The sequence below is a fragment of the Marmota flaviventris genome, chromosome 3 (assembly GCF_047511675.1).
Source record: "Marmota flaviventris isolate mMarFla1 chromosome 3, mMarFla1.hap1, whole genome shotgun sequence".
Lineage (NCBI taxonomy): Eukaryota > Metazoa > Chordata > Mammalia > Rodentia > Sciuridae > Marmota > Marmota flaviventris.
Window position 1 is genome coordinate 5,052,307 of NC_092500.1, and position 121,896 is coordinate 5,174,202.

Genomic DNA, 121,896 nt, shown 5'->3' on the forward strand with positions numbered 1-121,896 from the left:
GGCTTGGCAGGTCTGAAAGCCAGACACAGGCTCAGGACCCCCTCAGCGACTGCCCCCCCAGGGCCAGCCAATCAACCTGAAAACTCAGCCTCTACCAGAGCCTGCGCGCCAGCCCTCACCGCCAGCCCTCACCGCGTCCTGACCCGCAGCTGTCCGTCGCAGCAGGCAGCAGGTGACCCTCCAAACTGCAGCACACCCTCACCAGGAAGCTGTGGTGTCACGAAAAGGCACACTGCCGGGCACAAGAGCCACTGGAAAGGCCCCCACTCCATGGCGCGAGTCGCGGCATCCCGGGAAGGGCAAACCTGCAGACACTCAGGGATTGCGGTTCACAGGGGCTGGGGCTGGGGCTGGGGGTGGAGAGGGAAGCGCAGAGCTCTGGGGGCGTGGCACCCACAGGCTCTCCTTGCCGTGCCCCCCAGGACCCGCTGCAGGGCTCAGTGCTCTGAGCGCCTGAGTCTGAGTTTCTAACACAAGTCTCGGGGCTCCTTGGAGAGACCTGATCCCAGGATGAGGCAGGAAATGCACAGATCAGCCCAGTATCTCCCAGTGCAGGGAGGTAAGAGAGGGTTCAGGGGACACTGAAGCCAGCTGCCAGGGCTGGCCCAGGTGAACTACAAAATAAAGTGCATTGAGATTTGATCATCACCCAAGAATAAATACCCACGAGTCCCTACTGGAACCAAAAACTGATTGGGTAACAAAGACATGGACAGAAAACCCCGAATTCAAGATTTCTTGTTTGTATCTTGCAACGTGGAGAGCACCGACAAGACCACCGTGGTCACACTGTCAAGGCCAATGTCCACCGGGATGAGTCACGTTGACAGCACGTGCCCTGGGCGGGTGGGATGAGGAGCTTCTCCTCTGCACCCTCCTCCTCCGGCCCAGCCCAGTCCAGCCTAACCGTGGAACACCCTGTAAACAATCCCGAGTAAGAGCATCGGCAAAGCAGGGGGCAGCGATCCCTAAAACTCTCCAGGCCCCAAAGTCAGGGACGTCTAGAAACATTCACAGCCGGGAGGACCTAAGAGAGCAGGAGAACTACGAGGACGAGGGATCCGGGAGGGGCCTGGGACGGAAAGGGACCCAGGGAACCTGCATGAAGCCAGGTCTGGCTCACACGTAGCAGTGCTGTTAATGTGCCCGTGTCCCACATGAAGGGGGATGGCGGGGCAGGGACAGCGGGTGTCAGGTGATGGAACACGACACTGCCTGAGGGGTGATTCTGTGAGCCTCAGACTATCAAAAATGTCAGAACACTATTTTTAACAACTAGCAGAACCCTGCAGGACGATGCCCCAGATTATGGTGAGTCCTTAACCAGAGTCGTGCCGACCCAGCCTGGGGAAGAAGCGCCTTTGAAGAAGCAAGGGCTGGCATTGATGTGGTGGAAACTCGCGGAGCGCTAAGGCAGAGCTGGGGGACACAGAGGCACGCGCCTCAAACACGGAGCCCAGGCAACTGGACAGAAATTCAGAACCCCAAAAGAAAGAAATTGGTCACCTGGAACTCTATGGCCAGGGAGAGCAGTCTTCAAAATCAAGAGCCAAAGAAAGAGCTGAGTGAGCGGAAGGCAGACTTGATCCCCGGATCCACATTTTAAAAAGTGCTACGGGATGTCCTCCCAGGCTGACCAGCTAGAGGAATGGGACCCTGCGTTCTGAGGGGACCACGGCTTGAACAGAGAGCCACATCCTCTTCACTGTGGCCAAGACTGGGAATACCCCTGGTGTCCGCTGGCGGATGAGTGGGTGAGGAACGTGGGATGCCCGTGAGTTCACACCACATCTGACAGCTGTTCCCACTGCGGGGGAACGAGGCCGTCCGCCGTCCCAACACTGGCTCACCCTGAGGACACGCTAGGTGGAGTCGGCCAGCAAGACCTACCTCGGAGTGGCACTCAGGTGTGGGACGAGAGGGGACAACCTACAGCAGAGCAGAGGGCTTGGGAGGCAGGGGTGGGGGGTGGGAACCCCCAGGAGAGCTTGGGTCAAAGGATACGGAGTTTCAGTCACAAGATGACCGTCCTGGAGGCCCCTGCCCAGGCTGCAGTTAGCGTTGTATTTCCCCTTGGCATCGAGGACAGTAGGTCTGAATGTCCCCTCCTCAAAGAACAACCCAGGTGTTGGGAGTCTCCCTGAGAACTCTCCAGGCCTTTCAGACATGGCGGCGGGCAAATTGCCAGCGGGCGGCTAGAACTCCCCGGGCCTTTAAGATAAGGAGCCCCTAATGCAACATCGTGGCGGGCAAGTTGCCAGTGGGCGGATAACAAGTTGTTTTGAAAACCTTCTAATTGGCCCTCCCGTCTTCCGAACCCGTGGACAGTTCGTGCCCCCCATGAATCTTATGCAGGGTGGACGTGTGTGCACCGTAGGTGACGACCTGACCTTTACTGTGATTGGCCCCGGGAGCTTCCTGGTTGAAGGTAACTGACTCTCACTTTCTATATAAACTAGCACCAGCTGGCAGTGAAGTGCTTCGTCTTTGTCACTGCTCTCTGTGTGTGTGCATTTTAATCTCCCACGTCGACGAGCCTTGGCCTTTCACCAGGAAGCTCCGTAAGGCTTGGGTCCACCAAGGTAGCTGCTGACCACTCACGGGCCTTGGAGCAGCAGTGTCCACCTTAGGTAGATACTGAGAACAGCAATCACGGACAGGGAGAGCAGGAGGCCTGCAGGAAGTAGGTGGTCAGCAAGGTCAAGGTTCCGGGCCAGCTCCACGCAACCTGTTTTAGGAGGGCTGGGAGGTGTCCAGTGGAGAGGAGGGTGGGGATGGACCAGGGAGAAGGCTGCAGTGTGCAGGACACGGCCAGGGAGCAGGGAAAGGTCACGGGAGCCCTAGGTTGGCCCCGGGCTCACTGGGCAGGGCCCCGTGGGAGGGCAGCGTGGGCAGGAGCATCAGGGGTACAGCACTGAACCTGGAAGAAGGGGCCTTGAGCCCACCCAGGAAGAGCCACGGCTCACCACGCTCCACCCACTAGGTGCCCGGGATGTCCCAAGGCACCGGGGTCGTGTGTTCTCCTGGCCCAGGGCCCTGGGGTCAGTGTGGAGCCAACGGGCGGCTGACCTCCTGAGGAGGGGCTTGGCAGGGGGCCTGGCAGCTCCAGAGGGAGGTGGAGAGGGACAGGGCCCCCCACCAGGCACTTCTGCAGGACTGGCCGAACGGGCCGCCAGCTGGCCTGCGGGGGGCCGCCCTGCGGAGGAGTAAGGGCTGGTGGGCTCCCCTGCTTCCAGGCAGCACCCAGAGGCCAGAGGAGACCCAGTGGAGGGGAGGAGCTGAGCCCACATCCCACCACAAGATCCAGGCAGCTGCCTGCTCCTGAGGAGGGAGAAGGGCGAGTCCCCGAGCCCAGCCCCCTGGGCCAGCCTGTGCCCCTGCCGTGCAGAGGAGGGCGTTGGCCTGGGAGGTTCCCCAGTGTCTTGCCAGACAGGAGGGTGGCCTCCCAGGCTCTGGGGCGAGCATCTGTCCAGAGGGGCAGTGGGCGGGGGACAGTCCACCCCAGGCTCGGGTTCAGTTTCCGGCAGGGGCAGCCTGGCCCACAGCTTCCACACTGAGACAGCCTGCGGCCCGGCCACCCTGCTCCCAGGCTCGGTCAGCGCCTTCCCTAAGGCTGGGTCAAAGCGACCACGAGGCCTGGCGCGCACCGGGCCTCCTCTGGTCATTCAGCAGGCCCTCGGCTGGCAGTGGGAGGGGGGTCGCTACTGGGTGTCCCGCGGGGTCAGCAAGATGCAGAGGCTTGAGAGAAATGCAGGCCCCCAGGCAGGGTGGCCTGAGCCAGGGTGGAGCCCCTGGTGCACCAGAGAACACCCTGGGGGGCAGAGGGGTGTGCAGAGGGCCTGGCCCAGGGAGGGCAGCCCATGGGGACCGGCGGGGATGAGTGGGGCCGGCGCAGCTGCGTGTCAGGGGTCTGTGAGCAATGCCAGGGGCGGAGGAGAGGACCCGTCTGCCCAGGCAGGGCGTGGGGGTGAGAGGAGCACCGGGGGTGGGTGTCCCCTGGGAGCCCTGCACTGTCCTGCAGTCCCCTCACCCTTCCAAACCTCAGACTCCCCGCCCGTCAATGGTGGGTTCCCCTGGCCTCGCGGGTTATTAGGAGACTAAAGCTAGTGTATCTGAGGGGACAGACTTGTCCCCTGAGTAGCTGAGCATTTGTCAAGAGCCTTCTATGGGTGACCATGGAGCGAGGACCATGCTCCGGGCTGCGGGGAACACAGAGTGGACAGCGGCCCCTCCTCCTCCAGCTCAGCCTCGGGTCCCAGCCCTGCTCTGGCCCTTCTGTCCTTCTGTCCTTCCGGATGAGGAAGCCGTGCAAGCCAAGGAGGGGCTCACCGTGCCCAGGCCCGTCTGGGGTCTGGCTGCTGCAGGAGGGTGGGGTCTTGGAGACCCCGCCAGGCCCCACACTTCCCGGGTAGCTCCGAGGACCACGTCCTTGCAGGGCCTCGCTCTCCCTCTCCCAGAGCGTTCCCAGTGCGGGACGACTCAGCCCGGGAATGGGCTAGTTTGAGCCGCTGGAAATCTCAGCTGGGATCCTGGCGTCTGGGGAAGGGCCGGGCTCTAAAAATAAACCGCTCGCCTCAGCCTGAGAGCCTCCGGCAGGAGCCTGAGAGCCCGGGCTGCCGCGGCGACACTCCCGCAGATGCCTGCAGCCCCGGCCCGGCCACCGCGCCCCCCTCCCAGGCAGCTGGCCCCTGGGATGGGCTGGTGGCAGGTGGCAGCCAGGAATATTTGACCCCGGCTCTTGGAGGCCCCCATCCCCACAGGCTCCCGCACATAGAGCTCCAACCTGGGACGAGCGGCGCGGAGTGGAGTGTGGCCGGGGGCTGCTCCCGAGCACAGGCCCCAGGACTCCCAGAGCAGCTCCCCCAGGCCAGCCTTCCCCGGCTGCTGGACAGTGACCAGCCTCCCCACAGGTAAGGGACAGCTCCCTTGGGGAAGAGGGCGGCTGTGGCCTGGGGGTGGGGAAGGGGCTCCCGGGAGGCAGGAGCCACTTTCTGTGGTGGCCTGCATCCTCTCTGGGCCCTGGGGGTCCCGGTTCAGGCATCCAGCCGCTCTGGAAGGGGGTCCCGGCGCCACTTACTGCCTCTCTCCGTGCCCCAGTCGGTGGGGACAGCTTGCCCTTCTGTCTCTCCACAATCTCAGCTACCACCCAGACGTCAGCGTCCTGCCGCCTCCCTGTTTGCTGCCCCCGTTAGCGGGTCTGAGGAGCCAGGTGGGAAAGTTTCAGAGGAGGCGTCGGGTGTGAGAGGAGCCTGGGGCCTTCGGCACGAGAAGGGGTCCCCTCCCTGCTCTGGGGACGCGGTGGGGGCAGGAGAGACACCCAGAGCAGTCCTGCCTGCCGGCGGTGGGCAGGGGCCATCCCAGGGACAGGCTTAGGTGGGTGGACTCGGCCTCCCCGTGGGTCTCCAGGTCCCGAATTCCGTATCAGACGCCGAGGTGTATAAAGGGGCTGGTTTCTACTGGGGTGGCTTCGGGCCCGCGGAGCCGGGCTGGCGTGAGGGAGCTTGGAGCTGGGCCCACCTGACCCCTCAGGCCCACGGGGGCCAGCAAGTGTGGCTTTCTGCCTCGGGGCTTTCTGTGCCGGGTGCCGGGGTCACCCTCACCTGAGGGTCAGAGAGCTGGCGGACTAAGGAGTGTCCCCTCATCAGAGGGTCAGGTGCTGTGGGCGGAGGGGTTTGAACAGCCTTGCCCGGCTCCTGGGAGAGGAGTCACGAGGGGCGTGGGACGAGGTGGGACGTTTGTCTCCGCCTGAGGCTGAGCTGGCACGTGGCTCCGCCAGCTCCTGCAGTGGGGCTGGCCAGGTCAGAGCCAGGTCAGAGCAGTAGGTGAGAAGGGCTACTGGGGACGTTTGGTCCAGAGGTGTGGCTCCAACGGGGAGCCCAGACCCAGGAGGAAAGCGCTCACAGTGGCCAGTGGAAGAACCCTGGGCAGCCACATGGGGCCTGGGACTGCGCACGTGGTACTTGCAAAGAGTAGCCAAGGCCCCTGAGCAGGGGCCACACCTGACCCCTGCTGTCCACTCCAAGTCACATCCCACCCCAGGGCTGGTTCCCTCTCCCTGCTCCCTCCCCCATGTGTCCTTAGAACCCCACCCCCCAAGTGTCCTAAGCAACACCCAGTACTTCTACCACCTTTGCATGTGACCTGAGGTTGGCATGGAATTCCAGCTGGGCACGCTCCCGAGGCCAGCACCCCAGACCTGAGCACAGCTCTCAGGCCTCTGGACTTCGGTCTTCTTGTCTATAAAATGGGGTGAGGCTCTCTCCCTTGCCACTGGCTGCTGGAGGGGTAACAGCGCCACTCAGTACAGGGTGGCGTCTGGGGCAGGGGACACTGTTCATCAAGGTCTGGTCTTCTCCTGATCACACTGGGAGCCTCCAGGTCCATTACATCCCAGCCTGGAGCCTGGTGCCTGGTAGGCCCACAGCAATGCTGCTGGACACACACGCGGGGTCACACCACCTGTGGCGATCCTTACGTGGGCACCACGAGCCCATCCGCGTCGGATGGTGGGAACAATGTCCATGGAAGCAGCCTCTGCTCCCGGCTGAAGCCAAGGCAGACAGATTTGGGTCCACAGCCCTGGGGTCACCTCTCACAATGGGGACAGCCTGCTGAGGGCAGAGCCAGGTGGCCATAGCCATCGGTCATTGGGTGCTGGCTTCACCTGGGGACACCAGCTCGGCTCTGGCTGGTTTGGTTCCCACTCAATGTGGACGTGTGGACACCGCCTCATCCCTGGGTGCCTTGGACGTCTGCTCCCGAGAGGCCCCCCAGACCCACAGAGCCCCCAGCCCGGCACAGCCGCTGCAGCCACCAGGAAAGCGGAGGGAGTGGGAGGTGGTGGCTGCTTCCCCACCCCGTGGAGAGGCCACGGGATGCAGAGGCCTGGAAACCGAGGCGTGTGCCTGAAATAGCAGTAGATTTATCAAGCGCTGCTCAGAGCCGGGCTCGGTGCTCGAGTCCAACCAGTCTGCAAACACTCGACCTTGAGCAAAAGCACAAATACCCTAGTGCCAACGAGTGGCCACCATGGAGTCCCCGGCCTGTCCCCAAATCCCTGCTGTGTGTGCAGCCCCTGCAGAGGCGGCCGGATACCCCTGGCCGCGGAGGCCCCTCTGGTGGGTGCTGGGTCCCGCCAGCTCGCTGGCCCAGCTGTGGGGCTGAGGGTGAGTCTGTCCCAGGGAAGCCCTGACGGGGGTCACCGTTCAGCCAGGTCACCAGGTCCACTGCCCACTGAGGAGAAGGGGGCCTCCTCCGTGTCCCTACGTGGCCCTGCCCTGGCCAGCTCCTACTCTAAGTGCCGCGTGATGCGCGTGTCCTGAGCTCCGCGGCTCACAGCAGCCGACATGCGTGTTTCCTGCTCCTTCTTGGGTTTGGCTGGGGTTTCGCTGAGCTCAGCTGCTGCGACCGCCCTGGGCTCCAGGCTGTGGACAGGTGTGGGGCCTGCCCTCTGCAGATAGCAGCAGGAAAGAAAAGGCCATGTCCTGTGAGCTGGGGGTCTGTCTGCTCACGTCCCTTGGCTATTGTCACCTGTCCCCACAGCCTGCAGGGCGCAGTCCCAGGCCCACAGGTGGAGCCGACTCCAGGGGGTGCTGCAGTCCCAGGGTGGAGGGAGGGCGGAGGAGGGGCACCCTGTCTCCCCTTTATGCCCACTGCCTCCCTCTGATTTTAGTCACCTGCCTGTCCCCCTGCAGGCCAGGTGAGGACAGCCCTGGGCCAGCTTCCCCTGGGGGGTGGGGGACGGGAGTAGAGGTTTCTTCAGCAATGAGCAGCCACACCTGGGGTCACAGATGGGTGTCAGGGAAACAGTCAAGTGGAGTCCAGAGGGGACGTCAGCACCTGAGTCACTGCCGGCCTCGCAGCGTAGAGGCCCAAGAAGAGGAACGGAGAGGGGGAGCCCAGCCAGGGGGCAGCAGTGTCTTCTCCAGGGGGCAGCTGCTGAGCATGGAGCAGAGGAGAGGGCAGGGGGCACGGAAGGGCACTGCCCAGGCTCAGGCCAGAGGCAGAAGGTCTGTGCCCCAGGTAGCTGGCTGCCCTGCCCTGCCCCTGCTGTCCCTCTCTGGGCCTGGACAAGACGGTGGGTGGCTTGGGACCCTGTCGGGCGGTTCCCTCGGGCCCCAACACACTTGCCCGGCACTAGCTCCAAATGAAGTGGTAACAGGAGCCTCTGATCTCATTAGTGAGTCACAGTGTCCTGCTCTTCAATAATTCATAGCTGGAGCCTCTGGCCACAGCAGCTCTGGAGAATTACCCAGCCGGCAGCCGGCAGAGAGGCCGCCACTCGAAAGGTCACTCACAAATACTCCCCTTCTTGTCAATTCGCAAAATGAGGAATCTGCGGCCCCAGCGCCCTGGGCTAGGAAGTGTTTAAATACCAGCTGTCGCAAACCCTGCAGGGGACAGGTTGGCGTTTCCTGGTTAAATGTTCCTGTCTCCAGAGAACTGGAGACCAGGCAGAGCGCACACCACAGGGAAGGGATCCACGTGCAGAATGGCTCCTGCGTCCTGGAGCTGGGCCCCGGGTGCCCCCTTCAGCCTCAGCCTACGCACCTGTGAAGCAGGTCGATGAGGCCCGCCTGGGCCAGGCGGAGGGAGGGACGGGACGGCCAGTGTAAGGGTAGGCACTGGGGTCCCGAGCCAGGGGGAGACAGCAAGGGAGGGTCCCGGGCCCAGAGAGGGGAGGGAGCCAGGAGAGGGAGGGTGGCCCCCACAGGCCACACTCACATGGTCTAGAGAGACCCGGTGACCTCAGGGGTCCCCCTGCAGGCTGTGCGCACAGAAGGCCCAGCACACTTGGCCAGGAGGGCCCCGGGGACACGTGGGAGCTGCTGTGGTGGCCGCCCAGGGTGCCAGGCCCCAGCTGCCCCCGCTGCAGGCACTCAGAGGTCCAGGCCCCCCAACATCCTCTCTAGCTCAGAAAGGAAGCCGGCTGGGGAGGAGCCGTCTTAGCGATTGTCCTGCGGACCCCGGGATGAGGGGCCTGGCCTCTTCCTGCCGCTGTCCCTGCCACTGCAGAGGGGCCACACTAAGCTCCACTCTGCCCACAAGGAGCCGGGCCTGGAACCAGGTGGCCTGCAAGTAGACGCCTGCCCTGCCGCCCTCAGTCAGAGGTCCCTGGCGGTCACTCGCCTCTGTGTGCCTCAGTTCCCCAGTCCTTACTTGGGGTGACGGCAGCACCTGTCCCTGGGTCACTGCAAAGACAGCAGGTTCTCGGAGCAGTGCTGGGCGGGGCTCGGGAGCCTCCGCTGAGCCCCAGCCCTGGGCACTGGCGCCCCACTTCACGGCAGCCCAGGGGAGGCCTGACCGGGGCCTGTGCTCAGAACGACTCAGACAAAGCCCTTGACCTTGGGCCTCGAGGAGTGGACTCCGGGCCTCGTGGGCTTCGAGATTCCTTTCTGCAGTTTGAAGTGACCCCTCTCCTGTGGGCTCTTCTGGGGGGAGGGGGAGGACCTCTGGAACTCCTCCTGGGGAGTTGGGCAGACCCTGGCCGAGCCCGTCTCTTCTAGGAGAACCACCTGACCCAAGGGGCCATCAGACCTCCCACCAAACCCCGGCCCCCAGCTGGAGAAGAGCAGCTGGCCAGGGCTGCCTTCCCAACCCCCGTTCCCTGAGCTCGGCCCTGGCCCGGCCACACCAGGGACATGGGACAGATGACAGGTGCCACCAGCCGGTGGGGTTGGACGGGTCTCTTGGGGAACTCCCTGGGGTCTTCCAGGTCCTCCCTGGGCCTCTGAGCCCCCCAGGGGCTGTCCTGGCCGTCTCCCTCGAGCGTCCCCAGCACCCCCCCCCCAGCCTGTCCTCCCTCCTCACCTTCTTCCCCCGCAGCCTGGTGGCCGGGACGGAAGCTCGCGTCTCCTCACAGTTCAGAAGTGTTGGATGTTTTCTGTCTTAGTGGGTGGAGTGTCTCCTCTTCCTCTCTCCACAATGTACACGAGAGCCCTTCCCCGCTGCCCGGCTGCAGAGGCCCGCTCCCGCCGTCGCCTCCTCTAATCCCCTCCACTTGGTGGCAGGAAGGACCTCTTGACCTCACACGCCTGGTGTCCCCGAGGCTCGGGGCTCGGCCGCTGCCCTCCCCGTGTTGCCTCCAGAGGCCTCGTGGCTCAGGGCCTGTGGGGCCCAGCAGCAGGACCTGGCCCTCATTCTCTAGAGGACACTGAGGCTCAGGGAGCCAGGGCCACGCACCAAGCCACCTGTGATGGTGGCAATGCTGGGCCTGGACGGGCCCGCCCCCCACTGGCCCTCAGGTCCTTGAGGAGTGGGACTCCGGGCCTTGTGGCCTTCCCTCCCTAGCAGCGCCAGCTGTCCCTTCTCCCCACAGACCAGCAGGGGCTCTAGTTGACCAGGCCGAGTCCAGGCCTGTGGTGAGCAGATGACCAGTGGGGCCCTGGACACAGGGGTCCCTTCTCCAGCTGTGGCAGCCCTGGCAGGCCACTTCCTCCTGGGCTGCTGCATGTGGCCATCCCCTCTCTGCATGAGGCCCTGAGGGAGGAAGGGCCTTGCTGGCCACTCGGCTGGTGGCTGAGGACCCCCCACATGGGCTCTGCCGCAAGTGCCCGAGGAGCAGCCTCTCGTGGACACTGGGCCCCTGTGTGACCCTGGGTGAGCCTGTGTGGTGGCCTGGAGGGGTGGACAGACCCTCGGAGTCCAGGACTCTCCGGGGATAGGTATCAGAGGCTGCCCGAGGCATTAGACCTTCAGGCCTCGGGCCCAGGCAGGCCCAGGCGTGGACAGTGCTGGCCAAGTCACTTGATCCTCAGACCAGGTCTGTCCCACTCTGAGGTCTTCACATTTGCTGTTCCCTGTGCCGGAGACCCTTCCCTCCTGCCCCCAAGTGTCCCTTCAGCATCTCTGTCCCTCCCTCTCCCTTTCCCACCAGCCTCGTCCTGTGCCTTGGAGAAGAGGAGTTTGGGCTCCTTCCCGTCCTCTGGTAAAGTCAGGGGGAGGACATGACCACAGTGGCCCCACTTGTCACCGGCCTGGCCTCGTGGACCGAGCCTCTTGTGAGAGGAGACGGGGCCACCAGTGAGAGGCTGTGGACCTTCTGGTTCCGTGACGTCGTGTTTATGCACCCGACTTCAGGGCCACTGCTGGACTAGCAACCGCACCCTCAGGGCCCAGCTCCCGTCCCCTCCCGGGAGGAGCACAGGCGTCAGGGACTCCTTCCTGCCTCCCCGGCCTGCGGTGGGCTCGCAGAACTCGTCCAGAGCTCCGAGCTCGGCTCCAGCCTCTGATCTCTCCAAGATCAGTCACCGCAGGCCGCGGGCTCCTCGCCAGCTCCACGCCGCCCGCCAATTAGCTTCCCCCCGCGTGCGGAGGCGGCTTCGCCAGCCAGGAGGACTGGAGGACAATTAGGGTCCTCGGTGCCTCCCGCTGCCTCCCGCCACCGCTGCTCCTGGGAGGGGAGCACGGAGCATGGAGCCACCTCAGTGGGGTCCCTCTGCACCTTCCGGACTCTCCATGTTGCGAGGTCACCACCCAGAAGCAAGGATCCCAGGGCCATGGCAGCCCTGTGGGTGGGCAGGGCTGAGGCCAGCGGAGCTGAGGCACCAAGGAGAGGCCGTCCAGCGGGCTGCAGAGGGCAGGGGGCTGCAGAGTGGGACTCGTCTTCAGGACAGCGCTGGGCAGCCATGGGGCCCGGGGAAGGACCAGGCTCCAGGGCCTCAAGGGCCCTTCTGTAAGCAGCTCCAGGACGCCCATGCCAAGGAGTTGATGGGGTGGGCAGCAGGCGAGAGGGAGAGGGCCCGGGAACAGGCTCAGGGGACAGCTGCCAAACTGGGCAGGTGGGGCAGCCGACCGGCCAGCTGTCCCGGAGGCTGGTGGCCCCTGCTCACTGTATGAGCTGGGCAGGTCCCTGGGCCTCCCCTGGAAGACAGGCCTAGTAATTCTCTCTGATGAGAATCTACAGGTCGTAGGGTTCAGCAAGGTGCTTTGCAAACTGAGAAATTCTGTGCTGTGTCATAGGCAGTTGCTAGAAGCCATATAATAGTGAAGAGGTGCGGCCCCGCCTGGCGGGGGGGGGGGGGGGCAGATGAGCTGTGTTGGTCCCGGTGGCCCCCAGGCTGTCCCAGAAGATGCAGCCCAGGGGCTGCGAGGGTGCTGTGGATGTGCACGGCCTGGCTGTGTGACTTGTGAGGGCTGCTTCACCTCTCTGTGCCCCAGAACTGGCACATCCGTCACACCATGGGTTGATCGCCCTGGAGCACAGCTGTGCAGAGCGTCACCTCACCGTCCACGGGGGCCAGTAAATGTGCCGAGTGGCCCTGACCGGGCGGCTGCACCTATGCGCCTCCCCTTTGCTGCCTGTGTCTCTATTGTGAGGTTGAAGACTCCAGTGCCGCGCCCACGTGGTGGCACCCGCAGTCCCTCCCCAGCTGCTCAGTCTCCCATGCCCCGCCCCATGCAGCCCTAACCCAATTCTGGCCTTTTCCTGTCCCCGGAGCCCACCTCGGCCCTCCCAGGGCCCCCACCCGGGGCTCAGTCACACTCACCACCTCCTCGGGCAGCCCCAGTTGGGGGTGTCATGAGACCCACCCTTCTGTACCCGGAAACCGGAGCTGCGTGGGGAGGTGGCTTCCCAAGACCTACAGCCCATGGGTGCAGGGGTGGGGTGCCGGGGTGGGGTGCCGGGATCCAAGCCAACCTGGACCCCTGCCAGCATCACAAGCCTGGGGCGGGCCAGTCCCAGGCTGGCCATCGCTGGGTGAGCTGACCACCTGCCATCTGGGAGCTGGGGTCCTGGGGCAGGCCACCTGGCTGCTCTCCACCTGTCCCTGCCCGTCACCCCCTAAGTGACCAGGACCCGTCACGCAGCTTCCCTCCTGGGCACTTTAGAAGCTGGCCCGCTGCCCCGCCCCCGTGGTCAGGTCTAGCCGCCTTTTCCCGGCGTTCACAGCGCCGAGCGCTGCCCACAGGACACTTCCTCCCTGGCTTCCCTGGGTGGTGTGCGCCCCTCGGCTGGGCCTGGGGCTCTGTCTCCTGTGCCTTCCTGCTGACCTCTGACTCCCCTCCAGGCACGGGACAGGAGGGGTGGGCCTCGAGACCCTGCACCTGGCTGGACTCCTAGGTCAAGGCCTCTGCCCTCTGTCCTCAGTCTGCTGGCTCCTCTGGGGCAGGGCCTGGGTCTCATTCCCCTCTGGTTCCTACGGCCAGCACAGGGCCTGGCCAGAGGAGCTGGACGTCCCAGGAGTAGAGGACACTGCCAGAAAGAACAATCTCATAACGAAGGCTGGGGAGCGAGGAAGGGCCTAGCTCTGGGGGTGACGTCCAGGCCGAGACCTTGTGACACTGGCCAGGGGCGTTGGGGGACCAGCGTTCCAGGGAGAGGGGACAGCAGGAGCCAAGGCCTGGGCTCGGGAGCCAGATGGGTGGGAGGACCCGAGACTGAAGTGAGACCCTGAGGCAGGGTGTGGCCCAGGGTGAGGTGTCAGAGCGCCCCCAGGGCCCCCAACGAGCTGGGTTTCCTGGCGTCTCTGTGAAGCACCCCCCTTTCAGGGGGGGCGGGGGGAGTGTGGAGCATCCGGAACCCAACTGGGTCTCGGGTGGAGGAGCCGCTTAGGAGGCCATAGGCCAGGGCCTGTCCCCCGGGCGCCAGGTGGTACCTAAAGAGACTGTTTCAGTTCTTCTTGCCGCAAGTGGTGGCAGGGCCGGGGGATGGGCAGCAGCCCCTGCAGACTGACCAGTGCACGCTCCGCTGTGGGCAGTCCCCAATGAGGTTTTAACATATTAATCATCGAACTGAACTTGGGGGTCCCTGGACACAGCTGGTGCTGGACCGGAGCTCTGGCTGGAGCTGGGCTTGCACCCCCCCTTTACTGGTGCCACCTGCAGGGTGGGGATGCCCGGTCCCCCTAGAGGGGCAGCAGAGGGTGCTGAGGGACGGCGGCAAACGGCTTCCAACCCCAGCTCCGCCCTGGGTGCCCACCAACCCCAGGTGAGCCCGAGCCTCGCCCTGCCACCTGCACAGTTGGGCAGGCTGGTTGGCAGGAGCAATGACCGTCCCTGTGGACACCCAGTGTGGGGCGTGGCGTGGAGCAGACCTTGCGGCCCTCTCTCGCCCCACCTCCTGGCCCTCTCGCCTCCGCTCTGGACTTCATGTGGCCCTGGTCCCCCACCCACCCCTGGACGATCCTCCTGTTCCTTCCCAGTTCTGTCAACTGACACCTGAGTTTTCCCGGGCTCCACCTCCCGCCGCCCTGCTTCTGCCCACCTCCAGGTCGCCGCCCTGAGCCCTGGCACTGCCAGCCAGCCGCTGACTCCACCCCCTGCAGGTTGGCGGCTCCTTCTGGAGGGGTGACGCCCAGCGGGGGCCTCAGCTCCTCCCTGCCCCCCCCAGGAAGCCCCATTTGCACTGGAGTTTAACACGTGTGCAAATCTGTGAGCAGGGGACACCAGGCGCCCTGGCTCTCCCACCAATGGCTGCGCTCCCCTTGCCCTTGATCTTGTCGCTCTCTTTGTAACTCCAGATACTACACGGGCACCTCTGTCCTGCGCCTCTGCGCCATCTGGGGCTCGGCTCTGAGATTCCAGGCTGGGCTCCCCCCACTCCCCCTACTCCCCCCACCCCCTTAATGGCCCTAACTGACTCCATGATTTCTAACAGGCCACGGCCACTCTCCTGGCCCAGCCGTCCGGCCTCTGCCCCTCTGCTGTGTCTCCCCCAGGCCAACAGCCCCCCTGGACACCTCTGAACAGGTCTGCCTGGCCCCCAGAGCACCGGCGGCCTGGGCCTGGGTGTCCACCCGGCACCACCTCCCTCCCCAAGCCCCACCTGGCCCCTGTGTCCTGAGTGGCCTCCCGGCCCCTCTCAATCCCTCAGGCCAGCTGCTGCCCCACCCCCACCAGGTGCAGGCCATTCCCTGGTCAGGAGGGTCGGCTCCTTCACCTTGAGCTTCGAAGTCACCGTCCGCAGGCCGGGCCCGCCCTGTGGTTCTGACCCCCCCCCCCAGATGCAGTCCTGCTTTTTCTCCCCATTCCTGCCCGCAGCTGTGACCACAGTGCCCGGGCAGGGCCTGGCCCTCAGTGGGTGGGCTGCAGCCCTGCACGGCCTCCCAGCCCTGTCCATCCACCTCTGCTTCTGGCCCCTGACTACAGGAGCGCTGTGCGCGTGCAGCCTGGGCTCAGGTGTGCGTGCAGCCTGGGCTCAGGTGTGCGTGCAGCCTGGGCTCAGGTGTGCGTGCAGCCTGGGCTCAGGTGTGTGTGTAGCCTGGGCTCAGGTGTGCACACAGCTAGGCTCAGGTGGTCAGGTAGCCTGGGCTCAGGTGTGCACATAGCTGGGCCCAGATGTGCACATAGCTGGGCCCAGATGTGCATGTAACCTGGGCTCAGGTGTGCGTTCACCTGGACCGAGGTGCACACGTAGCCTGGGCTCAGGTGGGCACTCAGCTGGGCTGGGTTGGGCATGCACCTGGGCCCAGTGTTTGGCTGGGGCAGGGCACACCCACGGCTCCCCTTGTCTGGAGCAGCCCTGTTTGGCCCTCATGCTGTGGACCGTCCACTGGTGCAGAACCTCCTCCTCTGAGCTTGGCTGCCCCAGGCCTTGGGAGCGTGGACTCTCCTGAGTCTCGTCCTTTGTCCCCGCTGGCCTTGCCCCTCCGAGAGCTCTCAGGGTCTCCTCCCGCTGTGCTTGTCCTGGATGTCACCAGGCATGGGGGCCTCCCTCACCCGCCTGCTCCCCGTGCCCTGACCTGGGCCTGTGCCTCTTGTCAGCTCGGGTTCCTGGGGTCATTATTTCCTATCCACTGCTGCCCTTCCCCATGGCCTCTGCGCTCTCCAGCCGGCCACTCCCCGATGGCGGCATCTGTCCTGGCTCTCCGTCCCTGGGCCCACCTCTGACTGTAGGGCGTTCTGCTCTGTGCCCCAGGGTCCCTCGTCTCCACAGTATCCCTCCATCTTGCAGGTGCCTCACTGTCCCTCCACCCTCGTCGTTAACCCCGCATCTTCCACATCCTACTGTCCACTGCTCGCTCCGCTTCCTGGGCTCTCGCCCGTCGCCGGCCCCTGGAGGACCCACCAGAGTCCAGAGAGGAAGCCAGCGACATGGTGCATGGAGAGGGCAGGGCCAGCACCTGAGACTCCTGCACGGCCAGACCTGGGGCTGGATGTCCCCTACTGGGGCAGAGGTGTCCGAGGGAGATGCCTGCCACTTCCTCCTGCCCCCTTTTCTGGCCTTTCCTTCCTTCCAGCACCCACTCTCACCTACCCTGCTCCCCTGAGAACAAGCAGCGCACAGAGGAAGGAGAAGTTTGGCCAAAGGTCACCAAAACTCAGCCTTACAGCTGACTCCCAATGTGCTGTGTGACCTTCAGGAAGCCACATAACCTCTCTGAGCCATAGCTCCTACTCACCTAAAAATGTAAATAATCTTCCTGCCACCAGGAGCTGTGGTGTGGGCCCCGAGGTGACCTGTGACTGGGAGACAGCTGCAGGGAGGGCTGAGCACGGCTGCGCTGGAATTCCTGCATCCTGCATCCATGTGGATGTCCGTCCCCAGAGAGAGGGCGCCTGGCCATCCCCTCTGGCCTCTCCCATTGGCTGCGGCTCCGAGGTCAGGCCCTCAGCACTCAGATGTGGTGGGTTGATTTGATTAAGCTCCTTGCCACCCGCCTCTGCCGCGAGGGAGGGCGCTGGAGGGAGGCGCAGGCCTGAGGGAGGCCGGCATTAATGGAGATCATTATGCTCCCGGCGGCTAATCCGCCGAGGGAGGGATTGGCTGCTTAATTCCACCTTAATGCTCTGCTTCAACCCAGAGCCTTTCCCATGACGTGGGCAGAGCAGCCGGGCATGGCCATGTCCGCATGGCGGCCTGGCCCTGGGGCTGCAGGCAGCAGAGGGAGGGGCGCAGCTGGACTCCCTGCCCTCTGGCCTCCCCCGCCTCCCCTCTCCCTTCCCCTGGGCTGGGCAGGCTCCTCAGGCAAACACCCCGGGGTGCGGGGAACTTCCCCAGGTACCGGCTGCCCGTCCCCCTCGCTGCCCCCTCCTCGGCTCACCGTCCAGGACTAAGACCCCAACGCCCTGGGTCCTGTCTGGGCTGCTCCTGCCCAGCCTCCCGCTCTCCCCCGGCGGGATCCAGCCCTGGCTGGCCCTTGCCACCTGCGCCCGAGCACCAGTGGCACCTCACTGTCAAGGCCTCCGTGGCTGGGGCGCCACCCACCCCGCAGGCTGCTCCTATGGAGGAAGCCCTGTCCGCTGGAAGTTCCGGGCTCAGGGCAGCCAAGGCCCACGCGGTCACCCCACCCCGTCCTCCCGCACAGCTGGGCTCCAACTCCAGGGACGTCCAGGGCCAGCGCTGCGGGCACCAGGACAGCCCGATCCCTGCAGCAGGCCCCTGGGGGTGCCTGAGAGGAGGACTGAGGCTGTGGCGGGGGGCAGAGGCGAGGTCCTGGGCTCCTCCTGACGCGTCCCGCCTCCCACTTCTTCCTGACACGAGGTGGCCCAGCCCAGACCCACGCCAGCCGCTGGACTGCAGGGGAGTGGGCTCAGCACGGTGCCCCCAGGCCTCTTGGTTCCACACTGTCCCCTGGGAGGCTCATCCTGTGGACCGTGGAGGCAGCAGGCAGAGCCTCCCTCTTCAGCCTCCTCACTTGGCCAGAGGCTTAGCTGGGACGGATGGCCCCGTGGCACACACAGAGGCCCAGGCCCCCAATCCCACCACACCTGATCCCCAAGGCCAAGGGCAGGAGGGCCCTGGCAGAGGCCAGGTCAGAGCCACAGGTACAGGAGATCCTTGGGGACCCACGGGCTGACCAGCCACCTCGGAGTGGAGGCTCTGTGCCCTCTGGGGCTCTGCACCGTGGCAGGGGACTTCCCCTCCTCAGCACCAGGGTCCCCCACCGTCCACGGGGCAGGAAGCTGAGCCCCTCCCGGGGACTCTGCCCAGGCCTCTCCTCCAGGCCAGGGCCCCCCCAGTGGAGGACGACCCCACGAGCCCTCGCTACAGTCATCACTGCCCTGCCCACAGCGGCAGCTCGCAGGGCTCCGCATGCCACACGCGTGCACACGTGCAAACCCAACGCCGGAACTACCTGGCCCAACCCCGCCCAGGTGGCTTGGGCCTCTGATCCCAGGAGAGTCCGAGCCATTAGAAATCCCAAGTATGTCACAGGCCACCTCGGGATGTTTGGGCAGCCTCCATCCACTGGGGACAGTCCCATCATGCACCAGGCCTATCAGGCCCAAGCACTCCCCTTGGGCCCCTCCCTCATCTCATGGCTCTCCCTCCACCCCTGCCTCATCCCTGCCTCCAACCAGGATCCAGCCACTAGGACCTCCTGGCTCTTCCTCAGACCCGGGTCCTGGCCCTCCCCGGGCTCCAGCAGGGTCCTCTCAGCTTTGTGCATGGCTCTTCCCCCTCCCTGCTTCACACCTGACCCCTCAGAGAGGCCACCACCAACAGGATCAGAGCAGAAGCCAGGGGCTTCCCACTCTGCCCACAGGCCAGCCTGAGGCCCGGGAACCGGCCACGGTCAACACTGGAAACCGGGGCCTCGGGGCGCCTCTCCCTCCATGCCCTGCACACCAGCTGGAGGGGCTGCGGGGGATCAGGGCCGGGAAGGGCCTGGGCAGGGAGCCTTCGGGGCTGGACTGAGACAGCTCCCAATCCTGCTCCCCAGCTCGGGGCGACCCCGGGAACCTCCAGCGGCCCCCGGTGACCTAGGGAGAGCCCAGTGTGGCTCTCACCTGCTCCTGCCCCCAGGACTGTGTGGCCGCTGGCCACTCCCAGAGCCGGGTGCTCAAGTTGGCGGCTGAAGCCGTCAGAGGCCAGGGTTGGAGGTGACTGGGGAGGGGGCTCCTGGAGGAGGAGGAATTGGAAAGACTCTTTAAGCCCAGGAGGGATGTGGACGGGCAAGAGGGCAGGCCGGGCGGAGGGGCGGGCGCAGGGGCGGGCGAGGCCCAAGGGAGCCGAGGCCGGACAGAGATGCCCAGCCGGGCCCTGGCCGGGGGCCAGCAAGGGCTCAAGGACATGCCCACGGCTGGGTTGCAGCGTGTGGACGCCACCCCTCAGCAGCCCGCCCTCAGGACAGCCCTCCGTGCTGGGCGCCAGACACGGTTCCGCCCTGGCCAGCGCCTGCTGCTGAGGCAGGGAGTCAGTGTCGCGGGCAGCCCCGCGGGCCCAAGCCACCATGGAGAAGTTCCGGGGAGCTGGGGGCTCCCCAAAAGGCGCCCTGGTCAGGCCTGTTGCTCAGCCAGACGGGGACGGGGAAGCCCCCTGCAAGGGCCCCAGGCGTGACCAGGACGGGCCAGGGAGGGCCGGGGGAAGCCAGGGGAGGCCCAGGAGTGGCCTCAGTGGTGGCACTTCTGCCACCACCCTTCCATCTTCACAGCCCTTTCGTGTCAGCCTGCAGACGAGGACACTAGGCTCAGGGGGCCAGGGACCTGCTGGGCGGGGCAGAGCTGGCTTCCGGCCCCAGGTTCCCCCAGGTTCCCCCACCAGGGCTGGGGTCGGGGCCCAGAGCCCTCGGGGAGCGGGCAGAAGACTAACATGTCGGGCTGGACTTTGAAAGTCACTGGCCCCAGGGGAGGGGGGTATGGATGAGCCAGGAGAGGCCAGGTCAATGTGCAGCGGAAAGTTCCAGAAGGGGCTTCCGGGAAGGCACGTGAGCTGCTAGGATGGCCATGGCCCTGGGGCTGGCAGGGCCCGGCTGGCCTCGCTGCAGAGGCCGCCCCACTGGAGCCGCCGTGGAAGCCCTGACAAGGAGCTGATTGTGTCCTGAGCTTTGATTCAAACCCTTAATGGATTTTTCCCACTCCATCAAGAGGCCCCGGGGTCCAGGACGATAATGCAGATCCGACCTGATGCGGCTGCGCCAGCTCCGCTCCACCCCTCCCAGCCGAGCCGGGCGACACAGGGGAGCTCGGGAGCTGAGGCCTGTCCATCCCGGGCCCCCCAGCGGGTGACAGTCATCCTGGCCGCCGTCCCACATGCCCCACTGCCACGCCCTGCAGATGTGAGCACTGTCCACTGTGGTCCCGGGCGGGGAGAAACCCAGGCTCCAGGGCCCGGTTCCCACACCAGCCCGAGGCCTGTGCCCTTGCCAGGGCGTGCCCCGTCCTCCAGGGCCCTGTGGTCAGCCGCTCTGCACAGCCTCCCTGTGGGTGGAGGACGCCTCACCCCCGGGCCTCTCCCAGCCCTGGCCCTTCCACACCAGTCCCCAGCCCCCAAGGAGGGCCGGGGGTGACATGCTGAGGCCCTGTCTCATCCTGGTCCTCGTCCCTGTTCCTCGGCTGCTCCACCCTGATGGTAACACGCAGTGACAACAGCAGCTGACACATTTGTAGTCTCTGCAGGTGCCCGGCGCAGCATCCAGCGGCTCCCACACGTGAGCCCCCGGAGTCCTCTCAGCCCTTCTGCACGGAACACACACCATATGCTGCCGTTTTCCTGCTGAGGTCACTGAGGCCCAGAGAGGCTGAGGCTTTGCCCAGGGCTGCACAGCTCCCAGTGGGAGCACCAGGGGGAAGCCTTAGGCCCTTCTGCCCCTGAGAGGGGACTTCTGATGGAGGAGAGCAGCGGCTCCTGCTGCCAGCGTCTGGGGACAGGAGCTCCAGATGTGCGGCCCCTCTGCAGAGCCAGGCCCCCCTCCCCTTTCCCTGCTGTGGCCACTTCTCCGCAGCCCTCGGCCCCGACACCCCCTGCATCCTGTGGGCCCTCGGTTCCCCAAGGATTTCCAGTGTCCACAGGGTCCTTGCCCTGCTCCCTGGGGTCCACAGCCAACGGGGCTGGGAGGTGGGTGGCTTCAGGGCCCCACCCTGGTGGTGCACGCTCTGGGTCCACACACAGTGCCCGCAGCACGGCTTCGGGGGCTCAGGGCTGGCACCCCCTGTGGGGTTCGCTGGCCAGCGCTTCAGAGAGCTGCGCCTTCTCTGCCTCCCACAGCTGGCCCCCGCCCTTCCCTCCCAGACCACCTCAGAAACCGTGAGCCGCGGAGCCCGAGTCACCTGGGCTGTGTGCGGCGCAGTGTGGGACGCCGGGAGGGCCCCAGCTGGGCTGCAGAGGCCCGCGCACAGCCGGGCGCGTCCTGCTTTGGGAGGGTGCAGACCTGGTGCCTGGCCTGTCCCCCGTGCACTCCTGGGTCTCTTCTCCGGCCCGGGATGGTCTGCCGTTGGGCGCGCAGGTCACGGGGTTGGCTCTTTGGGTGAGTGGCTTGCCTCTGAGCTTCAGTTGACCTACATGTAAAATAGGGGGGTAACGCACCCCCTCAGGGCTGCCAAGGACTCGGCACTTACACAGTGTTTGGTTGGTGCCTGCAAAGAGCAGGTGCCTTACCACCTGCTCTGCACCTAGCCACACCTGCTGCTCTCTGAGCCCCCTGTCCTCAGGTGGCCACAAGCCCCTCCTCCACGAGGCTGCTGCGTCTCCCGCCCTTACACCCACCTGCCTCCCACTCCAGGAGTGTTGTGCCTGACCAGGTAGAAAGTCTTTCCAACTTGCAGTACTGGGGATGGAAACCTGGGCCTCCTGTGTGCTGGGCAAGTGCTTTACCACTACGCCACAAAGGTCCCTGCCCCTTTTAAAATTCTATTTTGAGGCAAGAACTCACTAAGTTGCACAGACCGGCTTCTTTCTTGCCCCCCTCTCGGGCCTCCTCATTTTCCTGCTTCTGCTCTTGGCTGAGACCTTCCGTGAACAGGTGCCGTGGTGTGGGTGCCCTTGGCTGGCTCCTGAGCTGGGGGAGCGACTCCAGTCTTTTGTTGGTTATTATATTTGCTGGAGGCGTCATAAGTATCTTTTATCATGTTACGAAATCTCCTCTATTCCTAGTCTGCTAAGCGTCTTTAAAATCCTGCCTGGGTTGAATATCATTAAATGCTATTATTAAATCGACTGAGATCTGCATATGATCAGTTATTATAGACTAATGGGGTGAATTACATTAATTGTCAAGGCCTCATCGATCCTGCCTTCCGAGAGCAAATCCAGCTTAATGAAGACGAATTGTTCTTTGCATACATAGCTCCGTTGTGTTTGCTAGTATTTTATTTAGGATTTCCGTATTTCAGTTTTGGTCTCTAATTGGTCTTAAATCTCCCTTTTATATTTACTGCTACATTGAAAATCGCTCTGAAACCTGCTGGCTTAAGGCTCGCTGATCTCATCTCGCGTGGCTCTGGGTCAGGGATCCAGGCTGGGCAGGGTGGGCCAGCCCTGAGCTCTCGGCGGCCTCGGCTGGGAGACCTCGAGTCTGCGAATGGAGTCACATGAGGCCATTGGTTTATGGGCCTGGTGGTCGGTGCTGACAGTGGACTAGGGCCCTGGAGGGGCTCTCAGGTGACACCCACAGGGAGCCCCCCGTGAGCTTGGGCTTCTGCACCCAGGGGGAAGGAGAGTAGGAGAGAGGAGGAGGGCCAGGGGCACTCCCTGCACCCTTTAACCCTTCTTAGGTCTAGCCCACAGCTCACACGCCATCTCGTGCAAGCTCTATGCTGGTTCTGGAGGTCATTGGACTCCTCCAGCCTGCAGCCAGGGAGAAGAGTGTCAGTCCTCCCTGAGAAGAGCATGTGGACGGGGCAGCTGTGTCTGGGAACCCACCTGGAAATGCCGTCTGTCCTCTTCTTTTGCAGGTCCTCACCAGCTCTATGTATGAGGCTGCGTCCTGCCTCTAAAACAAATAGGAAAGTACTCCCACTGACCGACTCTGTGCATAAACCGTCTGCACCGCTCTCATTTCTTCCCTAAGTGTTTGGCAGAGTCCATCACCGAGGCCACCAGGACCCTGAGAGCTTGTGGAAGGTTCTGAATTATACATCAAGTGCTTTAATAGATACAGGACTAGTCTAGCTTGTCATCTTCTAGGTCAGTTTTCCTCGGCTGCACCCTGACCACCTGTCCTCTGCTCATTCAACTAAATTTAATTTTGTGGACATGAGAATGCCCCACTCTCCTCCCCCAACACGGTGAGGTCTGCAGACAACGTCTCTTTTTCATTCTTTCTATTGCTTCCTATTTTCTCAACCAATCACACGAGATAGTTATCAATTCTTTTGCATTTGAAAAAAAAACAAAATCATATATACTTTTCTGATTTTTTTACTATTCTATATTTCTTTTCCAATTTTATTCTTTTTAGATCTTTCTACTTTAGGGGGTTCACTCTGTTGTTTTGGGGATATAGGGGGTTGGTCTCTTGAGATAGATGCTGAGGTAACTTCTTTTCCCACCTAAAACACAGGTTTTTAGGCTAGTTTTTAAAGAGCTGTCTTTGCTGCTTCCTGCATATTTTGATGATTTATTTTTATTATTGCTCAGTCCAAAATATTTTCTGATTTCCAATGTGACATCTGGTCCAGCTCATAAATTTAGAAACAGTGAGAATGTTCTGATCGCCTTGTAGTTACTGGTTTCTAGTTTAATTCCACTGAGGTCAAAGAAGATATGATTTTCATTACTTAAAATTTGTCAAGATTTGCTTTATGGTCTACATATAATCTATGATGGCGTTCTGTTTCCTATGTGCTTGGTAAGAATACAGATTCACTTGTTATTTTATAACGTTCTGTATACACCTGCTAGGTTAGGGGGTTTTGGTTTGTTTGTTTTGTACCAGGGATTGAACCCAGGGACACTTAACCACGGAGCCACATCCCAGCCCTTTTAATATTTTATTTAGAGACAGGGTCTCACTGAGTTGCTTAGGGCCTCACTAAGTTGCTGAGGCTGGTCTCAAATTTGCAATCCTCCTGCCTCAGCCTCCCGAGCCTCCTGGATCAGGGGCGTGCGCCACACTGGGGTTAGGTTTCTTAGTCATGTCTGTTCTCCCCTGACCACCTTTCCTCTGCTCATTCTATGGTCGCTAAGTCAGAGACGCATTTATCTCCCTGTCTCTTCATCCTTGAGTTCTGTTTTTTGCTTTATTTGAGATGTTGCTGTTGGTTCCCTCTGAATTTAGAGTGGGTTTGCCTTCTTGCTAATGGAAAATTGATCATGACAGAGAGTCCCTCTATAACTCTCTTTACGATTCTGCCTTCAAGTCCACTTGGCCTGGGGGGATGCAGCAAAGCCTCCTCTCTCTTGGCGGAGTTTGTGATTTTTATCTCTGAAGTGGGTTCGGGTCAGATGTCTCCCTAAGCCCCGTGCAGCTGGGGTTTAAAAGCCAATTAAGCTTGAGCAAGGTGCTTTCTGGCTTCCAATACGAGTGCCGCTTTTCTGTTTGCCCCTCCTGGTCTGTGACTATTTTTAGAACGTTAGACATTTCTTACTTTACCGTTTCGGCGTCTGCCGGCTCTTTGGCTCCACAACCTTTATTTCCTGTTAGTGGTTGCCCTGGAGATTACAGCCTGCGTTTCCCACTGAAGTCCAGTTTGAACGGACACTTTCAGCACTTTATAGAAAATGCAGACATCAGTCGAGCACCAGTCTCTATGCCCTGGAGCGTCCTTTGTCCCGGGGGCTGCTCCGGCCTGCCCCTCCTCTGGCTCTACATCCCCCACACTGACAAGTCTTGGAAGTCCCTTCCACCTGCGCCATTTCTTCTACAGCAGGATCTTTCTAGAAGTTCCACGAGCAGTAAATTACCCGGGCCTTTTTTTTTTGGTCTGAAAATATTTGTGTTTCCTTTTATTTTGGAAGGATTTTTTCATAAGGTACATGATTCTAGGTTGGAAATTATTTTACTTTCTGGTTTTATTTTCAAAGTTTTTAATTGACAAATCCTTGTGCGTACTGGGGGGTCGGCTGGGACGCGTTGCTATGCGTGGTCAGAGGGGAATGGTCAAGTGGGCCAGCGGCCACCCTGAAGCTGCCGCTCGGCAGGTGTCTGGCTCCTGCCCCGGGTCGGGGTCCTGGGGCAGTCCTTCTCTGGGTCGGGGTCCTGGGGCAGTCCTTCTCTGGCTGTGTGAGCCTCTCTCTCTCTTTGGTTTGGGGCAGTTTCCAGGACGCACCTGTGTGCGGTCGGAGCTCCTCATGTTCTTGGATCTTGACCTGATGCCTTCATCAAATCTGAAAAATTCTTGGAGAGTCTTTTCAGACGTTGCTTCTGCCTGATTCCATGCTCTTCCCCGTTCGGGGCTGTTTGGGGCCATCTCTTCTGGAACATTCCTTTTCTCCTCCCTGCTGCTCTGACCCTCTGCTCCCTGGCTGACAGTCCGCTGACCCTCCACCTGCTGGGGTCACTTCCTTTGTGTTTCAGATCCCATTTCCCGCCTGCCCCTGTGTCTGCGCAGTCCAGCGTCCTCTGTTCTGCAGAGTAGCCGCGGCCTCCAGGGGGGACCTTGAGCTTGGCCTCCCCCCATCCGGCTCCTGCTCTCTATGCCCGATGATTCGTAAACGGAGGTGCACGTGGAATCCAAGCTCACAGAGCCTCTTCAGGGCACCACCGTCCTCCTGAGGACTCTAACCCAGGGGGCGTTCACTTAGGCGGGACAGCGCAGCCGGCCCAGGCCTGGACGGGGTCTCAGCTCCAAGGGAGGGGCCCAGCTCGGAGACATCCAGGTCATCGGGGGATCTGAGGAGTTCCGGGCTGTCCTGGGCCATCTCTTGGCCCCAGAGGCACCTGGGATCCACCTGGCTGCACCCCGCCTGGCTGACTGCAGTGGTGAGGCTGGGTGTCCCCAGGCCCCAGCCCATCTGTCCCTGGGCAGCTGGCATGCCCAGACCCAGCTTTAACTGGCCACTGACGGAGCCCCAGGCCCTCCTGGCAAGGCCCCCGACTCTGCCTGAGCCGCTTGCCCACCGGCCAGCACGTCCTCACAGCCCCACCCCCTGGCTCAGGGGGACGGTGGGTGCAGAGGGGGACACTGGCAGCGGCCTGGAGAATGTGGACCCTGCTTCGTCCTGTTACAGGGGGAGGCAGCACAGAGGCCCCTTCACGCCCCAGTCCCTGAGGTCAAGGGAGGAGGGTGTCAGTCACGCTCAGAGCCAGAGGCAGGAGCTGACGAGGGGCAGGGAAAGGGACAGAGGGGTCCTCTCAGAGAGGGGAGGGACAAGTGCCTCTCCTGCACCCCAGTTTATTGGGGATCCCAGAGAAGGTTCCAGAGAGTCCCACCCAGGCCACCTCTTGGCTTCTGACTGACAGCAGGGTGACGTCCGACCCTGAGGTCCCCACTGCCATGACCACTCTAGATCCCCTGGCCCCTGCCCACTGGTGCCAACTGGATTCTGGGGCGTGTTGCAGGTTTGTGGTCGGGAGGGACCATCCCTACCCGCCGGAGCCTGGTCCCAGAAGTCTCCCCCTCGGTGTCACTCGGGTTCCTCGTCCCAGGGCTCCTGCTGCCCACGTTTCCTTGTGGATAACAAGTAGTTTGCCGAGGACTGTGACGTCCCCTGTCCACTTAGGCCAGCAGGGCCGCAGTGAATTGCTCTTGGGGGTCAGCACAGTGGCCCGTTTGACTGAATCATTCCCTGGACCTTGGTCCCCATCTTCGCCTGTCTGTCCCCAAGACTCCTAAAGCTCCAGAGGATTCTCCCCACGTCGCGCCCCTAACGGCTCCCCACCACCCTGGCCCTGCTCCTGTCCACCCCTCAAAACCCCGTCACCCGCTGTGGCCCTGGGTCTCCCTTCCGGCCAGGCTGAGCATCTTGGGACAGCCTGACCTACCTGTCCCCAGGCCCCCAGACCCTAACCCTGGTCGTGGGGCCAGCTCAGAGCTGCCATCCCCCCAGAGGGGACGGAGGAGGGGCAGAGGTGGGAGGCCACAAGGAGAAGGGGAGGCTGCCCTCGGGGACGACTGGTCCCAGCCAGCAGCTCCTCCCCACTACCCTTCCCTTCCCGCTGGGACGCTGTCGGGTCCCCTGACTTCTCTGAGGTCCGCCCCTCCCCCTAAGGTGGGTAATGACCTGCCCCCTGAGGGCTGCTGTGGGACCCCAGTAGGTCACATCAGGTGACCCTGTGGCCCTGAAGCAGCAAACCCCATGTCTAGGCTCCTGTCACGGGAGTTCGAGTCCTTTCTAGGGTTGCTGTGACGATGGCCACCGGCCACCTCTCCCCGGTGCTGGAGGACAGAGTCCAGGCGAGGGCTGGGCTGGCCCTCCAGGGCTCCGGGCAGCGTCCTTCCCGCCTGCAGCCCCTGTTGGGTCGGCAGCTGTGTCACCCGGTCCCCCCACCCCCCCTTCCTGCATGCGCCTCTGTGCCTCCCGTGGCCTCGAATCAGGACCCCCCCCCCCCCGTCACTGGATTCAAGGCCGATCCTGATCCTCATCTTAAGGAATCACATCTGCCAAGACTGCATGTCAAAATAAGGCCACATTGGGTTTTCAGGGTGGACATGGACTTGGGGGAGGACATCAACGCCCTTCGGGAGCTCAGGCGGTGTCTGCGGTGAGGAGGTGCCACGCGTCAGAATCTCTGGGGGAGGCTGTGCCCTCCTCGCGGGGTCCCCTGGACATCTGGTGAGCCCTGGCGAGGGGTCCCTGGTGGCGGAGGCTTGATCTGTGACATCAGACAAATGACATTTTTTGAGCCTCATTTTCTCCTATTGGCAAAATGGGGTGATGGACGCTGGCCTGTCCGCCCCAGCTGACCAGATGGTGCTGCGGCTCAAGATCATCTTATGGGGGCTCACCTAGGCGCTCCTCTAGAGAGTGGACACAGGGGCAGCATCCCTGTCCTCCTGGAGGCCCCATCTGTGGGCAATAGAGAGCCGACAGCAGGGACGGCGGGTGCTGGGAGAGTGGGCGGCCCCGGGCTGCTGCCGTGGGGGGGGGCGGGGGCTGCCCAGAAAGACCCAGAAACACGTGGCGCAGCTGCAGCCCCATCTCCAGGTCCCTCCAAGGCGCAGGGGACTTAATCAGGCGGGAAGCTGTTGCCAGCTGTGTCCACGGGCTGGAGAGACCGACTGCAGCACCACACCAGTCCCCTGCCCGCGCAGATGAGCCTGGAAGACAGGGACGCGCCCCTCCCAGGAGGGCACCCGTCCAGCGGCTGATTATCTCTCTGCACTCAGCCAGGGGCCTATCGAGGTCAGGCGCTGGGCGGCCCTCTGCAGCGGGCTCTGCGGAGCAGACTCCGGCCCCTCTCCCGCTGCTGACTGGGGTCCTGGGCACCAGCTGCCCGGGAGAAGTGGACAGAAGAGCAGGTAGGGCCAGTGGCACCCCATGTGGTGTGTGGCACTGGGAAGGCGCTGGGTGGGAGTCACAGGCACTGGCCTGGCGGGAGTCCCGACCCTGCCACACACCAGCCGCCCATCTCGTCCCCCCCAGCCTGGCCGGGTTGCCTGGGAGTCAAATGAGGCTGAGCCTCTACCTTTCGCGTGGACGCCCACCCTCCCCACCCCTCGGAAACCTGGCTTCGGGGGGCGGGTGGGCTCCGTGCTGAGCGGTCTGGCCCGGGTATGGGCCTCCTCAGGACTTCCAGAAAAACACAAAAAGTGGGTTGCTGAGTCTGCTGTAGCGTCAGACTCACGTGCGTGGTTTATCTGAGGTTAACTGAAATGTCCGTGTCAACCTGTCACTGCGCCGCCTGCATGCCGCAGCAGGGAAACCAAACTGGGGCCGCGAGACCTGATCTGGGTCAAATCGGGGGCCGGACTGGTCCCTGCTGGACCCCCGATTCCTGTCAGGACTGGCTTATTCCTCTGGAGCAGGTCTGGGCTCTCCGTCGGGTTTGGCTGTGGCAGCCCTCACCAAACACATTTACCGGAGACGCCACGTCCCTGATGGTCCTCATGTTCAATGCTGGGCTGTAACAGTTAGCTTGTGCTATGTAACAAAGAAGCCCAAATCTTGGGGGCGTCGAGTCACGATGGTGTATTTAGCTCACGATTCTGGGGCTGCCTGGGACGTCCAGGGTCTGGCTGGGCGTGGCCCCTCTGTGCAGGGCTTTCTCATGCCCCGTGGCTAGCTGGCAGGTTGGCTGGTGGTGGCATGACCTAGGATGGCCTTGCTCGTGTGTCTGCTGAGAGGAACACTTGGTGTCCCTCTCCAAGTGGCTGGCTGGGGCTCATTTACTTGGTGGCCTCCGTGTCCCACATGCAGTCTGAGTGAGAACCCAGGTACATAGGGCTTTCTAAGCCCCTGCTTGGCTCACACTGAGCAGGTCACAAGGCTGAGCTCCGTCAGCGTGGGAGGGAAAGGTCCAGACCAGGGAAAGAGGAAGGGGAAGACGATGGGGCCATTTTTAGGCTGTGATTATCTTAGTCTGTTTTCTGTTGCTATAGTAGAATCCCCGAGCGGGGTAATTCGTGCAGGAAAAAGGTTTACTTGGACGCATGGCTCTGGAGGCTGGAGGCCCGTCCAAGACAGGGCGGCTGTGTCTGCTGAGCGCCTTGTGCTGCTTCCACTCACGGCAGAAAGCGGAGCCAGAGCCCGAGGGAGAGAAGCTCAGCATGGGGGCGGCCCCGCCAGAGCCACCCGATCCCACGGGAACTCATCCAGTCTGCGGGAGGGAAGCCTCACTCACCAAGGAGGGACTGCCCTCCACCAGGGCGCAACCCACGGCCCAAACACCCACACCAGACCCGGCCCCAGCGAGACTCGGCCGCACGGGGACAGGCCTCAGCTCTGGGGCTGCCTGGGTCAGGCGGGGCGAGGTGGAGACATGTGCACAGAGAGGCCTGAGGACACGGTGGCAGGAGAGGTGCCGTCAGGGACAGCGTGGGCAGGTTTGCTGCCTGGTGACACGGGGACACGTGCTAGCACCAGCTAAGGTGCCATTAAGAGCCAGTTCCACTGGGTATGGGTGCCCCTTGCTGGGTGACAGGTGGCCTTCACAGCAGAGCCTCCCGGAGCAGCAGGAGCCTCTGAAGCACAGAGTGGCCCCGGCTGAGCCCCGGGAGGGTGCTGGCCCCGCGCCTCTCCCTGGGCCAGTTTCTCCGCTGAGCGGCAGGGTGGGTCGGCGCTGCCTTCTGCCCGCTGCTCAGCGCCTGGCACAGGACACTCAGGGACAGGAATGAGACACGACCCTGCCCACCGGCGCACAGTCCCCAGGGCCCATGGGTGATGGGACCCTCAGCAGGGGCTCTGGAGGCCAGAGCCAGGGCTGGGGGGGGCGGTGCCCAGGTTCCCTTCCTGCAGAGCTGCGACCCTCAGGCCCACGCGCACAGGGGACTGTGGGGACGCTGGCCCCGTGCCTGCAGGGGAGGCTGCTGCCGCTGGCTGCCAGCCCGAAGGCTCCAGGCGGCTGCTCCAACGTCCAGCTGAGACCGGCCCCAGGCCGCCCGGCTGCAGGCGGAGTTTGGGGTGCCCCAGGGCAGCCCCTCCAGCACAGAGGACGAGCGAGGGTCTGGGACCTGTGAGTGAGTGGGTGTGAGCGGGTGGGCGTGGCTGTGCTTGCACATGGGAGTGCCCGCGTGCGAGTGTGCATGGGTGCGTGTGCACTGGGCACGACCTGCACTAGGGAGCCACGGCCGGCTTCCCTGTGAGTCTTCGGTGTCCTCGTCCCAGGAGCAGCTTCTGAGGACAAAGGAGCCCTTTCCCGGCTTGGGCTGCCCCGGCTGGAGGGGGCAAGGCCTGGCAGGGGGGCTGCAGCCTGGGTGGCCCCGGCCTGGCCTCTGCTGGGAGGCCTGCCGGAAGCCCATCTGCTCTGCGTCCGCTGGAGGAGGGTCCGGCTCTTCCCTCCCATCTTTCCCTGTCTGTCCCAAGGCCACCGCCTCGCCCTGGGGACAGCCCCACACCTTCCTGAGGGGTGGATGGGCGCTTCCTGCTCCCACACCCAGAGTCCTGTGGCTTTGGTCTGCTCAGGGTGCTGTCGGAAAACGCCAGGGGCCACCGCGGGCAGGGGCCAGGGGTCACCAGAGGTAGGGGCCACAGGAGGCAGGAGCCAGGGGCCACCGCGGGCAGGGGCCAGGGGCCACCGGAGGCAGGGGCCAGGGGTCACCAGAGGTAGGGGCCACAGGGGGCAGGGGCCAGGGGCCACCGCAGGCAGGGGCCAGGGGTCACCGCAGGCAGGGGCCAGGGCTTACGCAGCAGACATGTGTTTGCAGCCTGGGACTGAGGTCTGCCCTGAGGTGCGGCTGCTCACACCTGGCTCACACTCCTGCCTTGTCCTCACAGGGGGTGACAGACCTGTCTCTTCTTCCAGGACACTAGTCCCATAAGGAGGGACCGGCCCCTTGAGCTCACCACCTCTCAAAGCCCCACCTCCTGATGCCAGCCCACCGTGGTCAGGAAGCCCTCAGGTGAACCTGGGGGACCGACGTCCAGACCCTACGCTGGCCAGTGCCGTTCACCCCTCGGTGAACACCTCCTAGGGCGGCACCATGCCCGCCGCCCCCAACCTCCCTGGCACCCCCTCCCCCGTCCCCCCACCAACCCCCTCCCGCCCTGGTGTGTGCCCCCAGGCTTCCTCCAGGCACCACTGGACAACTCAGAGTCCAGGCGAGTCTCACCTTAACCTTCAGACGCTCTGAACCCAGAGCCTCGTCTCCCCGAGTCCAGCGAGGCGTGGCCCAGGGCCAGGGACTGGTCAGTTCCCCTGGCCTCCCTCCCCCTCCCCAGTGTGGGTGTGGTCCTGACCCCCGGGGCCTGGCTGGGGCCCGATGCGGCTGTGAGCTGGGGTCTGCTTCCTGAGCATCTCTGGAGACCCCCTCTGTGGGTCCCTGGTGGGCAGTGCCTCCCTCTGCCTTAGTTTCTGGGTCTAACTGGACTGCAAGAATGAGACCCTTACCCCTTGTCCCAGCCCAGACCTCGGGTGGGAGCCCAGGAGGTCCCCGGGACGGTGTCGAGGTCGGGGTTCGCTGCCCCAATGGAGGCCCCAGCACAGAGCCGTGGCTCTGACGGGCAGCATCCAGGAAGGCCCAGGCGGGGCCCTGCACCTCTGGCCTGGCTGGAGGGACGCCAAGGCCAACCATCACAGCGGCCAGGCCTCCGCTGACCACCAAGGTGGCCTCCACCTGCTCGTGTCTGCCTGGACCCCAGAGGAGGAGGCATGTGAGAGCCAGTCTCCCTGGCCAGCGCTGGCCTCTCAGGCTGGCTTTGCTGCCCAACTCAGCCCAGGCTTGCTCAGCCTACCACGCTGTCCCCAGCCCCACGTCCAGCCTGCTGCCTGGAGACCTCCCCTCCACCAAGGCCTGGAGGGAGAAGCTGTCCCAGACAGGGACGTCCATAACCCAGCCCAGGCAGCAGGGGCCAGCCAGAGCCCCGGGAAGCCCCCAGGACAGGGACCTTCGGGGACCAGTGCTTCCCCAGGGATGGCTCCTGTGACAGGTCCCCCACACCTGTCTCCCTCCCTGTGCTGACTAGGAGGGGGTCAGTCGGTGGCCCGTTCCTCCTCCAGGGCTGGGGTCCCTCCGCAGGAGGTGGGCACCCTGATCCTCATGAGGCTGTGGCCCAGGCGCAGGCTGTGGTGATTGACAGGCAGCATCAGGAAGGCCCAGGCTGGTCCCCCGGCCTCCGTGTCCTCAGCCGGGGCTCCAGGCTCCTCCCACGCTGCGCCCCTCTGGTGACCAGGACCGCTTGCCTCTCGGCCAGCCCAGAGCAGACAGCTGGCTCCAGCCCTGGCTCAAGCAGCACCTGACGGACGGGATTCCCGGGAGGCCCTGGAGGTGCTGGGTGCCGTCCAGCGGCCGTGGCCAGCGGGAGGGAAGGCTCCCGTCCCACAGGGAACCCTCTCGCCCTCCGGCCAGCGTCCCATGTCCAGCTGGGCCCAGCCCTTCTGGGAGGCTGGGACTGTCCCAGCAGAGAGACACTGAGTGGTCAGCACGACCTCACGTCCTGGACGGGAGCCTGGACGCTGCTCCGAGCACTTTCCCGCGAATTGCAGCCTGCTCAGCGGGAGCTGCTGGCCAGCTGCTGGGGACAGGGACGGGGACGGGGACGGGGAAGGAGGGAGACGAGACCTCCCATCTGACCTGGCGCTGGGCCAGGCCCCGGTGCAGACGGCCCCCTGTGTCCCCTCCCCACAGCCAGGTCACCTCGGTTACCCCTCAGCAGCTCTCCAACCACAGGGCCCAGGGCCTGGTGGGAGGGGAGCCCGTTCACAGTGAGGAGCTGGGCTGGGGACAGTGGCCTGCTGGATCCCGGGTGGACAGCCACAGAGCCGCCTGTCCATTCAGTCACTCAGCACTCGACAGCCAGGTGCCGGGAGGCGGGTGGCTCGGGGTGGCCCACTCGGTCAGGGCGCTTGCCCCGGGTACTTACCTTCCTCGGGCTCTGAGCCCTCTGGCCCTTGGTCTCTGGATCTGTAAAATGGCCCTGAGCAGTGTCTGCCGTGAGTGGCAGGCGAGTGGCCTGAGATAGGACGCGTCCAGGGCTGGGGAGGGGCTGGCACAGGTGCCACGCGGAGCCTGGGGCAGGGCGCTGGGGCGGGAACGTGGGGACACAGTCCCTGCCTCCAAGGCGCACAGGACCTGGAGAAGCTGGCCCGGGGACCTGACCCGTGGTCGTCCTTCAGCGCAGGACAAGGGACGTCGTACTGGGAGCCACTGGGGTCGGGAAACAAGAGGTTTCGTCCCCTCTGTGTGCCGAGGGTGGGGGACATGGCGCAGGGCTTGAGGGACCCCTCTGGACCCCTGCTGGGTCCCCGCGGGGCTCACTCCACTTGCCCTGCACCTTGACCGCGTCTGCCCTCCCCTCCCACAGTGACCCCAGCTCCCGGCTCAGTGGCCGCAGGACCCGGCCGTCCTTCAGCCTGTGTGTGAAGCAGGGATAACAAGGCCCACCGTTCCCAGGACGATAAGAGAAACGAGTGAGTTAATGGCTCCAAGTCACCTGCGACAGCCACCCCACGTCACCAGGTGACGGCAGGAAGTGGTTACCTCTGAGAAAAATGTGTGGGCACCTCTGGGTGGAGGCCGGATTTTACAAATGTCCAGCGCGATGTTTGTCCTTAATGCTCACCCCTGAGCCTGCCACCCACCTCACATTTCCTTGTGTCCCAGAAATCTTAGTCCTGACTAGGTTTAGAGAAAGCTATACGTGACCGCGTCGCCTCCTGGCTCCCTGTATCAGTCTGTTTTCTGCTACTATAATGAAATACCTGAGGCAGGCTAACCTTGTAAAGACAGGAGATTTATTTAGCTCAGAATTGTGGAGATTGAAAGTCCAGAGAAGATCGTGTGGCTCAGGAAGGAACCCATGGCAAAGACAGAGTGGGGGGTCCCCCGCAAAATCCAGGAAGCCCGAGAGGCGGGCACCAGCCTCATTCTTATAACAAGTCACAAGAACTCAGGGGTCCCAAAGCCCCCTGACCCCTTCAAGGTCTTGCCCCCATGACCTGAGGACCTCCCACTGGGCCCCACCTCTCAGAGACCCCAGTGCCCCCAAATTGCCACACTGGGGACCAAGCTCCCTGCTGGTGGCCCTTTGGGGACACACTCAAGCCACAGCAGTCCTCTCCATAAGGTCAGCAGAGGGTGGGGACAGTGTCCGCCCTGAGCTGGCCCCGAGCTGCCGGCCAGGCCTGTGCCCCATCTCCTTCCTTGGTGCCTGTTCACAGGAGGCTCTGCCCTGCCGGCCAGGGAGGCCCGCGGTGGCCAGAGCGGCCACCTCCCCAGGGAAGACCACGTCCTGGGGGCGAGCGGCGGCTCTCAGCGCCTGAGACACGTCCCCATTTGTCCCCGCTCAGTGCTCAAAGGACAGGCAGGCGGCTGAGTGGCCGAGCAGGGCGGCCAGGAATGGTGGACGCGGAGGCTCTGGACGGTCCCTGCACGGCAGGGCTTCCTCCCGCTGGACGGCGGGGGGAGGGGCCCAGGTGTCCCTCTGGCCCCTTTTCCTAGCTCTGGGAGCTGCCTCGAAGGTGGCACAGCCCGGTCCTGCCCAGCCCCTCCCAGGTGTCCTCACCTTGGCTGGCTTGGAGAGCGGGGCCAGGGTCACTGAAGGCCAGTCAGCGTGACGACGGTGAGCCTCTCCTCGAGGATGGGCCTCTGCAGCCTGGGAACTCCTGTTCCTTGTTTTTTGTGTGAGGAAGCTCAGAGAAGGCAAGGGGCACCCCCAGGGTCACACAGCAGGAGGGTGCAGGAGCTGACGTGAGAATCCCCTGCTGCACCGGGAAGCCTCTGGCCCTGCTGTGTCGCCTTAGGCTAGACCCCGTGTCCTCCTGGCCCCTGAAGCCCTCGGGGTCGGATCAGCAGGGCCCTAATGTGCTGCATGTGACGGGTTTCCACAAGCTTTGTCGGGGACAGGCGGCTCTGAGGGGACACGGAGGTGGCATCGTCAAGACACAAATGATGAACTTGCAGAGGCTGAAGGTCACCCTGATGGCAAGTGGCTGGGCCAGGGTCACCCTCCCCATCCTCCAGGGACCTCGGGGGCAGCAGAGCTCTGGGCTGGCGCTCTCCGGCTCCGGCTCCCTCCCGCCAGCCGCGGGCACAGGGCAGCGGTACTTACAGGGCGCAGGGCGGCAGGAAGCTCAGCTTCTCAGGCTGTGCTTAGGTCCTCAGGGGCCAGGCCTGGAGGAGCAAGGTCACCTGCTTGTCCCAGAGAGGGAAGTAAGGGCTTCAGCCGTGCCCACAGGACCTGGCTGCAGGGGACGGGGTGAGAGGACGGCGCTGTCCCCGAGGCCCTGTGGCCTGTCCTGTTGGCTGTCATTTAGACAGACATGCGACGTTTGGTCACTGTCCTCTGGTAGGTGCCAAGGTCCTGGGGCAGGCCCTGGTGGAGCCCTGTCCCCGGTGCGCCCTGGCTCCTGGCCGCTGCCTGGCGCAGGGTAGGACCCACATAAACCTGTGGAATAAACGGTTCATCCATGAAGAGCTCCTTCTGTACCTGGGGGTCACACTGCCCGGCGGGAAGGGTGGGCACAGCCGGACACACACAAACACCCCGCAGGCCTCCGTGAGCCTGCGGGGTGGCCCCGGGTGAGGACCCGTCCCCTCTGAGCCTCCGTTACAGGAGTGAGGCTGGCCGGGTGGGGGAGGGGCGGCACTGACATGACCTCGGGGGCTTTGGTGGCAGCTCTGGGAAGGCCTCAGGGTGGCGGGTGCTGGGCAGGGTGGTGGGCGGGCTCTCTGGGATCTGGAGAGGAGCTGCCAGGAGGGACCCCGAGGACTCGGCCTGACGTGGTGCCGGATGTGTGACATCGATAGAGCAGGGTTGGTGTCCCTGGGCTGTGCAGCCAGAGAAGGGCTCAGGCTGGGAGGGGACAGGTGAGGACTGTGGGCACCAGGTGGTGGCCATGTGAGGGGTCAGGGGAGTGAAGGGGGGTTGGGGGCGAAACCCAGCAAGAGGTGGTGGAGACTCGGGGGCCGAGGCCACCAGGGGCCAGCCCTGCTTCCTGAGGGGGTGTCTGATGGGTAGGGAGGCCCTTCCCGCGGGGGACAGAGAAGCAGGTACCAGGCCCCTCCCGCCCTCCGTGCCCAGCGCCTGCCCCTTCCTCTCCCCTCCCGGCTGCCTGCCCCCTGCCCAGACCCAGGCCCCACCACTCAGCCCAGTTCCCGCACAAAACGGGCTGGTCAAGGTGTAAGACGCCGGAACAGCGTCCAGCAGCTTGGTGGGCGCCGCCTCTCCGTGTCCCTGCCGTGTCCAGGCCCGTGGGCTCCACACCTGGGGACCCAACCACGCGCAGCTGGTGACATTCGGATGAGAAGCTGGAGTCTGCAGGACACAGGGCGTGTTTGGTCACCATCCCTTAAACGACACGAGGGCTGCCCTCGCAGAGCCGAGGCGGGCACTTCAGGAGGCCCAGAGGCGGAGGCTGAGGGCTCCACAGAGGCTGCGCCCCTCTCGCCGGGGCCTGAGCGCCGTGGCTCCGTGGCGGACTCTCCTGGCCACAGGCCGTGGCAGGACCTGGCGCCTCCAGGCACAGCAGCCACAGCGACCGTCGTGCTCCCTGACCCCTGCACTGACCACTCACCCGTACCCCGTCCAGCCCCAGCCACAGCCGCTCCAGTGCCTACCGCCCCCTCCTCAGCCCTCACCCACGGCTCCTCGCGGCTGTCCCTGCCGCCCGCCCGCCCACAGCACCCCCCGGCGCCCGGCCTCCGTCATCTCCACACGTGCGCAGGGTGTGGCTGCGAGGCCCCAACGACGGGAGCCACGGCCTGTCAACAGGGGCCTCTGCCCCAACAGCCAGAGGGGAGGGGAGGGACAGGCCATCTGAGGGGGCGGCTTTCTCCCCACCGCAGTTCTCCACCTGCGGGAGCCACGCTGCGGGGCTGTCCCCAGCACCTCCGCTCTGCCAGACGCTCTGCTCCTCTGCAAAGCCACCTGGCCATCGTCCCCAGGGACAGGGCTGTGAGGCTGGGGCAGTGAGCTGTGTCTGCTTCTGGGACGTGATGCACAGTGCTCAGGCTGAAGCCTCGGGCCCACCTGTGGGCGCAGGGGAGGCCGGCAGAGGGGAGGCCGGCAGAGGGGAGGCCGGCAGGCGACGGCCCTCGTCACGGCTGCAGTGACCCTCCCGGCTGGACCAGGCGACTTCACACATCATTATCTGCCGTGGGAAGAGCAGCCGCACTTGGGGTGTGGGGAGAATTAATTAAAGCTGGGGACGCTCTCTCAGGCAAGGCAAGTGACAAATGTGCTTGTTAATAATGCATCGGTGCCAGCTGCTGACGTGGCCAGGCTGCACCAGGCCTGGAGAGCCTGCAGGGGCGCCCAGTGGTCCCTGACCCCAAGGTGGCCGGCCCAGGACCACCCGGGCAGCTCCACACACGGTGCAGGTCCGGGCTGGGCCCCGTGGGGGGAAACTGGGGTGACCCAGCCAAGCTGGGAACAGCCTGGTCCCCCGGCCGTGACGGCCAGGGCTGAGTGGGCAGTATCCCAGAGGGGCAGAGACTGGTGGGAGCTCAGGCTGCTCCCAGAAGAGGACAGGACGGAGCTGGGTGGCCAAGGACAGCAGGCCAGAGCCGTAGAGCCGTCCAGGCCTTGGACACATGGCGCTGGGCGCGGGCCTGCGAGCAGCCTCTTCAGAGCAGCCGGGAGGGTGAGCTGCCCCAGGGCAGGAGGTGGACCAGGCGCCCTGAAGGCAGAGGGAGCCCAGCAGGGCCTTGGGCAGGAGGGTGACACGGTCAGATGGGGGTTCACTCAGCCCTGGGTCCCACTGAGGATGGCCCAGAGGGCCAGAGGGGGCAGTCCAGGCGGGAGACGGCCAGGTGTGGGGCAAGGGGCACCCGTGGGGGAGGTCCTGGCACGCAGCAGCCCCGGTGAGGGGTTCGAGCCCACCCAGGCAGGGGTGGGGGCCCGTCCGACCCCCCTGCTCCCTCTTCTGGCCCCAGAGCCCAGGGAGGCCCCAGTGGCCACCAGTGAGTGTCCCCACCCCTCTGCCTGCCCTTCCCAGGTGCTGCCCCAGGTCCCCACACTGGTTGGGGTCCCCACTTTACTGACGCAGGAGGCAACGCGGGCCCCACGAGCTGCTCCCAGCAGCGTTTTCTGACAGTGGGTGTGCTGGGGACAGAGGTCCCATCACAGTCAAGGTGTGTCCAGCGCCCGGGACAGCAGCTGCAATCAGACTTGGGCTCCACAGGGACACTGCGCCACCCACGAGGCCAGTCCAGGGCACTGTGAGGGAGTGGGGACCCCAACCTTCAAACGTCAAGGCCAGTGCACCCCAGGGGCCTGGCAAGCCACAGTGCTGCCCGTGCAGGGCAGGGCTCACGCTGGACAGCGACAGCAGGCCACATCGGTGCTCAGCCACGGGAGCTGCCCGGGGAGCAGCCCCGTGACGGGCGCAGTCTCACCCAGCCTGAGTCCCGCTGACACCATCTCCTGTGCCTGACCGAGGGTCTCAAGGTCTTCCTGGGTGTGGCCCTTGGAGCCACGGGCTGCAGCGCGAGCCCCCCTGGCCTGGGCGTGACGAGAGGGCCTGGAGCCCTGCGGGTCCGTTGTGATGTCTGCCTGCAACGTGGCTGCCCAGCACAGCCCTCTCAGCACCTCTCCACGCAGGCCCTGTCCCTAAGCAGCAGCTGGAGCCTCAGTGCTCGCCGCCAAGCGCCACACTGGGGCCCAGGCTCCTAGCTGGCAGGGTGGGGACAGGGCACAGACTCCCTGCTCTGCGTGGGCTTTGATCCAAGGCATGGGTGACATGGCCTTGGGTGATCAGTCATCCCAGGGCCCTGAAAGGAGGGACCCCGGCCTCTTTCTGACATGAGGGATCGAGGCTCGGGTGGGAGGCAGAGCCAGGAGTCTGGCGGCTGTACCTGTCACTCTAAGGGGGACAGGAAGTTGGCAAGGTGGCCTTGCCGTGCTGGGGACGCTGGGCGAGTCCTGCCCTTCCTGACCCTGTCTCCTGGCCTGCAGCAGGGGCCACGTGGGTCTTGGAAAGTCACCGCCGGGTCCAGGTTCTGGGCCGCAACTCAGCAGGGGGTGCCCAGGCCACCCCAGGTGCTCTGGGGCAGGTGGCTGCCTCCTCTCTGGGGCCGGGCAGGGGTCTAGAGAGACGGGGGCACACGGTGACTCTGCCCAGGCCCACTCGCACCCAGGGAGGAAGGCTAAGGCGTGCAATCTCCAGCTGCCCGCTGTGTGGCCTTGGCAAGCTGCTTAACCACTCTGATCCTCCCTGCCCTTAGCTGAAATGGTACAAAAATAACGCCTTGCTCATGGCAGGCTGTGGGCAGGTCCCTGAGCCTGGAAAGCAGACTCCTCTCCTCTCCCCTCTGCCAAGGGAAGCGGGCGTGGCTGGCCCTGGTCATCCAGGAGAGCCCAGATGGGGTGTGCTGGTGTCCTAGGCCACAGGCACGCTCTGCCTCAGCCCTCTGACCCTGGCCACGCCCGTCGGGCCCTGGGGCAGCTGCCAGAGGGTCTCACTCACCACAGAGGTGCCCAGTGGCCTGGCGGCAGCTGGCACACAGCCACACAGGCCAGGGGCCACGGGCCAGGGCTGCGGCTCCGCCCTGCTGCCCAGCCTGGCAGCCCTCCCCACTGGGAGCCTCCCCAGGATGGAATTCCAAAGGCTGAGCCTCCGCCAGAGGGTCTCCTTTCCCTGGGCTTCGTGGAACACAGGGTTTTGCAATAGCAGAGGCCGCTCCGCGAGGCCAAGCCCATCAGTCCACACCAACAGGAAAGGACGCCCAGCAAGACCCAAGAGGCCGGGTTCCGCCTGGGCCTCAGGGACCAGAGCTGCTGACCCCTGGACAACCCGCTGCAGCCAACCAGCTGGAGCGCGGGGCCGAGCCCCAGATCACGCAGCGGCCCGCCGAGGGGCCGAGCAAGAGCGGGCACAGAGGGGGAAACTGAGGCCCGGGGGCAGAGCCAGCTGGCCTTGCTCCAGGCTGAAGTCGGGCCAGGTGGGGGGGACAGACCCAGGTCAATCCCAGCTCGACCTCTGACCCTGGGCAAGTCACGTGAGAATGCGTAGCAGTGACTTCTGGGGTGACTGAGGACTCCGGAGGCCGTCTGGGTGGCACCACAGGGCACAAGGCACCCCCTGAGCAGAAGCCCTAACAGGCGTTTATTGAGCCAATACTCTGTGCCCGGCCGGGAGAGAAGAGAAAAGGCACATTTGTGCCCCAGACCAACCTAAGGAGAAAGGGCGGAGCGCACCCTTGGGGCAGTTAGTGACCTGCCTAGGCGCTGTGGTGGCCATGGGAGAAGCCCGGGCAGAGATGCCCCAGTCCAGCCTCTCAGGAGCTGTGCGGCCTTTGGCCCATGACACAACCTCTCTGGGCCCCCTTGCTGCAGCTCGGAGAGGAAGGCGTGGCCTCTGTGAGGCGTCATGGTCGTGGGGGCACTTGGTAAACGAGAGGCTCCTGCAGGAGCTGGTGACCACAATCGCTGTTGTCATGGCTGCTCCCCAAGGCCTGTCCAGGAAGAGCCGGGCTCTGTGGGGAGGGCCTGATGCCCGCACTGGGCTCAAGCATCAATGTGCATCAACTAATTCTCGTCTCTGCTCGGCCGCCAGCCCGGGAAGACGGCTTAGACACGAGGGCGGGCGGGGTTGACAGGATCCTGCCGTCCACCCTCAAGCTGGGGGCTCCCGAGGTGCGGGTGGACACTCACGTCCAGCAGGACGGGTGCTCCCTGCCCACTGCGCTTGACAGATGAGGTGGCAAGGCTGTGGGAAGTCACCAGGGGACACAGCCCACGTCACCAGCTGCTCCGCGGCTGGGGCAGCCTGGAAGCCAGGCTGCCACCTCAGGTGTCACCTCTCTCCACAGTTCCTTGTGGTGACATAAGGACAGGATGTGACACCCTTGGGCTCTCTGTGACTTAGCTCAGGTCACCAGGAGCAGAGCCTGGTGTCACCGTGTGCATGTGAGGAAACGGAGTCTGGGGAGGCCAAGCCAGGGTCCAGTCCTGGGGTCTCCCGGTGGCTGTCCCCTGCAGCCCCCGCACCCTGCAGTGCTGGTGGCAGACGTGCTCCCCCTGTGAGCCTGGTGGGGGCACCTGAGGGCTCGGGGCCAGCAGGCCAGCGGGCAGCCTGGGGTCGGGCTCGTCTCCGGGGCTCTGCTGCCCACGCAGGTGGCAGGGCCCTGCTGCCCGCTCCTCCTGGCTGCTGGGTGCTGTGCCCCTTCTTCCCTGCAGTGGTGGCCTGGCAGGACCCCAGGCTCCATCCTGTGGGCGTCGGTGAGCAGAGGGTGGCCAGGTCAGCGCTGTGCTGGCCGGAATGTTGTCCCTGCTGCAGCCAGAAGGCCAGGGGACGCAGCAGCCCCGCCACTTGGGTCTCCCCGGCTGGCGGCAGGGTGCTGTCAGGTGGGCCCCTTCCTGGGGGCTGGGGAAGAAACTGTCCCCCAGGTCACTGTGGTGTGGACGGAATCCAGGTCTGATGGGGACCGTGTCAGACGGCAGCCCCCTCTTGTCCTGCCCCAGACACCTGGAGTCCGGCCCCTCTCACCTGGGGTCTCTTGGGTGCTGCTACCCACCCCCCGACACACACTCTGCTTTTAAAGAGCTCTTGTGAGGTGGCCGGTGCGCCCAGTCACCTCCTTGTCCCAAGGTCAGCTGCTCAGTGCCCTTGACTAACCCACAGGCTCCCTTTCTCCCTGCAGCAGCGTCTCGAGGTAGCAGTGGGCAAGGCTGGTGGGGTTCGAGGCGGTCCTGCCTGGGCATCTGCCAGGGCCAGAGGAGGGAACTTGGGCGACACACGTGGCCAGGAGGGAGGCCGGCTCTGGAGCAGGGAGGAGGGGCCTGAGGCTGAGTGGCAGACTGTGCAGAGAGCTGGTCTCTGGTTCCGACTCTGTGTGCATCTGGCCCGGGAGGCCCCTGGACCCATGCCCAGCTCCCTGCACCTGCATGCCCAGGTCTCCGGGACAGTTGGCATCTGCACAGGGAGCCCGCTCTGCACCTTAGGACCACCCACATCCTGCAGATGAGCTCGGAGGGCAGGGACGGGGCTGAGGCTCAGCATCTGTCACTACAGCGGTCCTGACCCTGGCTGCCCGGCCTCCAGACACGGGGGCGGGGGGTGGGGGGGCGCAGTTCCTCCATCATTTGGGAGAAGGGCAGCTGGTCCCCCCTACAGACAAAGGCACAAGAATGGAGGGGTCAAGCAGGCCCTGCCTGGGCTTCCATCTCCTCCGGGGCCTCCTTCCTCGGCCTTGGGTCAGTAAGGAACCGGCTGCACCCCTCCCCCACTCCGTCCAAGGTCCAGGGCCAGCCGGCAGCGGCCCCTGACCCTGAGCAGGGGGCAGGCCTCACTCCACTCCAGCAGAGCCCTGGGGTCCCTGCCTTAGGTCTTGAATTAGGGCCAGGGGCCTGGAGGTGACATCCCAAGACCATGAACAGGAGGGACGGCCTGGAGGCCTGGGAGGTGGGTGACCGCTGCTCCAGAGGGAGCGCAGGTGGGGAGGCGCGTCCCCTGCCCCCCAAACCCTGTCACAGCCCCCAAGCCCCGCCCCCGGAGGCGGGGCTTGGCGACCGAGGTGGAACGCCTGGGGCCCAACTTGTAATTAAATGGCAGCGATTTTGACGTGGCAGGTGATCTTCTCGGGAAGCCTGGCTTTAAATTTAGCTTCCTCCCCAGCCAGCCCTTTGAAAAGGCTGCGCTCCTGGGAGACGGCATGAGTCATCGGCCGCCCGCCGCCCGGTGAGCAGCGGCGTCTGCGGGGGAGCGGGCCTCCGAAGGCAGGGGAATAGTAAATAAGGCCGGGGCGGCCGGCGGGGCGCACCGCGCAGGGCGCGTCGCTGGCGGCAGGTGCTCAGAAGTGGGGCAGGGGACAGGGTGCGGGGGAAGCCAGCCGGGTGGCTGTGCCACTCCCTCGGGCCTCCAGGCCCAGCCCCCTGGACCCAGCACCGCCCTGCTGTAGGGTGTGTGCGCGCCGCGCGCCCCACTCCTGCAGGTGCAGGGGGAGCTGGGAAGTGCTCCCCCAGCCCACAAAGAGAGCCTGGAGCCCCTGGGTGCCGTCTTATATGGCAAGAAGGGAAAATGCCCTTTGTCATAGGAACTGGGTTGAGGACGCAGAGATGGGAGCTCAGCTGGGGTCCCTGGGTGGCCCAGGTGGTCACTTGGACCCTCCTGAGGGAGGCAGAGGACTGGGACCCCAGGAAGCCCACAAAGAGGAGCAGAGGGCGTGTGGAGACGCAGGCCTGGAAGACTACAGTGATGCAGCCACCAGCCAAGGACACTGCGGCCACCACCAGGAGCTGGAGGGCCAGGGAGGGCCTCCCTAGATTCCCCGAGGAGCTCGGCCCTGCAGAGAAACTGGGCCCAGGAACTGGCCATGGCCTCCTGCCTCCAGAACCGTGAGCGGTGAACTCCCGTCTGTTTAGGCTCCAAGGTCACCTGGTCACCTGGTCAAGATCGCCCAGCCCTGGGGCACCAGTGTACAGAGGCTGGGAAAAGGGAACCCAGTCCATGGTCACCTGCCCACAGTCACCTGGTGAGTGGCCAGGGGGAGATTCACACCCACACCCATCAGTTCCAAAGTCCCTGGCCTCCAGGAAGAGCAGGAGCCCCTTGGGGGACCTGGGACCTAGAGAGCTGCAGCGGCTCCCCCCCCCCCGCTTAGGGCCAATCACAAATCTGCGGCCTGATGTGGTGACACCCTGCTGGGGAGAAGCAAGGTAGGGCCTAGGGGGCACCGTGGAAGGAGGGGCATGGGGTGTGAGGAGGCCACAGGGCCACCTCTGGATGATGTGCAGGAGGCCACCCACAGGTAGGGAGGGATGTGCATGTCCCCTGTAGAAGGGGCAGGCAGAGGCTGCGCTTCCTGCTGTCACCAGCGGCCTTGGCACCTCCCCTCTGTGGCACAGGGCCCTGCTCAGGCCATGGGGGCCCACTGGGTGACACAGCTTTAGGGGTCCCCTGAACGCACCGCACGCCCAGCTCTCTCACAGAGAGACACACGACCACTACATGCGTGGAGAACACACACACACACGCGCGCGCGCCTGGGCCCACTCGGGAGGTGCGGCCCCCCCACCCCGCATGCCAGCGCCTCCATCACACCCCCACAGCTCACCCTTGCGAGGCTCACCACACACACTCCATACACACAATCGTGCACACACAACCACGCACACCGTCCACAGCCCACTGCCTCCGGCCCCTCCCCTCCCTTTCTCTGTCCCCTGGGGCCCTGACTGCCAACATCCCAGGCTCTGCCTGCAGGGAGGGAGGGGACTGGCCCTCTTAGCACAGCCTGAGAATTGAGTTCCCCAGATCTGGCTGCACCTCCCAGCCCCAATCCTGCTCCCCTGGGTCCCCCACCTGCTTCTTCACCTCTCTGGTCCTTGTCCTAGGCAGATGGTCACGTCCCCTCTGGGGATGGCCTGCCAGGGGCTGGGTGAAGTCTTCTTCGCCTGTCCTGTCCTGTCTCAATCCTTGGACTTGGAGGGTGGAGCTCTGCTCTGTGCTGTGCCAGAGGCCGTGAGAGACCCTGCTCCAACCCTGTGCCCTGGCTGCCGCCTCCCCCGCCCTCCCGGTGGCCCTGACCTCACTAGCTGAGGTGTCTCTGGTGCCCTCTAGCCATTGGTCAGGACCCTCGCCTGGTCCTTGAGGTAAGTTCAGCAGCTCAGACCATGTCCCCTGAAGGGGGGGAGGGCACAGATGCCTGTGTGACAGATGGGGAGACCAAGGCACCCCACTGCTGCAGGCTTGGAGGATGTGCCCTGGCACCACTCTGCCCGCCAGCTGGGTACCCTGGCACACAGCCAAGCCTCCCTGAGCCCTGTTGTCCCTGAAAGGAGCACTGAATGCAGCACGAGAAGTGCCATACGGACCCCCAGCTGCTCCTGATCAGCACTGGGGTCTCCGGCAAGTTGCCTGCACTTGCTGAAACTGGTTCACACAAAACTAGGGGCAGCCCTCCCAGGCCCGCCCTTCCCCAGTGCTGCTGAGGGCACCTGGGAGCCAGGGAAAGTGAAGGGCCGGAGCTCAGAGGTCAGGCATATCCAGGTGGGAGTCCAATTCTGCCCCTGCCAGCTGTGTGGCTCAGAGAAGGAGCCTAACCTCTCTGAGCTCAGGTTGCCTTGTCTAAGAAGGGGGAAGGACACCACCCAGTGCTGTAGTTAGGAATAAATACAATATCCTGTATGAAGGGATGAGCTTTGACCCCTGTCCATGAAAACAGAATCAGACCCAGCTATGCGGGCAACTCGGGCGGTCAACACTAGGTAGGACGCTCTCCAAGGCCTGCCATCCAGATGCTTAAACTTATTCTCTTTCCAAAAATGGTTAGGGACGAACCACATTCCTGGCCATTCCCCCCGCAGGAGGATGGGGCAGCTAGGTCCTCCCCACAAGTCCTTTGTGACCAGAGGCCACAGGGCAGAGACCGAGGGAGGTGGGGAGGTCGAGGGGCACTGGCTTGAGGCCAGACAGTGAAGCACTGCCTCTTCCTGCTGGTGACAGATGAAACGGGGGTCAGACAAGAAGTGGGGGGATGCTGGGGTGGAGACAGGACAGGACCCCAGTGTGGCCCAGGAGGGTCAGGACAGCCTGGACGGAGGGTGTTGTTTGATGTGGAGAGTTCTTTGCCTGTGGCCAGCTGACCCTGGCATTGACCGTCTGGCTCAGGGTCTGGCTGGTGGGAAACACCAGCAGGGACGTGACGGGGGGGGGCCTCCTGGAGCAGAGGGCAAGAGGGGCAGCGCGCAGGGGTCTGTCCACCTGGCAAAGGGGCAGAGGCGGAGGGTCCGGCAGAGGTGGAGGGGGGAGCAGCTGGGAAGGAAGCAGGTGAGTGTGTGGGGACGGGAGGGCCGGAGTCCGAGGCGGCTGGGAGAAGAAAGGAAAGACAGGAGGAAGAAGGGAGGAAGGGGAAGGCGGAAAAGAGGGAGGAGGAACAAAGGAGCGAGGAAGGAGCCAAGGAAGGACGGGGAGGAACAAAGACGGAGTAAGAGGGAGGGAGGGAGGGAGGGAAAGTGAGAGGACGAGCCGCGGAAGGAAGGAAGGGGACAGTCGCAAAAGAAACATTCGGAGAAAAACAAGGGTGGAGAGGGGAAGAGCGGGGGGCGCCGCGAAGGGAAGGGAGGACGGCGAGGAGCGCGAGGGCGACGGCCGGCGGCGGCGAGGGCGCGGCGGCGCGAGGGCAGCCGGCAGCGCTCGGCGAGGGGGCAGCAGAGGGCGCGGAGCGCGCGGCGCGGCGGGAGCGCAGCGGGCAGCGGCGGCGGCGGCGGCGGGCGCGGGCCGGCGGCATGAGCGCGGCGGCGGCGGCGGCGGGCGCAGCGCGGGGCTCGGGGCTGCCGGGCGGCGGGGCGGCGCGGGCCGCGGAGTAGGCGCGCGGGGCGGGCGCGCGGGGATGCGGGGGTCGGCGGGACCCCCAGCCCGAGCCCCGGCTCCGGCCCGAGCCTCGGAGCCGCGCCGCGCCGGGCGCGCCTAGAAGCGGGCGCCGTGCATCCAGCGACCCGGAGCCGCGGAGCCCGGAGTCCCCGCGGCCCCCGGAGCCGGGACAACTGTTGCGGCGGCGGCAGCGGCGGCGGCGGCGGGGGCGGGGGCACGGCCGGGCGTGGGCAGCCCCCGCGCCCCAGCCGGCGGCTCCCGCGGGCGCCGGCTCCGGCTGCGGAGCGAGGAGCGAGCCGGCGACGAGCACGAGGTGAGCGGGGGCGGCGCGGGGGAGGGGGCGCCGGGCGGGGGTCGCGACGGGGGGCGGGGCGGCGGGGGCGGGTCCGCGCGGGGGGCGGGGTCTGCGGCCCGGGGCGGGGAGCCGGGTGCGCGAGCCGCGCGGGCCAGGGCGGGCGCTCCGGGCGAGGCGCGTCAGGTGCACTGGGTCCAGGGCTCTGGAGAGGGGCCGGGGACGACCAGCCGGAGTGTAGAGCTGGAGCCTGCGGGGCAGCCGGTGCCCAGGCGTTGGGGTCCGCTCCGGGGCTCGCCAAGGTGGGGATCGTTGAACCCGCGCGAGAGAGGAAGGGGCCTAGGTTGGAGGAACAGTCCGGGACGCACCGTGCAGGGACGCGGCAGCCGGGACCGGAATCCGCGTCCGAGGTGGGGACCAGCGTCCAAGGACCGAGTCCGGGAGCGCAGCAAGCCGGAGCCCGGTGCGCGCCGCGCGGGCAGGGACCAGGCAGGTTCACGCTGCGGACCTGGCAGGTTCCAGGAGTCCCGGCTGGGCGGCGTGAGGGACGGGAAAAGCCCCCCAAGTGCGTGCCCCTCAGTCCCACTCCGCCGCGTGGTCCCTGCGGAGCCACCGCCGCTTCCTGGTGCCGAATCAATATTGATCCCGCGCTCGGGGCTGGGTGGCCCGGCAGCCGCCTCGGAAGCTCATTAGCTCCAGCGGTTGCTATAGAAACGAGACCCCAAGCGTCTTCAGGTTATATTTATTCTAATTATTATTATCATTATTAGTATTAGTATTTGTTACTCAGCCGGAGAAAAAAGAAGGGAGGAGAAAAACCCAGGGCACCCAGCTGCCTCCAACTGTTTGCCTTGGGAGAGAGGGAAGCCGCTGGTGGGCCAGGCCACTCCCTTCCTGGTGGCCTCAGGCGTGCAGGCTGCCCCCCAACCAGGGGTCAGTGGGTGGGAAGGGGTTATGTAACCCGTGGGGAGAGCTGTGTGTGCCTGTGTGTCTCCCCTACCTCTCTGGGCCTTGTGGTCCATGGGCTGAGTGACAGCTCCTGTCCAGACGAGGTTGGGGAGAGCAAAAAGTGATGGCAAGGATTGCAGGAGTGCCCCTGCCCTGGCCCTGGCAGTCCTGGCTTTGTGACCTTGAGCAAGGCTCTCGACTCCTTGAGCCTCGGTTTCCTCATCTGAAAGAGAGCTTGATCCAGGGCCATGCCCACGGCCAAAGGTTGCTATGAGGTCACAGCAGAACTTGGAAGTTCCCAGGCAGCCATCATGGCTGTGTGACCCCGGACAGCCCCTGCCTCCTCTGGACCTTGGTTTCTGAGTATGTAAACTGCGGGCCTGGCCCCAGGCATGGGCTCAGAGGCCTTCAGTCCCCGAGGGCTTGTGACTTGCTGGCTGTGGTGGCTGAACTCCTCAGCCGTTCAGACCCAGACTGATGGCCAGTTCCTCCTCCCGTCACCTGGTTCCGATGGCCTCAAGCGCCCAGGAATGGGAAGGTCCAGGGGCCTTTGGGAAGGGCAGTCTCTGGGTAGGTCACGGGGGTTAGTTGGAAATGTCATTCAGAACCTGGATCTGAACAACTCGGTCCTTGGTGTCAACCCAGGACCATCCCATGCCTGTCGGACTTGCCCAGAATGGGGACCTGTCCCTGTCCCTGTGTCTGTGAAGGCCCCATGCAGGACCCCTCCTCCCAGCATCGTGCCTCCCCAGAGAGGCTCCTCTCCTGGCTGGAGGGGGTGTCGAGCAAGAGGTGACCAGAAAGTCCTGCTGCCCGGCCGCTCTGGCCCCGTGGGGCTCAAGCTGAGAGCATCGGGCAGGGGCTTTGGCCATTGTCTTTGATGTCACTGTCTCCCTGGTTCGGGCTCTGTGCAGGCATGTGAGAGGCCCTGCACTGACAGGGCAGGTGAGGGAGGTGACTGGGGGGCGTGAGTGTGTATGAGTGTCCCTCTCCTGGGCCACCCAGCCTGGAGCTCACTGGGGCAGCTGGACTGGGCAGGAGGTGGAGGTGGAGGGGCTGGGGCTGCTCCAACCTTTGTGGGTGGCCCTGCGGAGGGAGAGCCGCCTGGAGGCCCGTCCGTCGCTGCCCATGCAGGAGGGGTGCGGCCTAGAGTTCCGTGCACAGTGATACGCAGAGGCCGTGCCCTCCTGGCCCTGCAGGCCCGAGAGCCAGGGGAGGGCGCGCAGCTGGGGCAGCCTGGAGCAGGGACCCCCAGGCTGGGCGAGGGGGTGGCTGGAGAGCAGGTGGGCGGGGAGGGGCCAGGTGCTGGCAGTGGCAGAGGGCATCTGGTGCCCGCTCTCTAGGAGAGTCCCTAACCCTCAGCCACCCCCCGCCCCTCGGAGCACTTCATCCGGAGGGGAGAGGGCTGCCCAGGCTTGGGCTTCCAGGGGTGGGCCGGGGACCCCAGGTCTGGCTGCTCAGCCGTCCTGTTGCCACAGAGGACTTTGTTTATACGGCCACAGCTGCGCCCCGCTGCAGTGGGAGTGCCCTGGGCAGGGAAGCCCAAAGGCCACCCAGCCAAGGGCTGTGGGGAGTAGAGGCAGAGCCCCCGCGCCTCACCTGACCCCCGCGCCACCCTGCGCCCAGCCGGCAGTCACTGATTGTGTTGCACAGAGAAGCCGAAGCTGGGAAGCCGGCTCAGGAGGTGGGAGTGAGCACCAGGCAGGATCTCACCACCCCACCGCCACCGTATTGCTGGGAGCCAGGGCCGGCACCCGTGGTGAGGTGGAGGTTCTGCCGACACTCACCGCTAGTCATCGTCCTGTTTGTCTTCCTCTGAACTGACCCAGAGTGTGGCTCAGTCTTACCCTTAGAGGAAAGATTTCACCTCCTTGCTTAGGGAGGCGCTGTCTCTGCTAATTCAGCCTCTGTGGCTTTCACTTCTGTCCAGTTGATTGACACAACAGATTTACACTGGTCTTAGGATGGACGCTGTGGCTCTCCCCGCTGTTCTCTGTGGCAGTAACTGAAACCATCTATCATCAACTCCTAACACAGTGGGGCTCCTTTCCTCACCATCCTCTGTAGGGCACGGTCCTGGACACCTGCGGCCAGAGGGTGAGGAGAGGCGCGCTCCTGGGGAGAGGCCTGTGGTGCCCCAGCTCTGTAGGTGCTGCTGACGCTGCCTGGGGCCTGGCAGGAGGGCCCACTCTTCCTGCCTCCCTCCCCCGCCCTCCTTCCTGCAGCAGGGCTCTCCTTGGCCTGCTGCCTGTGGGACCCCTGGGAGGCCGAGGGGACCCCATAACTGCCTGTGGGCCCCCGGGCAGCTTCCTACCTACACGCAGCCAGAGCGGGGCACCCGCTGGAGGACGTGTGAAGGACCCTGCTCCGCTGGAGCCCTGGAGGTCCCTCCCAGCCCTGCGCCACCCCCACCTGCTGTGACGAGCCCCTCCCTCCTCTGCTCTGGGTCCTGGCCTGGTTGGGAGTGTGCGGGGACCTTCCTGGGTCCCTCACTGGAAGCCCTTCACTGGGATGGGTCAGAGCCCATCTGCCAGTAACTTGAGGACATGGGGCCCCTGAAAGTACCAGGAGGGCACTGCAGTGTCCGGGGTCCTCAGCCTGGGAGCCCTGCCCCCCTGGCCAGTCTGGGGGCAGGACAGAGGGAGCAGAACACAGCCTCCCGGGCCTTCTGCGGCCTCTGGGAAGCGGCCTGCAGGTCCTGCTCATCTCCACGTGCAGATGGGGACAGCGAGGCCCAGAGCAGGCTGGGGATGCGTCAAGGTCACACAGCAAACTGGACGTCCTTGAGGGCGAGGATGCCCCACCAGACACGGTGGGCACTGTCCAGAGGCCTCAGGCCTGGGGTTGGAGGGGGCAGACGCTCACCCCAGAGTCCCCAGGGCTCCCTCCCTGAAGTCCTGCACGTGCCACCCGGTTCTGGGGCTGGTGAATGGAGCACCTATCGGGGCGGGGCGCCCATCTGTCGCCGGTGCTCCCTCAGCCGATGCACGCACGCGCCCCGGTGAAATTAAGAAATAATGCATGAGTTTCCCAAATTACACCGTTTAACACTGAATTAAGCTCTGCACGCTCTTAACAGAGCCCTGGGAGGGAAAAAAAATTTTTTTTTTTTCTGTTCACACTTCCCTGGAAAATGAGAGAAACCCTGGTCTTCCAAACCCAGCTCCATAATCGGATTATCCCTCCCCGGGCGCCGCGCCCCGGCCACGCCTGGGGACGGCTGCGGAGTCCGTCTCCTGCGCCAGGTTCCGAGGCTGCTCGCGCCCGACGGGCTCAAACTAAAGTGGCGTTTTCTCAGACACTGGCACAGGTTGGAAATCAGGGCGTCCCCGCCGCACCCCAGCGGGGACCTCCGCGGCTGCCTGGCCGCGCGGCGGGCGCCCGGGTTTTGCTTTCCCTCTGGGCTCCTTCCCCGCGGAGGACCTGGTTTATAGAGCAGCGGGAAACGTGGGCAGCTTCTCTTCCTTGCCTGCTCCCCGGCACCTGTCGCGTGGGGTCGGGGCCAGGCCCAGGGACAGGAGGGACCATTTGGATGGAACCGTCTGGCAGTGGAGAGGGGCAGGGGGACCCAGGAGAGGGGCGGGAGGGCTTCCTGGAGGAGGCGGCTCCAGCTGGGGTCTCGGGGTGGGTAGGGCGCGGTCTCCCAGGAGCAGCGGCAGGAAGGCTGGACGTGCGCCTAGCAGGGGCGTGGCCTCCGGGGCTCTTCAGATTTCAGCTGGTGGCTCCGGGTGGCTTCTCAGGCTCTCCTTAGTTGGCCACCTAGGACAGGCTGCCCGATTCCCTGAGGAGAGCCCAGCGGACGGCAGGGAGGGGCCGAGTCGGCTGGGGCGGGGGCGGGGGCCTCTGGCCCAGAATCCCCCTCCCGGGCTCCGTGTTGGCAGGAGAACAAGGGCAGGGCCTTCCGTGGAAGTGAAACCACAGCCCTGGACTCCGACCCCAGCGTCCAGGGAGCCCCTTCCGCCCCCCAGCCTCACTCCTCAGCTGCCATAGGCCTGGGCTTTGGGACGTGGGTCCTGCTGATGCCCAGCCCGGGCTGGGCTCCGAGCCTGCCCCTGCAGCCACAGAGGGCGTGCCGGAGGCTCTCTGCACCTGCAGGGGCTGCGTCCTCAGGAGCCCCCAGGCCTGGCCTGCCAGCCCTCGGCCCCACCCGAGACCAGGGCCTCCGAGGGCCACGTCTGTGCGGTTGATGGTTCGGGCTTCTGGAAGCGTTGGGGACGGTGGGGACGTGGCATCCCTGTGTAGCTGCCGGTGTCTGCCCCCAGGAGGAGAGGCCTTCGGGGAATGAGCCGAGCCACTGAGCTGGGCCCATCACCAGGGCCACGGCCGAGGGAGGCCGGGGCTGATCTCCCGCGGGGTGCGGGGCTCCACCTGCACAAGTCTCCCCTCCGCCTGCCCCTTACTCTGGGACTTGGGCAAACTGTGTGACCCCTGGAGCCTCAGTGTTCTCAGCCGGGAAATGGGTGAACCAGGTGGCTCCCCCAAAGCCTCAGTGAGCTCAGCACCTGCCTGCCCGCCCAGGGTCACTGCAGGCGTCACCGTCGATATCGCTGCGTCGGTGACCTTCCTCTGGGGCAGCTGGGCAGGAGCCAAGCGACCCTGGGCCCCTGGGATAGGGACCTCCGCGGCAGGGACAGGATGGAGCCGGCAGTGAGGTCGCCCGCCCAGCGCCATGGCAACTGCGGGGCGGGAGGGGAGGCCAGCCCGGGCCTGGGCACCAGTCCAGCTCCTCTGCTGATGAGCAGCCTCGGGCTTCAGTGCTGCCCTTTTCAAAACCCTGTGGATAAGAGCGTCACAATAATTTGCACAGGTGGTCGTGGGGATTGGAGGTGGGAACTGAGAGGTTTCAGGTACCCAGATCAGTGACAGTGGGAACCCTCCCAATTACCCCCTGGCTCTGGAGGGAGAGAGCTTGAATCCTGTTCTGTGCTCCAACTAGCTGTGTGACTTTGGGCTGGTTACATGCCCTCTCTGAGCCTCGGTTTCCTGGTCTACAGATGGGCACAGTCTCCACCTCTCAGGGTTCTTACAAGAATTAGGTGAATCAATCCAAGGAGCCTGCTTGGTGCGAGTCTTGGATGTAGCAAGGGATAGTAAATCTTCCTGTCCTTGTTGTTATCAAGCCTCTGTGATACGTAATGGAAACAGGAGGAGGCTGTAGCCGCAGGGCAGGTCAGAGCTCCTCCGCTGAAGGGTGGAGGCTGGTGTTGCTGAGGGCTCTGCGGCCAGCGCCCAGCCCCGGTCAGCTGTGCACGGGGGAGGGAGGGAGGGAGGGCCGGCAGGAGCCAGGGAGCCTCAGCTCGGGCGAAGCCTGAGGACTGGGCAGAAGCTTCCCCGTGGGGCGGGGCTGCAGGGCCACCCTGTGCTGTGCACAGTGACCTCGTCCCTAGCAGTTCAGTTCTGGGCAGAGCCGGGTCTAGCCCAGGGCTTCCTGTCCTTCCGCTCAGAGATCCCTGTGCTGAAGGAAACCCGTCGTCATGTCCCCCACCCCAGGAGGACACTGCCTCCCCTGGGAGCCGTCAAGCCTTGGAATGTCACTTGGGATGTGTGAAGGAGAACTGGGACTCGGAGGAAGGGCCCGGCCCATCCCTCCGTCCCTCCTGGGCAGTAGGGAGCACGGGCAGCTCCAGAGCAGGGGAGTTGGGTGGCGGGGCCGAGTGGGTGGCAGGCCTCCTGAGGGGTCCCGGCCACAGGGCCAGGGCAGGGTGTGGAGGTCCCTCCAACCTGCGGGCAGAACCAGGCCACTGCAGCCACAGAACAGCCCCAGGGACCGGGCTGCTCCAGAAGTGGCCCCGCAGGTCTCCCAGACAGTGTCCAGGCCAGGCTGGCCCGGGGCATGCAGAGTGCCCCAGGGAGGACTCTGCCACTCCTTCCTCTGGTCCCCTGGGGGAGATCAGGGAGACCAGCCCCGAGAAGGGCTGGCCTGGCCCCGCCTGGGGAGCTGTAGTCAGAGCTGCTGGCCTCCATGGGGCCTCCTCGGGCCTCCTCGGGGCCTCCTCGGGCCTCCACGGGGCCTCCTCGGACCTCCACGGGGCCTCCACGGGGCCTCCACGGGGCCTCCTCGGGCCTCCTCGGGCCTCTTCGGGCCTCCTCTGGCCCAGAGTTCCCGGGAGGTGGATTCTGAAGACTGAACTTTGTTTCCCGCCCCCTGTGGCTTCCTGCGGGGGGGGGGGGGGGGGGGGCAGGTGTCAGGCGGGAGTGGGAGCCATCTATCTGCCCAGCACATGTGGAGAGTTTGTTCCCTCCCAAGATCACACTGGGCTTGCCTGGTGGGCTGCTGTCTCTGGGGACACGTGGACAGTCACCTGTCCTGTCCTGAGGCCTGATTCCTGCTAAGAGGAGCCAGGTGTGGGGTATGATGCAGGAGGAAAGGGAAGGGGTGTTCACAGAGAGGCGTGGTGGCCATGAGGACGGGTGGAGGGACACCAGCGGAGCCTCGGGGGATGATTCTGGAAACTTCCAGCGCCTCAGCATGGCCGTCCTGGCCTCTGTGGGAAGCTGAGCAGGAACCCAGGCTGCGGAGGGCCCACCCCTGAGCGCTCAGGACAGTTACCCCAGCCACCAGGTGCCACTTATGTGGCTGGAATGCCACGCCCCACGCTGTGCCCAGGCAGACATTGCCATTCACCCACCTGGCAGGACCCAGGTGCCACCCACCCACACCAGAGGTGACAGCTGACTGCCCTCCTTGCTTCTGTGTGACTCAGTGCCCTCCTGGTGGGGGACAGGGAGAAGGCAGGCCAGCCCAGGCCCCGGTGTGGCCCTGCTCCCCACGGTGCCCAGCTGGTTCTGTCCTTCCCTTCCAGGGACACCACGGTCCCAGTGGGTCCCTGGGCAGGAGCATCACCCTCCCACCGAGGGCACCCTGGACCTCCAGCTGGACCCTGGCACCAGGAGGCCAGCGGGCGAGGGCCTGGCAGAGTCCGCTCCGGCTGGCGAGAGATCAGGAGACTTCGCTCCCGAGATTCAAACAACTGGACAATCTGTTCCGGATCGATTTAGCAGCACAAGAGTGAAAAGAATCAGAAAATACAGTGTGAAAGCTGTTTTCTCCCGGCTCAGTGGGGAGGAGGCGGAGCCGGCCTTGATTTGCAGAAGTCCACGGCTGACCCAGGTCTGTCACCTCCTCCTGCCCCTCCTCCCCTCTGGCCCGCCCCTGCCCGCGGCCGCCTCCCCCGCAGCCTGGTTGGCAGCCAGGGGGTCTCAGAGGGGCACTGCCCAGGTGCCAGCCTCGGGGAGCCCACGTGGACCTTGGGCGGATCACAGTCATGACAGGGCCTCTGTGTGGCCACGGACGCTGGGCAGAGAACCACCTTCCTGCCCCCTGTCAGTGAGGCCCCCGCTGCTCCCAGGGCCCAGAACCAGGCTGGCACCGTGGATTCCCTGAGAGTTTCCCGTCTGGGGCTGGAGGGGAGGAGGACGGGGAGGGAGGACGCAGGACAGGACACCGAGGCCTAACTGGGGTGACCTGTTGGTGGGGAGGTGGGGTCAGAGCCCATCTGCCATCTGCGTCCAAGCCTGGTCTCTGGTCCCCCTCTGGCCAAGTGCTGATTGTGATGTCCAGCAACAGGCATAGTGGAGTTGCCCCCGGAGGGACAGGCCCCCGGGCTGCAGGGAGCAGGGGTTCGTCCCTGGGGGGCAGGAGCAGTGGAGCCCCCAGATGGCCTGTTCCCGTCCCTGGGAGGGAGAGGAAGTCCAGCAGCCAGGAAGGGCTTGGTTCCACAATGGCCTCCTCCCCCGCCCCCCCACCTCGGCCCCACAACACCTGAGGCCAGGAATCTGAGCCTGAAAGAACCTTGACTTTGAAGTCAGACCAGCTTAGACCCAAATCCCAGTAGCTCAGCTGCTGTGTGACCATGAGCAGGCGACCGAGCCTCTCTGAGGCCTAGTTTTCTCGTCTGCAAACCGAGGGCAGGAGCCCCTCGACTTTTGAAAACTACAGGAGACGGGGCTGCAGAACCTCCCAGCCCGGGGCTGGACGGAGCAGGTACTCAGGAGTCTTCCTCCCGGCCCACCTTGGGGGGGCAGCTGCCTACATATCTTGTCTGGGTGCTGCCTCCAGAGGCGGCAGACCCCACAGGTCCCCACAGCTGACAGTGGAGGTCGAAGCCACAGCACCAGGGCCTTTGCAGCCAGGGTATCTGAGCACCTGTCCTGAGGCACCCTGAGATGCGTGGATGGCCGGGTGGCCGCCTGGTGTCCTGGGGGGAGCCAGAGCCTGGTTGTCCTCCCAGATCCGCCACGGGCGAGCTGTGGGACCCCCGTGCTCGATCCTCCTGCCACCCATGTGTGGCCAGATGGCACCCCACTACGGGAGTGGAGGTCACAGAGCCCCATCACCTGGCCAGGGCCAGGTGCTCCCCGCCGCCAGGCGAGCCCACCTGTCCTTCCTGGCCACTTGCTGCCCGCCCAGGCCTGCTGCCGCCTCCCCCCGGAGGCCCGCCCCCGCCGCCCCAGTTCTCACTGGGATTTCTGCCGACAAAGCTCTTTCAAGAGCCATGTTTGATGTTACCTCTCAGTTCCCGGAAAATTCTGAGCCACTGTCCCCCAGAGCGGCGAGCTAATTAGACCTCCGAGTGCGTCTGCCCAGATGTCAACGCGGACTACAGAACTCAGCAACTTTTCTCCCATTTCTAAGCAACATTTGTTGTTTCTGCCAAGCAGGAAGCCCCCTGGTGTGGGCAGGCCGAGCCCCTGGAGCCCCGGGTGCTGCCCCGTGCTCCGGGCAGGCCTTGGGCTGTGCTCCCTGGAGCCTGGCTGGGGAGCACCGCTGAGGCTGAGCCTGGGGAGCACGACACAGGGCCCCAGGCTTGTCCGGCTGCAGAGGAGGGTCACCCCCACGGGCAGCCGGGCTGGAGAGGAGCCCCAGCCCCAGGAAGACAGAGGAACACCCCAGGGCTCCGGCCTTGGCCTGCGTATGGCTGCACCAGTTAGGCCTGACGGCAGGCCAGCCCCCGCCTGCCCCCCACGGCCTGGTGACCCTCCCTCCAGGCACACGAAGAGGGCACTAAGGGCCATCTCCACAGACCCCAACAGGGACCCCTGTGCACCTGCAGGGGTGCGTGGGCCTAAGCTGGTGTCTGGTTTGGGGCATGGATGAGAAGGGCTCGCCCTCTCCCGTGACGTCCCCGTGCCCCGCACCCCACACTCATCTTCCAGGGTGACCCGCGGGGGAGGGGCCAGCCGACCACAATGGCCAGGGGGCTGGTGTCATGGCTGAGGAGCTCAAGTTGGGGCCTGTCGGGCCTGGGGGCCACGGGCTGCAGGAGAGTTGTCCAGGAGGAGGCCGTCCTTCACATCTGCGCTCAGTGAGCAGCTGTGGGCAGCGAGGGCTCTGGGGTGCTCGGAGGGGGGACGGGAGCCTCTTCCTGCCACCTCTGGAGGTGCCCGTCTACCTCCCTGTCCAGCCAGGGCCTGAATGTGACCCACAAGGGTGAGCGCAGCTGACCAGCCCCCCGTCATCAGTGGGCAGCGACCCTTTTGAGAGGAGCGTCTGGTCCCCGCCTGCCTTGTGGTGGCCTCAGCAGCTTTGGTGCCAGTTCCGCAGAGAGTGGGCGGGAGCTCGTCAACACCAGAAGTGGCCCTGGGCACGGGCTGCCACAGACCCGCGGAGGGGTGGCCGGCCCCCAGGCCCGGGAGGGGCTCAGAGCACCCCTGGGGGCGTGGGGCTGTGCACCACCCCTGTGGTCTCCCTGGGCAGCCCCATTTGCATGATTTTGGAGTTGATTGGCCTGAAGGCAACTCCCCTTAATCACAGCTGACAAGTCTCTGGTTGGAGCAGCAGCTGCTGCCAATTAGCCGGTTGGTGACTTGGTTTGTTATAACCGCTCCGCAGCGTCCCCTCCCCCCTCCCACTCCCACTGCTCCCTTCACTCCCCGCCACCCAAGAACCTGCTGCGTGGTGCCCGGCAGGTGCTGCGGGCCACTTCTCCAACCTGCAGGCCAGCGCCCTGGACCCCCGGGCAGGGCAGGACGAGCAGCGGCTCCCAGGGCCAGGTCTGTGGGCCGTCCTGGGAGGCGGGGCCTGGCCTAGGGTTTCTCAAACCAGGGCTGCCCATTTGTGTTCATGAGGCTTTATTAGATCACGGCACCGCGGGAAGGTTGTCTGTGGCCACTTCTTATCTACAATGGCAGGGTGACAGAGGCCTGGTGGCCCGGGACAGGGACTTCTACTGTCTGGCCATGTGTGGCAAGTGCCCTCCTCTGACCTAGCCAGTGGCTCTTGATGAAGGCCCCCAGCCCCCGACACTCTGAGCCAGCAGAGGTGGCTGGGGTCCTGCCCTGGTCAGCTGCTCCTGAGCAGGGCCCAGGACGGTGCTCCAGGCGCCCCAGCCAGCCCTCCGAGGAGCTCTCTGTCCACTGGGGCTCTGCTGGTGTGTCCGCCAGTGTCCGTCACTGCCGCGAAACATCGGAGCTAACTGACCCAAGAAGCGGGAGGGTCGCTGTGCTCACTTTGGGGGTCTCGGTCACTTGTCCCTGTTGATCAGGCCTGGCGAGGTGACACATGGTGGCGGGGTGTGTGGTGGAGGGAGCCCCTCCCTCAGGCTGGGGACACCGAGGAGGGGGAAGAGAAGGGCTAGGTCCCAGTGGACCCCATGATGGGAAGACTTCCGCTTAGTTCCACCTCTTAGTGTTTCTACAACGTCCCAGCAGCGCCCAGCGGGCCTCCGTCCTCCAACACGTGGGCCTTTGGGGACATTCCTGATCTCATTCTAGCGTCTGGTCACCACCCCCGAGACAGATGGGGAACCTGAGGCTCCGTCTGGTCCAAGGCCGTGCTGGTGAGCTCCGGCCCTGGCTGGTGCCCATCCTGAGCTCACCCAGGAGCGCAGCTGCCCAGCCGGTACCCGCTGGGGTCTCTTCCGAGTCTGGATTCCACGCGGGGCCTGCTGTCGCGTCCTGGGGTGCAGCAGTGTGACAAATGGGAGGCGGGGCCTTTCTCTTGCCTGGTCTCTGTAGGCAGGTCCGTGATCTACATGTGTCTAGAGGTCACCCACTGTCACCTCTTTGAGCACTGGATAGAGCCCATCCCCCAGGTCTCTGAGTCACCTGAGGCCAGGTGGCAACGCAGGGTTTAGTGCAGGCAGCAACTCGGCATCTGCAGGGCCTCCCCAGCCTCTTCCCCAAGACCTGGGAGGTGTAGGCACGTGGGGGTGGGGCCAGGTGAGAGGCGACCTGGGGATTCTGCGGTTACCTGAGTCCTCCAGGTCAGATCCCCCTGAATTACCAGGACATTTTATCACCTGGTGGCCCTCGCTTAGAAATGAGGGCCAGAGAGAGTTTATGACCAGGAAGCCCCCCAGGGCAGTGTCCCCGGGACTTAGCAGGAGGCTGGGAATCCAGCAGGGTCCAGTCCTTCCTGGGATCGGAAAACCCCGGTCCTGGGCGCAGGGAACGCAGCCTTCTGGAGAATGTGGGACCCCCTGCCCCCCGTGGGCCCGGCTGGCTGTGGTGGGCCCTCTGCCCTCTTGCAGACTTTGGATTATGTGCAAACTTTGTTTGGGACTGAGATGGAACCCGGGGGCACTTAGCCGCTGAGCCACCCCCAGCCCTTCTTTGTTTTGTTTAGAGACGGGGCCTCCCGGAGTTGCCTAGGGCCTTGGTAAGTTGCTGAGGCTGGCTGTGAACTTGAGATCCTCCTGCCTCAGCCTCCCGAGCGGCTGGATGTTGGTCGCTGCCCGCCCCGGCCTGTACACACTCTTTCAGCCTTGGTGCCAGGTTCACCTGCTGCCCTCCAAGCCCGGGATGGGGTCCGTCCCTCTTCCTGGGCCTTGGTACCCTCCACCATTCCAGGCAATGCCCTCTTTGTTTGCTTGTTGTCAATGACAGGTGTCAGGATGGGACACCCTCGACACCCCCTTAGCCTGCTCCTGGGTGCCCCAGGCCCTTGCTTCTGTGCCCTGTCACAGCTGTGCCCCCCCCCGCCCCCCGCCAGCACTGAATCTGGAGGCCTGGGTTCCGGTGGTGCTGCCCCTGATTGGGTGCGGGCGCCCTCCAGGTCCTCCCCTAGAAACAGGGCTGCTGTGGGTGTCCTAGTGAGGTGCCGGGGCCCAGGCCTTTGCCCAGGAGAAAGGGGGTGCTGGTGATGGCCCCAAAGCCAGGGGCTGGGATAAGAAGCCACCGTGTGCAGGGGGACATAAAACCCTATCCTTGTGGCCTGCTCACAGCTGGCCTTCCTGGGGCCCCACCCTGGGACCCAGGGAAGGGGGACTCCTGCGCGCAGGACAGCTGTGAAGAGCAAACCGAGCCTTGCGCCCTGTCCATCCTTTCATGCCTCACCAGGCTCAGAGAGGCCAAGGGACTTGCCCAGGGTCTCACAGCTGGGAAGAGGCAGAGCGGGAACTTGAGCAGGATGTTTGGACCCGAGCAGAGAGCTGCCATGTCCCACCTTGCTGGGCAGCTGCGACCCCACCTGGCTCTTGGTCCTCTGCAGGGACACCCTGCCTACTCTCATCCTTCAGGGCTCTGCTGCCAGGCGCCTGCCATAAACTCTGCACTCCTGTGTCCACCTCCAGATCATGAGAGCCAAGCCCCCTCCCCACCCGGGCTGCGCGAGGCTCCTCGGGTCTCACGATGGCCGCCCGCCCCAGGCTAGGGACCAGGGCTAGATGCGGGCCTCCTGGCTGCTGTGCTCTGTCCACCAAAAGGGATGAAAAAGGAGTTTATCTCCGGCCTGGCTCAGGGGAGGCCGAGCTCCAGGACCGGGGAGGGAGAGGGCAGCTGGCTTCTGTGTGGCCCAGCTTTAAATGCCACCCAGAGCTGGGCGCTGGACGCAGTGGAAATGCCAGCTTAGGTTGAGAGGGACGCGGTACGTGGGGGCCTGGGCCTGGGGGGCAGGGGCCGTGCGGCTGCACAGCCAAGGCCCTGGGGCCACTCTGCACAGGGGCAGGAGGGGCAATCCTCCCTGGGGAGAGGACTGGGGGATGGGCCAGGGGGACAGGAAGAGGGTCAGCCAGGAGGTCGGCCCAGCTGCTGACGACGCTCTGGGCAGATCCGTCTGGGCTCTGGGCTCCTTCCTCAAGAGGCTGACTGTCCCCTGCAGATGTCACCAGTGCCTGGTATAGAGGGGCTCCTGCAAGGACCCGCCGAGCCCCACCTGACCACAGGGACTGAGGCCCGAGAGGGGGTTCACAGGCTGAGTATGAGCGGGTGGGGCCTGGGATGGCCCTGTCCAGCCAGAGGCCTCTGTTCACCCTAGCCCTGGACTGTAGCCGGGGTGCAGAAGGCAGTGAGCCCGGAGACGGCTGCGTAAGGACCAGAGGACGGTCACTCCAGGGTGCGGCAGCCCTGACCCCAGACTGCAGCTGGGCCCACCTGCCCACCCGGGCTCCACCTGGAAGGGCTGGGCTCCCCCAGACGCACAGCGGCCTGGGCCTGGCGCCCCGCTGACTACACAAGGCCCGGCACCCTGCTGTCCTTTTGTTGGGGCTTAGGATTGATTGATGGCGACCAAGAGCCAGGAGAGGGGCCAGGGCCCCAGAAGGGGAGTGGCCCAGGTCTGTCTGGGGTCTGGCACCTGAGTCAGAAGCCTGGCAGATAAGGACCCTGGACGTTTCCAGGTCTCTCTGGTGCTGGGCACAGGAGCGAGGCCGGGGTCCCTGCCCTGGACAAGTGCCCAGGCCGAGGGCAGCCAGAAGGCTGCAAAGCCCCCGCAGACATGCACCTTGTGATGGTGTCTGTCACCAGGGAGGTGGCCTGGGTGGCGAGGAGCCCTGTGTGGTGCCCACGCTGGCATGTGACCGCCCGGTCATGACTGTCTCCTCCACTGGCCTCTGTGTGGCCTTGACAAAGTGCCCATGAGCTCCTCTGCCTGGCACCCTGTGTCCAGGTCCTCGTGTGGGGTTGGGGACGGGGCTCAGAGCAGAGCTTCGGCTGAGGGGCGAGCTGGACGCAGTGGCCAGCAGTGGGGGCTGGGGAGCCTCTGGCGCTCCCTCTGGCTCTCCCCTGCTGGCTCCCCGCGGGCCTGGCCTTCTGACCCTCGGTTTGGACACATGCACTTCCTCAGCTCCCTTCCCACCCCGGGCGGGAGCGGCTTCCTGTTCTCGGCAGGCCAGCCCAGAGCGGCCAGGCAGAGGCCAGGGGACAGACCCCTGGCCCACTCAGGCCCCTGCCTGTGTGGGGGCCACACTCCTCCTGAGTCTCCTTCCCGCACACAGTAGGTGCTCATATGGTGCACCTTCTCCACTTGCCCTTCCATGTCCTTTTGTCTGGGTTCCCCACCCCTTCCTCACCGGCCCTCTTTATGGATGGTTCCTGTGGGTTGTGAGGTAACCACCAGCACCCACTGTGCCCGGAGCACCCAAGCCCTGCCCACCTATGGCACCATCCCTGGTTCCCTTCCTCGACCCCGCATCCAGCTCAGCCCACCTCTGGGCCTTTGCACGTGCCAGGCAGTGGTGCGAGCCACTGCAGGCCCAGCCTCCTTGGTCTGCTGCAGGCCAGCCCACCTGTCCCACCTCGGCTCCCAGCACTGTGCCGACCCAGACCTCCCTACGCCCTCAGGATGCCCCAGGTTGTGGCACAAGGACGTTTGGTTGCTGTGCAACGTAGGAGGGATGGCGAGAGGGAGGATTCCTGAATGGAGAGATGATGCCGCCTCCGTCTCCTCCTGGGCCCTGCCAGCCCCGTCAAAGTGGGGTGCTTCCCGGGCCTGATGGGGGCTGAGACTCAGGGCTTTGGCTCCTCTTCTCCCGGGTGCCTGGGTCCCTGGCACCCAGGAGGCCCCAAGAGAGCCGCAGGGCCACCCACCGAGGCATCGCTGCCCCTCCCCCGCCTGGCACTTGGAGTGAGTCACTCTCATGTGATGTTTGTGCTCTCCACCGGGAAGTGCCGCGGGACTCCAGGCTGCCTTATCTCCTCCCTGCAGCCCAACAATCCGCGGACACAGGGTCGAGTTGCCAAGGGCCACGGCTGTCCCTGCCCACCCCCTGCGTAACCAGGGGGGAGGCCCAGGGAGGAGGCCGAGGGAGGAGGCCGAGGGGGGCCGGGAGGCCCCAGGAGAACCCAGCAGCCGGGAGCTGCCGCATGAGCCCCTCCCTCCCGGGCTCCGGTGTCCACACCTGCAGGGCAGGGTGACAGCCAGGCCAACACCCTAGAGCCACAGAGCTCTAATGGGGACACAGCTGGCTCAGGGTGAGGGTGGGAAACGGGGGGCGGTAGGGACAGGGTTTAGAACTTGGACCCAGGGCTCAGAAGGCAGGGGCCAGGGAGGGGGCCTTCTGTGGGCATCAGCTGGCCGGTCCTCCTGAGCGAGGGGCCGGGGGGGACGGGAGCGGTCTCCAAGCTGCCGCCCTGCTCACCCGCCCACAGCCCCCTGCAGTCTGCGGGGCTCCCCCCACCCCCACCTGGCCGCCGCAGTTCCCGTCCAGGTGTCCGCTCTTGGAGGTGAAGTGAGTGTGTATCCAGCACCTCCTGTGCGCAAGGCATGGTGGGGGGTGTGGAGGCACGGAAGTCCCCACCTCTGGGAGCTTGTCCCAGCAGGGAAGGAAACCGTGCCGCCCGAGGCCTAGCTAACGTGGGAGGGGACTGGAGAACCAGGGCGTGGGGGCCAGCTCTGTCCTCTAGACGCTGGCCTTGGGAGGAGCTGAGTGGGCAACACCAGATACCCGCCGTCCGCGGTGCCCCGCGGCCTCTGCTCCGTTCCGTCCACCTTCTGTCCCCACCAGGGTGGCCATGGTTGCCTGAGCCGGTGAGGAGGCCGAGGCCAGCGCACTCACTCACCGGGTCACCCAGCGGGCAAGTGCTACCACTCCACAGAGTTTGGGGACTGAGGGCGCTGTCACGCAGAGCCACCGCAGCAGACCTGCTTCAAAGTACACCCGCCGCCCTGCAGCTCTGGGCCCATCCCTGCGCCTCTCTGAGGTCACTCCAACGGCTCAGCACGTTCACCAAGTGCCCACCTGTGCCCCGCCCCCGCTGCTCAGGCAACGGGCAAAAGCAGAGTGGGCTTGGCAGGGCTGGCTCCGTGGGCACGCTAGTGACCCCGGGCTGGGGGCCAGCAGGGCTCGGCTCACGGTGCTGCGCTAGGCCCGGGGCCCCATCCGGTCCCTCACACTGTGGTCCTGCAGCCCAGCGCCCCGACAGCAGGTGGCCAGGTGGCTCTGACCAGTGTCTGTTTCTCAGACGTTGGCCCCAGCCAGCGCTGTGAGAGGACGTGTCCCAGTTCCTCCTGCGGCTGCCTCCTGCGAGCACAGGAGGGTCACAGGGACAAGCTTTGATCTCGCTTCAGGCAGCATGGAGTCTGAGCAGTGTTTATTCCTGGTCTTCGCATTCCAGGGATGTTTCATAACCTCCTCGCACGTGTTGTCCTGAAAACAGACGCGTCACCAGGGGCGCGGGGAGAGGGCGGCCTGGGGGCCGGGGCCTGCTGGCGCTGGCCAGGGCAGTCCACGGTGTGCGAGGCCCAGGGGCCAATGGGGGAGAGCAGCCGGGTCCCAGTCCCTGCCCGTGTGAGGCTCCTACACACCCATGGGCACCTGCCACCCGCAGGGCTGCCTGTCCCCTGTCCTTGCTGAATGCTCGTCCACGTTAACGCCAACATGACTGCCACTGACAATCCTGCAGGTCTGGCCACTGAGCATCATGTGGCTGGCATGATGACTGACCCCACCCTGCCCGGGCCGCAGGTCCCAAGGCGGGGCCTTTCCTGTCCTGTTTGACGTGCCGTGCTCGGCCCACAGTGGCAGAGCGGCAGGGCTGTGGGATGGCGTCGGCAGGGGCACCAGGCCAGCTAGGGAAGGCACCTGGGAGAGGGCCACTCCCCGCCAAGGCCCAGGCTCTGGAGGGCGCCACCAGCTGCTGAGAGCCCGGGTGCCCGGGCCGGGCCTTCGCCTCCCCTGGCCTCCCACCCTGCCCTGGGGAGGGGGGCGAGATGGCTTGGGGCTTCCACAGTGACCAGCCTGGGTCCTTCTCTGTCCCCGGGGCTAGAAAATTCAGGGCCAGGGCCAGTGTGGCTCATGTCTGAAGAGGACCATGCCCCTGGGGCAGTGTCCTGTCCCTGACCCCTGCTCCCATGTGCCCTTCTCAGAGTCGCTCAGATCGAGTAGGCCGCACAGCCCTGGGGTGGGGAGGGCCAGCGTTTGGGGAGCCCCCTGCAGGAGCCACGGGGTGCAGAGGAGAGGCCTGGGGTGGGCTCCTCGGTGGAGACTCAGGCACCGAGCACAGCTGGGAACAGAACGTGCAAAGGCTCAGAGGAGCCATGGGCCTTGGAGGCTGAAGCTGGAGGAGCAGAGAGGGTGAGGCTGTGCTCGGAGGCCTTGGGGTGGGCGAGGCCAGACCTCCTAAGCAGGGTGAGCAGGCAGGCACTTGGGAAGCCGGCCTGGGACCGCGGAGGTAGAGGCCAGCTGGGAGGACACGTGGGCTCCATGGGGGCGAGGCTCCGGCACCCCGTCTCAGCTGTCACACCTGCGCCTGTGGATCACGTACCCCATAAGCCCCTTCCGGCACAGAGGACTCTGGGACTCGATGGCTCACCCAGGTCACATGAGTTTGGCCTCAGGCAGAGCAGCCCAAGCCCCAGGCCTGGCCGCCCTGGGTGGTCCCCGCAAGAGGAGATGCACTCGGCCAGGTGCCGAGGAGGCAGGGTGGGCTGAGGAGGGGCAGCGGGAGACCCCAAGGCTGCCAGAGCTTCAGGCCAATGGTGTCCCGTCACCCCCCACCAGGCCGTGGGGCCCTGCCCCAGGGTTCCTCCCCGCCGCCCTGGTGGCCTGGCTCATGTGCAAGGGACCTCCCGTCCCCGAGGGTCTAATTCATCTCCCAGCTCTGCTGCTGTCCACACGCCCTCCCCCGGCTCCCCAGCCTTGCCAAATTTGGTGTTTAAAAATAACCCTCCAACCTCAGAACAGCAGTCCCCGGCTGACCCTGGCGGCAGACCACAGAGATGTGGGCCGGACTCGTGATTCCAGGTCAAGAGCGCCCAGGGGGCCCCCCGAGGCAGAATGTCCTCCAGCTCTCCAAGGGTCCGCTCGGAGCTGCCATCTCAGGTGGCTTAAACTTTTTCAAGAAGCGAGCCCGGGAAGACAGACCTCACTGCGCTCGCTGGGGGCCTGGGGGCCTGGGACGCCTTTTGGGCGCTGGGAGGTTGAGTGGGTTTTGGAGCCTGCTTGGCCTCCTGCCTGCAGCCAAGTGCTGTGTGAGCTCCAGCACGTCACTTTGCATCTCTGAGCCTCAGTCTCTTCCTTTCTGAGATGATCCGCCTCCTGGGGCTGCGTGGGGTTTGCGGAGATAACAGTGAGGTCCTGGACAGTGTCCAGCTCACCCACAAAACAGCCAGGGGATGGCAGCCCCCAGGTGCAACCCCCAGAAACAGGGCCCAGCAGGCTGGGCAGCAAGTGGATGTGAGGGTCCCGCTAGAGCAGACGTCACCTATGGCAGGTCCTGGGCCGGGGTGCCTGACTGTGTGACATGTCCTATTCCCAGTGTTCATGGTCCCCAAACCCAGGTCCTCTCTGTGGCCCTGCAGAGGGCCCAGGCCATTGCTTTGGTCTTGTGACTGGGCAGGGAATGTGTGGCCCGAGGCAGTGACCGTCTAGGACCAGGCTGGCCCTGGGGCCCTCGGGGTGTCTGCAGCCACCTTCTGGCCCAGAGGGAACGGACATGACTGGCCTCCCCAGGACTTTGCCTGCAGTCCTGGTACTCCAGCCCCTCGGGAGCCTGGGCAGTGAGGTCCCACCCTGGACCACTGTCCAGCAAGTGGGTGGTGGCTTTGACTGCTGCTCACTCAGGCCGGCCATGAGGTGGACAGGGGCCTGTCGGCCTGCAGATGAGTTAGATGTGGGGAGCCCCCGCTGGGGCAGGACCTGCCCAGCCTGGACGCAGGTGACCCTCGCATCAGGCTCTGAGATGGCTGTGATTTCAGCGCCACAGAAAGAGGCCTGAGAGCTGGCTGGGTTCCCTCCAGGCCTGACTACTGGGCCGTGCCCTCCGCTCTGGCCAGGGCCTGTGGCGGTCATGGGGTGGAGCTGGTGAGCTCCCTCCACAGCCCAGCCAGGGGACAAGGACTCTCCTCTGTCATGTCCCTAGAACCCAGATGGGAGCCTGGCTGAGTTGGAGGTGGCAGGTGGCTGCTGAGAGGAGGAAGGGGCACCAGTTTGTGAAACTGGAAGCCAACAGACAGGCCTGGGGGGAGGGGCGGGCTTCTAGGCAGCAGAGTCAAGGGGGGCTTCCTGGAGGAGGTGGCATCTGAGCAGCTTCTGACTGAGCTGCTGCAGGACGGGACTCACAGCAAGGAGGGCCAGGCGCCCCAGGGTGAGTGACCCCCCAAAAAACAGGCAGTGGACTTTGTAGGGAGTGGCGTGGCGGGAAGGAGCCCTGCCCTGGTGCAGGTGGACCTGTGTCACTCACCCAGCTGGCCCAGTAGCTCCTGGACTTGACCCCTGATCAGAATGAGGGCAGCCCCACCCTATAGGTCCTGGAGCCTGGGGACTTGACTCTGCCCCCCAGCCTCAGCTTCTCCCAGTCCGCGGGTCGGGCCCAGGCGGGTGGTCGTCTTGGGCCCAGGGCTCCGTGGGCTCAGCGTATTTCCAGGGTGGATCCTGAGGTTTCCCTGAAAGGAGATCTCTCCTAAGCACTCAGATGCTTTAATCTCCGTTCACCCTCCCAGGAGGCCGAGGGAGGCAGGGGGGGCCAGGCTCAGAGCAATTAAGCAGCTCTCAGCCTGGGGAGCTGCAGGGCAGGTGGGAGCAGGAGGCCCCCTCTGTGCTGAGACCTGAGGGGCCCTCCCCCCGCCGGGCGAGCCCCACGTCACCACCAGGGGTCTCGATGCGAAGGCTGCCAGCCAGGGGTGTTCTGCAGGCAAGCCACCCCGTCCTGGCACACCAGACCTCCTGGGGTGGGCACCCCGTTGCTCAGGCCCCCCCCCCCCCCCCCCCGTGCCGCTCTGTGGCGGGGGCGAGGTCAAGGCTGCGAGCCTGGGTTTCAACCTGTCACCCCGCGCTGGTTTCCAACCTCTGGGTGTCAGAGTGGCTCTGCCGGTCTGCAGGCCTGCCGGTCCTGCAGGCCTGACTGCCCACAGGATGCAGAGCTGCCTCCGGCCCCCCTGGTGGCCCCTCTGCCCTCCCTGACCAGGCTCCAGGAGCCGAGGGCGGGGTTCTGGGGCAGTCTGAGCTGGGCATCGGCTGCCCTTCCCCCGCTCCTCTTCCAGAGCCGGTTGTCAGCTAAGTCTCTGCAACTGTTCATCTCAGACTGTCTTTGGGGACACTCAGTGAGGGCCTCCCGAGTGGACCCAGGACTGACCAGCGGGAGTCTTCTCTGTGAGCACAGGGAGGGGCTGTGGAGTCCTGCACGGAGGCCAGGACCTCCACCTGGCAGGGGCAGCCCTGGGGGCCCCACTCTCCCGGGGACGCCAGGCCAGTGGGGCCCCCCAGTGCGTGCCCTTTTGTGACCGGCTTGCTTCCCTGAGCACAAGGTCCCCAGGTCCATCTGCCCTGTGACAGGGTCAGAATCCCCTGCTTTCTTAAGGCTGAGCAGTACTCTGTGTGTGTCCCTGCTGAGTTCCATTGTCCCGCCCTCCCGTGAGTCCCGGGAACCTTGGCCGCTTCCAGCGCAGGGCGAGCTCCGAGCCTCGTGGCATTTTAAATATTCATTTGTTTGTGTGGCTCGTCGCTGTCCTCGGGGAAGGCACACCGCTCTGCCTAGTCCTGTTTCGCTTCTCTTTAGTCCCCGCCGTGTCCCCAGGGCCTGGGGAGCCCCTGCCCGGTGCTCGCCCTCGGGCCAGGGGTTAATGGAAGTCCCCGTTAGGGACGCGCGGCCCCGCGGGTTATTTCCACCACCTGAGCCGTCGTCCTCCTCTGATTCAGTCTCATTTTGCGGTGAAAAGAAAAGGAGGTGGCAGGTGACGGTGGGGAAGGCCGTTCATTCCGGAGAGGAAATTGGATGGCTGGTTTCCACCCTCGCCGCCCTGCGCCGCCCGCCCACACCCAGCCTCCCCCGGGTCTCATTAAACAGGCGGCGCTGCACGGATCGATGCCAGCCAAACGATGACCAGTTGTGGCCCGCAGTCCCGGAACCGGCTCGCCCTGCTCCTGTCCCTGCTGTTCTCCGCAGGTAAACCCTGGAGGCGGGCGGGAGGGGCGTGGTCAGCGCGGCCCAGCCGGGCGCTGCCCTGGTGCCCCCCGACCAGCTCCCGCCCATGGCGGGCCGTGAGGACCTACTGTGCACAGCACCCTGCTCCCTCGCCCGCCTGCTCGAGGGAGAGCCCGAGGGCCCTTTGCGCACGGCCCTGCGCAAGGACACTGAGGCCCAGGGCTCACTTGCCTGAGCCAATACAGCAGGCTGGGGGCTGGGAACCTGGCCCAGGCAGAGCCCCGGTACTGGGGCCACCCCACGGGTTCCACACCAGCTCCCCACCATGTCCCCTATCAGACTCCCAAGTACAAAGATGGGAGCCGGGGCTGACCAGAGAGGCCTCCCTTGCCCTCAGCAGAGGGGCGGCCCAGCACACCAGCCAGCGCCTGCTCTGAGCGGGGCCAGTGCCCTCTCTGCCGGAGGCTTCCTGTCTTTCCTGCTCCCCCTCTGTCCACTGTCTCTGTCTCCGACTGTGTTTCCTCTCTGAGCCACTGATGTCCCATGGTGGTTTCCAGCCCCCACCGCGCTGCTGGGCACAGCTTAGAGGGAGGCCACGAGGGGCTGGGAGTGGGGTTCTCCAGGCAGGGGCTTCCCATGCATGGGCTCCTCTGGTCCTCAAGGTCCCCTGGGGCAGAAGAACCTCTGGCCTCCTCCTACAGATGAGGAAAGGACTCTGAGCAGGAAGCAGCTGCCCCATCAGCTCTTGCTGTGTGAGGAGGGGAGCTGGGCACTGCCCTGAGCCAGCACAGCCTGCTGCTGGCCCCACAGGGGGAGGCCAATGGACTGGGACCGAGGCGGGATTGATGGCCGCGGCCACCCTCAGCTCTGGCCCTGGCATGTGGCTCTGCCAGGTTGGGGTCCCACCTAGCCCATGAGCATCCCTGGTGGGCTTCCTGGACAGACTGAGGGCCGTGCCCCAGAGCTGATCTGGAAGGACTACGAGGGGCCTGGGAATCTGCTTTGGGACGAGTCCCCAGGGGTGCAATAGGCCAGGCCAGGGACCATGCCTTGAGGACCATTGCCCTGAGCCTCACTTTGCCCTCACTACAGTGGAATCCATGATCTCTGTCGGCAGATGCTCCATCTGGGCATGTGCAGTCACCTCTGCGTCCTGGGAGAGCTGTTTCCCAAGGTCAAGGGGATCAAGGGAGCCTAGAGGCTCCTGTGCCCCACCCCGCAGAAGAGGGTGCTGTCCTTTGGGGAAGGGGCACAGAATTTGAGTCGGGGCACCCCAGCCAACCTCTGCACCGGGAGCCTGAGGGGCACCGCCCACCTGCCAGCCCAGCCCCTCCTGGCCTCCCCGGAGGCACAGCCTGGGGGTGAGTGTGGGTGCAGCCTAGTAACCTCGGCAGACAGCTCCCAGCTCGCTGGTGGAGGCTTTGCAGAGCCAGTGCCTGGTGGTTGGAGAGGCGCATTCAGCCAGCGAAGCCCCTTTTCATCGATACAAATTAGATACAGGATCCCTTTTATGAAGATACTAATTAAGCCTGAGGCAGCGGCTCCAGGGTTTCCATTGTTCAGCCTGCACTCCTGTGTGTCACCCCGGCTGGCTGCTCATAAATACCATCCTGGGCCCCAGGCCGGCAGCCCAGGGCCTCCCTCCGGAGCTGGGGGAGGGAGAGCAGAGAGCTGGCTCCCTGCAGTGGGGAGGGAGCCTGGGAGGCCTTGGGGCAGGGCAGGGCAGCAGGTGGGCAGGACCACTGGCTGGAGGGGCTGCTGCTAGAACCCAGTCTCCTCCATGCCTCTCACCCCAGGGGCCAGCCTGTCTGTCAGTGGCCCCACCCAGGAACAAGTGGAATCCAAGCAGGCCTGGGTTCGATTCCTGCTCCCCCTGCTTCCCAGCGCAGCTGCGTCACTGCAGGCCTCTAAGCCTCAGTTTCCCCGTCTGTAAAGTGGGATTCCCAAGCCACCTGCTAGGGTGGCCACTGGACTAGACGGGATGGGCCTGGGAGGCGCAGAGTGGCCGCTCAGTCACTGTGAGTGCCTCCTAGCTGCTGGAGGGGTCCCTCCCCGCGAGGGGGGCCGTGGCTCTTCCTGGAGGAGCCCCGAGTCCCTGGCCTCAGAGTACACAACCAGGGCTTCTGGGGGAAAGGAGCCAGGAGGCTTCCCGGGGAGGGAGGGCCAGCAGGACTGGACCGCTGCCCATCCTGCCCCTGGGCACAGTGGTCGGGGTCCCACGGAATCTGGTGACCTGTTTTTCAGTCTCCTCCGCGCATTTCCGGGTCTGCGAGCCGTACACGGACCACAAGGGCCGCTACCACTTTGGCTTCCACTGCCCCCGGCTCTCGGACAACAAAACCTTCATCCTCTGCTGTCACCATAACAACACGGTCTTCAAATACTGCTGCAACGAGTCTGAGTTCCAGGCGGTGATGCAGGCGAACCTCACGGCCAGCTCCGAGGGCTACATGCACAAGTGAGTTCCAGCCAGCCCCAGGGCCGGTGCCACAGTGACCCCTGGGGAGCGTGACCCCTGGGGAGGGGCCCAGGCAGCCCAACAAAGCCTCCAGGGTCTGCCCTCTGAGAAACCCGAGTGCCACGCCCGCCTCTCAGGCCTGCTAGAGGCTCCCTGGGGTCGTGTGCATAGATGGTTTCAGGTAGAGAAGGTGCCGGCGCCTGGGGTGCCCTGGGCCCAAGTTCCCACGTTCATTCAGCCTTGTTCAATAATATGGATCGACACCATCGACTCAGAGGTTAACCCTGCAGTCCTTTCCCTAAAGTGACGAAAACACATTGAGATCAGGCTCCTGAAGGAGGGGACCGAGGTATGGGAGCAGAGATTGCAGGTGGGAAGCAGGGGATGGGCTAAGTCAAGGCCTGGAAGATCAAAACCGCCTGTCTCTCTTACTGTGGACCACACTGAGCATCTTCACATGCTGAGGGCCGTTTGTGCTTGAACTGTGAGCTACCTGTTTGTGTCCCTTTGCATTTTGGTCTTTTTATTTATTTATAGGAATTCTTTATATAAGAAGAAAAATTTTCGTATTTTGCCTTTGATTTGGTGATTTTTTTTCTCATACTTAATTGTTACGCAATCACATTATTTCCAATGTTTTTCTTTTAGGACTTCTGGGTTTTATATCATACTGAGCAAGGATTTTCCTAATGGGGTTATTAAAAATCCCCCCATGTCATCTCTACTTCTTTTATGTTTTACTTTCTTTTTTAAAAATCTATCATTTATATCAAAAGACTTATATTGATGTAAGTTTTGAGACAGGAATTCAATTTTATTATTACTGTTTTTTTCCCCCCCAAAATGGGGAGGCCACTTTTTCCAACACCATTCACTGAATTGTCCATCTCCTCTCTGCTGGTGTAAAATGCAAATATCGTGTACCATAATGTGCTAAACTGGAGTGTCAGGCAGATGGTGAGACTCTCCGTGATCCATTGGCTGGTGTCTCAGTGTCTCACTCTGCTAACGACGGTGATCTTTAGTATGTTTTCACATCTCGGCTTATTCCCCGGGCTCTTGGTTATATGAACGTTTGAATTAGCTTGTGTAGTTCTGCAAAGAAACAGAAACAAACAAACAAACAAAAAACCCACTAATCTAATCATGATTTTGAACTGAGATCATTTTGAATTCATAGGTGAAGCCAAGAAATGACTTTTCATATGTGGAGTATTTATCTCCAAGGATACAGTATATTTTTATTGGTTCAAATTTTCCCTCATAGCACTTCACAGTTTTCTTCGTAGAGATGTTGTACAATAAGTTTTGCATTTGTTCCTACTTATTTCTTTTCATGTTGCTATTATAAATAAGGTGTTTCCTTCCACCCTGTCTTCTGACTGCTCAGATGATAAAGGTGATAAAAGCTAATCATTTCTATTTATGAATTTCGTACTCAGCCAACTTACTAAAATGTCTTATCTTTGTAACACTTTTCCAGTTGATTCTCCTGGGTTTCCAGTTAGGATGATTTTGTCTCCTACTTTCTCATGAGTATGCCTCCCTTCTTTTTTCTTGTCCAAGTGTGTTGGCGAGTACTTCTAAAACAACAGTGTTGGCTCCTGTTTATTGGTCAGGCATTCCTAACTTTCACGAGATGCTTCAAATATTTTCCCAGAAAGCATGAGGCTGGCTCTTAGAGTCGATGCATTTTTTTCCTAGTCAGGAGACATGGGCTTGAAAGGGGTTGTTGTGGAGTGCCTGTGGAGGAATTAGCAGGACCGCTGGGGGCAGTGGGCTCGGAGCTGAGCCTCCATCTCTCCATCTGTCGAGGGGACTCCCAGGGCTTTGCATCATGCTGTGCTCACTCAGGGGGAAGCTGCGTCCTCCCTTTGGTTGGGCAGGAGATGCAAACTCCCCTCCTCCCCCCAGGCCAGCTCCCCAGCTTGCCTTCCTCAAATGCACGGCTTCCCCTGAATATCTTGCCATCTGCTCAGGCCTTAGAATAATTCTGTGTGTGAAGTCGCTCAGCAAGCCCCGTCCGTCACAGCGGGACTGGAATCAGGCCTGCAGTTTGACCCGAGCCTTTTCTAAGAACAAGGGCCAATTCGTGAGGGAGCAGAGCGTCACCAGGACGGGGGTTAGGACCCGAGGGGCTGCGGGGGCCGTGGAAGCCTCTCGGAGGCTTGGCAGCAACCCGACTGCAGGGGCTGGCGCCTGGCGCCTGGGATCCTTGTTCCGGAGCCCACAGGTTTCTATAATCTGCACACTTCCCGGGATTGCACGTGGAATACGCCACGGCTGCTCGCGAGCAGCTGGACCACAGAGGAAGGCCCTCGCTGGAGAGGACGGGACGCGGGAACCAGAACTTGAACTTGCGCTTTTACTCCTCGACCTTAAGAAGCACCCAGGGAGCGCCTCGGGCAGGCTCTGCGCCCACTCTCCCGCCTGCCTCAGCGGCCGCCCATCCTTAGCCATGTCACACTGGGGAAGATGGGCACCCAGCAGGGGAGCCACCTGCCTGGGGAAGGCGCATGGCGGAGCCCGGGAGGCCCGGAGTTGCCTGGAGTTCCTGGATCTTCGCGGATGGAGGCAGATCCGAGGGGGGAGAGGCCCAGACAGGGCTGTGCCGGCCCCTCTGACCTTGGGCAGGTCATTCTTTGTTGCCCTGCATGTCCTGGGCTGTGGGGCAGGCCGGCCTCTCCCACCAGATGCCAGCAGCGCTCCCCCCACCGTCCTGGCCTCGGCCCACGGTGCGGGTGGCCCGCCCACCCCTGCTCCTGTGTTCTCCAGCGTCTTCCTGCCCCCTTCCTCCCTGGGGGGTGGGAGGCCTGGTGTGATGAGCCCCCACAGACCTGGACTTTGCCCACCCGCACTCTGCGTCCTGGAGGGAGGCCGGGGCGTCCAGTGTGCTGAGAGGCAGGCGGGAGCCCACGGCCCAGGGGCCTCCGCCCGAGATCCCTGCAGGAAGTTCAAGGGTGACTGGGGACCAGGGGGCGGCAGGGCCTCCTGGGGTGCAGAGGTGCTGGGATCCTCTCCTGAGGGAACCTGGGGCCAGGAGGGCTCTGAGCTGTCCTTGTGCCTCCACGGGACAAGGGGGCCCTTGAGCACCTGGGGTGACCAGAGGCCCAAGGACAGCTTGGGGCTGTGGCTCCACGAGGGACGACCTGGGGACGGATCAGGGCCTCAGGAGCCCTTGTCCAGCTGCCTGGGCTCCAGGACTGTGGGCCAAGCCCAGGTGGGCTGGTGGCAGAGGGGCAGCTGGGGAGTCTCGGGTGGGAGCCAGCATCAGATTGTCACCAGGTGGTGGGGACGGGGCAGGAACAGCTCGTAGGAGGTGGCTCAGGGAGTCTCCGAAGGCCTGGGCGCTGCTGCTGTGGCGCGGGCACAGGGCTCTCCCCACCTCCCACGAGACCCGCCCTGACGGCCTCCTTCCCCGTGTCAGGGGCACCCCGATGTCTGGGTCCCAGCCTCCCTCACGTGACCTCGCGTCCCTTGTAACAGGCCTCAAGCCCAGGGTCCAGCCCCAGGGTGGGGTCAGAAGTCACCAAATTGTCTTGTCCCCCACTCACCCCTGCCAAGCCCCGCTGGGTGTCGAACTTCCGCTCAGCACACGCAGGAAGACTGGAGAGCTTCTAGAACCATCTTCCTGACCCGAGTGCCCTCCGCCTCCAGGGAAGGGAAGGAGCATCCTGAGGACCTGCCCCGGTTTGGGGCCTGACTCGCTGCCACCACTGCAGAGAGCTGTCCACGGGAAGGAGGCCCCGCTCGCCCCGCTCTCTGGGGCTGAGGCTCAGAGACAGTGAGAAGAGGCCTGGAGCCACACAGCACTAAAGGACACGCAGGGCCGGTCCTCTGTCCCAGGATCCCCGCTCAGCGAAGGGTGATGAGCCCCCGGGTCCCGGGGCCTGGGGACAAAGGCTGTTTCTGGCTCCTGCTGTGTCCCTGGCCGAGGAAGTGGCCTCCCGGGGACATCCCAGGTGGAGATGCCAGGCGCTGGCTCAGGGCTGCTGCTGAGCCGCGGCACCTGCCCTGCTGCGTGGACCACCGTGATCCCCGCCACCCCACCGGCCCGCCCAGCCCTAGTGGTGGCACTGGGTGGGCCTGAGTCCTGGACAGGAAGCTGTGAAATCACCTCCCTGGCACCGAGGACCGTGCCCGGCCCAGCTTGTCACATGACCAAGCCTGTTTTCAGAGGGGCATGGGTGTCCCTCTGAGATGCCCCCCAGGGAGTGGCGGGGACACTGTGACAGGAACAGTCTGCCTCCCTGGGCTTCCTGGGCCCGAAGCCAGGCCCTGCCACGGACTGCTGTGTGGCTTTGAGCAAAGCCCTGTGCCTCTCTGGGCCTAGGCCTCTCCAGCCTCCCTCTGGGCCTTCGTTGAAGGAGCCAGCGCTTAGTGGGTCCGTTCTCTTTCCAGGCCCTTCCTTGAGGCCCCACAGCTTCACCACGGAGCAGGCAGCGGAGTGACCCCTTCACAGACGAGGGAGCGGCTGCTCAGCTCCCCGAGGTCCACAGGGAGAATTTGCAGAACCAGGATTTGAACCCGGGTGCCCTGACCTCCGCGTCCCCCAGCCAGGCCCAGCAGGACTCTCCTGTGCCCAGCACTCCCAGCTGCCGCTGTCCCTGGTTCTGCGGGCCTCGAGTCTGCCCCGAGCGCAGCCCCTGCTCTTGGCCCTGGGCCGTTCCTCCGGGTGGAGTTAGCCTGCAGCTCACGTATTTTTAATTGAAGTTTTAAAATCCTACCAGGCCTGACTCCTCCCAGCCGGCCACCCAGGCAGGACAGGGGCAGGAGCTGCCCAGGGACGGGTCTGTGGCCTGGTGGCCCAGCCTGCCACCCCCAGGCAGCGGAGGGGACCCGGTGCTGGCAGCACCAGCAGGGAGGGGCGGGTGGGCAGCGGGTGGACGCCAACACCAGCCACTGGCCACGGAGCGCAATGACGGTGACCCTCGGCCAGGAGCTCTCGGAGGAGGGAGAAGCGGAACAAGCCCTCGGATTCTGGCAGAGGCTGGGCCAGGGCCAGTGGACACCGTGGGCAGAGGCAGGAGAGCCCCTCGGTGACACTCGACTCCAGCCCTCGGAGCCCCAGGGCCCAAGCCCGGGGACGAGCAGCTCCCGCCCCTGCGCCACCTCCCGCAGACGACTCTGTCTCTTCGGTCAGCGGGTCGTCCCTCTCGGCACATGGGCACACGGCGCCGTCTAAGGACTCAGAAGCGCAAGGCCTGGGCCCTTCACACGGCTAAGGTGGCTGCTCGGGGTCAGCGAGCGCCAGGAGGACGTCGGCGTGGAGGCCACTTGGCCATGAGCTGTGCTCACAGCTGGGCTCAGAGACCCGCGGGCCCCAGCGCTGCCCTCAGGGCCTCCCCGTGTCCAAGGGCGGCCAGTTCTGCAGGACAGCGAAGCCCGCAGCACTCTGGGAGCGTCACGGCAGGCTGCCTGGAGGGGGCGGCGGCAGAGCAGGGCGCTCGGGAGGTGGGCACAGTGCGGACAGGCGGGCAGCGAGGCCCAGCCTGGGCAGGAGTCCACGCTCCTGCTGCCCTTTGCTCCCGGGAACCGGGTGCTGCGCTCCGGGCTGGGTGTTCCGGGCTCAGGCGATGCTCTGTGTGGGGACTTCCTTCTGCTGGACACGACCGACCGCAGACAGCTGCCCCCTCCCCGCCCCTCCCCCTCGGCCCCGCGGCTGCCGTGGGAACCCTGAGAAGCCACTCTGGGGCTGCCGGAGAGAGGACAGCCAGGCCCGCCTCCCTGTCTGCGTGGCCACCTGTCTGCCCCACATTCCTGCCCCGATGCCGAGTCAGGCTGCTGCTCCTTCCCGGCAGGAATTCTGTCTAGAGGCCTCCGGAAAAATCCAGTGTCCCCTCTGTGGTGGCCGTGGTGGGGGGACCTGGCCACAGCGACCTGCTGCTTCCCCCGCCCCCCGGCAGGCGCCAAGCCTGGAGCGTCGGCCCTGGGGGTCCACACACCTGTCGGGACACAGCCGCCTCCCTGTCACCCCGGCACCCAGCGAGTCCTTGGTCCAGGAACTGAGTGGCCAAGTGAGGGGAGCACTGCTGGCCGGGGCAGAGGGCGCCTGGCCCTGGCCCTGGCTCAGCCCTGGGAGGCCCAGAGTCCAGAGGAGCAGCCCTGCTTCCTGCAGAGACGCTGAAGCCAGGGCTGCTCCAGGTCTGGAGAGATCCAGCTCCTGAAAGCTGACACTGGAGTCTCTGGCCTCTCCTCCAGCCCAGAGACGGGCGGCGGTTCTCTCAGGAAACACAGCAAAGCCGGGCAGGGGAGGAGTGAGAACCAGGTCCCTGGCTACAGCACCATGGGCCCCGCTCAGGTGGGGTCTTGGGGGTCCCAGTGCCCTAGGGGCCTCGTTTGGGGGTTGGGGAGCAACAGCTGGGCCTGACTCTGCTCGTGGGTGCGCGTTAGCCCTCCTCCTTGGCGCTGCTGGCACAGCCACCGAGCAGATGCCACAGCAGGGAGCAGCTGTGGGTGGCGTTTGAGGGACTAATGATCCGGTTCCTCCAGCAGCTGCAGGCCCTGCGAGCACTGCTCATGGCTCCGTGGCACCAGGGCTCAGAACCCGGCCGACCCTTGGGGACCAGCCCCCAGCCTCGGGGAGGGGTGGGGGAATGGCGCGGTGACCAGAGGAGGGGCGGGCACCTGGAGACTTCCTGGGGCTAGCGGCCTCCCACAGGGGCTGACGGGAGGAAGGAGAAGGCGGGTGGAGAGCTGAGCAGCAGAAAGGCAGCCTGTGCAAAGGCCCTGCGTGGGCGACAGGCAGACCGCGCTCCTCAGGGACCAGCGCTGGCCACAAGGAGGCTGGGCTGCACCTGGGTCACAAGGCCCTCAAGAGTCCCGTCACCTCTGCCAGAGGAGGGTGCAGGCCTGGGTGCTCAGTGGGGGCGGGGGATGTTGGTGGATGAATAAGGAACAGTGGGGGGGGACCCCCACCACACAGCCAGAGTGAAAGGCCCCCAGGAAGGGACAGAAAGGCAGGGGACGGGTGGGACGGGGGCCACCGTGACTTCAGGCCATCGTGGAGATCCCCGAGCCGAGGCCCTGAATGACACGTGGGGGGTGAGGTGTCCCCCGGTGTCCCCAGGCTCCACAGCTGCCCAGGGGTGAGACAGGAGGTGTGTGCAGGGTGAGGCCAGGGAGACGGGCAATGGCCGCCCAGCCACAGGGAGGCCCGAGGGAGGCGGCAGGGTGGGCGGAGCCTGCGTGAGGACCTGGGGTCCTCCAGGGCAGGCCCAGGACCCGGGAGAAGGCAGCGGGGCGGGGGGGCGGGGCCGAGCCTGGTGCCCGCTGGGAGCTCCCGCGCAGCCCTGGCCCGTGCCCCCGGTGCCAGCCGCCTGGGCAGGGCCGTCCGCCTCATGTCCGTCCGTCCGTCTCTCCCCAGCAACTACACGGCCCTGCTGGGGGTGTGGATCTACGGCTTCCTCGTGCTCCTGCTGCTGCTGCTGGACCTGCTCTACTACTCGGCCATGAACTACGACGTCTGCAAGGTCTACCTGGCGCGCTGGGGCCTGCAGGGCCGCTGGATGAAACAGGACCCCCAGCGCTGGGGGGACCCTGCCCGCGCCCCCCGGCCAGGGCCGCCGGCCCCGCAGCCCCAGCCTCCCCCGGGCTCCCAGCCGCCGGCCCCCCAGGCTGTGCACACGCTGCGGGAAGATGCCCACAGCCCACCGCTGATGTCCTTCCAGAGCTCGTCTGCCTGGTGAGTGACCGCGGCCAGTGCCGGCCGACTGAGCACCTTCTCTGGACCCTGCGCTTGGCTCCCTGGTCGTAGTCCCTGCAGCTCGGGAGGCTGAGGCAGGAGGACCGCGAGCTCCAGGCCAGCCTCAGCAATCTAGTGAGGCCCTGGGCAGCTGAGGGAGACCCTGTCTCTACATAAAACGCACAACAGGGCTGGGTGGCTCCGCGGTCGAGCGCCCGTGGGTCCGATCCTGGTACCACAGGTAAGAGAGGTGGCAGCGCAGCTTGGGAACAAAGCCCAGAAGCCGACGCGCTGGGCGCTGGTGTGGGAGCCGCTGCCGCTGCGCGTCACCTGAGGTTCCTGGCTGCAGAGGCAAAGCAGGAGAGGTGCTGGGTGTCCCACTGTCACTGACCGGTCGGTGGGGACAGAGGGGCTTCAGGGCGGGGGAGACTTTCAGCCTGAGGTCAGGAAACAGGGAATCGCTTTGTTCCTGTCCGTGCCTTGAGTCACACACGGCGTGGGGTGACTTGGCAGGTGTCCCGCGGTGCCCTCGAGGAAGAGAGGAAGATGGGGTGGGCAGGGCCTTGGAGGGTCAGCCCTTCGGGACAGCTGCCCCAGCAGAGCCCTGCCCACAGGCCGTCCACATTAGGCCAGCTCCCGTTCCTGCCTGGTTCCGTGCCGTGGGGCCGGCAGACCTAGGCCTGGCCCTGGGCAGGCGCAGGTTGTCCCAGGCCCTGGGATCAGGAGCCCACTGCGAGGCTGGCAGTGCCCAGTCGGGTGCCTGGGTGTGGGGCCCAAGCCAGGGCGGCCGAGCTCAGCCTGGGCACCGGAGCTGGGGCACAGCATCCCCTCCCCCCACGGCGCCCAGAGCCTCCCGCTGCCCCCCACCCCCACCCCGGCAGCAGCTCCCTCCGGGTGAAGGCCTTGCAGGTAGCCCAGGGCCCAGCGCCACTCCCAGCCCCGTGACCGGGTGGACGCCTGGCCCTTCTTGACCTCCCAATTCTGGGGAAGGGGTCAAGGGGAGAGCCCCAGCCCTCCCCAGGGTCGTCCTGAGGGTTGAGTTAAACACCAGCACATAGTAGGTGTGCGGCTCACCTCTGGGGTGCCTCCCGGGAGGTGCAGCCGAGCTGGTCCATGATCACTGGTCACTCCAGGTAGCCACCGTCCCTAATGAATGACGCAAATAATTAACACGAGGCGCCAAGCGGCGGTGCTCGGGGACAGGAGGAGCGCCTCCGTCCGTCCTGGAGGAGGCAGGCGGGGCCTGCTCCTCTCAGTGGACAGCTGACCCTGTGGGTCCTCTGGGCAGGTCTCCTGTGGCGCCAGGTGACGGAGGACAGAGGGCAGGTCCCCACCCCAGGGGAGCAGGGACACAACGGCAGAGCAGGAGGGTGAGCGTCTGCTGGCGACGGGGGCGTCCTGACCGGGGTCTGTGGCCACAGAACCAGGGGGCACCTGGCGCCTCCAGGCCCGCAGAGCAGGGCGGTCTGGGGTGAAGCCGCGTCTCCTGCAGCTGGGGCTGGACGTTGGCCAGTGGCCCTCCCCAGCCCCTGGGCACATGTGCGTCAGGACGGCTCCTGCCTCTGGGGCGTGCCAGGGCCAGGTGTGACCGTCGTAGGTGGCATCTAGCGTCCGAGCCGGGCTGCCCGCCCGAGAGGCCTGCAGTGCCCAAGGGAGCACGTCCAGTCTCACCCGAGGAGGACACCGCCCTGTGGACCCTCAGCAGCACCGGCTGCAGGCCCCGCTGCGTGGCGCTGACTGGGCCCTGGCCCCCAGGCAGGACCACCAGCTGCGGCCACAGGGTGGGCACTCGCAGCATCCAGGCCCCAACGCTGGTCCCCACCCACTTCCAGCCTCCACGTCCCCCCAGAGGGCCTCAGCTCCTAGACTGGCCGCACGGCCCCTGCCCACCTGCCCTGGCCCTCCCCTTCATTCCCCTCTCAATGCCTGCTCAGCGCCTGGCTTCGAGGCACCCATCAGGTTTCCCTGGTAACTCGCCCAGGGAAGGAGCTCTCGGGGGCTTCCACAGATGAGCGAACACGGGCTGCAGGCCCAGAGAGGGTGAGTGGCTTGCCCAGGGACACACAGTAAATCATGGGCTTGAGCCCAGGTCTCCCAGGCCACGCCTGGCCTGAGCCCTGTGCCCCAGCCCCTGCCCACTCCCCCAGAGCCTCCTCCCACCTCACCCAGCCGGAAACACCCCCCACTCCAGCCCCACGTCCCTCCTCTCCATCAGTGCTGGGCCCGTCATGCCTTCCCCATCACCCCGGGGGGCTCCTCCTCACCCTAAACCTCCCCGGGCACCCGTCACCCAGGAGCCCAGGGGGGAGGCGCAGGACGGCTGTGGCTGGAGGAGTGGAGGCTGCCAGCCCCCAGGCCCTGGGGTCGCTCGGAGCCCGGGGAAAAGGCCCGATGTGGCCGGGAAGGGGGTGGCCTGGGCATCTCAAGTCCAGGGGGTGCTCAGGTCCCCGGGTCCTGTTGGGTTGGCAGTCTCCTGTGCACTGGGTCTGGGCCAGCTCCCCGCGTCCAGAACAGGCTCCTGGACAGGCCAGTGCTGCCCATCGTGGGGACAGCAAGGGCGAAACAGAGGGGCCCCGGGAGCCGGGTCCTCTGCAGAGTGGGCTCATGGTCCTGGTCCTGCAGGACTTGGGGGCCTGGTGCCACCTCTGTCCCCTGGCTTCCCCCAGGACCCTCCACCTCCTGCAGACCCACCAGCCTCCCCTGAGCAGTGGGGCCCCCCCGGACGCTCTCTCCCCAGCTCTGCAGCCAGAGGCCCTGTTGTGTGGTTTCTGCTCTGCCCCAGGACCTTTGCACCTGTCCCCGCCCCTCCCTGAACAGCTCCCCTCCCAGATACCTGTAGGACTCACTGCCTCCTTCCCACCTGGTGCCTGCTCGGAGTCACCTGCCAGAGGCGTCCCGTCCTGGGTCTGCAGAGCCGCAGCCCCCGCCCCATCTCGCCATCCCTTACCCTCCCCTGATCCTTGGTTGGCTTTGCCGCAGCCTGACGCCGCCTTCCTGTTGGCCTTGGTCTGTGGGGATCCGTGTGTCCCATGGTCAGCGGAGCCCCCCACACCAGGGCAGCACCTGGCACACGGTGGGCACCCAGGAACCAGATGCCGAGTGGACGAGTGCCTTGTGCCCGGGCCTGGCGCGCAGGACAGTGAAGAGTAGCCCGGGCAGCTCTGCGGCTGGACACCCTGAGCTCCGTTTTATGGAGGGGAAACTGAGGCCAAGCGATTGGCTTAGTCACCTGCGGGTCAGCTGCAGGGGGACTGGATTCCAGCCAAGTGTCCCCGGGGGACAGGAAGTCTGGTTCCCAGGCGCTGGCATGTCAAGCCCTCTCTGCTCAGGTCCACTGCCCACTGAAGCAGTGTGGCGCCCCCTGGCCCGGCCATTTGAGGGCCGCCAGCCACCAGGCGGGGGAGGAGGTGCCGGGCCGGCTGCAGGGTGGGTTCTGCTCCTTTGGGGTCTCTCCCTTCCCTGGCCCCACGGGGAAGGTCCTTCCTGGCCCTCAGAGCCTTGGCCGAGGCACCAGCCGATGCCCATCTGGTCACCTACTTCCTTCCTGGGCAAGGCACCCACCCAAGACCCCCGGACACGCAGTTAGCAGTGCCACCCCCGGGCTCATTTCACACCAATTTTGCTCCTAGCCACCCTCGAACAGAGCGGCCAGCTCCTGCCCCAGGTCCTGGTACACGGGGAGCCCGGGCACCTGTTGGACGTCCCCGAGCCTCAGTGTTCCTGTCTGTAAAACAGGCACCGACAGGTTCACCTGCAGGAGGATCCTGAGCTCAGAGTAGGCTCCAGTGTGCGGCCAGTCTGCAGAGGACCCGGACCATCCTCGACACGGGGGTTGACACTCTTTAGAGTCAGAATGACGAGGAGAAGCCCAGCCCCCCCGAGTCCACACGTGGCCACAGCCACGGCCACCGTGGGTGCTCTGCCCTCCCCGGTCGCTGACCACCGTGCGCCTGCGATTCTGCGTCTCGGTTCTCTCTGCGAGCGTCTGTCCCACCGGCCATTGTCCTGTGGACTCACTTAATCTCTCTAAATATCGCTTCAGCAGCGACGAGGCCGTGAGCAGCATTAATTGAGCCATTTCCCTGCCGCAGAGCAGGGCTGAGAGGCTCTGTGGAGGGTTTGTTTGACTTTTGTTTTGCGATGACAAGTACCGGTGGCGGGGCTCGGGGACAGCAGCCTGGGGGGCGGGAGCCAGCGAGGACGGCTTCGCCTGGTGTGTGCCTCTTGAATCGTTCCCTGCCATCAAGTTCCAGCGAGGATGTGGGGGGAGGGTGGCCCTTTAATGGCCCTGCCCACCAGTGCCCGCCATGTGGAGGTGGCGTGGTGGCAGCTGGTCCCTGCGCCCTCTGGGCCCACTCCCTGGGACGCTGGTGGGTGAGCACCTTCCCTTCCGTGGTTAATTAATTCCGCTCCCTCTCCTGGAGCGTCCCATTTATTTTACGGCGCCCCCAGGACAGTCGCTAATCGCAGTCATTTCCATAAAGCAGCGTTTATTTCCCAAATCCTCGTCCTGGCGCCTGGAGACGCGCCTCCCCGGAACTGTTTACTTAATCCATTTTTAATTGACTCTAAATCAAGTCGCCTGTTTAGGAAAGGCAGACCTGCCCTAGCCGTGTCCCCAGGGCTCGCGGTCCTTCCTACGTACCCGACCGCTCGCCGTCCCTTGCAAGAGCTGACCCTCAGATTGTGGGGGTTTGGGGAGCCGTCGTCAAACGTGGCCGCGATTAAAAGTGAAATTATATAAGCGTGTGATTGATTCAGCTCTAATAGACACCAGGGTGGCAACACTGGGGACATCACTTCCTAATTATTCTGCTGGGTTCCCGGTCTCGGTGCTCTTGGGGACGTGGGCCTCTGTCACGTCTGCAGGGCTGCGTGTCCCTCCCTTCCTGAGCGGCAGCACCGTGGCCGTATTTACCCAGGGACACTGGCAGCAGGGGCCTGGGTCGCGGGCCGCTTTGCACCCTGGTTTCCTGGGGTGCGTCCACCCTGAGAACAGGCAGCAGAGCCTTGGCCAGCCAGCACGTTGCCACCCGTGCCACCTCGCCTGCCCAGCGGTCTGTGGGCCTCGCTGTGGGGACCCAATGTCCCGGGTGCACTTGAAAGAGAACCACGGCCTGTTCCTGGGGACACCCACCTACAAGCTGTGGGACACCTGTTCTAGGTCCATCCCTGACTCCTCCCAGCCCCTGGGCCTTCCTGGACAGAGCAGGGGACAGGAGGCCTCCGTCCCCTCCCTCCCCGGAGCTATCGAGGGCATCTCTTTGCCAGCTCTCTTGCACGGTCCCTTCCGCGTCTCCCACACGGTGCTGGGGGGGCGGGTGTCACCCAACACCGTCGTGGAGGTCACCAGAGAGCCACAGGTGCTGGGAACAGAAAGAAGGACGCAGAGCGCCTGCCCCGGGACCCGCCCAGGGGTGCGTGGAGAAGCCACTCTGCTCCTCGGACTCTTCCTGGAAGGATCCGTGCGTGTGGCCAGGGCGGACAGACGGAGGGAGGCTCGGGGACCATGCAGGACGCGCGTCCAGGGTGCACCTGAAGGGGCCCTGCGACTGCCCCGTCTGTCCCTGGTTTCCCCAGAGCTCCCAGGTCTCTGAGGCCAGCACAGCTCCGTGGGGGGGACCACAGCTTTGGGCAGTTCAGGCACAAGGACCCTCAAAGACACCTCCCGGGGGTCTCACAGGGACAGGAGCCTTCTGTGGACTCAGCCCCTTCAATGGCCCCAATTCCCTGCTGCCCAAGGCCATCTCTGAGCCTTCATGTCCCTTTTTATGACCTTGGGGAAGCCTGCTTGCCTGTCTTGGGGGACCTCAGGAGAGTGGGAGCTCGTGGCCCCTAGGAGCTCGGCTCCCAGGGGGTCAGTGCCCGACAAGCCCCGTCCCCGGAGGTCCTGCCCCTGGGCAGGCAGGGGACCCCGCCGCCCACCCTCCGGCCGGCACCTTAATTAAAACGCCCAGGGACTGCGGTGAGCAGGGTGCCTGCAGGTGGGTGGTCAGCAGACCCTGAATGTCCCGGTGAAGCTGCGGATCACTAGCCCCCGGGAGCAGAGAGGGCGTCCCCTGTGTCAGTTTGACAGGAAGTCCATGTCACCGCTCGGGGCTGCGGGGAGTGTAAGGTAGAGAACCAGGAATCACCTTAGACAGAGAGGAGCGCGGCCCGGGGAGGGGCGGCTCTGACCGTCCCCAAAACCAACTTGGCCCAGGGGCTGTTAATAGGCCCCCATCCAGATCCGCCGCAGGCGAGGGACCCGGGAGCGTCTCCATCAGGAAGGGCGGCTCCTCCTCCGTTGAGACTGTGGCCCTGGCTGCTAAGATATTTGCTTCCAAGAATGGAGGCTGTGGCACAGCAGACGTCTCCCAGCCTGGGCCCTCGCTAGGGGCAGGGCAAGGAAGCCAGCCCCGCCACCTGAGGGCGCCGCCCCTCACCCTTGTCTTCCGGTCCTTTCCAAGGCTCCCTGGAGGGTGCTGGGGGACTTGACTCCAGGCTGCTTCCAGACCAGGGCTTGGGGGGCGCTGGGTGCTGCGGCCGCGGGTGAGAGGACAAAGCTCGTGGTCTCCTGGGACGGCACGCCAGGTTGTGCAGAGCCCAGCTGTGTGACCTTGGGCGGGCTCTTGACCACTCTGAGCTGCAGAGACCAAACACTCTCCACCTGCAGGGGCTCCTGAGGGGGCTCCGAGGATACGGGGAGGACTTGGTGCAGTACCTCTCTAGGCAGGACCCGAGCCCATCCCACTCCCCGTCTCCCTCCACCCCTTGGGGAATGGGGCGCCTGCCGGGCACAGCCCCCCCCCCCCTCTGTTGGAGGGTGCTGAGGGCCTGGGTCCAACCGAGAGGGGGACCCAGAGTGCTGTTGCTTGGTGACTCCGGGACCTTCGTATCCCCGGCGAGGCTGGCCTCAGATGTCCAGGATTCAGGACAGAAGCAGCCACCGCTGGGCGCTGGTGGCCACCTGGGCAGAGCCAGGAGGGGCAGCCGCAGGGGTCCCGGGGTTTCCATCTGCCTCCAGTGCTCCTTCCCAACGGCCACCCCAGGCCAGGGACCCCGGAGACGCTTCCCTGGGGCCTCAGGGGCAGGGGCGTCCCACGGCCTCAGCCCCTTGGGCAGCCTGGCTTCCAGGTCCCCTGCGGGCTGGGCCGTCCTGCTGCCCAGTGCTGCCGCCTCTGAGCCTCTAGCCCCGTTCTGGACCCCCACTGTCCAGCTGCTCCCAGAAACGTGGCCCCCGAGTTCCTATAGCCAGGGCCCTCTCCTCGGGCACTGGAGCAGAGGGACCTCAGGGGGTCTCTGTCCAGCGCCCCCGTCCCAGGAAGGACCCGAGTCCTCCCCCGCCCTGACTTCCTCCCAGCACCGCCGCTCATCCTAGTTGCTAGGGGCCCACCCCAGATGTGTCCCATCCGTGTGCGCGGAGTGGAGAGCTGTACAGGGCTCGCGTCTTCCCAAGCCATCGGTCAGTCATGGTGCCTCTCAGCCATGGCACAGGGAGGGGGACATGGGACTCCACTAAGTGCTGCTGTGCAGGCTGGTTCAAGGAAAATATGGAGCAGCGGGGGGTCTGGGGAGAGCCCCGAGCCCATGGGCAGAGCCGACCATGGTGGGTGGAGGCAGGGAGGCTGAGGGAGGCCACCGAGGTGAGAGGCCTGGTGACGAGGCCCTGTTCTGGAGGTGGACAGAGACAGTGGAAGGCTGGACCTGGGTGCAGGGGAGAGAGCATGCCAAGGACTCCTGGTGTGACTGCAGTGACCAGTGTCACCACTGGCCAGGAAGGACAGTGCTCAGGGCTGAGGTGGCGGGCACAGCGTGGTGGGTGTAGAGCACTGACCGTGCTGGGACTCGGCACAGAGGGGAGGCGCAGGGGCAGCGGTGCATCCCGAGTGGCCAGGAGCGGTCACAGCCAGCAGGGCTGAGAGGTGCCGGAGGTCAGGTGTGTCCCCAGGAGGGCGGGGACACTGCCCCTACCCGGGAGGTGGCCTCTCCCTGGCCGTGTTCCAGGGGAGATGAGCAAGTGAGCCGGTGCGTGTGCACGGGCGGTGGGCGTGGGCCGCGTGGGGTCTGGGTGCCACGGCTCACTCATGGGCTTGGGTTTGACCTGCTCGCGCCCTGCCCTGCTCGGGCGCCAAGCAGCAGGGAGAGCGGGGGGTGGCCGCCCAGCCCCAGCCCCAGGAGCACAGACTGGAGGTGCCAGGCCGCGCGGCCAGAGCTGGGAGGACAGGACGAGGCGCGGCCCAGAGCGGCGGGACCTTCACGCCCAGATGGGCTCTGGGCCAGGGCAGGGACACACCCGGGTCAGGTCCCATGGCACCCCACCAGTTCGCCCCGCCAGCCCCTCAGAACCGTGCCAGGGGCACCTCCTCCCCGGGCCTCCCTGCCGCCCACTCTGCCCAGCAGAGCTGTGGGTCTGTCTCGCTGGCCCGGGGGGAACAGGGGCTGCGTCCTGCACAGTCCTGGATGGGCATCCGGGCCCCTCCCTCGGCTCCCTGCCCTGGGCTCGCTGGTCACCTGGGGCCCGTCCCCCCAGCCTCGTTCCCTGGGTGAGATGGCGGAGGCCGATGGCTCTCTGACCCTGCGTCTGCTAATGGAGCCCTGACTGGGGACAAGAATGGATGCAGAATGCTCTGAGAATGTCAGGGCAGGAAGCGCAGTCTCTTCCCGGGGAGCGGGGGGTGGGGTGTGGACAGAGGCTGCCCCCGGAGGAGGCCTCCCGAGCCGTCCGTCCGTCCGTGGCATTTAATGCGGAGTGCGGGCCTCCATCAGAGCAAGGGCATCAAATATTTACAGACAGCATTAAAAATTAACCTCAGGATGTGGCTGTTCCCAGAAGTCAGGGGTGAGGAGACGGGGGAGGCTGCCGCCGGGCACCAGCAACGGCCGCTCCCAGGCCAGCCCAGCTCCCGTGGCCCAGTCCCAGAGCCGCGGCAGCCTCCGCCCTGCGTCTGCCCAGGCCCCTGGCTGTAAGCCCTTTGGGGCTCCCAGTGGCCTGCAGGCAAGGACAGGCCCTCGGCTCAGCATCCCCAGCCCTGGCCCTTCCTCTCTGGGACTCAGATTTGCGGGATGGAAAGGAATGAATCTCACAGATGGGAGGAGGCCAAGGTGGAAGTGGAGACATTCCAGGAACCAAGGGCAGCAGGTGCAAAGGCCCCGAGGCAGAGAGCAGGGCCCTGTGCCTCAGAAGGGAAGTCGAGGTAGCACAAGGGAGGGAGGGAAGGGAGCTGGAGGCCACCAAATAGGCTCCAGGTCTGCAGCCTGGGAGGAAGGGGCAGCAGAGGGGCAGGAAGTAGGAAGGGGCACCCATGGGCCTGGCCGGTGGGTTGGTGGGAATGGGCAAGAAGTGGGGCACCCAAGGACTGAGCCAGAGGGCACGAGGGGCGGGCTTGGCACTGGGGATCAGCAGAGCACAGGATCCTGGGTTGGAGCCCCCAGGACTGTAGGAGAGAGCGCAGGACAGGAGGGGCCGGGAGGAGCCCCCCCCCAGTGGGAGGCAAAGCAGGAGGGTGTCAGGTCCAGAAGGCCCAAGACGGGTGCTCCGGGAGGGGCAGGGGCAGCCGAGGGGCTGCTGACCGCCCTGCTTCTGCCCACTGTCCCCATGTCCCCACAGCACGGAGCCAGCAGCAGCGAGCTCCGTCCCAGCCCGCGCCCCTCCTCCTCCGCCTGATTCTGCACTTTCCTCCGGCACAGAGTCGGCTTCTGAGGGAAAGAAGGGGAGGCTTCCCGCGGAGACGCACTCTGCGGGAGGCCCAGCAGGGGTGGCTGGGGGACCAGGGCAGCTGGGGACACTGCACAGGATCTCAGGACAACTGTTCTTCTTGCCTTTTTTTTTTTTCTTTTGGTACCAGGGACTGAGCTCAGGGGCACTCGGCCACTGAGCCACACCCCCAGCCCTGTTTTGTATTTTATTTAGAGACAGGGTCTCCCTGAGCTGCTTAGCGCCTCACTTTTGCCGAGGCTGGCCTTGAACTCACCATCCTCCTGCCTCAGCCTCCCAGCTGCGGGATCGCAGGCTGCGCCTGGTTCTTCTTGCCTTTTTATGGACGAGGAAACTGAGGTTCCGGAAGGTCACATGACACACCCAAGTCGAGCAGCCAGTGCGCTTTCAGGTCCCAAGAGGCCTGTCCACCCAGCACAGTGCCCCACCTTCCCTCACTCTGCCCCTTGCGCTCTACCCAGCTGCGTGACCCATCAGCCTGTTGGGCTACAGGCAAAATAAAATTCCCTGGACAGGGCTCTATACCCCCTTTTGAAATCCCTTCCCCTTTCCCCCAGGGGGTATCAGGGATTGAACCCAGAGGCTCTTGACCACTGACCCACATCTCCAGACCCACCCACCTACCCCCTTTGCATTTTATTCAGGGACAGGGGCTCATTGAGCTACTTAGGGCCTCACTAAGTTGCTGAGGCTGGCTTTGAACTCGCGATCCTCCCGCCTCAGCCTCCCAAGCAGCTGGGACTACAGGCGTGGCCACCAACCAAGTTGCTATTCCATGCACAGCCCTTTGTAACCTCCCCACCGCGCCCCCAGCAGGACAGTCCACTGAGGCTGCAGGAGAAAGGAGACTCCTAGTTAGGTAAGCGCAGAGGCTGAACGAGTGTCAGCGGTGTGCCAAGTTCACAGGGAGCCAAGAGGCCGGGCCACAGTCAGCCTCCACCTGCTCCAGGGACAACAGGTATCAGAGCCCTGGTGGGCTCAAACCCAGGCCCAGACATGCCTTGCTGGTCCTGATTGGCTCCCAGGGAACACGCCCCCATCTCTGGGCCATTCACTGTGCCAGGGGGTGGGGCACAGTAAAGGGCTCCTCCAATCAGGGCTCACCCCTGAGGTGGATGGAGCCGGGTGGGAGGGGCTCCGGAGCCTGGGCCCGCTGGGGAGCCGGCAGCGCCCGGTGGACTTCCCGCCTGGGAAAGGGGCCGTCGCACCTGCTCCCGGCCTGCGGTGCCACTCGGATGAGAGGTGCCGGCGCCCACGATCGTAAACGGGCAGAACTGCGCCGCGGCCACTGGGGTTGCTTTGTGCCCAGGGAGGAGTGCGCACCTGCGCCGCAGTGTCCTCCTCCAGAGCTGCTGTCGCCTGCTTCAGAAGGTGCAGAGCAGGGACACCAGGCTGCCTCCCCGAGGCCGTCGCACCCCTATCAGCTGGGCGGCTGGAGGTGTTCCGAGATGGCATCCTGAGGCAGTGTCACCGTGGGCATCGCAGAGGGCACTTGGGCTGTGAAAGGCATTGTTGACCATAGCGGCTTCGAGGGTCATGGCCCAGGGAATGTCGCACTGGCACAGCTTGATGAACTTCAGCTACCAAACTTCCCAACACCCAGGCGTCCTGGCACCGCGACACTCCAGACCCCCAGCCCCTGAGCTTAGCCGAGTGGATTGGGACAGTATGGCTGCAGGGCCTGCCTGTCACCATAAGGTCGGTCACCGGTGACCAAAAGGAGGCAGATTGAAAGCTGCTGAACGAGGCTCTATTGAGACCGGCTCCGGGCGAGACCCTGCACCCAGGCTGGGACTTGGACTTTTATCGGGCTTAGGGCAGGAAGGGAGGGCTTGGGACAGGAAAGGGAGGTTGTAGGGTCCCTTGTCCTCCTGAGGTTGGTCGGGGATCTTGCTGAGCTCCATGTCCTTCCAAGGTTGGTGAGGAGACCCCGCTGATTGACAGGTGGTCATCACTGCTTGTCTGTGGGCCTCTGATTGGTTGTTCTTTTGCGCGTGCGGGTTGCCTGGTGCTTTGTTCCCTTAGCCACGGCAAACCGACCTGACAGTCACACCATGCTTTGTCCTTGTTGACTGCAGTGTGGCCTTCCCTTGTGTGGACGCTCCACAGAGTGTGCATCCTGTCCCCTGACGACTTGCGGGTCCTTTGCTCTGGGACCACATGAACAGCTGCTCAGGTTGCCAGCAGACCCCGGGTGCATGGCTCTTGGGACAGCACAGGTGTGTCATAACAAGGTGCCACAAACCCAGTGGCCTAAAGCAACACATGGTTAGCTTCCTGCCCTGGGCCAGGGCTTCCTCTGGAGACCCCGGGATGGATCCCTCGGCCCTGCCTTTCCCAGCTCCGGGAGGTGCCAGCCACGCCCCCCTCGGCAGCCGCCCTCTGCCCGCCTGCTGCCACGGCCACCTCTCCTTGACTCTGACCCTGCCTCCCTCCTGTGGCCCAGCCACATGACCCCAGCAACCCCCATCTCGAGACCCTGAGTGTCACCCCAGCCGCAAAGCCCATTTTGATCTGTAAAGGGACAGGCACAGCTTCTGGGGATTGGGGACAGGGAGAACACTGGGTGTTGTGATGGCACCTATGCGTGTCCCGAGGGTGACAGGACAGGCGCGGATTCTGCCTTAGGACTTCCTGCCAATCACTTTTACAAAGAGGCCCAGGCTGAGCCATTTGGGTCCCACTCGAGTCACGGGAGAGCTCCTGCCGCGTCCCCTCGGGCGCTCACTGTGGGCAGCGTAGTCTTGGCCTCTCCCGTGGGCGCACAGGGGTGGCTCTGGGGGCCTCAGGCTCCTCTCTGCCCTTGGGCCACCTCACAGGCAGCACCACCTCCGCAGCCTCCAAGGACAGTCCCACAGGTCGCACCCTTGGGATTGCCGGGCCTCCCGCCAGTTCTCAGCGTCCCCGCGCCCGCTGCCTGCTCCCTTTGCAGAACACAGCTGTCCCCACCTGGCACATGTGGGGGAGCGCCTGGCCCCCACGGCTACTGTCAGGGCTGAGTGTGGGAGCTGCTGTCATCTTGTGTCGGGAGGGACGGTTGTCTGCAGCTCACCTGGCAATCACTCATGCTGGGCGGCATTCCCCTGCCTCAGCGCCCATTGTTGCAGGCTCCCCAGACGCGGAACTTTCATTATGATTCAAATTGCCAGGTGCTCAGCTTCTCCTCCCAGGGATGCTGCAGACGCCAGCCCCCGGCCTGCCAGCTGCGCGGCTCCTCTTCCCGATGCCAGGCTCCGCCTCGCAGGACGGCCTGCCCGCTGCCCGCTAGGCCTGCTGGTCCCCAGCCAGGTGGCCGTATGGCCTGGTGCTCAGCGGCACAGACCGGATCCTGGCTCGACCACTCACTCCAAGTGTGACCCTGGACAAGCTACACAGCCTCTCTGAGCCCCAGGGTCCCCAAGCTGTGCGGATCATGGTCCCCAGCTCTCAGGGTGGCTGAGGACACTGGGTCAGGCAGTGCCGTGGGGACAAGGCTCAGAACAGTGCCCGGCTCAGAAGAAAGGCCCAGCACAGTGGCCGAACTCCCAGCCTCTGATAGAACCAGCGACGGTCTTCCCTCGGCTCCCAGGGCCCCAGGTCCAGCAGGTGCCCGTGCCCGGCAGTTGAGGGCCTAGCCCCTCTCCAGATGCCCCCTGCCGGGAATGTCTCGGGCCACCCACAGCCACCACTGTGACCCTCCACGTGGCCTGACCAGGATGCTGCCTCCTCCTGGTGTACTCCTGGCTAACTGCTCGGGGTCAGCACCCTAGAGACTGCCCCGACCTCCTCCCAGGCCAGGACCTGTGGGACCCTCGGGAGCCCAGACCCTGGAACATGCCACTCCTGCTTTGGGGTCCTGGTGTGGCTCCAGCTCAGCTCTCAAGGGCAGGGCGTGACTCGGTTCCAGGACCCCAGCACCCAGCCCTGGCCTGGACGGAGAGGACATCACAGCAGCCAGTTCTGCAAGCCCAGGGGACCTGTCGGTGGCCAGCACCTGGTCTCCACGGGGCTGATTGACAGTGAGGGGCGTGTGACCAGCAAGGTGTCCGAGAGGACAGGCGACCCCACAGCAGGGCCGGGGGCTCTCGGTTACAGAAGCCGACAGTCGCTCGGGGACGTTCCCTGCTCCCATGGGTACTGCACGGCCGGGGCAGGTCGCCATGGAAACAGAACAAAGACTGGCCTCGGCCAAGGATTCCCTCCGGAAGGCGGTGTGCTGACCGCGTCCCCAGAGTGGATGGGCTCACGGCCAGGCCACATCCAGGTGGGCCAGCCGCAGCTGTTCCCAGCAGAGGGCCGTCCACAGTGGCACGAGTCCCGCGGCCCGCAGGAAGGGGGTCCTGCCAGCCTAAAGTCCTATCAGGCGGGTGCCCAAGGCCCTGAGAGCCGGGCACTTGCCCAGGGTCACCAGCCCGTGAAACGCAGGACTGGGATCTGAGCAGACCCCGACTTTGAGGCCAGTGTCACCAGCACTCAGTGTGCCCAGGCCTGTGGGAGTCGGCTGTGCCCAGGGGGCGCTTGGCGAGTGGGTCCTGAGGATGTGGGGGAGGTAAAGCAGGGTCGTGTGCCCGGGCAGCGTGGCGAGAACTGGGCTGATGGAGGTACCTGGGAAGAGGTGCTGAGGTCCCCGCCGAGGGTTGAAACTGCGCCTCGAGGGAACCCTGAGTAGAGCGAGGTCTTTCTAATGTTGCTGATTTTGAAATATTTCATTTGGTTCAAAATAAGATGCATAAAAATGTGGATAAAAAGCATAAACGATAAGGAAGCAGCCCAGGTCCCCGCGCAGCACGAGAGCCGGGCCAAAGCCACCGAGGCCCCCCACCCTCTCCACCCGGCGCCCCGAGGTCCAGAGCGCGTGTGCCTCTCGGGCATGACTGACTGCAGCAGCTGGTGCCCTCCAGGGAGGTCCCCGAGGAAGGCTGGGGGTTGAGGCCCAGCGGCAGGGCGGCCAGGAGGAGGCTCAGAGGAGTGGGGGACGCGGCCTCCCCCAGGAGGAGCCGATTCTCCACCGCAGCCGCGAGCTGAGCAGGAGGGAGACGCTCATGCCGGGCGGGCGAGGAGGCCAGGCTGAGGCCCCGTCCCCAGCCCCCAGGGGAGACCAGGCTGAGGCTCCCTGACAAGCCTCCTCTCTCTTCCACCGCCCCTCAGTCCCTGGGGCTCCCGGTCCCTGCCCCTCCCAGGCCAGCGTCACTCTCCAGGTCTGTGGGCACCACCACCCAGGCCTGGGCAGAGAACCCGTCCAGGGCACTTCGTCCCCTTCCCTTTCCCGCCCCTGTGCCTGTGAGGCAGAGGTGGGGGTTCTCATGTCGGGGGCCTAAGCTAGAATCCTGACGTGGAGGCCCACACCAGAGGTCGGCAGAACCCTGAGTCATCTCCTCTGTTTCGTCACCTATGCTTCTGTTCATGTGACCCGTCTCGGCCCCCATCCCTCCCTGACACACCCGATGCCATGCGCAGGTCCCTGGAGCAGGACGCCCTGCTGGACCCTGCTGTCCCCAGGCTTCCCTGAGCCTCTCTGGCTGATTCCCCCAAGGTCACCTGATTCCACGTTTCCACCTGAGAACCAGGCGGGGGGGGGGGGGAGATGGGCCCTGACCTCCTCCTGGCGTCCCCCCACCCCCCGCGGGACGTCATGCTGTTTTCCAGACCCGCGGCCCAGTCCCCAGGCTTGGTGGCTTTTCACACCGCAGATCTAGAAGGCCGGGCTGGTCCCACCCTCCTGGTCCCCGGCTCCCGCGTCAGTGGCCACAATGGGACATCGCAGTGTCCTGGGCCCCTGGGCCACCACACCCGTCACCCCACTCTCCACGCCCACTCCTGCCCCCTCCCTGGTGGGGTCTCCCGGGGTCTCTGCCGCTCTCTGCTGTCACATGGCCGCAGTGTCCTCGAGGGCCTGGTTCTAGGGCCCCGCGGACGTGGGCATCCCTGGAAGCCCAAGTCCTTGTTGACAGGGACCTACGCACGGCCCCGGGTCCTCCTGACCCCCAGCAGAGTCAAGGCTGAATCGTGGTCACGCTGCGCGGCCCCGGGTTCGGGGGCCCTGGGCACAGCCATGTCCAGCACATCTCCTTTCAAACGCTGGCTGGGCCACCTGCTGCCTCACGCTGCCTGTCACCCCGCGTCACGTCTGGGTGGCGGGTCCCCTTCGTCACTTGCGTGCCCACCTTTCGAATCAAGTCCTCACTGGGGCTGATGTGATGGCTGTCGGGGGACAGTGCACCATCTTAGGAACTTTGTTGTCACTTAGTGACCGACTGCTTTGGGCACAGCTTTAGGTTTTCAGGAAAATGGAGCGGAAAGCGCAGGATTTCCTGGCCCCCCCCCCCCGCGGTTTCCAGATCACCAGCGTCTTGCGTTTCTGTGGCTCGTCTGTGACAAGGTGACAGGGCACGCGTTACACCACGGCTGGGACCTGAGGGGCTCCTTCCCCCACTGCTCCTGCCGGCAGCATTCAGATCACACAGGACAGGCCAAGTCCAGGCCTGGGGTAGACAGGCTGCCTGCGCTCACCCGTGTGCTGTGTGAGCTAGGGCACCGTGCTGAGCCTCTCTGGGCCTCAGTTTCCTTCTCTGTGCAACAGGACTTACTCATGAGGCTCTGGTGAGGATTAAATGAGTGATCTCTATGGAGAGCTCAGAGCAGCGTCCAGCACAAAGTGGGTGCTCAGTAAGCACTTTTTGAAAGTGTGAATCTCCAGTTTACATTACATGGGTGGGGGACGGAGGAGGGACATGCTTCTCCGGCACCCCCTGCCCCCACTGCGAGTTCTCAAGGCTTGGATGACACAGAAAACTCAGCCCAGAAGCCCTGCCCTGAGGATCCAGCTGCACCAAGACCTGAGCGCTGAGAAAGTGAGCCCTGCGTAGAGGCCCGGGGGCCGTCTAGACAGCAGGCCAGCAGGTGCAAAGGTCCTGTGGCAAGAGCACCGGAGATGCTGGGGACCCCCAAGGTGGCCCGTGTGGCTGCAGAGGTGTGACGAGGGGCATAACAGGAGACAGGTCGGAACGCAGCCAGGCAGCCTGCAGAGCACCAAGGCCGTTAGAGGATTCTGAGCAAAACAGACAATAAATATTTGTTCTGAGGGTCAGGTGGCCCGGGATCAAGCTGTCTTACTGTGCTTCCTCCTGCGTTTCTGTGCCGAGGATCAACTGGGGGGAGGTGAGAGCAGCGAACTCGGTTGAGAGTCTCCGCACAGTCCAGGCAGGGAGGGTGGTGGCCTGGCCACAGGAGCAGTGGTGGCCAGAGTGGCGAGGTTCTGGTCTGTTTTGAAATAAAGCCGAGGAGATTGGCCAAGGATCGGACCTGGCCGTGAAGGAGGGCGGGGAGCAGCGGACAGCGCTGGGCCTGGAGGCCGGGAGGCAGGGAGGCCGGCAGGCAGGGAGGCCGGGAGGCCAGGAGGCCGGGAGGGGAGGGTTCAGGGGAAGTGCAGGGGTCCGCCGAGGGGACCTCTGGGGGCCGTGGGAGAATCAAGACCCACAGAGAGGTCTCAGCGTGTGACAGTGATGCCACAGATCTCCACGGCAAGCCCTGGAAGGGGAGCAGAGGACACCGGTGCCCTGGGCAGGGGACAGAGTGGGTCACGGGCAGCTGCTGGGGCCGTTCCTGTCTGCATCTGCCCAGGTGCTTGCCCCGTGAGCCAGTCCGCGGAGGAGGGCGCCATCCTGGGGTTGGAGGCCGTGGGCACCATCCCAGTCCTGCGCAGGGCTTTCCTGCCAAAGAGATCATCCAGAAGCCTCTGCTGCTGTGGCCATCTGCTCCCGGGTGGGGACGCCGTGTGCCCCGCCCGATCCTGGTGCCCTGGCGCCCTGCTGCCCCAGGCCTCCCCCGCGGGCTCCGATGGCGTCTCTTGCTGAGACTGGATCTCGCCCACCTGCCAGCGTCTCTCTTCTTGGTCGCAGACTCTCCCTCCCGGGTCCCGGGTGATTTCTCTTTCCTGGGAGATGCGTCCACTTGGCGAAGGTCCTCGGATCCAGCTCAAGGGCCAGGGTCGTCCCCTGAGTTCCCTGGACTCCTGTTCTGCTCCTCTTTGTGGCTTCCTCCTCTGGACCTCGGGACACGGGTGCAGCAAAACCAGTGAGAAGCGCCCTTCCACGGAGACCTTGGCCGTCCGCGCCCCTGCCCTGTGGGGGGAGCTGGGTGGCCACCTGGGAGCGGCGGGCACTGGGCTGGGTCCAGGCTAGAGGCGGAGGGCTGCCGCGGTTTGCCTGGCAGGGCCGGCAGGAGGGGCTGGTCTAGGGCTCGGGGTTCTCCAGGGAGCAGCAGCGGGAGGTGTCCACCAGGAGATTCTGTGGGGAATGGCTCTCAGCGTCACGGGGCCAAGAGCCCCAGCCCGGCCAGCTGCGAGCAGAGGACAGAGGGGCCGACGGCCTGGTTCTAGCTCGAGCCCAGGCCTGGGACCCAGTGCTGAGGGTGTGTCCCCGCCCAAGCCTGCGGGCAGAAGACCCGTGTCCAGCTCCAGCATGGCCTGGGGACAAGAGCAGACTCTCCGCCCGGGTTTTCTGACCAGGCCTCCCCCGAGGAGGCCCATCCACAGGGGAGGCCCTGGCGGTCCTCAGACTGCCGTTCAAAAGCCTCACCCAGAGACCCCCTCACCGACACACCCAGAGGGACGTTCAGTCCCACACGTGGCGCCCGGCGGCCCATCGAGGGTCACACAAAGTGGACCACACAGCTGGAGTGGAGGGAACAGACGCGGGCAGCAGGGCCGCGAGGGCAGCGGGAGGGAGGCCGTTCGCTCCCTCTGGGGATTTGCTGGTGGATCATTAGATGGGGTGTGGGAGGGGCCAGAGGGGACCCCAGGACCACAAGGTGGGCAGATGGCAGGTGGCGCTGTGCCATCGAGGTCGGGACATCTGTGGGGAGGGCTCGTCCAGGGAGGAAGACGGGAACTCTGGTTTTTGGAATGCCGAGTTTGAGAGGTCTCTTAGAGATGGAGTGTGGGTGGAGTTGGAGGCCGGACAGCGTCAGCAGATGGCACTCACGGCCGTGGGAGGAGGTGCCATCTCAGGATGAGTAGAGATGACCGGGGAAGAGGCTGCTGGGAGGTGGGGCAGGGCCAGCAGAGGGACTGGCAGACCAGGCAGGGAGTAGGGGAGGGGCCAGGAGAGAGGCTGAGCCTCCAGGACACGAGAAGGACCACTGGAGTCAATGGTCTGAGAGGACGGGTGCAGTGGACCGAGACCTGACCACTGGCTTTAGCAGCATGGAGGTTGTTGGTGACCTTGACAAGGGCAAATTCTGTGGAGTAGTTGGAGCCTTTTGAAGAGGTTAAGGTAGAGTGGGAAGTGGAGCAGGAAAGCGAAGGTACAGATGGTCCTTCCAGCATGTGTCTCCCCTCCTAGCCTTCTGCCTTGTGCGTCATTGGATTTACCAAGAGTTAACATGATTCATTGTTGCCAAAGAACCAGCAGCTGGATTTATTAGTTCCCTTTTTTTCTTTTCTATTTTTAACTCCATTTCAGTTTTAATTTATTTATTGCTTTCTTATATCTATATTGGGTTTATTTTGTCTTCCTTCTCTGGCTTTTTGAAATGGATGATTAATTCATGCATTCTTGTGTATTAATAAAAATCATTAATTTTTAAGGCTATGAATTTTCCTCTGATCATTGCTTTGGCTGCATCACCAGGTTCTGAAATTTTTTTTTTATTCCTAAAAATGGTTTTTTAATTTTTGTTTTGAAAAGTTTAACTGTTATTGTCTAAATATTTTGCAATTTTTATTAATTTATTTATTTTGCTCCCTTTGATTCGACAGTTATTTTAACGAGTTTACATACTTCTTGGTGCTACAGTTTGTTTTCTGAGCTTGTGGTTAGTATTCTCAAATTCTATTATACTGTAATAGAGAATTCTGTTTCTACTTTTGAAAATTTAGGCCTGATAGTCCCTTTTTGTGTGTGCATTTTCAAAAGCATTTTTATAAATATCACATTGTCTTCTACTCACACCCACCCCCAGACACACACACACACACACACACACAGTCATTGGCTTCCCATATTCTTACTGGTTTCTGCCCCTTCATCTGTAGTGGGCTGAGGAGGTGAGTGAAGACACACAAGGCTGCAGCCCACTCTGCCCTTTCTTCCTCCATCCCCAGCGGTCCTTGCTGTGACTCCTGAAGCTCCGTCACTGCGGTCAGTTCTTCCTGACGACCTTCATCCTGGATCCGCTCACAGAGCCTTGGTTCCTCTCTCTGCTCTTTCTTGCCCACCTTCAGCTTCCCTCATCCTAAAGCCAGAGCCCCTGGTTTCCCTGGGCTGCATCCGTTTGTCATGTTTCTGCCCGTCCTCCCTTTTAAAATGGGACATGATTCACGTGACATAAGTCTTAGCGTTCAGCCATTTTTAACCGCACGGTTCCGTGGCCCTGAGTCCCGACCTCTCTGAGTCGCTCTGTCCCGGGCACCTTGTGTGATCCAGTCTGAGGGTCCTCTCTTTAGCCAGTGTGTGTGGCTCGTTGACGTCCACTGACGGGGCGGACGCGCTGGGTCTTCCTTCTCTCATCGTAGTTCATGAAATGCTTCCTGCTTTGATAACTTCTGTGGGTGCCGATTTCCCCACATGTCCTGTTTTCTTTGTTTTACTTTTTGTATTTATGCCTTCTGATAATTTGGAAGGCTGTGTTTTCGAGTCCGTGGCTACCTTCGTAATCACAACGTGACACCATAGACGTAAAATCCAGTTTTTCTTATGCAGGACTTATTTCTCCCTATTAGGGAGAAGGTCGGAATCCAGAATTCTCTGCTTCCCTCCCATTTGCTCCCAGCATTTTATTTTAGTTGATTACACTTTCTATTTACCTTGATGCCTCTGACGTCACCTCAGTTTCTGAGTAATCAGACTATGAATGAATGAGTCGCAGTTGTCCGTATCGCCCCCCATCTCACCTCCGTCCATCCCACGTGTCACATCAGTTCTTTGCTTTCTTTTTCATCTCTTCTGTGATAACCCCCATCCCTGGATTTCTTTCAGACGTGGCCCTCGAGTTAAAGAGACTCTGTGCTCATTGCCAGGGGCTCTTCTCAAGAGTGACCCCATTGCCCCTCGGTTTGCCTAAGTGTCCTCTGTAGGGTATTTAAGAAGGGCTCGTGGGAATTATAATCTTAAATATATTCAACAGGTTTTTTTGTTGATTTCATGATCACAAGATGGTTTATCGGGGCTTTAAATTCTTGGCACATTCACTCATTCAACAAATATGGATTAAGTCCCTACTGTGCGCCAGCTAGCCCCTGGTGATATGGCGATAAGCAAAGCCGGCAATCACCATGGTCCTCTGTAGCCCAGCGGACTTCCGCTACAGGGCGTGGGCTGCCGCGTGACCACCTCATCTGCCAAGGAGAGACTGGCGACCGCGGCTGCTCCTCCGTGGGCAGAGGCGGGATCGTGGCTCCTCCACAGGTGGGTGGTCGTCTGCTTCTCGTTGTGTTGCCCACAACGACTCTCCCTGTCAAAGCTGAACGTGTCCCTGCAGGCGGTCTCCACACTCCTGCCCCTGCCCGCTGGTCTCCAGCCATCCAGGCATTTCGGGGGCACCTGCGTGTCCTCCCCATGACTGTGTATGATGTGGGCATGTTCAGTGGAGTGACTCTGAGATACATAATGGGTTTTGTCATCTTGCAGATGGCATCTGTGTGTGTTTCTAATATTTTCAGTTTGTGGTGGCACGGGGGACCAGGAAATTGGTCATCCAACCAGAGCAGTTTTGAGGGCCACGGAGGAACGATATTAAAAATTTTGTCAGCACAACCTGTTTTTTTAACTGAGACTGTGCCCAGACAAGACGGCCCACGGTGACCTGGTGACTGCCGAGGTGGATGACGCAGTTGAGTCTTATGTCGACCTGGTGTCTCTCAGATGGGACTCACCCCTTTACATCTGCTCCGTCGTTCTGAAAGACGTCTGTTAGTCTGTTGGATTTTCTAGGTGCTTGTCTTCAGTTCACTGCAATCCTGGTTCTGTTCCAATCCTATATCTGCATTTTTCTTCTCTTATTGCATGGGCTGGGGCACAAGTGCTGTCCAGAGCCACAGGGACAGCACGTGTTTTTGTCTTGCTCCCAGAATTATAGTCACATGATTCACCAAGTCCACAGGACACAACCTGGCCTTTTCTGTCCCTGAGACCCCAGACAAATGACCCCAGCAAGTTCCCATGGAAGAGACACTAGGTGATATTTTGTTTCCTTCTGTTTCCTCAGAAAGCCTTTTCGCCGTGCCTCAGGATGGGGGAGGTGACACCCGAAGCACCCGGTGCAGCCTCCAAGGACAACTCAGACAGAGACACCAAGAGGAGCCCAGGCGGAGGCAGCGGCAGAGGAGGAGACGCCGTCTGTGCCCAAACCCCCCTCCATGGACTTCTAGCATCAGGAGCAAACTCAGGGCTGGGGGCCGGGGTGCAGGGGAGGGTCCTGGACCACCCGTCCGCAAGCAATAGTTCTCCTTTGGGCTGGTGGCTTCTGAGGGTGACTCGTTGTGGACTCGGGTGACAAACCAAAGTGACCCTGGCTGACTTGAGCCAGAAGGGTTCCGGCCGGTGGGTCCCACCCGGGGTCCACGCACCGAGGCCTCCCTCACCTCTGCCCCCTCCTGTAGTGGCCCGGGGCCTGTGGTGTCCGAGTATCGGGTGTGAGTGTGAGTGTGTGCGTGTGTGTGATTCAGGGTGTGTGTTTGTTCGTTTGGTTAGTTTTTACTGCGGTCCCCCTGCAAGTCCTCTGATGGGCACAGGTCACCACGTGGCTGGGGTCCTGCCAGCGTCCTCGCCTAGGGCCCAGGCTTCTTGCTGCAGTCAGCAGCAGGGGGCCAGCTGGAGCTGGCCGTGTGTGAGGCCAGCCTCAGTGCCTCAGGGGCCCTGGGGTCTGGACAGTGCCAGCAGGTGGTTCTTAGGGACTCGTCCCCACCACGGAATGGTAGGAGCACGCCCCAGCTGGCCGTGTGGAGGCCGCCCACTGCCACACACAGGAGCAGCTCGAGTGGGCAGGCTGCCGGGGCCACGTGGCCAGCAGGAGGTCAGCCCTCGGGTGCAGAGACCCAAAGTGCTCCACAGCCCAGGGCCCCGATGGAGAGCCATCGCTCAGCTCCCCCGCGGCCGCCCAGGGTCTCAGTTGCTCAGCACGTCCAGGTTAAGCACCTGCCCTGTGCTGGACCCTGTGCCGGGCAGTGATGGGATGAGAGGTGAGTCAGGCCTGGTGTCTGAGAAACTCGTTGATCTTTGCCAGACAGGGTGACGAGGCCAATGGAAAACCAGAGCGGAAGGTTCTAGAAGGTTCTAGAAATCCATCCACTTTAAGTGGGGACTTCCATGTAAACCTGTAACATTTGCCCATAGAGCTCACCCTCACCACCCCCTGCCCTGCTGCTGCCCCGGGCACACAGGGAAGAACAACCGGGGGACAATCCCGTCAGTCCCCAGGGCGGGCTGCAGTGTAGACGTGCTCCCTCCACAGTGTTAGGCCAAACTCTCCCAGCTCTCAGCTCGGTGGCCCTGCTCAATAAACGTGTGTCCCTCCTGCGCCCGCCGCCTCATTTCGTCGGCCCCACTGCGCGCACACCGTCCTGCTCAGCAGCGAGCAGCGCCCCCAGGCCCCTGCCCGCTGGGAGGCTGGCAGTGCCCGGCAGCAAGCAGGAGGGCGGCCGTGGTGGGGGGGCCTGCCGAGGAGTCCGTCCGTCCAAGGGACAAGGGATGAGGCTCTGTGGAGCTGGGCAGCTGGGGCGTCTCAGCCTGGACCTGCGTGACAGACCACGTGGGAGTTCAAGATGACAAAGGGACGCGGGAGCCGAGGCTGGTCCTCCTGGGCAGCAGGCGGCTCCGGCTCCAGCCCAGCAGGACGGGGTGCGGGTGGCCACGCCCTGCCCCCACTGGGAGGGCACCTGAGGGCCCTGTGACCGCCCCGACGACCCTCATCCCACTGCCCCGCCCGTCCTTTCCCGGGCTGGGCTGAGTCCCCACGCGGGGCCCTGCTGGAGCTCACGCCAGACCCAGGGACCAGGCGCCCAGAGCGGCAGGCGGAGACGTTTTGGAGGCTCATTTTAATTTTTCAACCTGGCCCATGGGTCCCCACCAAGGAGGAGCCTGTGGGAGCAAATCTGCAGCTCCCAAGCCCAAGGGGGCCCAGCGGCCCTTGGTGGGTGCGGGCACGTCCTGTCAAAGTGGAGGGACAGCGGCCTCTGCAGGGCACCCCACCCAGGAAGGCCAGGAGAGGCAGGGGACACACCTGCCCAGTGCCAGGGTCTTCCTGGCCCCCAGGCACCATCGGACGGTCAGGGGCCGAGAGTGGGCGGCATCCCCTGCAGGAAGCCCACCTGCAAGTCAGGCGCCACCCAGGCCCCGGCCCACCCGCCACATGGGTGTGTGCAGTGGCACTCGGATGGACACGCACAACCCAGGCTGGTGGCCTGAAACTCGAGTGCCAACGTCGAGCAGCCGAAGGGACCAGGACCGTCCTGGGAAATCCCAGCACAGGCGGGCAGCCACCCACCTACTCCACAGACGTCCACAGAGCGCTGGCCACGTGCCTGGGCCTCTAAACGGTGCCCATCTGGGAACCGTTCAAGGTGGTGGGAGATGTCAAAGACCCACCAGGGCCATCGGGGGGACGGGGCATGAGGCTGAGGGGCCGGGTCCACTCCACACAGCAGGAAACTCCAGGGCACGTGGCTGCAGGAGGGACGGGAAGGTCCTCTCTGTCCTGTGGACGCTGACCTCACGGAGCAGGAGTGAGGTTCCAAGAGCTGAGAGCCCAGAAAACCGAAGTCCAGTGGTATTCCTCGTCACCCCAAGCCGATGCCACGAGACCCTGCTTGGCACCGACCACCCCGTGCTTTCCTCTCCCTGACCGCAGTGCTGCCCGTCGGTTCTAGGACTGCAGAGTCGCGCCGGCTGCACCGGAGCTCAACTCTGCTGTCACGTTTCCAGGTGCTCTCGGGAGCCCACACCTGTGTGGCTGGTCACTCACCCTCTGTGGGCAGGTCAGAGGACTAGGGCCAGGGCCTGCAACAGACGGAGAGGAATGGGGACCAGTCACCGAGTCCATCCACCCTGCAGACCTCAGGGGTCTCTGGGTCAGGGCAGGTAGAGCGGCCAGGTGGGGCCACCTCGGCTCAGGGCAGAACACAGGCCGCAGCGGGCCCAGGCCTTCGGTGGACGGAGCACGCGAGGGCAGGTCAGGGACGATTGCCGTGGATGGCCTCGTGGTCAGTGGCCCTGGTTAATCCACCTGACCAGCTGGCGCCCTGGTCTGAATGCACACGCCAAAGTCCACGTCAGACACACCACCCCCAGGTTCACACGATGACGTCATGTGATGACACCGCCTGGCGGGGCCCTGCGGAGGAGATGGGAGGGCATGTTGAGGGCAAACCCTGGGCTGGCATCAGGGCCTTCAAAGGAAGAGGAACCCCAGCCGGCCACCTGCTCTGTCACCACAAGTCCCCTGCCAGGTGCCGTGGCACGCTCTCGAGGCCCCAGCCTCCAGACCCCATTCCTGAAGAGCCACCTGCTCTGGGGTCTTCACAGAAAACAGACCCAGCCAGGCCCCTCCTGGGGGTGCAGTTCTGAACCTGACCCAGAAGACGGTTCTGAACCATCAGCCCTGACCCCAGACTTGGCACACGCAGGCCACCTACGCCTGACTGGGCGTCCCCACGGGCTGCGAGCCCTGGGAGTCCCGTGCCTCCCTTAGTGGTGCCCATGGGTCACTCTGGACCCTCTCTGGCCAGGGCAGGGCCGTTCCCAAGTGCAGGACCAGGTCCTGCCTCCCGACCTCCCTGCCCTCCCCAAGGAACTTGAGTCTGCTCTCCGGGCCCTCGGGGTCCCGCCCCTCAGCAGCCGCCTCCCCCCTGACCCCCAGCTTTAGGGCCGGAGCAGAGCAGGACGGCGAGAGGGCAGGCGGGAGGAGGGCAGGGGGAGGAGGGCAGGGGGAGGAGGGCAGGCGGGAGGAGGGCAGGGGGAGGAGGGCAGGGGGAGGAGGGCAGGCGGGGGGAGCACTTCCTGGGGCACAGCGAGCTTCCTCCATGAGCCCAAGGGTCTTCTCATGCCCCTGCCCTTGGCAGAGCCCAGACCAGGACACGGCACTCACATGTGCACACACATACACACACATGCACACGCACATACGTACCCACACGCACACTCACACACGTGCACACGTATACACACATACACACACGCGCACACACTCACACACGCACACCGCTCCCCAGCAGAGCCGCCTTCCTCAGGGAACACTGTGCTCCTAAGGTTGAGGTCCTCCCCGGTGGCCCTCATACTGGGGACAGTGTCGATTCTGGCCCCCTGCTATCAAGAGTGGGGACCTAGTAGGGGCCTTGGCTTTGGGGGCCTCAGGCCTGCGTGTCCACCTAAGTGATGGAACTTGACCATGTGGGCAGAGGGCAGGGGGCAGGGAGACATCACGGGATCCGTCTCTGCAACAGGGGGCTTCGGGCATGGAAAGGGGGCCAGGCTTGGTCACCTGGTGACCTTACGGTGGCATTGGATTCCCTGAGACCCTGGCCGCCCCTTGGTCTGAGGACCTAAGGTGGCCTGTCACTGTCCTCGTCCCTCCCCACTGTCACTGCTGAGCCAAGTGGACCTGACAGGGGCTCCCCGAGTGAGGGAGACCGCCTGCAGCACAGGCCCCACACGGCTCCCCAAGGACACGTGTCCTGCAGTCCTGCAGAAGGCAGGGGCCAGGGGCCACCCCATACTGACCAGGCCAAGAGATCCTGCTGCGATCATTTCTTCAACCCACCCAGGAAAGCAACCCGTCCATGGCTGCTGACCACTGCTCCTGCCCTCTGTGGCACCCCTCTCCCTGGGACCCCCTCCCTGGAACCCCCTCCCTGGGACCCCCTCTCCCTGGCCCCTCCTCCCTGGCACCCCCTCCATGGGCCCCCCCTCCCTGTGACCCCCTCTCCCTGGGACCCCCTTTCCCTGGGACCCTTCTCCCTAGGACCCCCCTCTCCTTGGCACCCCCTCCCTGGCACCCCTCTCCCTGGCCCCCCCTCCCTGGCACTGCTGCTTCCTACCTGGAGAACTGTCCCTCACCGTCCCCTGTGGGGCCACCATCTCCAGCGTTCACCCACAGGAGGGGTCCCACCAGTGAGCATCCACCCACGACTGGCCAGGGCAGCTGCCCCCCAGGAGAGCAGCAGGGGCCACTGGACGGAGTGCTCCTGACCCTACCTGAAGGCAAGGGACAGGGGGACATGAGCTGCTCTGGGCTGCTTCTCCCGGGGTCTCGGCTGATTCTGGGGGAGGACGCCGAGAAGACGGGACACAGATTTCCAGCCTGGGAGCAGGTGTCCAGCGCGGTCAGAGGGCGGGACCCTGAAGGCTGCATGAGAGTTAGGGCACACAGGCCCTGGCAGCCCTCGGGGGGCCAGAGGCCTGGAACTCCGGCAGGTTGCCAGCACCCGGGCAGCGGGCACCGCCAACGCTATCCCCCTCCAGAGAGGCCTGACCATCAAGGCCTCCGGAAATGTCCACAGTTTGTCACCACAGTCCCCCTGGCAGGCCACCAGGGCATCAGTGAGGGAGACACGTGGGTGACCGGGGTCTGCGGCCCCCGTGGGGCAAGCCACCAAGTCTTCCTGCTCGAGATGCACAACATACGTAAAACCATGTCGGGAAACGGAGAGCTGCAAACAAAGGTGTGGGAAGTCCTTAAAGAAGCCATTAGAAACCGGGAAATGAAGAAAGAGAAGGACCAAAGTCTCCTCTGTGGGAGTCACAGCAGAGCACGGCCTGCGGGGCGAGAAGAGGGGATCCGCCGGCTGGAGCCCAACGCCCGGAGCAGGCGGCACGGGCAGAGAGGAAGAGCGTCTGCAGCAGGGGACAGCCCACAGCAAAGAGCAAGGACCGAGGCAGAGCCGACTCCCGGCAGGAAAGTCACTCCAGGTGGGCACAGGCCTCAACAGAAGCACCAAGCCGCCAGGCTCCCGGGAGACGCAGCACACCCCGGTGGACGTGGGCTGGTGAGGACCTCGTGGGTACGTCGGACGTGACCCTGAAAGGAGGACTGATAAGCTGAGCTCCTTACAGTGAGAAGTCCTCCTGTAAGACACCGCCAGCAGCCCGGAGCGGAAGTCACACTGCGAAAACGCACAGCGGAGGGGGGACACCGGCTCAGAACACACAGAACCCCCAACTCCACAGAAAGGACCCGAACGACGGGATTCCAAATGGGCCAAGGACCCTCGCAGGCATCTCAGGGGAGACACGCCGACGGCTACGCGGCTGTCCACCAGCGGCTCCAAGAGACAGTCCTTAAAAAATACAGAGCAGGTCACACCAGATACAAGGCCAGGACGTCACCCTGGCCCTCTTATCAGGGCAGGGCCGGAAGCGCTAGCCAGTGGGAGCAGGAGGGGCAGGAAAGGCGAGGACTTCAACGTGAACGGGTGGACCATCCTCTGCGCACACGGCAGGGCCACCTATGAATCCTCTAGATTTGTTCTTTTTCTAGATTGTCTTGGTACCCTGGGCCCCGTGCACGTCTACGCGGATTTTAGGATTAACTTGTCAATTTCTGCAACGAACCAGCGGGGCTTTTGGTAGGGTAGGGATGCTGTTGAATCGCAGACCAACCTGGGGAGGACGTTCCCTCCGCCCACTGTCTTCCCGTCCATGAACACGGGTATCCTTCCAGGTGTCGGGCCTTGCTTCATGTCCCTCAGCGGTGTCTTTCAGAGCAGATGCCTGACACTTCTTTTGTAAAGACAGACCACAGATAAGCACTTGAAATATACTTAACATCATGCCCACAGGGCAAGTCCAGATTAAAACCACAGTGTCGATGCCTACCTACCAGAGCAGCAGAGATTTTAAAATAATGATGATAAATGGTAAGAATTCAGAGAAACTGGATTACGCATATATTGCTGGTGGGAATGTAAAATGGTCTATCCACTACAGAAAATGATTTTACATTTTCTTTAAAAACAGAATGTGCAACTACCATTTAACCCAGAAATAACACTCCTAGGCATTTACCACAGACAAATTTAAAACTAGTATCATACAAAAACCTGCATGACTACTCACAGGAGCTTTATTCCAAAAGCACCCTAAACTGGAAATAACCCAGATGACCTTCTACAGGTAAGTGACTAATAAAACTAGGGGTACATCCACACAAGGGAATAGTATGCAGCAATAAAAATGAACTATTGGTACATGCAACCATCTGAGAATTATGCTTAGTGAAAAAGTCAACCCCCAAGATTACACACTGTGATTCATTTATACACCATGCCTGAAATGATGCAATATTACAAACGACTGGCATATTAATGACTGTCAGGGCTGAGGAGGGGTGGAGCAGGAGGAAAGTGGATTTGACTCTGTATTAGTCGGGTTCTCTAGAGGAACAGAATCCACAGGAAGTATAATTATAAAAGAGGGATTTGTTAGGTTGGCTCATGTGACCAGAAGTTGGATAGCCCACCAAGGCTGTCCGCAGGTGCAGAGCTGGAAGAACCCAGTAGCTGCACCGTGCAAGAGGCTGAAGCCCCAGGATAAGAGGGATCAGGGGGGCTACCCCAGTCTGAGACCAAAGTCTTCTGGAGAATCACTGTCACTGTCTGCTTTGGAAGAGTGACGAAGCGAGAATCCGAAATCCTCAGAGGATCACAGCAGCATCCAAGAACCAGCTCAAGAAGAATCCAGCTTGCTTCTGCGCCTCCCATTCTTCCAGCCTTTATCCCACCCAAGACATCATCCTATTGGGTGGTGCTGCCCACTCCTGGGGAGGGTCTCCATTCCAGTTGGCTGTCCCACATGCCAATCCTTCCTAGACACACCCTCACAGATACACCCATGATCCTTTTAATCCACACCGTCTCTTAATCCAATCAAGTCGACAATTCAAAGGGAAATGGGGAATTTTTGCGGTAATAGAAATATTCTGTGTCTTAACTGTAGTGCAACATAATTTTGCAGGGTGTTTTCACGGGGAAACTGAACAAGGAAATTCCTCTGCATTGCTGCTTACAGCTGCATGTGATATTCAATTACCACAAAGGGAAGAGGTGTCACTTTTAAAAGTAGATTAGAAACAGTTGAAGGGAGAATCAATGAACCTGAAGACACGTCTGAAGAATGTAATTGAAATAAAATCAAACCACGACTGGTTTGGAATAGAAGAAATATGAATAGCTAAAGTCCAGGAAGAGATCATGATCCGAATGCAGAACAGAGAGAGAAAACGGTGGGGAACACCACAGAGCACCAGGCAGAGGAGAGGCGGACCTGAGGGTGACCGTCGTACCAGGACAGTGGTGAGGGGAACCGGACGTGACCCTGAAGACCTGAAAGGCCTAGAAGTTTCTACAAGGCATGAAAGACATCAAGCCACAGATGCAACAAGTCCCACCAAGCTGAGGCAGAAGCAAAGAGAAAGTAGTAAAGCATCCAGAAAAGGGAAGGGGCTGTGGACGGCTCCAGGGGAGCACAGCTGGACGGCCCACCCACTGCCCTCGACGCAGCGCACACAGGGAGGATGTGGCGCATCCGTCGTGAGGAGGTAACTGTCAACCTGAAATCCTAAACCCTGCAAAGACATATTCCAGGAATGAAGGTAAGCGGGGTGGGTGGGGTAATCCCAGTGACTCCGGAGGCCGAGGCAGGAGGATCGCAAGTTCAAGGCCAGGCTCAGCAACTCAGTGAGGTCCTTAGCGACTTAGTGAGACCCAGTCTCACCATAGAAAATGAAAAGGCCTGGGGATGGGGCTCCGTGGTCAAGCACCTCTGGGTTCTGTCCCTGGTACTAAAGAAGAAGGAGGTGAAGGAGAAGAATACATATTTTAAGAAGAACTATGTGTTATTCATAAAAGACAAAACTTGACAGGACATTATTTGACCATAAGATAGAAATCTACGAAGAATAAAATAGATGCAACAAGAAAATTCCCACTGGTTTGGAATATAAGAAATATAAATAGCCTAAAGTCCAAGAAGAGATCATAATGGAAATTAGGAAACGTTTGAGCATAAGGAAATCATGCAGACGAGGCTCCTGTGATGTGGTCCCTCGAGCTAGAGGGGACAGCGGTGGCCAGGGACTCCGAGGCCTGGAGAGGGGACAGGGCCTGCGCCGGGGTGGGGGAGTGTGGGCGCGGACGTGGGTCCTCCCCAGAGTGACACAGTGGAACTGACTGCGAGCTAATGAGCAAGCCCTGCTTCTCGCAGATTAAAAATAGACGCGGAACACACAGCACCCGGCGGGCGGGAGAGAACAATGAGGAATGCAAACCCAAGCAGAGGAGGTAAGCGGAGGGAATTAATGCGGCTGATAGACCCTCCACAACTCATGGAGATGGAAACAGAGAACACAAAGCGCCCGGTCTCGGGGCTGGGCGGCGGCGGCAGAGCGCTCCCGGGTACGTGGGAGGCTGGTCCTCGGTGCCACATGAAAATAAAAAACAAAGGTGCTGAGTCCAGCTACAACTAAAAGCCGACTTTAAAAAGTGTCCAGTATCAGAAGTTAAAAGAAGAGCGTCTCCACCTCCAGCCAACCCAAGAGAGACCAGGCTCGGGGCTCCCATCTTGGAACCCAAGTCCCAGTACACAGTGTGCCGAGGGGACACAGGAGGGGACCAGTCATGAGCGAGGAGCCCTCCTGAATGGGATCAGCGACCCCATGAGAGCAGGCGTGATCCAGCCGGGCCCCTGTCCCTCCCTCTCTTCTGTCACCTGGGGACTCAGCCCTTGTCCTTTGCCCACCTAAACTAAAAGCAGACTTTAAAAAGTTCCCTACGTGAACACGGTCACCCCCGAGGACGCAGCACCTGGTGCCACCTTGGAGGCAGAGACAGCCCCCACTGGCCACCGGCCACTGAGCCTGCTGCACCTTGACCTGGGGCCGCAGCCTCCGGACTGGGAGGAGCGGATCCCTGCGGCCTGTGAACCCCCCAGTCCGAGGCGGCGGTCAGCGCAGCCTGAACAGGACTGTGGGGCGCGGCGGGTGGGGGGGGCTGTATCTAAAACGTGGAAATTGAAAAACGAGATAATTTCCTTAAAACCACAAATTGTCAAAACTGATCCTGGGAAAAGAGGATTTCGAAGATTCTTATGAAAATGAAATAAGTTAAATTTGTAACCAAGTATCTCCCACTAAGACGATCCCGAGTCTTCGAATCCAGGCGAACACGGAGGGAGAGACGCCGCCACCCGACACGGGCCGCGTGGCAGAGGGACACCGAGGAGCGGAAGGGTATTCGAGGGCCTCACTTAGGAGCCCGGACCGGAGGACGCTCCCTCCGCCAGAAGCAAGCCGGCGACACCACCTTCACCTGTGCCGCGTCGCGCAGGTGAACCCCGGACTGCAGCACCGCGAAGACCTGGAGCCACACTGCAGGACTGAAAGGCAGAACTGAGCTGTCACCTCCCGGTCTACGCCTGTGTAGGTAGGAACCCAAAATAGTCAGATGCAAATGAAGCCCAGTGGCTAAGAAAAAAATTGTGTGTGTGTGTGTGTCCTCAAGGAAAAGGGAGGCACAAGGCTTGGGTGCAAACAGGCGAATGTGTATGGCAAAATAAAAAGTGTGGGTGGACTGAGGGCCTGCAGAACTTTCTGGAAACAAATCACAAGCTTATTAAGTTTTCAAGGAAATTGTGTTGCAAAGTCCTACCGTGGGTTGGTGAGAAGCCTATTCCGTGCATCGTGGGGAGCAACACCCACTGGCACATCACCAAGCACCCTCCGTGGTCACCACAGAGGGAGACGGTACAAGGGAAGCCGCTCCTCAGCGCTAGCTGGAAGTCCTGCAGCACATCTGCCCACATGCCATCTGTTAGAACGAATCAGGTGGCCCCACCTAACTCTCAGGAAGAAGGAGGCACAGCCTCCCCCAACGCCCCACTGGACACCATTCCCACGTCTGCTCCACACTCTCCCCTTGAGAGTCAGCCTGACTCCCACGAGCAGAGTCCTAGGGTCTCAGAGCCTCTGCACAGTCCCCATCAGGGCTGCCCCCGCCTCCTCTTGGTTTGGAGAGTCCTCAAGGACAAGGGACAGACGGTCTGCCTCAGGAGCCAGGAGAACCCTTCTGGGTTCCGGGTTGGGAGGTCACTGATGGGTCTCCCCTGGGAGGAGTCCTGGGTCACTGGGCTGCCTGCTCCTGGCTGTCTCCCCATCCTCCCCTGCCACCTCCCTGGTGGACACGGCCGTGACCCTCCACGCTGGCCCCTGGGGAAGGGGGACGGAGGCTGTGAGAAGTGCAGAGTCAGAGCCCCACTTCAGCCCACGCTCTGGCTCCTTTGCATTCGCCTTCCAGGGCTCAGGGAGTTTCAGGGCGGGGGGCTGGCCTTGGGTGCTTAGTGGCTTCCCAAGTCTGCCAGGTGCTCTGGGTTCCGTGGCTACAGATCCGCGCAGAGGCCCCCTGACGCAGGGGGCTGGGTTCAGGCCTCGGTGGCCACCGTCTCCGCACCCCGCCAGCCGCTGAATCCGCGCCCTGTGGTTCAGCTCTTTGATACCGCAGCAGCGCGGTGAGGGCGGCTTGGCGATGCCCCGGTGGGATCCAGGGTTAGCTGGGTGTGGTGGCGCTGCCTGCGGTCCCTGCTCCGGGGAGGCTGAGGCGGGAAGCTCCCTTGAACCCTGGAGTTGTTCATGCAAAGATGATAGAACTGGGCGATGTTCCAAGCAAGGTCCCCTCCACAAGGTGACTCAGGGACCGGCTGCTTCCATGTTGTGTTCCCATCTCAACACGGAGCCCTGAGGGGAGGACTTCGAAACAGGAACAGCCAACCCCACGCCCACAGCCACCCCCGGTCGTCCACGTGAGTGCCTGGGCACGCTGATTGTTAAGGCCCTCGGAACCCGATCACTCCACCTCGAAACTCGCTCACATTGTCCCCTGCATGAGCTTTTGGGGGACGCCTCACACCTAAATTATATCTAAATCAGCTTAGCCCAAAAAGGGGGCACATAGCACCTTCCCCAAACACCCCCAAATTCAAACACACTAGAAAAAAGTATGCTCAGTTCAATAGACGGTTACAGAGGAACAGACTGGAATAGAGAGACGTGTGTGGATATATGTGGTGATCGTATTTTAATACAGTGGGACATGTAAATGATAATAACAGTTATTATTATTATCATTGTTGTTGTTATTATCATTCTGGTACCAGGAATTGGACCTAGGAATGCTTGACCACTGAGCCACATCCCCAGCCTTTATTTTATTTTGAGTCAGGGTCTCACTAAGCTCCTTAGGCCTCGCTAGCTGAGGCTGACCTTGAACTCGGATCCTGCTGCTTCACACTCCTGAGCCACTGGCATTACAAGCGTGAGCCACCAACCCAGCCACCATGGGAAATTACTAATCAATGCACGTTTTTTTAAACCAGACTACAACATTTTTTAAAAAAGATTTTTCTTAAGTTTTGGGTGGACACAATGTCTTTATTTTACATTTGCGTGGTGCTGAGGATGGAACCCAGTGCCTTGTGCATGCCAGGAGAGCGCTCTACCTCTGAGCCCCGGCCCGGCCCCCAGACTACACATTTCAACAGATGGCAAGGGCATATCTGCCTGTCCACCCAGGAGAAAATAAAACTGACCCCTGTTTTTGCCAAATAGAAGTAATAAGCTTAAAGTATTAAACAATAGAAATCCCAACGAGAAAGCCTAAAGCATCCAGACCTGTGGACACAGGGAAATGTCCCCAGCCCAGACCTGACACGCTGGAGCTTGGATGACAACCCTCGGGCTATACGAGAACTGATGTCTGTGTGACACAGAGGACATGAGGAATATGTTACTATGTGGAGTCACAGGAGGACAGACAGGGGACAAGCAACCCAGTAGGCAGCAAAGAGGACGCAGAGGAGCAGTTCACAGGCCCAAGCCGAAGGCAATGACCTTGTGAGAGGGCAGCAGACCACCGAGCAGGCGGGGAGGGAGCAAGTGGAAGTGACCGAGCCACCGAGCACCTGTCAGGATGGCCAGAGCAGCTCTGTGGGACCCCTGTCAGCAGCCATGTGCTGCCACGACCCCGCTGAATGCAATCTGAAAATATCCATTAAAATTAGAGGTCCACGTCCCCTTGGGCCAGTGTGGTGGGATCCCGTGTTGGGAGGGAAACAAAGTCATAATAATATGTGAGTGAAAGCCACGGGCAGGGGCCAGGTGCCAGGGCGAGTCAGTAGGTAACACACAATTTTCTCCCCAGAAAATAGGTGCCGCAGTCTGGCTGGGCACAAAATCACGAGCCACCACACACCTTGTAGATTCAAACAGCAACTCTCTATTCTCGAACTCACACCGGCACTCTACACACGTTCTGGGGGAAAATCACGTTCTCCGCCCAATTCACGTTCTGGGCGAAATCCCAAATACTCTCTCTAAATCCCACGAGAACTCAACGGGAACTCAAGGAGTGGGCGCGCCTGAGGAAGCAGGATACGCCCTATTCCCAGCAGGGTACACCTTAAACCTGGAACCGCCCTAAACCCAAGGAGCGGGATACTCCCTAATCCCAGCAGGATACACCCTAAACCTGGATCCGCCCTGGTCCTTGAGCAAGGTCACCTTACATGCAATGTCACTGCAAATGACCTGGGTCAATATGGAGAGTCCTTCCTCTAAGCAACATTGGGTAGGCTGACAAAGAAATTGCCATGTGTCATTCCTACTTGGCAATGGCTCTCAGCAAATAGGGGTGAGTGTGTGTGTGTGTGTGTGTGTGTGTGTGTGAGTGTGTGTGTGTGTGTACTTTTACTATAACATTTATTAAGGGGTGAGTGGCAGTGACTTTATAAATAATAAGACGCAATGCTCTTTGCGGTGACACTCGTGGGGTCTGTCGACTCTCACAGGTGGCTTTGCTTGCTTTTTGCCAGAGTCTTAGACCCACAGCCAACCTGCCGCTGCGGCCGTGCGCTAACGGGGAACGCAGGTCCCACCAGGAAATCCACCGACATTTTAGTTTTTGTTGCTAAAATAAAAGTGAAACAAGGAGACGTTGGACACCACTCTTGCTCCCGGCTCAGGAGCGACTCCTTCTGAGTGGGCAAGTTTTCAGATCCTGGTGGGACATTCTGGTGCGTCCTCAGCGCGGGTCTCAACGCAGTCTCCACAGAGGCCACGTGGGTCGAGGTCCACCAGCGCTCACATTTCCCCCAGCCTCTTCAGGTCCAGAGAATCAACAGGGCAGCAGGTCAAGGCCTGGCGCGCAGCATTTGCCACGTCCCCTGGCGAGGGCGCTTCACCGTGGCCAACCACAACTAGGGGTGCGCCCGCCCCGCGCAGCCCTGGGAGGAGACGCGTCAGGCACCAGAGCCCACCTCTGCAGGGACGGCCCACCTCCAGCACGATGACACTCAGCCAACACACTGTTCTCAATATTCATCACCTTTGTTTTTAACATAATGCGTTTAATTGGAAGTTCATATGATTAATCTTCTCACTGCCTGTATTTAACAACTGACTCAAAAAATTACTGAAAAATTAACCATCCTCTCACGAGCTGTGCGCTGGCTGCAGCAGCCCCCAGGGAGAGTCGGCTGACGAGGAAGAGCCGGCTGCGGAATTTCATGCGACTATTTAAAGGAATGAATTGGACTCTGCAGGGATTTAGAGGGATTTTCACAAAGAATTGCCAAATGAGAGATGCAGAATGCCGACGGTCTGCGGATCACGTTTTCATGACACAATGGCGTCCCCCAGTCTCACCTCTGTGTGTGTCTATGGACATTAACACTGGGTCCTGCAGGGTTCAGAAGAACAGATCAGCTTGATGGGGGCCACAGGGTGAGCTGAGTGGGAAGGAGAAGAGGGAGCCAAGGAAAACAGAACCAGAGAGTCTGCCAGGGAGACGAATTGTGCATATGTTAACACGTTTGGGCATTTACGTGTAATGTATGTATTTGTTCATGTCATTAAAATGCATTGTAAGCCAAGTTCTCAGTTGGACAGTTGTGTAGGTTGTCGATTGCTGTGTAACACACCACCTAAGACTCAGACGGCTGCTTTGGTGTGAATGCACCCCAGCGTTCACAAGTCGGAAGCTCAGTCCCAGCTTGACACTGAGGGGGGTGGGGCCTAGAGGGAGGTGTTTAGGTCACGAGGACAGCACCCTCGGGCACAGATTAAGGCTCCTAGGAGTGAGTTTGCTCTCTGCCCTCGGCTTCCCACCATGTGCTGATGTAGAAAGAAGGCTCTGCCAGATGCTGGTCTGGATATTGGACCTCCAGTCCCCGGAACGGTGAAAAATAAATCTCCATTCATGATAAACTACAGAGTATGGCATATTCTGCGGTGGCATACAGTGCTCTGCTACACCAGCACCAAACAGACGGACACAGTTAGTAACACTTACCATGACCATTCTGTGGGGTAGGTGGCTGGTTTTGATGCTTCACGTGGCTTTGCCTGGACGCTGGGATGACTGAGGGTTTGACAGTCCTCCCTCCGAGAGCCCGGCTCCCCTGGGGCTGCCAGGGGGGACTCCACATCGCTGCTTGAGCTTCCTCGCACCATGAAGCCATCCATCCATCCATCCTTCCATCTATCCATCTATCCATCCATCCATCCACCCACCCATCGTCTACACATCCATCCGTCCTCACTCCAGACACTGGCTGTCCCCCCATCCTGTGTCTATTCCAAGAGACAAAGGCTGGAGCTGGGTCATTTGGCCACATTCTGTTGGTCAGAACCAGCACAGGTCCAGCTTGGATTCAAGGGGAGGGAAATAAACTTCGGCTTTTGATGAGGAAGTATCAAGAGCGTATTGTAACATTGCACTCGGTGGCAACATTGTGGCCCAACCTGGCCCCAACCCACAGACTCAGGCTCCTTGAGACCCAGAGCTGGAGGGGACACCAGTGAGCCTCTAGTCCACCTGTGGGAAGGCCCAGAGGGGAGCGTGAAATACCCAAAACCCTCAGTCACAGGGACCCGGCCCAGACAGTCGGCCTATAACTCACTTCTCCTGTAACGCTTGATCAGCCAAAGCAGCCTGCCTGCCCTCGCCCACACCCCACCTACTCCCTGCCATCGGTCCATCCATCCGTCCGTCCATCTGTCCAGCCACCCACCCACCCACACATCCACCCACCTATCTACACACCCATCCTTCCATCCTTCCGTCCGTCCACCCACCCACCCACCATCTACACATCCACCCACCCACACTCCAGACACTAGCTGTCCTCCATCCCGTGTCCATTGCCTGGTCCCCCTCAGTCCCTTGTCCTCAATCTTTACTTCTTCCAGGGTAAGTCCCAACCAAACCTTCAGGGACAACCCCCAGGAGGCCAACCTGTGACCTTGCCCAGGCTGACTGAGCTGTCTGTGGGAAATCATGTCACAGCCTCAAAGCTTGATAGACAGGAGTGGGGACCGTCCCCCAGGCAGAGGAAGGGGCTCACAACCCACGGAGCCCTTCTGCTCCGCAGCTGATCAACCATTTCCGTGTAGAGTTTTCACCCCGTCGGGGATGTCCAGGGCAACAGTAAGGGTGGTTGTGATGCAATGTAGCCAAGGCCAGTTCCCCAGCAGGCTCCGGTGTTGCCCCACCAACCCTCATGCTGACCACAGGGGTGGACTGGCCCCATTGCCCTGCAGCAGGGGCCGATGCTGAGGCTCCAGGAGATTCACAATCTGCAAGAGGCATGAAGGCCTCACCTCTCGGTGGCTCCCAAGCCCATGGTAACTAGAAGTGCCAAAACTTACCATATGCCACCTGGGCACGGTGCTCTTAACACGCATGCATTCAGTCAACAGTATTTATTGAGCACCCAATATACACCCCTGAAGGAGCTTGCAGCCTAACAGGAGGAGACGGCGACAACAGTATACCTCGTGTACAACTGGACACAGCAGGACGTCGGGAGGCCCTGGGCACTCGGAGAAGACGGGGGAGTGGGGAGAGGAGTTGTGTATTCAGTAAGGTGCTAATGAGGGCTCACAAAGTTTAAAGGGAAGGTGTGAGCCAGTGAGTGTGTGGGAGGAGGGCACCGAGGCAGAGGCTAGGTGCAAGGTCCTGGGGCAGGAGTGGGCCTCCCGTGTGGGAGGAATAGAGGAAAGGTCGGCGGCTCAGCGGGGGTGGGAGGGCGGGGGGCAGCAGGAGGTGATTCTAGAGAAGACACAGGGAGCCCGTCCGATGGCCTGGGGCTCTGTAGACCCCTGAAATGATTTGGCTTCGATTTCAGGTGCAGAGCAGGCGCCTCAGCAAGGTTTTGAGGAGAGCAGTGGGTCCTTCCAGCTGCTGCGGGAATAAATATTGGTCTTTCCTCCTGCAGGCTGCAGGGCACCAGGCGGGGGGCAAGGGGTGGGGAGAGCGGTCAGCTCCGGGGGCAGGTTGGGGGTGGGCCGTGTGATTTCCCGACAGGCTGGGTGTGGGGTGAGAAGAAGAGGCGCCCGGGGAACGCGCCCCTGAGCAGCTGGACAGGCGGGGCTGCCCCATAAGATGAGGGGGAGGCCGCTGTGACGTGTTGCGGTGGCTTGGACACCAGGTGGAACGTCCCAGAGGTGGCTGAAAAGGTGCTGCGGGTGAGGCCAAGGTCCAGGCTGAGGCCCGCCATGGGCGTCCTCTGTACCTCGGTGGCATTTAAAGCCAAGGGTCAGAACAAGATCAGGTGTGGGCTGGTGGTCCTAGGAGACACCCTGGGAACGGAGCTGGGGCTGTCCGGCGTGCTCACGGTCAAGGAGACAGAGGAGCGGCAGGAGGGTGGGGAAGGCCCAGGTGACAGGCAGCGGGGAAACCAGGACGTGCAGGGGCCTGGCCGTCGGGGCAGAGAGGGCAGCAAGGAAGGGAGGGACCCAAGAGCGGTGGCAGATGCTGCTGGCAGGCCGGTGCTGGGTGGGGACCTGCTGACCCTTGGCGTGCAGCGTCCGGGCATCTGTGTGCTGAGAAGCAGCTGCTTTGCTCTTGCAAGGAGATGGCCATCCAGAGGGGACGCAGGGCAGGGGAGACAGACGTGGGCATGAGACCCTAGTGAGGTGGTCAGCACAGCTGGACGCGGGCGCAGACCCTCCGGTGGATGGCGAGGAGTCACCAGCCCGGGTCCTGTCCAGACGCAGCTGGCCACGAGAGGAGCACACGGGCAGCCAGGCCCAGGTGAAGCCCCGGCCCTGTGGGCTGTCCCGCGGCTGCTGGCACCTGCCTCCGCCCCCACAGCGCACCCCAGAGCAGGGCTCCTCTTGCCCACGGCCGTCAGCACAGCGCCTGCTTTTAAAAGAACCCCGGGGGCCAGGGCCAGGCCGCCCGCCTTCGCTAATCGACTCAGAAAATAACCAAGCGCCTGGCAAATACTCAAGCGGTCCCCAGCGCGGGAGGCGGCAAGACGTGACACGCACACGGAATCCGCCGCAGGAGCCCGAGAGGAGGGACAGACGGGCTCTGGTTGGAAGTGTCTATTTGTGGCTCCCCAGTCTAATTTCTGAATATGATAATGAATAAATATTGGTCTTCCCTCCTGCAGCCGTTCCATGTGGGTGGCACAGACAAATGGATGCGGCCCCCTCCCGTTTTCCAGATCTGTAGCGACGGGGCCGAGGGAGGGGCCAGGGTCACCTGGAGATGGCAGGACAGGGTGGGCTGGACGGTCAGAGTCCCTGGGAAGGGTCTGTGGTTGCCCTGAGCTTCTGCCTGCCCTTCCCTCGATGCCCACTGTGAGTGCCCCCAGGGGCCTCTTAAATACCAGCAGTGACGGGACTCGCTGCTGCCAGGCCTTCCCATTGCTGGATGGTTCCAAACGGCGGGAAGTGCTGTCCCTGACCAGCTCCTGTCCTGAGCTCCTGCGCTGTGCCAGGGGCCGGCTGCACACGGGGGCCGTGGCCGGGAGAGGCTGCAGGAAGCCACCAGAGCAGGGGGGAGACCGAGGCCGGTGCCCTGCAGTGCAGAGAAGGCAGGGTGGTGGGGAGAGTGACAGGGCTCCCGTGTCGGGGACCAGGAGCCAGGACAGCTGAGCACTGGGTGACAAGAGGAGCCGTGCTCACGGAGGTCACCCAGCAGGTGAGTCCCTGCTCACACTGGGCAGGTGCATCGAGGAGGCTCGTGGGGCCATGGAGACCCTCGGAGAAGGGGCAGAGTGGGACACAGGGCTGGCTGTCCCATCTGTGGCCTTGAAGGTCCCCAGCTCACCAGGCCTGCTGCTCTGGGCACCAGCTCTTTCTGCACCAAGGCCAGACAGCTCCCGGCCCCACCCTGGCCCAGCCCGGCCTCAGGCCCCTGGCACCTCCCTGTGCTGCCCCGAGGCAGCCCGTGGAGACCAGCAGAAGTGAACTCCTGGGCTTCCCTGGCCTCTGCCGAGGCTGCCGTGGGCTGCAGTGTCCCCAAGACACGCCCATGCCCCAACTTCCAGAAGCTAGGAACTGTGGGGGCCCACTCTGGATGACCCGCGCCTTCCATCCTGAAACAAGAGACTTTGACTGGTCACTACATTTCACAGTGACCTGGACGTTGTCCTGGTTCAGGAAGTTGAGGGCATGTCTTCAGATGTAGGCGTGTCACCCTGAGGCTGAGCCACGTCACCTGTTCTGCTGTCATCCCACCCCTTGCCCTGTTTGGGATAGAGTCATCCATGGAAACCCCCTTGTGTGTCCCCTTCTCTTACTGTGCCCTGGGGTGTGGCCTTCCTAGATGTCACTCAACCTGCTGACAGCAGACATCACGAAGCTAGACTCAGCCCCCTGACACCTGACCGACCCCTGGCCTCGTTTGAATGGCTTCTCCCCAATAAAAGGGTTCAGCAGTGCTCGCTCTCGCTCTCTCGCCCTCTCTCGCTCTCTCTCTTCCCATGGACCCTAAGGTCAGAGCAGCCGTCACAGGACCCAAAGAAGAAGGCGTCTCTCTGTCTCTGTGGGGTTACTTTGTGCACCCCGTTCCCCTGGAGTGACCCTGAGTGTTGTAGTCGTGAGGAACGTGACATGAATGTGACCTGATTGGGCTACAGGGTCTTTGAAGATGTGACCAAGATGAGATCCACCCTAAATCCAATGACCACAGGCCTCTTGAGAGAAAGGAGAGGGACAGTACCTCAGTCACTGGCAATTTCTGCTGGACCAGCCCCGTAAGGCATCCACCTGGGTGTGTGGTCATGCCACCCAGCCCACAGCACTTCAGCAGGAAGGCAAGCCTCAGGTGACCATCCTCAGCCACCTCGGGCCAGAAAGAGCTTTGATCTTGCCTGGTGCGGTGGCACGCACCTGTAATCCCTGCAGCTTGGGAGGCTGAGGCAGGAGGATCACAAGTTGGAGGCCAGCCTCAGTAGTTTAGGGAACCTTGATTCAATAAAAAGGGGTGGGCGTGTAGCTCAGTGACAAAGTGTCCCTGGGCTCAAACCTCAGCACCAAAAAAAAAAAAGTTGATACTTTAAATCACTCATTTCAGCGATTCAAGGTGGCGTGGAGAAAGCTAAGAAATGACTCAAGTTACCACAACATTTGGAACACAAAGAAAACAATTTCTTCCAATTTCCCAAAAGCAAAATAACAAATGCCCACTGATGAGAAATCATCCGCTTTACTCGCTCCCTGCTTCCTAGTGTTTCACTGTGCAGATCCACGCAGTCTCATCTGGGCTGCCTCTAAAAACCGGACATTTTCTTGCAGCTGGGAACGAGTTCCCAGGTACCACGCGGTCACGGGATTGTGCTTCCACTGCCAATTAAACCCATGAAAAGGTTCGCTCCAAAATCAAGACTCTTCTTTGTGTAAGATGTTGATCAAAATGTACCAGCAGAAAGATGTGCGTGTCTTATAATAGAACGAAACCGCCTGAGGAGGAACGGCGGACCCGCGGCCGGGAGGAGGGGACCGCGGCTCTCGGGTGGAGCCCTGTGTGCGGGAGAGGCTGGGGACGGAGGCTGGAGACCCAGGCGTCCCAGGAGGCTGGTGGTCTGCCTGACCTGCGGGGATCCAGCTTGGCCTTTCTGACAGCCTGTGGCGTCATAGACCGCCATGAAATGTCACTTTCCTCCTCTCCCTCCGCGAGGTCGCGTCACGGGGCTGTGTGCTGGCTCCTTCTGTTTTTGCTGTTTCAAGTCAAAGTGGCCCAGGACCCTCTGCAGCAGATTTTTGTGTTGTTTTTTAAGTCAGTAAAACGAGTTGGTTTGGGGGGGAGAGGAAGGTCCGAGGCGCACAAATGTGGAGGAGGCCAGAGGGGACAGCAGAGCCAGAGAACAAGTGACATAGCCACCAGCCCCAGTGCCCCGGCTGGCCAGGGACCCCCAAGCCCTAGCAGAGGCCTGGAGCCGAGCTGGGGGGCCTCCAGAGCAGCCCTGCCCGCCCCACGTTGCTCCCAGGGTGGCCTCCAGAACTGAGAGATCCCCTTCTGTTGTGCAAAGCCACCGGATCCCTGGTCATTGGTCACAGAAAGTCACCCAAAGATGGACACTGCTCAGGAGGCCGGGTGTGGCCACGTGGTAGAGCGCTTGCCTAGCACGCGTGAGGCCTGGTTTCGACGCCCAGCCC

At 63.1% G+C, this 121,896-nt stretch overlaps 1 protein-coding gene across 1 annotated transcript; it reads left to right on the top strand.

The window, feature by feature from the left end:
- The first annotated feature begins 46,671 nt into the window (after window positions 1-46,671).
- Shisal1 (shisa like 1) lies at window positions 46,672-100,816 on the top strand. Its single transcript, XM_071609133.1, has 5 exons — window positions 46,672-46,707; window positions 68,575-68,673; window positions 70,897-71,110; window positions 78,477-78,794; window positions 100,675-100,816. Coding segments are annotated over exons 2-5 (600 nt in total). The 5' UTR covers window positions 46,672-46,707; window positions 68,575-68,606; the 3' UTR covers window positions 100,676-100,816.
- Window positions 100,817-121,896: the final 21,080 nt, after the last annotated feature.

Bases quoted from the DNA above. Each gene is read 5' to 3' on its own strand.
- Shisal1 (XM_071609133.1), top strand. From the start codon at position 68,607: ATGACCAGTTGTGGCCCGCAGTCCCGGAACCGGCTCGCCCTGCTCCTG. The intron at 68,674-70,896 runs GTAAACCCTGGA...CCTGTTTTTCAG, and splicing joins GTCCCTGCTGTTCTCCGCAG to TCTCCTCCGCGCATTTCCGG. The intron at 71,111-78,476 runs GTGAGTTCCAGC...GTCTCTCCCCAG, and splicing joins TCCGAGGGCTACATGCACAA to CAACTACACGGCCCTGCTGG.